Source organism: Lithobates pipiens, unplaced genomic scaffold (assembly GCF_037356315.1).
Source record: "Lithobates pipiens isolate NorthernLeopardFrog02 unplaced genomic scaffold, aLitPip1_a1.2 Scaffold_18, whole genome shotgun sequence".
NCBI classification, from domain to species: Eukaryota; Metazoa; Chordata; class Amphibia; order Anura; family Ranidae; genus Lithobates; species Lithobates pipiens.
In genome coordinates this window covers 595,656,490-595,800,668 of record NW_027507758.1, presented here as the reverse complement: position 1 = coordinate 595,800,668, position 144,179 = coordinate 595,656,490, and the positions used below count along the sequence as shown (strand labels likewise).

Genomic DNA, 144,179 nt, shown 5'->3' with positions numbered 1-144,179 from the left:
TAACACACAACCTGCTTGTTCCACAAAAGTTCTTATAAGGACTGGTAACTTGGTATAGGGTGCTACGGTACATAGGCTTGAGTGCGGTACAGTCTGCTGTTCTGTAAGGACCGCTATCGGTCCACAATAGATAGGGTTGACGTGCACCACTGCTGACCGCTGCCCTATACTGCAGCAGTCCTTCAGCGGTATAGGGACTGACGTACAGTCTGCTAAACACTAATACACAACCTGCTTGGTCCACAAAAGTTCTTATAAGGACTGGTAACTTGGTATAGGGTGCTACGGTACATAGGCTTGAGTGCGGTACAGTCTGCTGTTCTGTAAGGACCGCTATCGGTCCACAATAGATAGGGTTGACGTGCACCACTGCTGACCGCTGCCCTATACTGCAGCAGTCCTTCAGCGGTATAGGGACTGACGTACAGTCTGCTAAACACTAATACACAACCTGCTTGGTCCACAAAAGTTCTTATAAGGACTGGTAACTTGGTATAGGGTGCTACGGTACATAGGCTTGAGTGCGGTACAGTCTGCTGTTCTGTAAGGACCGCTATCGGTCCACAATAGATAGGGTTGACGTGCACCACTGCTGACCGCTCACCTATACTGCAGCAGTCCTTCAGCGGTATAGGGACTGACGTACAGTCTGCTAATCACTAACACACAACCTGCTTGTTCCACAAAAGTTCTTATAAGGACTGGTAACTTGGTATAGGGTGCTACGGTACATAGGCTTGAGTGCGGTACAGTCTGCTGTTCTGTAAGGACCGCTATAGGTCCACAATAGATAGGGTTGACGTGCACCACTGCTGACCGCTGCCCTATACTGCAGCAGTCCTTCAGCGGTATAGGGACTGACGTACAGTCTGCTAAACACTAATACACAACCTGCTTGGTCCACAAAAGTTCTTATAAGGACTGGTAACTTGGTATAGGGTGCTACGGTACATAGGCTTGAGTGCGATACAGTCTGCTGTTCTGTAAGGACCGCTATCGGTCCACAATAGATAGGGTTGACGTGCACCACTGCTGACCACTGCCCTATACTGCAGCAGTCCTTCAGCGGTATAGGGACTGACGTACAGTCTGCTAAACACTAATACACAACCTGCTTGGTCCACAAAAGTTCTTATAAGGACTGGTAACTTGGTATAGGGTGCTACGGTACATAGGCTTGAGTGCGGTACAGTCTGCTGTTCTGTAAGGACCGCTATCGGTCCACAATAGATAGGGTTGACGTGCACCACTGCTGACCGCTGCCCTATACTGCAGCAGTCCTTCAGCGGTATAGGGACTGACGTACAGTCTGCTAAACACTAATACACAACCTGCTTGGTCCACAAAAGTTCTTATAAGGACTGGTAACTTGGTATAGGGTGCTACGGTACATAGGCTTGAGTGCGGTACAGTCTGCTGTTCTGTAAGGACCGCTATAGGTCCACAATAGATAGGGTTGACGTGCACCACTGCTGACCGCTCACCTATACTGCAGCAGTCCTTCAGCGGTATAGGGACTAAGAGTTTTGTCACAGGGTCATTTAAAAAATGACATGCAGAGGAAGAGGCAGGCCCTTCCGCAGGGGTGGTAGGGGTAGGGCAGGAGCAACAGGCTTGAGCCAAAGTGGGAAGTTGCAGAAGGTGCGTTCAATTACTTTAAAGGATGCACCAGACTTGGTTGAGTGGCTCGCTCAGCCTTACTCTTCTGCACCCTCCTCATCCTCTCGATCTGCACCCTCTTCTTCACTCTCTGCTATGTGCACCCCCAAAGACACTACCACCAACAACACGACCACCACCACCACCACCACATACCTTCCGCTTGAGTCACTGGAATTATTTTCCGATCCATATCAAGAGGACATTTCTGATGCGCAGCCACTCTTGGTATTGGATCAGGAAGAGGAGGTAGCAACAAGCGCTACTCAGCAGTCTGACGCCAGTACCCAGATCAGCCCAAGGAGGAGGTTGGTCCCCGGTGTTGCTGCCTACTCTACTTATAGCGGTGGGGAAGGTGACGTTGATGATGACGTGTCTAGTGATGTCACGTGGGTGCCCACAAGAGAGGAAGAGGAGGGGAGTTCAGAGGGAGATATGGACCAGCAGATAGGGAGGAGAAGCAGCAATGACTTACATTGCACAGCAGGGACAAAGCAGACTGCAAATGTATCAGGAGCGAGTCATCGACCATGTACGGTCACATCTGGCGCTCCCAGGACACCGGCACATGGCTCCGCAGTGTGGGCTTTTTTTAACGTGTCCGCTGCTGACAATAGCGTTGCCATCTGCAATCTTTGCAGTCAACGCGTTAGTCGCGGTAAGCCCAATACTCACCTAGGGACGACCGCCTTAAGAAGGCACATGAGCAGCCATCACCGAGCCCAGTGGGAGCAACGGAACACACAAAGCCACACTGCAGGCTCTCACCGTCCAGCCTCGTCTTCTACTTCTCCTTCTCCTCTCTCCTCACAATTGTCCTCCACTCCACCTTCCATCACGCCAAGCTCACATTTTTCTGCAAAAAGGCAGGCTTCCGTGGGCCTAATGTTTGAGCGTAAAAAAATGATGACGCCGGATAACCCTCTTGCCCAACGGTTGGCGGCTGGCTTGTCAGAACTCATAGCCCGCCAACTACTGCCATATAAACTGGTGGACTCGGAGGCCTTTCGCAAATTTGTGGCCATTGGAACACCACAATGGAAGGTCCCAGGAAGGAAGTATTTCTCAGAGAAGGGCATCCCAGAGCTATATGGCCATGTTCAGCGGCAAGTGAATGTATCTCTGGCACACAGTGTCGGTGCCAAGATACATCTGACCACAGACACGTGGTCTAGCAAACACGGGCAGGGAAGGTATATCAGTTTTACTGCCCACTGGGTGAACCTTCTGACGGCCGTCAAGCATGTAACCCGTGGCACCCGTGTAGATTTGGTTTTACCGCCACGGATTGCATGCAGGCCTGACTCTTCTTCTCCTCCTCCTACTCCATCCTCCTCCCTCTCCTCCTCAGCTGCCTCCTCCTTTTCCGCTGCTAGCGTCTCTTCCACTGCACCGCCCAAGCTCCCCAGAACCTATTCCACATGCCAGGTGAGACGTTGCCATGCCGTGCTGCGTCTGTTGTGCCTGGAAGCAAAGAGCCACACTGGCCCGGCACTCCTTTCAGCTTTGCGTTCACAGGCAGATGAGTGGCTAACACCGCTCAATTTGACAGTTGGTAAAGTGGTGTGTGACAACGGTGCCAATCTGCTTAGCGCATTGAAACAGGGCAAAATCACGCACGTGCCGTGCATGGCACACGTCTTAAACTTGGTCGTGCAGCGATTCCTTGTCAAATACCCTGGGGTCCAGGACATCTTGCGGCAGGCAAGGAAAATCTCGGCCCATTTCAGAAGATCTTACACGGCCATGGCTCGCCTTGCTGACATTCAGCGGCGACACCATCTGCCGGTCAGACGTCTTATTTGCGATTGCCCGACGCGATGGAACTCAACCTTCTATATGCTTGATAGGCTGCTCCAGCAGAAACGTGCAGTTAACGTCTACCTGTATGAACTCTGCGAAAGAAACGGTTCTGGGGAGCTGGGTTTTTTTTCACCGCGCCAGTGGCTGCTCATGCGCGACACATGCAGACTTCTGCGGCCATTTGAGGAGATCACCAAACTGGTCAGTCGCAGCCATGGCGCCATCAGTGACATGGTACCTTATGCCTTCTTTCTGGAGCGTGCATTGCGTCGTGTCATTGATCAGGCTGTGGAGGAGCAGGAGCGGGAAGATGAGGAAGTCGCAATGCTGGATGAATTCCCAGGGGGGGCTACTCTATCTGAGACAAGTCAACAACAGGAGTCTGATGAGGAGTCAGAGGAGGATGGTGCCGGGGCGGATGAGCAGGAGCAAGAAGAGCATGCTTTAAACCTTTCTGGGATCCCTGTTGTGCGAGGATGGGGAGAGGAGAATGAAGAGGACGACATTATCCTGGATGATGAGCAGGAGCCAGGCCACCACACCGCTTCCACTTTAGTGCAAATGGGGGCCTTCATGCTCCAGTGTTTTAATAGGGACCCCCGTATAAAAAGCATGAGGGTCAAGGACCAGTACTGGGTGGCAACGTACTTAGACCCCCGGTACAAACACAAAATGGCGGAAATGTTACCGCCGTCGCAGAGGGCTGTCAGAATGCAGCACTTCCAGGCCTTGCTTCGAGAAATGCTGCATTCTGCTTTTGCGTGCGCTGGCAGAGGAGCAATTCCCACTCCCAGAGAAGGATTTGCGGGTACCAATCCAACAGCGCCTGCAAGAAGAGGCCGGTTTGAAGATGTGTTGGTGACTTCGGATATGAGGTCATTCTTTCAGCCGACCCATCGACAGGTGTCATCCGGATCCAGCATCAGGGAACGCCTAGACCGTCAGGTGTCCGACTACATTGGGTTAACGGCCGATGTGGACGCTCTGAGGAGTGATGAACCCCTAGACTACTGGGTGGGCAGGCTTGACCTCTGGCCAGAGCTTGCCCAATTTGCAATCGAACTGTTGGCTTGCCCCTCATCCAGTGTCCTGTCCGAAAGGACGTTCAGCGCAGCAGGGGGGATTGTGACCGATAAGCGTACTCGCCTAGCTCACCACAGTGTTAACTACCTCACATTTCTAAAAATGAATGAGGCATGGATCTCGGAGGAATTCAACACATGTGATCAGTAGACCATGTATATGTCTATAAACAATTTTTGGAATCAAGCACACAGACCTTCTTAATTCATTTGGCTCACTTCCCTGACCCAAAAAAGCACACCGTACTATATGCCCCTACCCTCCTCTTTGAAGAGGTTGAGCGGTGTCATATTTCTACTGGGGCTGCTTATTATGAGGGGTTCCCACCATCCCTGTGCTGTGCTGACTTCCTCCTGGGTGTTCTTATTATGAGGGGCTCCCACCATCCCTGTGCTGTGCTGACTTCCTCCTGGGGGTTCTTATTATGAGGGGATCACACCATCCCTGTGCTGTGCTGACTTCCTCCTGGGGCTGCTTACGGTGCTGCTGTCAGCGCTGTATGTCACGGAGCTGCTGTCAGCGCTGTATGTCACGGAGCTGCTGTCAGCGCTGTATGTCACGGAGCTGCTGTCAGCGCTGTATGTCACGGAGCTGCTGTCAGCGCTGTATGTCACGGAGCTGCTGTCAGCGCTGTATGTCACGGAGCTGCTGTCAGCGCTGTATGTCACGGAGCTGCTGTCAGCGCTGTATGTCACGGAGCTGCTGTCAGCGCTGTATGTCACGGAGCTGCTGTCAGCGCTGTATGTCACGGAGCTGCTGTCAGCGCTGTATGTCACGGAGCTGCTGTCAGCGCTGTATGTCACGGAGCTGCTGTCAGCGCTGTATGTCACGGTGCTGCTGTCAGCGCTGTATGTCACGGAGCTGCTGTCAGCGCTGTATGTCACGGAGCTGCTGTCAGTGCTGTATGTCACGGAGCTGCTGTCAGCGCTGTATGTCACGGAGCTGCTGTCAGCGCTGTATGTCACGGAGCTGCTGTCAGCGCTGTATGTCACGGTGCTGCTGTCAGCGCTGTATGTCACGGAGCTGCTGTCAGCGCTGTATGTCACGGAGCTGCTGTCAGCGCTGTATGTCACGGAGCTGCTGTCAGCGCTGTATGTCACGGAGCTGCTGTCAGCGCTGTATGTCACGGAGCTGCTGTCAGCGCTGTATGTCACGGTGCTGATGTCAGTGCTCTGTATTACGGTGCTGCTGTCAGTGCTCTGTATCTCCTGCACCCTCTTGTTTGCCTACCCTGGTCCCTGACCTTCCCTCTCCTCCATTGCCTTCATTAGCTCCATAGTCCTGAATTGTCAGAACAATTTCCCAAATAAAAAAAAAATGCTTGTAGTTATCGATCCCAAATTCACCTCATACATGTATTATGCTATTGTCCAGGTGGTGGGACTACGTGCTACCCCCTAATAATTACCCCGTGGCCGCAAATTCGACCTAAAGGTTTGCGAAATTCGCCTCCCATTGAAGTCAATGGAGCCCGCGGCGAACGGTCGTTTTCGCGAACGTTTGTGTCCGTTCGCGTTTCGCGTTCGCGAAACGTCCCGTCGGAAGTTCGTCCATCACTATACCCCAGTTGAAAGAAAAGTTGTTCACAGCAAGGCCTGAGGCAGGCAATATGTCTATTCGAGACGTCCTGCCTATCCTGTTATCCATAGAAAACAGGATTAACCAAAAAGACAGCAAACCCAAGGTTATGTATGTGGGGAAGCATAGAGGTAGAGGAAGAGGCAAAGGCAATGTCAGAAATCGTGGCAATCGAGGACCAATCATATGCTACAATTGTGATGGGGAAGGACACATAGCCAAATTCTGCCATCTTCCTGACCGTAGACTGGAAAAGAGCTCAGAGGCACCTCATGCTGATCCCAGTTCTCTGCCAAAAGCAGTGGATCAGGCATAGGAAAATGGCATGCCAGTATCAATCATGTTAAATAGGGGAGACAATGGTCCCGAGGCCAGAGTAAAAGTATTTTTACGAGAACTCCCCTATCCTGGAGGAGAAACAGAATTAACCTGTTTAATAGATACTGGTGCAAGCCGAAGTGTTTTTAATATAGAGGACTTACCTCCAGGATTATTATCTACAAATGTTATCTCTGGTGTTGGCCTAACCGGGACCTCTACTGATTTGGTTGAGTCCAAGCCACTTAAACTCAGGCTGGGACAACAAACAGAAATTGTCACTAAAGTGTTAGTTTCAGACACAGTTCCTACCAATCTTTTGGGAGCTGACATTTTGAATCAAATTTTAGCAAACATAGACTACACTTCTACAGGAGTCCAAGTGGTCAGTAGTCTGTCAGGAGAAGTTTTAAATACAGCGTGTGGAGTATTTTTAATTCAAGACTCCACTCCGCCATTTCCACCAGAATTGAAAGTGATTCCTGCTGAATTATGGGCCACCAGCAAATATGATGTAGGTCTGCTGGATTGCACCCCAGTCATGATAAAAATTAAACCAGGAGCCCATCTCCCACAGATTAAACAGTACCCACTGAGTATTGCTCAGATTGAGGGGATAAAGGATCAAATCACTCAACTGAAAGCCGCAGGGGTTGTTGTACCAATTAAGTCCCAAGTCAATACACCCCTGTTCCCAATTGCAAAGAAGCCAGACAAGAAGGGTGGGCAGGTGACATACCGCATGGTGCATGATTTGAGAGCCATTAACAAAATAATTGAGGCAGATACCCCGATTGTGCCCAATCCCCACACTTTACTAAGTGGAATACCTGCCTCCAGCACCTGCTTTACAGTGATTGATCTTGCAAATGCTTTCTTTTCGGTGCCTCTGCACCCAGATTGCTGGCATATTTTTTCTTTTACCAATGAGGCCCAAAAATTAGCATGGACAAGATTGCCCCAAGGCTGTGTGAGTAGCCCCTCTGAATATAATACTGCGTTAAAGCAGGTATTGGACCAATGGTCCCCCTCACACCCAAACACAGTCTTGCTTCAGTACATAGACGATTTGCTTATTTGTTCTGATACAAAAGACATTTGTAGCAGAGAAACAGTAAACCTTCTCATGTTTCTCTATAACAGTAACAACAAAGTTAGCAAAGATAAGCTACAATACTGCCAAGAGAAAGTGATCTTCCTGGGTCACTGCATTTCACATGGAATCCATCACCTAACCCCAGATAGAGTTAAAACTCTACAAAAATTTGAAAAGCCAAGAAATGTACGGCAACTACGTGCCTTCCTGGGGTTAGTGGGATATTGTAGGGACTGGATTCCAAATGCATCAGAACTTATGGCTCCTCTATATGAGGCTACCACTAGAAACCCTTTCGACCTCACATGGGAAAATGAATTGCAGATAAAGGAGCTTATTAAAATTTTGTCTGACGCTCCCGCCATTGGACTTCCTGACTATAATAAGACTTTCTCGTTGTTCTGTCATGAAGTCAATGGATTTGCTGCAGGTGTACTCACCCAGCTACATGGAGACAAACAGAGACCTGTGATGTATGTATCAGCCTCATTAGACCCTGTCATTAAAGGCTCCCCCAGTTGTATGCGAGCCATAGCAGCCTGCATTTTGCTGCTAGACAAAGTAACTGAGCTTGTACTAGATTCTGCTCTGATCCTGTATGTGCCACATGCAGTACAGGAAATCATAAATCAAGTAAATACCAGACATGTGTCTGCCAGTAGATTTGACAAGTACCAGTCTGCTCTTTTTGCTCCATCGAATTTAACAATCAAACGGTGTGTTACTTTAAATCCGGCTACTCTTCTTCCTATAATTGATGAGGAAGATGCAACAAATGGTACTGATGTAGAATCAGAGAGTTTTTCTCATGATTGTATGGCTCTGATGGAGGTAGAAAGGGCCTCTGTCACACCAGCAAAAGATGAGCCTTTATCAGATTGTGACACACACTTATTTGTAGATGGTTCCAGATTTTACACCGATGATGGTCAGCCACACACAGGTTTTGCTGTAACTACTACAGACACCATTTTACACCAGGAGGCATTGGCACCCCAGATGTCAGCACAGGAAGCGGAGTTGTGTGCTGTAGTCAAAGCATGTCATCTCCTAGAGAATCAAAGGGGAAACATTTACACTGACAGCAGATATGCGTTTGGAATCGCTCATGATTTTGGGCCTATTTGGAAAGCACGGAATTTCCTGACTAGTGCAGGGAAGCCAGTGAGACATGCAAAACTCATAGAGCGGCTATTTGAGGCCTTTCAGAAACCAGCAGAAGTTGCCATCTTGAAGGTAAAAGGGCATGCAAGGGGAAATGACATGACAGCCAGAGGAAACGCTTTAGCGGACCAAGCGGCAAAGGATGCTGCCCTTATGGCATTGGGAGTCACACCCACTGTAGGGGTTGCCCAGGTAGCGGGGACAGATTCCCCTCATCAAGAGCAGTGGGATGTAGAAACTCTAATTCAGTTGCAGAACCAGGCCCCTGATGAAGAGAAGGATAAGTGGAACAAATGTAATGCTACCCAAAATCAGCAGGGCCTGTGGAGCGCTGACAACAGGTGGTGTCTACCCAGGAGTTTGTACCCAGTTTTAGCACAACTGGCACATGGCGTCAGTCATCTTGCTAAGGGCGCGATGGTGGCACTTACTGACTGCTATTGGATAGCACCTGGATTTAGTGCATTTGCAGCCAGGTTTTGTGCTTCATGTCTCACTTGTGCTCTGTACAATACAGGGAGGCCTGTCCATGTTCCCCAAAAGCATTCTCCTAGGCCAGATTTCCCTTTCCAAAGAATTCAAATAGACTACATTCAGATGCCCAGAATAGGCACCTATGAGTTCGCTTTAGTTTGTATTGACATGTTTTCAAGCTGGCCAGAGTGCTGGCCGGTAGCCAAAGCAAATGCAAAAACAACAGCAAAGAAAATTTTGAATGAAATAGTTTGTAGAAATGGAGTTCCTGAAACTATTGAGAGTGACAGAGGAACCCATTTTACTGGGGAAGTAATGAAAGAGGTAATGGGAGCCCTTCACATACAGCAAGCTTTCCATACACCTTATCATCCACAAAGTAGTGGCAAAGTTGAGAGACTTAATGGAATTTTGAAAAACAGATGTGCAAAAATTAAAGCAGATACAGGAAAAGGATGGGTGGAAGCTTTGCCATTAGCCCTATATTCTGTACGAACTACCCCTAAACAACCACATGGGCTGTCCCCCTATGAGATTTTATTTGGAGGGCCACCCAAAACAGGGCTATATTTTCCCCCAACAGTTGCAGGCTTCTCACTCTAGTCTGTTAGAATATGTTCAGATTTTGCAAAGAACTTTGAATAAAATACATGAAGGTGTTTATAAATCTATCCCTGACCCAGATTCTGTTTCAGGTATTCACAGAATCCAACCAGGTGACTGGGTGGTGGTCAAGCGACACGTCAGAAAGCCGCTAGAACCAAAATTTGACGGACCACATTTGGTGCTTTTGACAACCGGTTCCGCAGTCAAGTTGGAAGGAAAGCCCTCCTGGATTCACGCCAGTCACTGCAAGAAAATCCTGAAGTGATGATATTCTTTGAAAAAATGATGATGTGATGTTGTTCTTTTTCTTTTTGTTGTTTGTGAGAACTGAGACATGGAAACATAACCCTTTCATACAAATGTTAAAATTGTATGCAACCCATAGCAACGCTAGTGACTGCTGGGTGTGTTCTCACTTACATCCCCAAACAGGAACGATACCCATGATAGCAATGCCTCTCAAATTCACTGATCTAAACAGGACCAGAATAAACGGCTCATACATAGTCTCCACAGCTAATGAGCACAGATCAGTAACTTTGATGGTTTCGAAACAGATAGACACTCCACAGATTTGTTAAAACATTACATGCCCGCTTAACACTAAATGTACACGGTTGGGCAATTCAGATTGCACCAGGGCAAAGATTACAGTTTATGGAGGAAACCATGGTCAATATTATTATATTCCAGATCCAGAACTAAATAGAACCCTTTATAGTACAAATTGTTCACAGTTCCCAATATGTGAAAATTTCGGTTACCTGAGATTCCATGTTATTGCTTCCAGTTTCTTAGGCGCAGGCATACCGTCCATACGTAGAGGGTTATATTATATATGTGGAAATAAAGCTTACGCCTGGCTTCCTACTAATGTTACAGGTACATGTTATATTGGGAAGTTAGCACCTGCTTTGGCTGTTCGCAAAGATACAGTGCGAGCAGATCAAAGTCCAGAATACCCTTTAGTGTTCAAAAGAGAGCTGTTCACTGAAGGCGACATGGCATGGTCATGGTTCCCTTCCTGGACAGGATGGGGAATTGAAGCAATGAAAAGAATAAATAATTACACTAGAATTGTAGATGAGATTATTAACCTTACTACCACTGATATAGGTTTATTAAGTGAAGAAATGGCTCAGATTAAAAAAGTAGTATTAGAGCACAGATTAACGCTGAATTTTCTCACTGCAGCTCAAGGTGGGATGTGTAAGTTATTTCGCACCGACTGTTGTATATACTTTTCTGATAATGAGGACATTATTAAAGGACATCTTGCTAAGATAAGAGAACTACAGAATAAGGCCAGAGATATTGCTAAAGATGGATGGAACCCCTTTAAGGCTTTAGGAGGTTTTGGTGACTTTTTATATGGTATAGCAACATGGTTACAGAAACTAGGCGCTTACATTGCGATGTTCCTATTTCTCATATTTGTCATTTACTTCCTCATCAGGCTGTGCCTCCGTGTGACTACCCGCTGCACCGACAAATGGTCCACCAGCCCTGATGAACCCATTATTGTGAGAAAGTTAGGAGAGAGCTGAACAGGACACCGTCTCTCTGCGCCAATGTAACAGGAGTTACCAGCAATCGGCTGACTGTAACGCGGAGAAGAATGGTGTCAAATAAACAAAAGGAGGGAAATGACATGGACATTCACTGTACTGTTCATTTAAGCACAAGAGACTCCATTTTGTCCTCCTCTGCTACAGTGTTCTGTAACCTTCACCTAACACACAGAAACCTCTCCTACTAAACACTCTCTACTCCCCCCTCCCTTCTCAATGTTTTACTTTTGCAATTGTTCTATTCGCTAGCTTTTTATAATATATTTCTATTTGTTTAGCTCTTAATAACATATTTCTATTTGTTAGTTTTTAATAACATCTCACACCACCCCTTTCTTATCTATGTATAAAATAACATGTAATAATACATTTTGACACTGAACGGACATTTTAAACACAGAGATTGAGTCCTGTGAATCTGTTCCTGCAGCTGCAGTATTAACTTTGTTTTAGAGTCCCAATCAAAAATCAGTCATAACAGTGTCCTCACCTCGTGTTTGGTGCCAAGGTTTTGGTGCCAAACGAGGTGGAGAGGGCTATAAAGGACTGTGATTATCAGTCTTCTGGCTGATCCACATGAGAGGGAGTCACTGTGGGAACAGGTAAAATCATATGGGATTATAGTATATTTTTTCTAGTAATGAGTAAAACTCTTTAAGCCCATCTCTATTACTTACACCTTTTTTTATTATTTATAGATAATTTTTCCGTTTTTTTTCAACTAGGTACCCTGGTATTTTTATACTGTTAGGTTCCCACTCACTTTGTTTTTTTTTTTTTCGGATCATGTAGATGTAAAAATACCTTTTCATAGAATAATTTCTTTATCTAGTCCCTTATGGTTGGTCTTGAATGGAGATTTTGCTGGATATTATCCAAGTTAATTATTAAATATTTTTACATCCAAAAGGTTGTTCCTATTCACATCAATATATTAAAGTCTATTGAAGGTCCTGTAAAACTGTTTGTATTGGACGTGAGGTCATTTAGATTCTATTTGGCAATTGGAGGTATGCATCTTTTGAGTGGGCTATATATTTTATTATGGATTATTGGATCTTTGCCATACTTATTTATATTAGACATGTGCAGAGTAAAATATTTAGTTTCGGAATTTCGTTTTCGTCCGAAAACTTAATTTATTTAGTTACTCCCGAAATTCGTTTTTATTTATTTCGTTTTTCGTTCAAAAATTGCATTTGTCCGAAAATCCACATGAATTACGGTCGAATCTGTCTTTAAGGCTTATGGTGTCTGTCGAAGATTCGACGGAGCTAGTATATAGCATACTTTAGAACCCCTGTTAAAGTCTATGGGACTCCAACATTCAAAATCTAAAGTACTAATTTTAAAGACTAATTTGCAAGTTACTGTCCTAAAAAGTGTTTGGGGACCCGGGTCCTGCCCCAGGGGACATGTATCAATGCAAAAAAAAGTTTTAAAAACGGCCGTTTTTTCAGGAGCAGTGATTTTAATAATGATTAAGGTGAAACAATAAAAGTGTAATATTCCTTTAAATTTCGTAGGGGGGGGGGGGGGGGGTGTCTATAGTATGCCTGTGAAGGGGCTCATGTTTCTGGTGCTTAGAACTGTTCCTGCACAAAGTGTAATTTATGCAGGAAAAAAAGTCCTTTAAAATCACTCGCAGCTATTATGAATTGTCGGCTACGTAATATAGAGAACACTCATTGAAAGTCATTGATAAAAATAAATAAATAAATAAATAAATAAAAAAGCGTGGGGGTCCCCCAAATTCAATTACCAGGCCCTTCAGGTCTGGTATGGATATTAAGGGGAACCCTGCCTCAAATTTAAGAAAAAATTTGACGTGGGGTTCCCCCTAAATATCCATAACCAGACCCTTCAGGTCTGGTATGGATATTAAGGGGAACCCCGCGTCAAATTAAAAAGAAAACCACCGGCCACGGTTGTGGGGATGAGGCCCTTGTCCTCATCAACATGGGGACAAGGTGCTTTGAGGGGTCACAGACCCCCAAAGCATCCTCCCAATGTTGAGGGCATGTGGCCTGGTACGGTTCAGGAGGGAGGGGGGCCGCTCTCTCGTCCCCCCCTCTTTTCCTGCGGCCTGCCAGGTTGCGTGCTCGGATAAAGGGTCTGGTATGGATTTTTAGGGGGACCCCCACGTCAATTTTTTTTTTTATTTGACGCGGGGTTTCCCTTAATATCCATACCAGACCTGAAGGGTCTGGTTATGGATATTTAGGGGGAACCCCACGTCAAATTTTTTCTTAAATTTGAGGCAGGGTTCCCCTTAAGATCCATACCAGACCTGAAGGGCCTGGTAATTGAATTTGGGGGACCCCCACGCTTTTTTATTTTATTTATTTATTTATTTTTTTATCAATGACTTTCAATGAATGTTCTTTGTATTACGGAGCCGACAATTCATAATAGCTGCAAGTGATTTTAAAGGACTTTTTTTCCTGCATAAATGACACTTTGTGCAGGGACAATTCTAAGCACCAGAAACATGAGCCCCTTCACAGACATACTATAGACACCCCCCCCCCCCCTACGAAAATTTAAAGGAATATTACACTTTTATTGTTTCACTTTAATCATTATTAAAATCACTGCTCCCGAAAAAACGGCCGTTTTTAAAACTTTTTTTTGCATTGATCCATGTCCCCTGGGGCAGGACCCGGGTCCCCAAACACTTTTTAGGACAGTAACTTGCAGAATCTTTTCTCTCTGTCAAATCTTTTTTCTCTGTCGAATATTTTCTCTATATAATCTTGGACTAATAGAGGTAAGGTTAGGCACATTCGACCACAGGTTCTATAGACAGATTGTTATTGTCAGAGTCATGTCGAATCTCCTATTCTATATCGAACTGTTGTAACAATGAAAACGAAAATAAAGCATTTATTTATGTCGGATCTTTCGTTTTTCGGATTTTGTGCTTTCGTTATCGTTTGTCAAAACGAAAACGAAAATAGCTAAAATTCGGACGAAAATGCATTCGGACGAAAACGAATGCACATGTCTAATTTATATATACTTTTGATTTAATTCAACAGATGGATCCCTAAGGGCTCAGTTCTTTTGTTAAAATATCCCTCTTTATGGTATCATCATATGATCTTTGTTTTTATTCAACCACGGGTGGAACGTTTTTTGTAGTTTCAACCAAAATGCACAGGTCAGCTCTTAGAGTCAATTTGTATCTTCCTGATAGCCTGTATGGTGGTAATTTTTAATTTATTTTCAGTGTTTCTTTGCGTGTTTTTTTTTAATTTTCTTCTTTTGCCTTAATGATGACATGCTTATGCAAGATTAAAAAGTTCTCCTGAAGAAGCCTTATGATGTATGGCGAAACATGTTGAGATATATCCGCATTGCAGTTGTATATATTGATTCTGTGCTATATTGTTGTATCGATTTTCAATTATGTAGTCTATAAATTGTATTCAAATTTATATTTTTTATAATATGGTGTAGTTGCGCTTTTAACCACTTGCTTACTGGGCACTTAAACCCCCCTCAGTCCCAGACCAATTTTCAGCTTTCAGCGCTGATGCACTTTGAATGACAATTGCGCGGGCATACAACACTGTACCCAAATGAAATTTTTATCATTTTTTTCCCACAAATAGAGCTTTCTTTTGGTGGTATTTAGTTACAGCTCGGAGTTTTATTTTTTGCTAAACAAACAAAAAAAGATGCAAAAAAAAAAAAAAATCATGTTTTAATAGTTTGTTATAAAATTTTGCAAGCGGGTCATTTTTCTCCTTCATTGAAGTGCGCTGATTAGGCGGCACTGATAGGCTGCATTGGTGGGCACTGATGGGCTGCATTGGTGGGCACTGATAGGCTGCATTGGTGGGCACTGATAGGCTGCACTGGTGGGCACTGATAGGCATAGTTAAGGCGGCACTAATAGGCACAGATAAGGTGGCACCGATGGGCACAGATAAGGCGGCACTGATGGGCAAAGATGGGCCCAGATAAGATGGCACGGATGGGTGGCACGGATAAGTGGCATGGATGGGTGGCACGGATGGGCACTGATAGGTACCACAGATAGATGGGACTGATGGGCACTGATAGGTGGCACTGATAGGTGGCTCTGATAGGTGGCACTGCTGGGCACTGATGGGCGGCACTGCTGGGCACTGATGGGCGGCACTGCTGGGCACTGATGGGCGGCACTGGGGTGCAGCACCTTTGAGGCAGATTGTGGGCACTGTGGGTGGCACTGTGGGTGGCACTGTGGGTGGCACTGTGGGGTGGCACTGTGGGTGGCACTGTGGGTGGCACTGTGGGCACTATGGGCACTGACGGGGGGCACTTACTTTTGCTTTTACTTTTACTTCAGGATTGCACTGCGGGAGGCAGGTGGGCACTAGCAGGTGGCAGGTGGTCCCTTGTATTGATGGCCGTGATCGGGACTGATGTCCCGATCACGGCCGCCGGTGATCGGCTTTTTTTTTTCTCCTCGCGCTGTCAGCGCGAGGAGGAATAATAGCCGATTACCGGCTCCGTTCTATCACATGATCAGCTGTCATTGGCTGACAGCTGATCACGTGATAAGGGGTCGGGATCGACCCCTTGCACGGACCGGTGATCAGGCGAGTCTCATGGACTCGCCGATCACAGAGCGCGCCGCGCGCGCCCCTCAGGGGGCACGCAGGCCGCTCGTACACGGGATGACGTCAATAGACGTAGTCCCGGAAATGTAGGTCCACGCTAATGCCGTCATTTGGCAATAGCGCGGATCCCAAGTGGTTAAAGTTCAATAGAAACCTTGTATTTACTGGTTCATTTACATATCAATGTTACAGGAAAAGGGAGGGGGAACCTAGCCCCATATGCAGACTATACAATACAAGCCTAAAAAAAACAATGAATTGCCCTCTGAAAAACTCCCATACATTTGTAAAATAAAAATAACACACATCGCTGTGTACAAAAACTCAGTTAAAGCTAGTTTCACTATCCACTGAAGCCCAGTGCAAATGCAATAGCTTAACTGAAAAATCATGTAAAAAGTACAAAAAAAAATTCACTTAATAGGAAATGGCACCTAGAGAGAAGGTGACGGCCCAGACCACATGGCCTAGGAACAAGGTGGTAGCTCATGTCACATGGTTTCACACACAAGGGAATGGTGTCTGCACCTTCCCCTATAGGAAGATTCAGAGATCCTCAAAATGGCCACTGACCCTGGTCACATGGCAGACAACAAAAGCTAGGCTATGAAAAAATGGCGATTTTCCCACCAAAACCAAAATCCAATACAAAAATCACCACTCTTATACTGAAAAGTTGATAAAAAATTACAAACACAAAAAAGGAAAATAATGCCTTAAACTGCGGCTCTATAAACCAAAATAGCAATTCCACCAACAACACAGCAGACACAAAATGGCAGCTGGGACAAACAAAATACAAGCTATGGACACATGCTGACTACAATGACAATACATATAACATTTTCCACAACAAACCCCTCACAGATACTCTAGTTGGAGTGCAGGAACGAGCCCTGCTGCAAAGTATTGCATCAAAAATTGTAATTACTCGCAGCTGTTAAACAGGGGCTGAGAAATGTGGCCTTAGGCACTGGTGCTGGTGCAACAACACTGCAACCCCTCACAGATACTCTAGTTTGAGCGCAAAAATGAGCCCTGCTGCAAAGTATTGCATCAATAATTGTAATTACATGCCCCTGTTAAACATGGGCTCAAAAATTGGGCCTTAGGCGCTGGTGCTGGTGCCACAACACTGAAACCCCTCACAGATACTCTAGTCTGAGCGCAGGAATGAGCCCTGCTGCAAAGTATTGCATCAAAAATTTTACTTACACATCCCTGTTAAACAGGGGCTGAAAAATTGGGCCTTAGCCACTGGTGGTCAGTATAGTGGTTAGTGTAGTATAGTGGTCAGTATAGTGGTCAGTGTAGTATAGTGGTCAGTGTAGTGTAGTGGACAGTATAGTGGTCAGTGTAGTATAGTGGTCAGTGTAGTGTAGTGATCAGTATAGTGGTCAGTGTAGTATAGTGGTCAGTGTAGGGAACAGTATAGTGGCCAGTGTACTGTAGTGGTCAGTATAGTGGTCATAGTAGTATAGTGGTCAGTGTAGTGTAGTGGACAGTATAGTAGTCAGTGTAGTATAGTGGTCAGTGTAGTGTAGTGGACAGTATGGTGATCAGTGTAGTATAGTGGTCAGTATAGTGGTCAGTGTAGTATAGTGGTCAGTGTAGTGTAGTGTAGTGGACTGTATAGTGGCCAGTGTAGTGTAGTGGACAGTATAGTGATCAGTGTAGTGTAGTGGACAGTATAGTCTAGCGATCAGTATAGTGGTCAGTGTAATGTAGTGGATAGTATAGTGATCAGTGTAGTGTAGTGGACAGTATAGTCTAGCGATCAGTATAGTGGTCAGTGTAATGTAGTGGATAGTATAGTGGTCAATGTAATGTAGTGAACAGTATAATGGTCAGTGTAGTGTAGTAGACAGTATAGTGGTCAGTGTAGTGAACAGTATAGTGGTCAGTGTAGTGGAAAGTATAGTGGTCAGCGTAGTGGACAGTATAGTGGTCAGTGTAGTGGAAAGTATAGTGGTCAGTGTAGTGCAGTGGACAGTATAGTGGTCAGTGTAGTGGACGGTATAGTGGTCAGTGTAGTGGACAGTATAGTGGTCAGTGTAGTGGAAAGTATTGTGGTCAGTGTAGTGGACGGTATAGTGGTCAGTGTAGTGGAAAGTATAGTGGTCAGCGTAGTGGACAGTATAGTGGTCAGTGTAGTGGACAGTATAGTGGTCAGTGTAGTGGACGGTATAGTGGTCAGTGTAGTGGACGGTATAGTGGTCAGTGTAGTGGAAAGTATAGTGGTCAGTGTAGTGGACAGTATAGTGGTCAGTGTAGTGGACAGTATAGTGGTCAGTGTAGTGGAAAGTATAGTGGTCAGTGTAGTGCAGTGGACAGTATAGTGGTCAGTGTAGTGGACGGTATAGTGGTCAGTGTAGTGGACAGTATAGTGGTCAGTGTAGTGGACAGTATAGTGGTCAGTGTAGTGGACAGTATAGTGGTCAGTGTAGTGGAAAGTATAGTGGTCAGCGTAGTGGACAGTATAGTGGTCAGTGTAGTGGACAGTATAGTGGTCAGTGTAGTGCAGTGGACAGTATAGTGGTCAGTGTAGTGCAGTGGACAGTATAGTGGTCAGTGTAGTGCAGTGGACAGTATAGTGGTCAATATAGGAATTTAAGATAAAAGTGACCCCATCATTTCAGAGCTTACTGGAGTGAGCCCGGTACTGATCTGGTGTGGCAAATTCTATGACCTTGGAGGACGCATGACCTCACTTTCTGTTCTCGGGCAAACAGAAAGGATTTTCTTTTTTCCTTAAAGGCAAAACATCCTTTTTTTTTCACCTTTAAAGATAAATAAGAGATCTGAAGTCTTTTTGACCCCAGATCTCTCAAGAAAGAGGACTTGTCATGCTTATTTCTATTACAAGGGATGTTACATTCCTTGTAATAGGAATAAAAGTGCTTAAAAAATAATTATTAAAAGGGACAGTGTAAAAATAAAAAGGAAAAAAAACGTTTTTACCCTCCAAGCTCACGTGAAGAAGCGAATGCATACGTAAGCCGCTCCCGCATATGTAAAAGATGTTCAAACCACACATGTGAGGTATCATCTACATTTACATTTACATTTACAGGTAACCTGTAAAAATGTTTAAATTATCGTCTATGAAGATTTTTGAAGTGCATAACATACTAGGTATCTATTTACTTAGCCTAACATCATCCCCTTTGTATCATAACTTTATGTTTTTATTTTTTATCAATTCATTTTTTCCACAAAAATTGCATTTGAAATATAGCAATGGCTGCCATTATTTTCTAGGGCCTCTGCGAAAATATATACGTGTGTGTGTGTGTATATATATATATATATATATATATATATATATATATATATATATATATATATACAGTTTATATATAATGTGTATATATATATGTAGCGGCGACACTTTGGACAAAGTGTCTGTCATGTACAAATTTAGTTTTTACCTCAGAACAGTAAAGGGGTTCTGAGGGTTAATTGTGTAGGTTTAACTTTGACATCAGTCTGGCTGGGCTGTGTTAGAGTTCTGCCTAGTCATGTGTACAGTGAGGTGCACATGACAGGCTCAGAACCAGGCCTGGTTGGATGCTTTGGGTATCAGCGTTCTCCGGAACCAATCAGTGGGTGCGTCTGGCCCTGCTGAGGAGTCTGGGGAAGGGTACTTAAGATGTTGAAGTCACATGTTCAGGTTCGTTCGTGAGGCCATAGCTGCCTGTTCCTGATTCTGGACTGGGGTAGCCCCACGAGGGGTTCTGGTCAAGACGCTCTGCAACATGCTTTGGTTGACTAACCCCAATAGACCTGCCTGGTCTGGGGTAGGGATCCATCTGTTCCCGAGTCTCGGAACCGGCTGGTACGAGAAGCAGTTACTGAGGGAGGATTCAAGGCGTCCGGGTGTGCTCTCGGCTTGGAGGGGCACCGCAGCTCATGTAAGTGACCAGAGGAGGACTCTTTGGAGGAGGGCCAACAATCTGGCATCCTGAGAAGTGCCTGGTTACTGAGTTGGGAAGGACATTGACGAATTCACGTTTTTTTCAGTACTGCCAAGGAGACAGAGAACGTTCCAGGTACTGAGGAAAAAGGTTCCTGTCCGCTTTCATTTACAACTTGTTTAAAGTCAGAGATTTTACAAGTTCTGAGTCAAAGCGCTGATTGCCATAATCTCTGGCTAGAGATTTGTTCAGCCTTGAAGTGCCCAGCTGCGAGTGGCTACTCTCTGGGTGGTACTAGAGACTTCGTTATGTCTGCAGTTCAAGGTGCCTGAGTTCATCACCCTTGCCCTCTGTTCCCATATGAGACTGTGTTTGTTGGATATTACCCTTGCAAATAAAAACCTTTCTAAAGGACTTTTATGGTGTCAGCGTCCAAAGTCATTGGGTACCAACCCTGGGAACCCCTAGACGTGGAAGAACCAGCCAAGCGGAGGTAACCAGTAAACCCAAAAGTCAAGGCTGCCCTATCAAGGGTTATAGACACAAACCTGGGAGAGCTGCTGCTCTTCTGGATCAAGATAGGGCTTAGCTAAGGGGTGGGATAGGGGAGGGAGCTAAACCCAAAAGGTTTTTTACCTTAATACATAGAATGCATTAAAGGATACGCTCACCTTTGGGAACATGTTACATATTTCACCGCTATTTAGTGAAGACCCTTGGGCAGTGTCGTAATGTGGGGATGTTCAGTCTCCGGCACCCTGTGATTGGGCGAATGGGGTTATGTGCGGAGTTGGGACTCCAGGAGCAAACGTGAATGTTAACAGGCCAGCCCCGCCGCCGTACATGACCCCATACGCCCAATCACAGGGCGCCGGAGTCTGAATATGGTGGAGCGCAGGGGACACAAGAAATCGAGATTGTGAGCTGCTGCTGTCTTTTCCTCCTTCTGCTCCTCCCCTCCCCTCCGGAACGATGGAGAACAAAGAAGAGTAGGTGAGGCTCCCTCGTGATCACGAGAGTCGTGTTGCTGGCCTGGGGGAGGGGGGTTGGACACAGTCTGGGGAAAGGGAGCAGCCAGAGTAGAAGAGCAGCTAGAGTCATGCAGTGTAGTGGACAGTACAGGAATACTGTAGGTAGGGTAGTGTAGTGGTCAGTATAATGGACAGTATAGTGGTCAGTGTAGTGTAGTGGTCAGTATAGTGGTCAGTGTAGTATAGTGGTCAGTGTAGTGTAGTGAACAATATAGTGGTCAGTGTAGTGTAGTGGGCAGCACAGTGGTGTAGTGGTTAGCACTTTCACCTAGCAGCTAATAGGGTTGCTGGTTCAAATCCCGACCACGACACCATCCGGTTTCCTCCCACACTCCAAAGACATGCTGGTAGGTTAATTAGACCTTGTCTAAACAAATATTGGCCTTAATATGTGTATGTCAATGTTGTATGTGTTTATAAGTGTGTCAGGACCTTACGGGGTAAAGGACCATGCAAAGTCGCAGATGGACTCTGGTGGCAAGAAAGTGCCCTGAAGCGATTCAGTTTGCATAGGTAGCGCTATACAAGTCACTCACTCACTCAGTGTATTGTAGTGGTCAGTGTAGTGTAGTGGACAGTATAGAGTAGGGAACAGTGTAGTGAAGTGGACATTATAGTCTAGTGGTCAGTATAGTTGACAGTATAGTGTAGTGTAGTGGACAGTATAGTGGTCAGTTTAGTGTAGTGGACATCGTCCCCATTGTTTCAGAGCTTACTGGAGTGAGCTGGTACTGATCTGGTGTGGCAAATTCTATGACCTTGGAGGACCAGGGCAACTCATGACCTCACTTCCTGTTCGCAGACAGAAAGCATTTTCTTTTTTCCTTAAAGGCAAAACATCCTTTTTTTCACTTTTAAAGATAAATAAGAGATCTGAAGTCTTTTTTGACCCCAGATCTCTCAAGAAAGAGGACCTGTCATGCTTATTTCTATTACAAGGGATGTTACATTCCTTGTAATAGGAATAAAAGCGCTAACAAAAATAATTATTAAAAGGGAAAACTTAAAACCCTCCGAGCTCGTGTGAAGAAGCGAATGCATACGTAAGCCGCTCCCGCATATGTAAAAGATGTTCAAACCACACATGTGAGGTATCGTCGCGATCATTAGCGCGAGAGCAACAATTCTAGTCCTAGACCTCCTCTGTAGTGCTTTCGTTTGTCACCATTCCACAAGCACGCGCAATTTTAAAGTATGACATGTTAGGTATATATTTACTCAGCGTAACATCATCCCCTTCCTATCATAAAATTGGGCTAACTTTTCCTTTTTATTTTTCATCAATGAATTTTTTCCACATGTTTTTTCCATTGTGTTTGAAATATAGCAATGGCTGCCATATATATGCTGTTAATGGGAGCATGTAACAAATATAAATAATAAATATATACAGTAGGCAATATCTTTCTAGGACCTCAATACCCTTTCAGATTGCCTCTTATTTGGTTGTTTTATGTTAATTGCCATTGAATTCCATAAATGGATACTTTGGCCACTAAAATCCAGTCTCAATGTGGTCTCATTTTTTTTTTTTTTTTGGGTGGGGGGGGGGGGGGGGTGGACTTGAAGGTTTGTTAAGGATGACCTTGTATGTGTAATATCTTTGTTATGACTTTGAGCTTGGCACATCTTTGGCTAGAATATTTTACCAAACCGCAACTGTGAACAGTCATTTCATGTGACATTTATAATGAATGGAACATTCTTTTTTAGTGATAACCTAGAATAATAATCCTATTGTCCTGGAGCAACTAATATGTTTCCATAAAAAGTGATATAATTTGTTGACTGTCCTCAGAAAACCTCAGTAAAGGATAACAATAAAGTGGAAGATGTGGCTGCAAGAAAGCCTTAGGCTAAGGGAGTGGTGCTTAGAACTGAATTAAGTTGAGAGGTACTTGAGAACATGATTGTCCAGAATTAATTTGTGATAGCTACAGTATATTAGAATATTGTCTTCCTTATATAATTTTATCAAGTGGTTGTTATTTTTGTAATCTGTATTATTTTTTATTATAATCCTAAACATTGTGTCTAAATAGCATTAAGCATTAAAACTTTGATATACTGTTTCTCATTTGCCAATGTGTTTCCTATAATCTACCGCAGTACTTAAAAAACAATTGCCGACCGCAATACATAAATATACATTTCAGCTTTGAAGTGGTTTACCGAGGTTATGGCTGAAGCTATCAGCCATAACCCCAGTATTATTTTTTTTAGCCGGCAAATCGATCCAAGCGGCTGATTAGCTGCCAGATCTCTTTTAGATGCAGCAGAAGGGGTCAACCCCCACCTCTCGAGCCATTGCTGGTGTTTTTGGAGCATATTGCTTGTCAGAGCTGGGCTCAGCCCTTCCTTCTCTGAGCTGGCCGCTCAGCTGTCAGCTAATTGCCAGCTCCTTTCTCTCCACAGTGACTCAACTGTTGATGATCTGCTCATCAGTCCTACCTACTTAAAGCCGCTCAGCTCGCTTCATCTCTGCCTTCGCCTTTGGTCACATCTCTGAGATTTTTCTCCTGCGTTCCTGTTGAAGACTTGCTCAGCTGATGTCTCTTCTGGCTCCTGATCCTGCTTGCTGTACTACTACGTTGATTTCTGGCTCTCTGACTTTGGCATTGGCTGACTACCCGATCTGGTTACTGAACTTAACCACAAAACAAAAATAAAAAAAATAGTATCATACAATCCCATATACCCAATTCTATGCCCACAGTTGATCCAGAGGAAGGCAAAAAAAAACAGCAAAGCATGATCCAATTTGCTAAAGCAAGGGAAAAAATTTCCTTCCTGATCCCCCGAGAGGCAATCGGATTTTCCCCGGATCAACTTTACCTATAAATGTTAATACCCAGTTATATTATGTACACTTATGAAATAATCCAGGCCTTTTTTAAAGCAATAAACTGAGCTGGCCAGAACCACCTCTGCATGGAGTCTATTCCACATGTTCACAGCTCTTACTGTGAAGAAACCTTTCTGTATTTGGAGATGAAATCTCTTTTCCTCTAGATGTAAAGGTTGCCCCCTTGTCCTCTTTGTTGACTGTAAAGTGAATAACTCAACACCAAGTTCACTATATGGACCCCTTATATATTTGTGCATGTTGATCATATCCCTCCTTAATCTCCTCTTATCAAGAGTGAATAAATTCAGTTCCTCTAATCTTTCCTCATAGCTGAGCTCCTCCATGCCTCTTATCAGTTTGATTGCCCTTCTCTGCACTTTCTCCAGTTCCCCAACATCCTTTTTGAGAACTGGTGCCCAAAACTGAACAGCATATTCCAGATGAGGTCTTACTAATGATTTGAACAGGGGCAAAATGATATATCTCTTTCTCTGGAGTCCATACCTCTCTTAATAAAAGAAAGGACTTTGTTCGCTTTGGAAACCGCAGCTTAGCATTGCATGCTATTATTGAGCTTATGATCTACCAAAACCCCCAGATCCTTCTCCACTATGGATACCCCAGTTGTACTCCCCCTAGCATGTATGATGCATGCATATTCTTAGCCTCCAAATGCATAACTTTAAATTTTTCAACATTAAACCTCATCTGCCACATAGTCGCCCAATTAAACAGTGCATTGAGGTTGGCTTGTAAATTGGAGACCTCTTGTAAGGACGTTATCCCACTGCATAGCTTTGTGTCAAATGCAAAGACGGAAATGTTACTTTTGATCCCAGACCCAATATCATTTATAAAGATATTAAAAAGTAAGGTTGCCAGCACTGAACCTTTGGGTACACCACTGATAACCTTAGACCATTCAGATTAAGAATCATTGACCACTACTCTCTGAATTCTGCCTTTTAGCTAGTTTTCTATCCATATACAAGCTGATATTTCCAAACCTGTAGACTTTACCTTACACATGAGCCATATGTGCGGAACTGTATGGAACGCTTTTGCAAAATCCAAGTATACCACGTCCACCGACACCCCTCTGTCCAAGGTTTTACTTACCTTCTCATAAAAAGAAATCAGGTTTGTCTGACAACTTCTGTCTTTCATGAATCCATCCTGTCTGTTGCTTAAAATATTTTTTTCCTGCAAGAGCTCGTCTATGTGGTCTTTTATTAATCTCTTCAGCATCTTCCCAACTATAGAAGTTAAACTAGCAGGTCTATAGTTACTTGGTAAAGACTTTTTTCCATTTTTAAATATAGGCATCACATTGGCCCTGCGCCAATCCAGTGGTACTATTCCTGTCATTAATGAGTCCCTAAAAATTAGATACAATGGCTTTGAAATTACAGAGCTCAATTCTTTTAGGATCCGTGGGTGGATGCCATCAGGTCCAGGTGCTTTATCCACCTTTATTCTGTCCAAATATTTCTGGACCATATCACTTTTGAGCCATTGTGGAATGGGGGCACAACCACCCCCATTATGGACATGAGCTCCCCCATGCTCCTTTTTATGCACAGACATGAAGAAAGTATTTAATAAATTAGCCTTCTCTTTGTCCCCAGTCACCCACTCTAGATTAAGTTTGTAAAGGGCCTACATGCTCAGACTTGATCTTTTTGCTATTAATATATTTGAAGAATTTTTGGGGGTTTGTCCTACTATCTTTTGCAATCTGTCTTTCGTTTTGAATTTTTGCATCCTTGATTTCCTTTTTACATATTCTGTTATATTCTTTGTAAAATTTAAATGACACTAGTGTTCCTTCATTTTTATATTTTTTTAAACTCTTTTCTTATAGTTTATAGCTTTTTTTAACTTTGGCTGTGAGCCACATAGGTTTTATTTTTGGCCTTTTAAACGTATTGCCCATAGGAATATACTTTGCAGTGAGTTCACAAACAGACTTTTTGAAGAATTCCCATTTCTGTGCTGTGCCCATTGGTGCCAATATTCTCTCCCAGTCTAAGTCTTTGAGAGCAGCCCTCATCCTTGGAAAATTTGCTCTCTTGAAATTAAGTGTTTTTATCTTTCCCATATGTGATTTTTGCTTACAGCTAACATCAAATGAAATCATGTTATGGCCACTGCTACCCAGGTGTTCCTTTATCTGAACATTAGTAATACACTCTTCATGGTTTGAGATTACCAGGTCCAACAGAGCATCATTCCTAGTTGGGGCCTCAATAAACTGGGCCATAAAATTGTCCTGTAATACTGTAATAGGTTTATACATTTTTGCCCTTTCACTGTCCCAGCAGAGCCATTACTCCAGTTAATTTCTGGGTAGTTAAAATGCCCCATTATTATCACTGTCCCAGCCTTTGCAGCCCTTTCCATCTGTGCAAGGAGCTGAGTCTCTCTATAACAAACTCCAATGATTATCTTTGAACTACGCACATCTATATGCAGTTCCACCCATAATGCTTCAGACTCATCACACTCTCCATCCACCAGGTCCTCTTTCACACTCACTTTGAGGTCACTTCTCACATACAGACAGACCCCTCCACCTTTCCTTTTTACTCTATCTTTCCGAAAGAGTGCATAGCCAGGAATATTAATAGCCCAGTCATGTGAAGAATGAAGCCAAGTTTCAGCAATACCAATTACATCATAACTCTCCTGATGCACCAGAGCTTCCCACTCACCTATTTTGCTTGGCAGACTTCTGGCATTGGTGAACAAACACTTTAATGCATTAATATATTTTGACCAGTCACATACTATCCTCTTGAGTGTTCCGAGATTGCAACTAGGACTTGCTACTATACTTACCTTGGGTTTATGTGCTTTGGTTACCCTACCACTAATGACCCTAATATTACCCTCTGGAATATGTTCCACGCTGACTATCTCTATCTCTGGCCCCTCCCCCCCATCGCCTAGTTTAAAAACCCCTCTAACTTTTTGGCCATCCTTATTTCCAGGTGATTTACACCCTCCTCATTTAGGTGCAGTCCGTACCTTCTATAGTACCGGTTATTGAATAAGAAGTCGTCCCAGTCCTCCAGGAACCCAACCCCTCCTTACTACACCAGCACTTCAGCCACTTGTTTACTTCCCTAATCTCCCTCTGCCTTTCTGGTGTACTCTGTTTGCCCTTTTATTATTATTAAACAAGTGTGATTAACTGTACTTCTGTCTCGGTCTGATTCATGGTTTCTGACACTGCCAATGAGCCAACGGTTCTGGCTATAAAGGTGACTAGAGACCAGATTGTCTCTGATCACCTCTATGATCTAGGGGGAACGGAGTGACATCATGAAGGAAGCATTTTTTTTTTTTTAGCTTTTGCTCTCAAAAGGTAAAGGAGAGATTTTGGGTCTTATAGACCCCAGATCTCTCCATAAAGAGGACCTGTCATTCCTTATTTCTATTACAAGGGATATTTACATTCCTTGTAATAGGAATAAAAATAATTAAAAATAAAAATGAAAGGGACAATGTAATTAAAAAAATTAATTAAGAAGAAAAAAAAAATGTAAGCGCGCCCATCCCTTTGTTCTTGTGCACAGAAGTGAACACAAATGTAAGTCGCGCACTCCAATGTAAACAGTGTTCGCGCCACACATGTGAGTTATCGCCACAAGCATTAGAGCAAGATCAATCAAGAATCAAGATCAATGCAAGACCTCCTCTGTAGTTTTAAACGGATAACCTGTAAAAATGTTTAAAACGTCACCTATGGATGTCGCCTATGGAGTATCGTAGTTCGTCTCCATTCCATGTGCATGCATCATTTTTTCCATGAGCGTTACATGTTAGGTATCTATTTACTCAGCGTAACATCATCTTTTATATTTTACAAAAAATTGGTTTACACAGCATATTGTGTTTTTTTTTGCATTAAAATTAATTAAAGAGTATTTTTTTCTAAAAAGTGCATTTGAAATACTGCTGTGCAAATACTGAGTGACATAAAAAGTTAAAATGATTGCCATTTTATTCTCTAGGGTCTCTGCAAAAAACAAATAAATATATATATATATATATATATATATATATATATATATATATATATATATATATATATATATATATATATATATATATATATATATATATATATATATATATATATATATATATATATATATATATATACACAGTGCCTTTGCGAAAGTATTCGCCCCCTTGAACTTTTCAACCTTTTGCCACATTTCAGGCTTCAAACATAAAGATATAAAATTTTTCTTTTTTGTAAAGAATCACCAAGTGGGACACAATTGTGAAGTGGAACGAAATCAATTGGATTTTTGAAACTTTTTTAACTAATAAAAAAATGAAAACTGGGGCGTGCAAAATTATTCGGCCCCCCTGCGTTAATACTTTGTAGAGCCACCTTTTGCTGCGATTGGGGTATGTCTCTACCAGTTTTGCACATCGAGAGACTGAAATTCTTGACCATTCTTCCTTGCAAAACAGCTCGAGCTCAGTGAGGTTGGATGGAGAGCGTTTGTGAACAGCAGTTTTCAGCTCTTTCCACAGATTCTCGATTGGATTCAGGTCTGGACTTTGACTTGGCCATTCTAACACCTGGATACTTTTATTTGTGAACCATTCCTTTGTAGATTTTGCTGTATGTTTGGGATCATTGTCTTGTTGGAAGATAAGTCTCCGTCCCAGTTTCAGGTCTTTTGCAGACTCCAACAGGTTTTCATCCAGAATGGTCCTGTATTTGGCTGCATCCATCTTCCCCTCAATTTTAACCATCTTCCCTGTCCCTGCTAAAGAAAAGCAGGCCCAAACCATGATGCTGCCACCACCATGTTTGACAGTGGGGATGGTGTGTTGAGGGTGATGAGCTGTGTTGCTTTTACGCCAAACATATAGTTTTGCATTGTGGGCAAAAAGTTCGATTTTGGTTTCATTTGACCAGAGCACCTTCTTCCACATGTTTGGTGTGTCTCCCAGGTGGCTTGTGGCAAACTTTAGACTAGACTTTTTATGGATATCTTTGAGAAATGGCTTTCTTCTTGCCACTCTTCCATAAAGGCCAGATTTGTGCAGTGTACGACTGATTGTTGTCCTATGGACAGACTCTCCCACCTCAGCTGTAGTTCTCTGCAGTTCATCCAGAGTGATCATGAGCCTCTTGGCTGCATCTCTTATCAGTCTTTTCCTTGTCTGAGCTGAAAGTTTAGAGGGACGGCCTGGTCTTGGTATATTTGCAGTGGTCTGATACTCCTTCCATTTCAAAATGATCGCCTGCACAGTGCTCCTTGGGATGTTTAAAGCTTGGGAAATCTTTTTGTATCCAAATCCGGCTTTAAACTTCTCCACGACAGTATTACGGACCTGCCTGGTGTGTTCCTTGGTCTTCATGATGCTCTCTGCGCTTTCAACAGAACCCTGAGACTATCACAGAGCAGGTGCATTTATACAGAGACTTGATTACACACAGGTGGATTCTATTTATCACCATCAGTCATTTAGGACAACATTGGATCATTCAGAGATCCTCGCTGAACTTCTGGAGTGAGTTTGCTGCACTGAAAGTAAAGGGGCCAAATAATTTTGCACGCACCACTTTTCAGTTTTTTATTTGCTAAAAAAGTTTAAATTATCCAATAGATTTTGTACCACTTCACAATTGTGTCCCACTTGTTGGTGATTCTTCACAAAAAATTTTCATTTTATATCTTTATGTTTGAAGCCTGAAATGTGGCAAAAGGTTGAAAAGTTCAAGGGGGCCGAATACTTTCGCAAGGCACTGTATATATATATATATATATATATATATATATATATATATATATATATATATATAGCACTGACCCCCGAAGGAGCGGCTGGTTATTTTTGGCCTTACCGTTACCTTCTTGACCTCGTGTACGTCTAGGGATTTCCCAAGGTAGATGGTACAACGAACTACTGAGACTGACACTGGATCCACTTTAGGGATTTTTATTTGTCTCTCAGTAGGGAATAAAGGGTACGGGTAGGAAAGCTCAGGTACTCTTGGAACTGCTGACAGTTCAATGTCTCTCTCTATGCAATCCAGGCAATAGCCATTCGCAACTGGATATTACAACTATCGGATAAATCCCCTTTTGGTGAATTTATCAACCGACAGGTGATTCAGATAAAGCAAAGTCTCTGCCACAGACTTGGTTGTAGAACTTTAGAATGAAAAGTCTCTGCCACAGACTTGGTTGTAGAACTTTAGAATGAAAAGTCTCTGCCACAGACTTGGTTGAAACTGAAGGATGAAATTAGAGAACTCTCATACGATAACAGTATCTTGCAGCCGGTCCGGCGATAGGTGTGGCCGGTCCGGCGATGGGTGTGGTTTCACCTGGTGTCCTTTGCAGCTTAGCTTCCAGGCTCTTGCCGAGCAGCCAGCCTTGCGCGTGGCCCTCTTCTGAAGAGTCCTCCCCTGGTTGCATCTTCAGTTGCTGGTCCTCTCCAAAACTGAGACGCATGGGACCACCTTGGAACCCTCCTTCCAGTATATACTGGAACTATGTATACTATATATATATATATATAGTATATATAAAGTGTGTAGGGATTCTAAGTAATTTTCAAGCAAAAGATGCAGATTAGTACTTGTAAACAAAAAGTGCCAAAAAAGGCTTGGCCCTTAAAGTGGTTGTAAACCCTTTACAACCACTTTAAACGACAGGCAAGCCTATAATTAGGCTTACCTGTAGCTGCACTGGGCGGTTTAGGAGCTATCCCTGTATTTGCATGTGTCAAAGTCATGTGGCACGTGTGCATTTAAAACAACTGAAGCAATGGCAGTATGTACCGTTGCTTCAGTTGTACTGTGCCATTCCCAGCGGCTCCCGCGCATGCACGGAAGTGACGTCATCACAGCTCCGGCAAATAACAGCGCCAGAGCCGCAATACCTGGAAGTAACCTCTGGGATATATGTTGCCGGGGGGGAAATGAGGACAGCTTCGGGGGCTTCATTCTCAGGTAAGTAATTCAACATGAGCTAGTATGCTATGCATACTAGCTCATTATGCCTTTATCTTGCAGGGTGTTTTTTTTTTCCATTAGGGTTTACAACCAGGACTCCAGTGGCAACCTGTGAAGCTCTGGTGAACTCCATGCCCAAGAGGGTTAAGGCAGTGCTGGAAAATAATGGTGGCCACACAAAATATTGACACTTTGGGCCCAATTTGGACATTTTCACTTAGGGGTGTACTCACTTTTGTTGCTAGTGGTTTAGACATTAATGGCTGTGTGTTGAGTTATTTTGAGGGGACAGCTAATTTGCACTGTTATACAAGTTGTACACTCACAACTTTACATTGTAGCCAAGTGTCATTTCTTCAGTGTTGTCACATGAAAAGATATAATAAAATATTTACAAAAATGTGAGGGGTGTACTCAATTTTGTGAGATACTGTATGTTTAACCACTTACAGACCGGACCATTTTGTTGGTCAAAGACCAGACCACTTTTTGCGATTCGGCACTGCGTCGCTTTAACTGGCAATTGCGCGGTCGTGGCTCCCACACAAAATTGACGTCCTTTTTTTCCCACAAATAGAGCTTTCTTTTGGTGGTATTTGATCACCTCTGCGGTTTTTATTTTTTGCGCTATAAACAAAAATAGAGCGACAATTCTGAAAAAAACTCATTATTTTTTACTTTATGTTATAATAAATATCCCCCAAAAATATATAAAAAAAACATTTTTTTCCCTCAGTTTAGGCCGATACGTATTCTTCTACATATTTTTGGTAAAAAAAATCGCAATAAGCGGTTATTGATTTGTTTGCGCAAAAGTTATAGCGTTTACAAAATAGGGATAGTTGTATGGCATTTTTATTAATAATTTTTTATTATTATTTTTTTTTACTAGTAATGGCGGCGATCAGTGATTTTAATTGTGACTGCGACATTATGGCAGACACATTGGACATTTTGTGACACATTTTTTGGACCATTGTCAGTTATACAGCAATCACTGCTATATAAATGCAGTGATTCCTGTGTAAATGACACTGGCAGTGAAGGGGTTAACCAGTGGATGGCAGTGTAGGGGTTAAGTGTTCCTAGGGGTGTGTTACTAACTGTGGGGGGTTGGGCTTTCATTTAGTGAACACTGATCTCTGCTCCAATCACATGGAGCAGAGATCAGCATCACTAGTTGCTAGGCAGAATGGATAAATGCTGTTTACAACGGCGCTTCTCCATTCAGCCCTCCCATGAGATGATCGCGGGTATGCCCGCGGCGATCGAGTCCACGGGACCCGCGACCGGACTCACGGGGGTCCCGACCGGCACGGGAGCGCGCTCGCGATGGCAGGGCGGCATTGAAGATTGGACGTACCTGTACGCCAATATGCCTGCCCGTGCCATTCTGCCGACGTACATTGGCGTGCGCTGGTCGGGAACCGGTTAATAGATATATGTCATTGTCCCTTTTTAGAGATTGATTTCTATTAAATTTCTTATTCTCTCTGTATTTAGACCATTTGTTTATATTTGTGATTGTAATTTGTGTTTCCACAACTAGATGTCACCGCCTCTTGGTTCCGTTCGGCGTCCCACTTTTTCATCCAAATTGGGAAAACACCTACTTCATAATTTTGACATGTTGCCAATGAAGGTGCTTTTTCTTTGCGTAGAAATCCTAACAAGCTTTGGAAGATTTAGAAAGGGGGCTATTGAGTAATGTTTAATATAAAACAATCCTCTCTGTACTGTGCTGGCACTTCTTCATTATCAGTAGCCCGCAGTTCGAGTCGATCATTTGTTCTAAAACTAACCGAATATATTTGAGCGCCGCAGAACACCCCATAATGCACTGCGAGATTGCAGTGCATTGCTACATGATTGGCCAAAGCATGCACCTGACCTGCATGCATTGGCCAATCACAGCGCTGAGAGAGCCATAATTGGCCAAAGCAGGGTGCCTTTGGCCAATCATGGCTCAGGGGTCTAAGTTCATGCCCCACACTATATAAGGCTGCTTACATAGCAGTCTTGTATAGTGTGTGGACGGCAGGTTAGTTAGCGGCAGTGTATTTGATATATATATATATATACAATCTAGCAGTGTTAATTTAGTTGACTAAAACGACTAAAACATTTTAGCCGACTAAAATGACTAAAACATTTTAATCGACTAAATGAATACTATTTTAGTCGGCTAAAATACGACTAGAACTAAAACAATTGAGATGACTAAAATACAACTAAAACTAAAAGCCATTTTAGACTAAAATTAGACTAAAAATAAAATGCCAAAAGACTATCACTACAACTAAATTGCAATTACTGAAATGTACTGGATACATTAGTCGATTAAAACCTAGGACATTTTAGTCTACTAAAATGTACTGGAGATTTAGTCGACAAAATACGACTAAAACTAAAACAATTGCAGAAGACTAAAATGAGACTAAAACTAAAATGCCATTTTAGTCCTAAGACTAAAATTAGCACTGCAGTCTAATATATATATACAAGTCCTTCTCAAAAAATTAGCATAGTGTGATAAAGTTCATTATTTTCTGTAATGTACTGATAAACATGAGACTTTCATATATTTTAGATTCATTACACACAACTGAAGTAGTTCAAGCCTTTTCTTGTTTTAATATTGATGATTTTGGCATACAGCTCATGAAAACCCAAAATTCCTATCTCAAAAAATTTGCATATTTCATCCGACCAATAAAAGAAAAGTGTTTTTAATACAAAAAAAGTCAACCTTCAAATAATTATGTTCAGTTATGCACTCAATACTTGGTCGGGAATCCTTTTGCAGAAATGACTGTTTCAATGCGGCGTGGCATGGAGGCAACCAGCCTGTGGCACTGCTGAGGTGTTATGGAGGCCCAGGATGCTTCGATAGCGGCCTTAAGCTCATCCAGAGTGTTGGGTCTTGCGTCTCTCAACTTTCTCTTCCCAATATCCCACAGATTCTCTATGGGGTTCAGGTCAGGAGAGTTGGCAGGCCAATTGAGCACAGTAATACCATGGTCAGTAAACCATTTACCAGTGGTTTTGGCACTGTGAGCAGGTGCCAGGTCGTGCTGAAAAATGAAATCTTCATCTCCATAAAGCTTTTCAGCAGATGGAAGCATGAAGTGCTCCAAAATCTCCTAATAGCTAGCTGCATTGACCCTGCCCTTGATAAAACACAGAGGACCAACACCAGCAGCTGACATGGCACCCCAGACCATCACTGACTGTGGGTACTTGACACTGGACCTCAGGCATTTTGGCATTTCCCTCTCCCCAGTCTTCCTCCAGACTCTGGCACCTTGATTTCCGAATGACATGCAAAATTAGCTTTCATCCGAAAAAAGTACTTTGGACCACTGAGCAACAGTCCAGTGCTGCTTCTCTGTAGCCCAGGTCAGGCTGTTTCTGGTTCAAAAGTGGCTTGACCTGGGGAATGCGGCACCTGTAGCCCATTTCCTGCACACGCCTGTTCACGGTGGCTCTGGATGTTTCTACTCCAGACTCAGTCCACTGCTTCCGCAGGTCCTCCAAGGTCTGGAATCGGTCCTTCTCCACAATCTTCTTCAGGGTCCGGTCACCTCTTCTCGTTGTGCAGCGTTTTCTGCCACACTTTTTCCTTCCCACAGACTTCCCACTGAGGTGCCTTGATACAGCACTCTGGGAACAGCCTATTCGTTCAGAAATTTCTTTCTGTGTCTTACCCTCTTGCTTGAGGGTGTCAATGATGGCCTTCTGGACAGCAGTCAGGTCGGCAGTCTTACCCATGATTGCGGTTTTGAGTAATGAACCAGGCTGGGAGTTTTTAAAAGCCTCAGGAATCTTTTGCAGGTGTTTAGAGTTAATTAGTTGATTCAGATGATTAGGTTAATAGCTTGTTTAGAGAACCTTTTCATGATATGCTAATTTTTTGAGATAGGAATTTTGGGTTTTCATGAGCTGTATGCCAAAATCATCAATATTAAAACAAGAAAAGGCTTGAACTACTTCAGTTGTGTGTAATGAATCTAAAATATATGAAAGTCTAATGTTTATCAGTACATTACAGAAAATAAAGAACTTTATCACAATATGCAAATTTTTTGAGAAGGACCTGTATATATATATATATATATTTATATTTAGCATTGACTAGATATTCAGTGTAGACTCTGTATTCAGTCAGTGCAGGCAGTGTAGTTGATATATATATTGTTAGATACTGTATATCTAAATAATAATAAAAAACAAAATAATATATAAAATAAAAAAAGAAGATAAAAATCAACTGTTGTTAATGAGGGAATTTATATCCCATTCAACATTCATTCCAAAAGGAGTGACTGTTTGGGCTTGATATATCCACATGGTTTCCAACCTGGAGACTTCCCCTCCAATGGCCAGAAAATTAGACAATCCCTTAAAAGGTGGTACCTTCAGGGTTGCAATTATGTTTCAGGGCATAATGCTTGGAAAGGCTATGCTTAAAGTGGTTGTAAACCCTTACAAACCACTTTGACCTACAGGTAAGCCTAGATTAAGGCTTACCTGTAGGTCCAAGAAATATCTCCCAAACCTATACGGTTTAGGAGATATTTGCCTGAAGACGGGCACTGATGTCTACGGCGCATGCGCGTCTCGGCTCCCGTGCGCATGCGCGGGAGTGACCTCATTGCAGCTTCGCCGAATGACAGCGGCGGAGCTGCGAGACCCTACCGAGAAGATGGATGCGCTGGACTACAGGGGACAGCGGTGACTTTGCTGGCTCCTGTGTCAGGTAAGTGACACATAATGGGCTACTATGCAATGCATAGTAGTCCATTATGCTTTGCCTTTGCAGGGAATGACAGGGGAAGTAAACTCATCAGGGTTTACTTCCTCTATAAGAAACTCTATCTTAATATTTGCAACATGTCTATTCAACCTTGTCTGTAAAATGCTTTTCATGCGCTCAATGTACTGGAGACCGCAGGGACACTGAACGATGTAAATAACATACTTAGTAGAACATGTAATAAACTGTTTTATGGGAAATACTTCTTGAGTCGAGGTGGACTGAAACGACTCAGTTCTCCTATTCTTACTGGCATTTAGTTTACATATGGGACACTTTCTACAAGGAAAATATCCCCCCACGTTCTGAAAGAAAACAAGTGGCTTTGGAGGATCCGCCACATTAGGAGCCAACTGCAATTTAGGAACCCTCTGTATACCACACAGGGCACATCAGGTAGGTTTGACCCTATAACCCTATCCCTCTTCAGAACCTTCCAGTGTCTTTGTATGATTTTCTTGATTTCATAATGTTGATTAGAATCACTATGACAAGTGAATATTTAAAACTCTGATCCACTCTTTTAGATTTAGGTACCAAGAGGTCCTCCCTGTTTTTATCAAGAATCAAATTCTAGTTCATTGGAATCGTATCCCTTTTCCAGAAATCTCTTTTTGAGTATTGAGGATTCCTGTACAAAATCTTCCTGATCTGTGCAATTTCTCCTCAACCTTTAAAAATTGTCTCTTAGGGATTGATTTAAACCAGGATTTATGGTGACAACTCTTAGAATCAATGTAGTCATTCCGATCCGTGTCTTTAAAATAGGTTGATGTACTAATTGTACTATGCACAACTTTGATCCTCAGATCAAGGAAATGGATAACGATTTTACTGGCTTCATGGGTAAGGAGAATACCCCTATCATTGTTATTCAGCTCTGCTATAAACTCATTAAGGGATTCAAGGTCAGGAGGATGTCGTCTATGTATCGTCTCCAGAAGACCAGCTCAGATCTGTATTCACGAAAGACGACATCCTCCTCCCATTTGGCCATAAAAAGATTGGCCATGATGGGGGCAAACTTTGTCCCCATGGCCACACCTCTATTCTGCACATAGTAAGAACCACCACCAGTTTTTCATTATTGATGGGCTTTATTGTTTATCTATTTTTTTAGCGCTACACTTTTTATTTTATGTTTTGTTATTGTGTCCAGCAATATAGTGTCAGCGGCTTTTTCTTTTATTTATTGTATATCTTTTAGTGCAACAGATTCTTTTGACTTACTGTGAAGAAACCTTTTCGTATTTGGGGATAAAATCTCTTTTCCTATAGGTGTAAGGAGTGCCCCCTGGTCCTCTGTGTTGACCGTAAAGTGAATAACTCAACACCAAGTTCACAATATTAACCCCTTATATATTTGTACATGTTGATCATACCCCCTTAATCTTCTCTTCTCAAGAGAGAATAAATTCAGTTCCTCTAATCTTTCCTCATAGCTGAGTTCCTCCATGCCTCTTATCAGTTTGATTGCCCTTCTCTGTACTTTCTCCAGTTCTCTGATATACTTTTTGAGAACTAGAACCCAAAACTGAACTGCATATTCCAGATGAAGTCTTACTAATGATTTGTACAGGGGCAAAATTATATCGCTCTCTCTGGAGGTCATACCTCTCTTAATACAAGAAAGGACTTTGCTCGCTTTGGAAACCGCATCCATGTTATTATTAAGCTTATGATCTACCAAATCCCCTAGATCCTTCTCCACTACAGATCCCCCCCCCCCCATTGTACTTCCCCTAGTATGTATGATGCATACATATTCTTATCCCCCAAGTGCATAACTTTACATTTATCAACATTAAACCCCATCTGCCACATAGTTGCTCAATTACACAGTGCATTGACGTTGGTTTGTAAATCTGAGACATCCTGTAAGGATGTTATTCCACTGCATAGTTTGGTGTCATCTGCCAAGACTGAAATGGTACTTTGAATCCCAGATCCTATAACATTTATAAAGATAATAGAAAGTAAGGGTCCCAGCACTGAACCTTGGGGTAAACCACTGACAACCTTAGACCATTCAGAGTCAGTTTTCTGTCAATTTACAAACTGATATTTCCAAGCATGTAGACTTTACCTTACGCATTAGCCGTGTGTGGGGAACTGTATTGAACGCTTTTGGAAAGTTTACCACCTCCTCAGCCACCAAGGTTTTACTTACCTCCTCATAAAAAGAAATCAGATTTGTTTGACAACTTCTGTCTTTCACGAATCCATGCTGTCTGTTGCTTAAAATATTTTTTTACAGCAAGAACTCATCTATGTGGTCTTGTATTAAGCTCTCCAGTATCTTCCTGACTATAGAAGGTAAACTAACATGTCTACAGATACTTGGTAAAGACCTTTTTCCCTTTTTAAATATAGGCACTACATTAGCCCCATCCCTAATCCAATGGTACTATTCCTGTCATTAATGAGTCCCGAAAATTATATATAATGGCTTTGAAATGAAAGAGCTCAGTTCTTTTAGGATCCGTGGGTGTATGCCATCTGATCCAGGTGTTTTATCCACCCTTATTCTGTCTAAATGTTTCTGGACCATATCAATTTTGAGCCATTGTGGATCATTTGGAGCTGTGTCACTACCACTCCCATTATGGGCATGAGCTTCCCCATGCTCCTTTCTATACACAGAACTGAAGAATGTATTTAATACATTTGCCTTCTCTTTGTTCCCAGTCACCCTCTCTAGATTATTTTGTAAAGGGCCTACATGCTCAGACCTAACCTTTTTACTTTTAATATAATTGAAGAATTTTTGGGGGTTTGTCTTGCTCACCTTTACAATCTGTGGTTTGTTTTCAATTATTGCATCCTTGATTTCCATTTTACATATTCTGACATATTCTTTGTAACATTTAACAATAGTGCTCCTTCATTTTTATATTTTTTTAAATCTCTTTTCTTATTATTTATAGCTTTTTTAACTTTGGCTGTGAGCCACATAGGTTTTTATTTTTAGCCTTTTGAACTTATTACCCATGGGAATACACTTTACAGTGAGTTCATCGATGCCAATATTCCTGACTGCATAGAATATTAATAGTCCAGTCATGTGAGGAATGAAGTCAAGTTTCAGCAATACTGATAACATCATAGCTCTCCTCGATTCATCCAGAGATGCATTTTATTGAGCCCAGCACAGAACAAAGTCCACAAGATACTTGTAACAGATGACAAAATCCAACAGAGTGAATATTACAATGAAGAGCCTTCAGAGTTCCATCCATCATTTATGTCAAAGCAAGCAAAGAGACACTACAATCCAGCATAATATGTCCAATGTATTACAGTGGTGTGAAAAAGTGTTTGCCCCCTTCCTCATTTCCTGTTCCTTTGCATGTTTGTCACACTTAAGTGTTTCGGAACATCAAACCAATTTAAACAATAGTCAAGGACAACACAAGTAAACACAAAATGCAATTTGTAAATGAAGGTGTTTATTATTAAAGGTGAAAAAAAATCCAAACCATCATGGCCCTGTGTGAAAAAGTGATTGCCCCCTAAACCTAATAACTGGTTGGGCCACCCTTAGCAGCAACAACTGCAACCAAGCGTTTGCGATAACGTGCAATGAGGCTTTTACAGCGTCCTGGAGGAATTTTGGCCCACTCATCTTTGCAGAATTGTCCTAATTCAGTTACATTAGAGGGTTTTCGAGCATGAACGGCCTTTTTAAGGTCATACCACAACATCTCAATAGGATTCAGGTCAGGACTTTGGCTAGGCCACTCCAAAGTCTTCATTTTGTTTTTCTTCAGTCATTCAGTGGTGGACTTGCTGGTGTGTTTAGGATCATTGTCCTGCTGCAGAACCCAAGTTCGTTTCAGCTTGAGTACACGAAAAGATGGTCGGACATTCTCCTTCAGGATCTCTTGGTAGACAGCAGAATTCATAGTTCCTTTTATCACGGCAAGTCTTCCAGGTCCTGAAGCAGCAAAACAGCCCCAGACCATCACACTACCACCACCATATTTTACTGTTGGTATAATGTTCTTTTTATGAAATGCAGTGTTCCTTCTACGCCAGATATACTTGGACATACACCTTCCAAAGAGTTCCACTTTTGTCTCATCGGTCCACAGAATGTTGTCCCAAAAGTCTTGGGGATCATCAAGATGTGTTGTGGAGAAATTGAGACGAGCTTTGATGTTCTTTTTGCTCAGCAGTGGTTTTCTCCTTGGAACTCTGCCATGCAGGCCATTTTTGCCCAGTCTTTTCCTGATGGTGGAGGCATGAACGCTGACCTTAACTGAGGCAAGTGAGGCCTGCAGTTCCTTGGACGTTGTTGTGGGGTCTTTTGCGACCTCTTGGATGAGTCGTCGCTGCGCTCTTGGGGTAATTTTGGGCGGCCGGCCACTCCTGGGAAGGTTCACCACTGTTCCATGTCTTCGCCATTTGTGGATAATGGCTCTCACTGTGGTTCGCTGGATTCCCAAAGCTTTGGAAATGGCTTTATAACCCTTTCCAGACTGATAGATCTCAATTACTTTCTTTCTCAATTGTTCCTGAATTTCTTTGGGTCTCGGCATGATGTGTAGCTTTTAAGGATCTTCTGGTGGACCTTACTGTGTCAAGCAGCTCCTATTTAAGTGATGCCTTGATTGTGAACAGGTGTGGCAATAATCAGGCCTGGGTGTGGCTAGAGAAATTGAACTCAGGTGTGGACAACCACAGTTATAGTATGTTTTAACAAGGGGGGCAATCACTTTTTCACACAGGGCCATGATGGTTTGGATTTTTTTTCACCTTTAATAATAAACACCTTCATTTACAAATTGCATTTTGTGTTTACTTGTGTTGTCCTTGACTATTGTTTAAATTGGTTTGATGTTCCGAAACACTTAAGTGTGACAAACATGCAAAGGAACAGGAAATGAGGAAGGGGGCAAACACTTTTTCACACCACTGTATATGCACCTATGCAGCATCCACGCATGCAATAATGTGTGTTACAATCGAAATCTGTGCTTCTATCAAGATGAAGAATTAATGCATGAATGTGTGTTTAACAGCCAAACCCTTCCCTGGAAATACCAGTGTCTAAAACTGGAGGGCTTCCTGATTGGTTGACCAAACACCTTTTGATCTTGTTGTTAATTAAGATGAAAAGACTCCCCCTGTTATTAAAGGCAACAACGTTTTAAAGTAATTTAAGTGTTTGAATGGTAAAATAACACAAATAACATTCTTTATCACCCTTAAATATGGAAACAATGTATCCTTTGAAATGCCTAATTAGATAAACAGGCTATTCCCCAAATACCAAAGTGACCTTGCATAAAATTAACATAGCAAAGAGTCATTAGCTATCCTTTTGTTAACTAGAATATATAACTGTTAACTAGAATATATAACTTGTGTCAAAACATGGCCTGCATGTCTTGACACAGAGAAAGAATGTGCGGGTTATATATATATATATATATATATATATATATATATATATATATATATATATATATATCATATATCTACTATCCTACATAAATCATAGCCTAAACTTCCCAGCTCTTATACACCTTGTTTTGGTAGCTTTACTCTACCAGCTTTTGGACTTCTTACTTCAGCAGGTAACTCGTCTCCAAGCTATTTTAGACGTTGTTTTTCAGAAAATAGCTTTCCTTCTCGGCTCTAAGGCCGCGTACACACGGGCGGACTGTTCACTCAACTTTGTCCGCTGAACAGTGTTTCAGCGGACAGTCCGCTCGTGTGTGGGGCTTCAGCGGACAGTTTCAGCGGACAGTTTGACGAACAAAGTTTTTCGGAAATTCCGAAAAACTGTCCGCTGAAACTTTGTTTGAGTGAACAGTCCGCCCGTGTGTAGGCCACTTTCGAAATGAGCAAACTGTTCCCGCTCGGAGGAAAGTCTGCTCATTACGAGCGCGTCTCCAGGTAGGCGGGGCCCGCGAAGGAGACGTCGCGGGCCCCGCCGCCTGGTATGGACTTAAAGGGGAACCCCAACGCCGAAAAAAATCGGCGTGGGGGTCCCCCCAAAGTCCACAACAGACCCTTGTCCGAACCGCGCTGTGCGGCCACTTATATAGTGACAATGGGGCGGTGTCACATGGTATATGTCACATGGGTTGGTCACATGGTGACCCCGCCCCCTTACGATGTCATAGTCCCCATGTGACATCAACCCATGTGACCAACCCATGTGACATATACCATGTGACACCGCCCCATTGTCACTATATAAGTGGCCGCACAGCGCGGCTCTGGCATTCCGGCCGGAGAGAGCGACGTGTCAACATCTCCTGGAGAAGAAGAAGAAGAACAAGAAGAAGAACGGAAGGCGACCGGAAGGCGACCGGAAGGCGACCGGAAGGCGACAGCGGCGACAGAAGACCGGGCCACTGCCTGCAAAAGAGCTATAAGAAGGCGCGGTGGCCCGGCAGAAGAACGGAAGGCGGCGGCGACAGAAGACCGGGCCACCGCCTGCAAAAGAGCTATAAGAAGGCGCGGTGGCCCGGCAGAAGAACCGAAGAGGGGGACAAGACCCCCGAAGTCGGGAGAAGAGGCCGGCGGCGGGGAGGAAGAAAGCCGGACTCCTCCGCTAGCAAAAGAGCTACACGAAGATAGCGGAGGAGTCCGGCGAGAAGACCCCCGAAGACGGAAGACCCCCGGAGCTGTGCAATAAAATATTTTATCTCGTGTCTTGTGTTTTTTTTTTTGGGTACTTTTATTTTACAGATGAATGGGTAGGGGTACATTGTACCCCATACTCATTCACATAGGGTGGGGGGCCGGTATCCGGGGGCCCCTTATTAAAGGGGGCTCCCGGATTCCGATAAGCCCCCCGCCCGCAGACCCCGACAACCAACGGCCAGGGTTGTCGGGAAGAGGCCCTTGTCCTCATCAACATGGGGACAAGGTGCTTTGGGGTGGGGGGGCCGCGCGGCCCCCCCTTCCCCAAGGCACCCCCCATGTTGAGGGCACGCGGCCTGGTACGGCTCGGGAGGGGGGGCGCGCTCGCTCGCCCCCCTTTCCTGGCCGGCCGGGTAGCGTGCTCGGACAAGTGTCTGTTGTGGACTTTGGGGGGACCCCCACGCCGATTTTTTTTCGGCGTTGGGGTTCCCCTTTAAGTTCATTCCAGGCGCCTACCTGCACACGCGCTTGAAATGAGCGGACTGTTGCCTCGTGTGTGGGCGAGTCCGTTGATTTCAAAAGTTGCGCGGACTTAGTACGACGAACAAAGTTTGCCGTATTTGTCCGCTCAAAAAGTGCCGTGTGTGGGCGTGTTCGTTCATTCAAAAGTTTGAGCGGACTGTTTGACGAACTTAGTTTCGGCAGACAGTCCGCCCGTGTGTACGCGGCCTAAGATTTCTAATTTCAGCATGTAGTTCTCCCTCCTATGTATTAGACTGCTCATATCTGCAGGTAGCTCTCCTTCCCAGCTCTTAGACTTATTGTTTCAGCAGGCAGTCCTCTCTTAGGTCTTAGACTTCTTGTTTCAGCATGTAGCACCTCTCCCAGCTTTTACACATTTTGTTCCAGCAGGTGGTTTTCCCTTCAAGCTTTTTGATGTCTTGTTTCAACAGACAGCTAACCCTCCCAGCTCCTTGACTTTTTGTTTCAGCATATTGCTCGCCCTCCCATCTTGCCCTTTCCCTCTGCTCCCTGCTGCTTCCTATGCCTAACATGCCCACACATCCCAGTTGGCCAAACTGCTGCATGGAAAAGAAGACACAAACAATCACATGTAGTCTCCAGCTGCTTGCAGAGTAGAGAGAGGGGGGAGCAATTCCACCTCAGAGAGCAAGCCCTCCTGCTGTCAAATCCACCATGTATGGGGGCTTGCTGGAACCTTCAGACTTCCCTAAAGATGCCAGTTCTAGAGATCTGCCACTATGGACTCTGCCCTGTAGGGACTCTTGCCTGAGCAGGTACTGTGTGCTGCTGCTGCCACAAACCTGAGTTAGGGATTCGTTTAGAGAAAGACTGTTGCTTTTTGTTCTACTGTTATGCCGCATTATAAAAGTAAAGCTTTTAAAACTTTGTCTATGCCTGGTCTGAAGCTATTAAAGGGGTTGTAAACCGTATTTTTTTTTTAAATAACAAACATATCATACTTACCTCCATTGTGCAGTTCATTTTGCACAGTGTGGCCCCCGAACCTCATCTTCTGGGGTCCCCGGCGGTGCTCGGGCTCCTCTTTGCATTGGTAAACCCCTGGTCGATTCACTCTCCCTGGGGGTTACCTTGCGGGCACGCTCCCAACACAGACTGCCAGATTCAGCCCCACCCCACTGGCACCCAAGTCATTAGATTAGATTGACAGCTGCTATCAATCTATCCAATCAAGTGTCAAGAACCCTGGGCAGAGAGGTACAGCGCGTCTCCGCCGAGGGAACAAATTGGCTCAGGTGAGTAAAAAGGGGTGCGGAGCTAGGGGGCAGGTCAGTGTCAGAAGTTTTTTTCCCCTTAATGCATAGGATGCATTAAGGTGAAAAAACATGAGAGTTTATAACCCCTTTAAGTGGTGTAATGCAAGTAACCAGCACACACAGTCTACAGTTGAGTCAGTTGAAGCACACTGGGGTATGAAGACAGTAATTACTGAAGGTAATGAAAGTTTCCCTAGCAGCCTGTCATAAGTGTGTAGATGTGGCAGGTGGAATAGACTATTGCAGGAGTAGTTGTCAGAACTCTCTGTAAGCAGTCCATCTCCCATAGCAACGGGAGCAGATAAGCACCACAGAGGTCCCCAGCTTGTGCACAAGTACAGAAGTGTAAGAGTTAGGATAAATGCATGAAGTTAGCATTAGATGTATGGCAGAACCCTTTTCTGTTACTGGGAGTGAGATAACAGAGATACCCTTGACAGGTGGAGAGGGCATTGGCTCTGCACGTCCCTCCTAAATGCAACAGTGACTGTGCTGGTGTATTTTAACAGCAAGAGAGTTAACTAGAGCACAGTTACTCATTCAAGAAAAGGTACCCAATGTGTAAGGCAGAGACCCTGTTCAAGGTGCCTAGCGTAGCCTAGAAGAACCCACCCTAAGTGAGTGACACTTGGTGCCCATTGAGGAAAGAAACATGGAGGAGGTACCGCCCGCCTATCCCTACAAGCTGGTATGCTCTTTCTGCTTTTAGACTTCTTGTTCTGCTATCATTCAGGTCCTGCAGAAGTACTATAGTAAGATAAGTTTTATCCTTTACCATCACATTCTATGTATTTAATGTTTGCTAATATATTGTATTTATTTCATTATTCCATAATTACCATGATTGTAATATGCTGTGAATGTCCTCTTTGTCCTCATGCATGCTGTATGCTTTTACTGCTCCTTTTTTGTCCTTCATGCATATTTGCCTTCACTAACCCCCCCCCCCCCCCGCATGCTATCCTGGGCCAATACACACCTAGCCTAGTCACTTAACAGTGTATTTTGTCAACTCCATTGTAGTGCTTACCCTAAACACCCCCTAAAATGTGCCCAAATGTTTTATTGTTGTCCTTAAATTCAGGCAGAGTGCAAGAGGCTTTTTTTTGGGGGGGGGGGCAAACTAAATTGGAACCCTCCCTCCCCCCCAACTGCTAAGTCAACCGATACAATACTCTATCTGCCGACTTTGCCAAACCCATACACACTATACCTACCTCATTTGTGTTCATGTTTATGGATGAATTCACCAAAGCATGTAGTGCAAGTGCCTGCCTGAATACTTTCAAATGGCACTGTTTAAATTGTTGTTCTCCTATTATCTTGATAAGTAATTGCAGAATGTAAAAATGTGCTTCAATTTGTACAGTGTGTATTCTTATTTTTGGATTATGACACTTCACATTAATACAGCGATCAGTGCGACAACAGGAGATAATCAGAGACAGCTGACGGATTACAGGAGATAATCAGAGACTGCTGATGGTCAGCAGGAGATAATCAAAGACTGCGGATAGAGAACAGGAGATAATCAGAGACTGCGGATGGATTACCTTTATCTTAGCTCTTGTACACACGGTCAGAGATTCCGACGGAATGTGTCCGATCGGACCATTTTGTCGGATATTCCGACTGTGTGTGGTCTACATCGGACTGTTTTCCAACTTGTTGGTAAAATGTTCGGACAAAATGCTCCAAACGGACATACTCATGTGTAGAGAATTCCGATCGGACAAAGTGCCACGCATGCTCAGATCAAATTCCTACACCAAAGCTATTGGCTACTAGCGTGAACGTAGTCCTGTTGTAACAAAATAATGTAATCCCGTCGGATTTTCCGACAACTTTGTCCGACCGTGTGTATGCAACAAACGGACAAAATCCGACGGATTTGGTTGTCGGAATCTCTGACCGTGTGTACAAGGGCTTAGGGTCCCTACTCCCCAATTACATCAGTGACCCCCTGCAGATTCTTTTCAGCAGATGGCAGGGAAGTCTGAATGTGGCGTGAAGCTGTTATACACTGACCTTCATTTTCTGGTGCAGTCCAGGTGTCAGGGCTGGACTCAGCCCTTCCTTCTCAAAGTTGGCCGCTCAGCTGTTGGCTATTTTCCAGCTCCTATCTCTCCAGTGACTCACCTGTTGATGATATCCTGCCTACTTAAGCCATCCAGTCCAGATGATCTCTGCCTTCACCTTGGTCACATCTCTAGAGACGCTCTCCTGTGTTCCTGTTAAAGACTTGCTTGGCTGACATTCCTTCTGGCTCCAGATCCTGCTTGCTGTACTACAATGCTCATCTCTGGGTCCCTGACGTTTTGACTTGTCTAACTATCCATTCTGGTTCCTGAACTCTGGCTATGTTTTGACTACGTTTACTCTTACAAGAGTGATTTAACTTTACTTCTGTCTCAGTCTGATTCATGGTTTCTGACACCAGGACACTAAGTAAAGGAATTGGTCCTCTTCTCCTCTCCCATTCCCCCTCCTTGTAGCAGATTTGAAATTTGTGAAAAAGCCACAAGGTGTGCACCGGGTCAGTGGACCACCCTGCCTCCCACCCGAGCCGGACCGCGTTAAGCCAAGCGGGAGCCGAGCTGTCTTTGGAGCTCCCCGCCCTCCGATTGAGCAGAGCCGAGATGTCAGCAGAGCATCTCACCTCCCACTCGTTTCCGAAATGTCAGCAGAGCGCTTCGTCTCCCACCCCACCTGAGATGTCAGCGGAGCACCGCACCCCTGCCTGACCTGAGATCTAAAGTGACCTGGAGAGAGAAGGGAGGAGGGAGGAGGATGACAGTGGCAGCGGCTGGATTGACACAGGAGCTTGCCTTGTTCCCATCCTTTGAAAATGATGGACCAGAAGAGGACAAGTGAATAGCTCCTCTTTTTTCCACAAACATAACTTTGCTCTGGGGGGGGGGGTTCAGACACCCCAACCCCCCCCCCCCCCATCTACATCCATGGACGGCAATAAAAAGGTGAAAAAAACCAGCGTGGGTGTCCCCCCCCCCATCCATATCGGCCCCTTCAGGTCTGGTATGGATTTTAGATTTTAAGGGGAAAACCATGCCAAAATTTAGAGTTATCAATCACCTGCTGCACTTGCAGGGCTCTGATGAGGAACATGGCAGGGCCTGCCTCCCTTTAGTTGTGATTTCCCTTAGGCTAGGTTCACACCGCTGCGGGTGGGAGACCCGGATGTGATTCGCACCGCACTGCAGTGCAAATCACATCGGATCTCTGTAGCAATGCGAGTTCAGCCATACAGATAGTATGGCTGAATTCGCATCGCACCCGCCGCAAACTCGCACGGGACCCTTTTTTTGGTCCGCAGCAGAATCGGATCGCATGGGTGTTCACACCATGCGATCCGATTCCTGTCCGAGTTTGCAGATCGCACTGCGATATGCGGACTGATCTGGGGGTGTCATTAAGATTTCATTGACACTCCCAGCAGTCCGCATAGGGCAGTGTGAACTGCCGGCGGGAGGCATGCGATGCGGGAAAACGCCGCAGATTTGCGGCGTTCCCGCATCGCTACGGTGTGAACCTAGCCTTACTTGGTAGTATCTCAGCAAAAATTACATTTTTGTTCAGGGTGTGCCCAAAATCCGACTTGTATTTTAGTGCAGTTCTGGGAAAATCAGTGAGCCAATCATACAAGCAGGAAATAACATACTGTATCTGGCAGCATTCTATAAATCATCTGTGTACAGAAAGTCTTCAAGCTGCCATATTGAATTTTACAGAGGACTGCAGTGTTGCAGATTGAAAAGGAATGGCCATTTTTAAACTCTTGATGACCCGCTGACAGTAGTTGTACTGTGAGCGGGTGGCACAGTCCGGCATTGCAATGTGCCCTGCACTTCCTAGTTTGGTGGCCTACATGCGCGTCCCCTGTTGACCCGTGCTGTTATTGGACAAAGCACAAGTTCAGCAGCAGATTTCAGCCAATGATTTAATCTGAAGCCTGCTGACTGGTGTCCAATTACACACACAGTTCTTTGTTTACAAACACACCTAACTCAATGTACAGAGAACAACAATCTGGCTGTTTCTTCTCCCTTAATAGCAGGGAGAAAAAACAGACAGATCTGTACATAAAATCAGCACACATTACACATTGTTAGGCACACAATTAACCCCTTGATTGCCCCTTGTAGTTAACCCTCTCTAGCCAGTGTCATTAGTACAGTGTCAGTGAACAGTATTATCACTGATCACTGTATTAGTGTAGTAGTACATTTTTGTTTTTCAACATTTTCATTTTTCCTTTTTGCATTTTATAATGTAAAAAAAAATAATTAAAAAAAATCTCAGCAGTGATCAAATCCCACCAAAAACAAGCTGTGTGGAAAACGGATATAAATGTAATTTGCGTACAGTGTTTCAGGACCATGCAAATAAGTAGCACAAAATGATCTGCCCATGAAGGGGTTAAAACCTTTCGGTGGTCACATGATTGTTAATAATAACATTCCGTGACCATATGACTTATGTGGCAATTGTATATGCTATATATGTAAAATTTTTTATTTGCTTTTTTATTTTTTCCCCATTAAAGTAAAGTTACCCTTTAACAGGGGAGAATCATAAAATGTAGCAGACTATTTATAATTTCTTTTTGCATGTACCAACTCATTCCTTGACAAATCTTTAAGACGAAATGTGTTGTGTGAAGTTGAGGCATGCACTAGATATTCTTCAGTTCCAGGGAAGTCATAGCAGAGGTGTTCATTTCAGTTGTCAGGCTGAGATCAACCCATAGGAGAGAGTGTAAGAAGCAGCAAGTGGACCTTTGCGATTGAGCCATATAAATTAGTGGATAGCAGCACAGAGAGATGTGAGTCCAATGCTTTTTCAGTTTTTCCATCAAAGAAAAAAAAATAGTTTTAACAATATGTAACTATCTGGAACCTTTTATACCTATAGATTTTTTTTTTTTTTTTTATACTGCACAACAAATTAGACTTTTTGGAGGAGAAGAAGTGGATCGGAGAAGGACTACGAAAAAAAAGACCTTAACACAAACGTCATTTACTTCTGGTGAGTCACCCATGAGGACACTGCAAATTCGTTCTTGGAGTAATCTTCATGTTATGGTGTGTTGAAGAAAAAAAAAAAAGTCTTATATTTTTAAGGCATTGAAAGAGAATTGTTTGGTTTCACTCACCTTTTATTTGTTACTTAAAAAAAGACAAAATGTGTGCATGATGGTGGTAGGTCAGGACTGGTCTATCCAGATCCCAAAACAAAACAACAAGAACAGAAGCCTGGTGCACAAGGCACAGCTAATACCCTCAGGGATATTAATTGAGATAGACCAGTCAGTGATTAAAAATATATATATATCATTTTTATTAAATGACAAAACTACAATAGTGAAATAACACATATTACATGTATACAAAAGTACTTCACAATGCTGAATTAAGGCAGTCTAAAATGTAGATGTAAGAAAATGAGTATAAACAAAGAAAGTGCATAACTCAACAATTTCATCCTTGATAGTAGAGGTTATACATAGTAAAAGTACTTACAGGTCTAGCACGGCACCAATTGTCAGCAGCAGGGGGTATAAGTAACATGGTGAACAGTACGCCATGTGTTGCACGCTGCCAAGCACCGTTCAGACCTGCCTGTTGCTCTCAGGTTAGTATCTTTCCCTTTAGTATTTTTCTGTTGCTATTGCATACTTTATTACCCAGACATTTTTACACGGTTGCTCATCACTATACTACTTCTTTTTTTCTGCAAGACCCCTTATGCTGCATACTTTTGCCATTTGGTGTGCTGTTCTGGCTGTATCACCAGACAGTTGAGCTCCTGCAGTCACAGTACCTCCGGACCTTACTACACATGTACCTGCTTGGCCAACATTGGCTTTAACAACTTACCATTACGTGCATTCCACCGTCATATTTAACGTTTTAAGTTATCTAAGTACTTATACCCCCTGCTGCTGACCATTGGTGCTATGCTAGACCTGTAAGTACTTTTACTATGTATAACCTCTACTATCAAGGATAAAATTGTTGAGCTATGCACTTTCTTTGTTTGTACTCATTTTCTTACATCTACATTTTAGACCATGTATTAACGAGATGTTTATCTTGCCTAAGAAAAAGGACGGGTAGTCTGAAACATGTCGGCAATATTCTCTACACTACATATGGTCCAAAGCCTGCCTTAATTCGGCTTTGTGAAGTACTTTTTGTATATATGTAATACGTGTTATTTCACTATTGTAGTTTGTGATTTAATAAAAATTATATTTATATATACATTTTTAATCACTGACTGGTCTATCTCAATTAATATCCCTGGGGGTATTAGCTGTGCCTTGTGCACCAGGCTTCTGTTCTTGTTGTTTATTTGTTACTTATTGCAATATTTGTTGTTAAGTCTTGAAACATTGTGTATAATTATATCCATTTGTGAAACAAAGCATAGGCATTTATTCATTCCCGTATTTGTATTTGATTTTACACAGGTTACGCTTGATTGTTTGCTTTGCCAGGTGTTCATTGCAGTTTACTATATTTGAGTAGCATCTGTTGGTACATGTGTTTTTTGTTTTATTTTATATATTTACTTCATATATTCTATTAGCTATATAGATGGTGGGACAAGAAATCTTTTTCTCCTGGCAAGGGATGAGTTGAATTGCCCTGATCTTGGTTCGAATAGAGTTCAGTTCAATTCTAATGAGGTTCAGATTCTGAACCCAAACCTTCTTGAAATCAATAGGAGATTAATTTATCAAGTCAAAAATGCCCAAGACAGACTTGATATACCACTTGGTCTATTTTTTGCTGTTACTTTTCTATGTGTCTATGTATCTTGGCTGGCAACAGTATTTTTTTTTTAAGCATTGCCATTTACAAAGAAAAAAAGTTCTGGCAATTTACATATCCCTGCTGGCTTTCTTTAAAATAAAAAAAAGACACCCAGCCCTTCCAAATGTCCTCACAAATACCAGTGTTCTTCAAAAAGTTTCTGAATTTTTTTAAACTCTATTATGGTGTATATATAAAAGTGTGGAAACGTTTTGAAGACCCCCCCCCTAAAAACCCATGTCAGACCCTAATCTGATCATGCAGTCTGTCTGAACAGGAAAAGGGATGGGACATGTGTGTGCCCCCTCTCCCTCCTGAATCATAATGGGCCACATGCCCTCAAAAAGGACTCTCCCATCAAAGAAGCCTCTTCCCAACAACCCTGGCCTAGCAATTGTGGTTGTAGGGGTCTGCAGGTGGAAGGCTTTTCGGAATCTGGAAGCCTCTTTTACCAGACATGGATCTACATACTGTATCTGTTAGATGTAATTGACAGTGGATATACATCATTGGACTTATATTAATTAGTACATTTAATTAGCAAAAGACTTGTCAAAGACTGTGTCTTTGTTTTTATTTGCTCTATAAATTTTTGTGTGAATAGGTGGGGTACTATGTTCCTATTACTTCACATGGGATTCAGGATAGTATCTGGGTGCCCTCTTATCGTCAAAGGAGAAGTCTAGCCTGAGCTTTTTTGGCTGGGCTTCTGCTTAGAGCCGGTTCACACAGGGGCGACTCAGATCAGACTTCAGGCTGCCCCTAGTCGCCTCAGGTCGGACAACATTTAAACATCAATGTAAGTGAATGAGAGCCGTCTTAATGCACGCTACTGAAGTCGCTCCGACTTCAGAAGAGGTTCCTGTACTACTTCAATCTGACTTGTAGGCGACTGGTACCCAGTGATTTTAATGGAGGTCGCCTCCAAGTCAGATCTCCGTCTATACAGAGGCGACTCTGACAGAATTATTAGCTCTGAAGGGGGAACTCCACGCCAAATTTATGAAAAAAAATTGGCGTGGGTTCCCCCTCCAAGAGCATACCAGGCCCTTAGGTCTGGTATGGATTCTAAGGGGAACCCCCTACGCCGAAATAACGGCGTGGGGGTCCCCCCAGATCCATACCAGACCCTTATCCGAGCACGCTACCCGGCCGGCCAGGAAAGGGGGTGGGGACGAGCAAGCGCCCCCCCCTCCTGAGCCGTACCAGGCCGCGTGCCCTCAACATGGGGGGGTGCCTTGGGGAAGGGGAGGGCGTGCGGCCCCCCACCCCAAAGCACCTTGTCCCCATGTTGATGAGGACAAGGGCATCTTCCCGACAACCCTGGCCGTTGGTTGTCGGGGTCTGTGGGCGGGGGGGCTTATCGGAATCTGGGAGCCCCCTTTAATAAGGGGGCCCCGGATACCAGCCCCCCCGCCCTATGTGAATGAGTATGGGGTACAATGTACCCCTACCCATTCACCTGTAAAAAAAGTAAAAAAAAAACACAACACAGGGTTAAAATAGTTTATTGCACAGCTCCAGGGGTCTTCCGTGTTCGGGGGTCTTCTCGCCGGACTCCTCCGCTATCTTCTGCTAGCTCTTTTACTAGCGGAGGAGCCTGGCTTTCTTTCCCGCCCTCTTTTTCCGACTTCGGGGGTCTTGTCCCCCTCTTCGGTTCTTCTTGCCGGGCCACCGCTTCTTCTTCCAGCTCTTTTACTAGCGGTGGCCCGGTCTTCTGTCAGCGCTGGGATCTCTGCAGTGTCTCCGCACTGGAGACAGAAGAAGGATGTATGGACAGCGCTGGACTGAGAGATCCCCCGTCGCTGTATATGATCATCCATCGCTGGACCCCGGAGATCCGTCGCTGGATAGCAAGAGTGGATTAGCACCGCTGGAATCTTTTTTTTTTATTTTTTTTTTTTAATAAAGGAATTTTTCAAAAGTGTGTTTGTCTTATTTAACCATTTTTACACTTTCTTTGTGAAATGGTAGGGGTACTTATGTACCCCCTTATCATTTCAAACAGGGGGGGGGGCGGGATCTGGGGGTCCCCTTGTAAAAGGGGGCTTCCAGATTCTGATAAGCCCCCCGCCCGCAGACCCTCACAACCACCGGCCAGGGTTGTGAGGATGAGGCCCTTGTCCTCATCAACATGGGGACAAAGTGCTTTGAGGGGTCACAGACCCCCAAAGCATCCTCCCAATGTTGAGGGTATGTGGCCTGGTACTGTTCAGGAGGGAGGGGGGCCGCTCTCTCGTCCCCCCCTTTTCCTGTGGCCTGCCAGGTTGCATGCTCGGATAAAGGGTCTGGTATGGATTTTTAGGGGGACCCCACGTCAATTTTTTTTTTATTTGATGCGGGGTTCCCCTTAATATCCATATCAGACCTGAAAGGTCTGGTATTGATATTTAGGGGGACCCCCACGTCAATTTTTTTTTTATTTGACACGGGGTTCCCCTTAATATCCATGTCAGACCTGAAGGGCCTGGTAATTGAATTTAGGGGAACCCCCACGCTTTTTTTTTTTTTTTTATCAATGAATGAATGAATTGTCGGCTAATACAGAGAACACTCATTGAGTGTTCTCTGTATTACGGGGAGCCGACAATTTAGCCGCAAGTGATTTTAAAAGACTTTTTTTCCTGCACAAATGACACTTTGTGCAGGGACAGTTCTAAGCACCAGAAACATGCGCCCCTTCACAGGCATACTATAGATACCCCCCAGCTACGAAATTTAAAGGAATATTACACTTTTATTGTTTCACTTTAATCATTATTAAAATCACTGCTCCTGAAAAAACGGCCGTTTTTAAAACTTTTTTTTGCATTGATCCATGTCCCCTGGGGCAGGACCCGGATCCCCAAACACTTTTTAGGACAGTAACTTGCATATTACCCTTTAAAATGAGCACTTTAGATTGTGAACGTTCGAGTCCCATAGACTTTAATAGGGTTCTAAAGTTCACACGAAGTTTAGGTCTGTTCGCAGGTTCTGGTGCGAACCGAACAGGGGGGTGTTCGGCTCATCCCTAATCACCAATGTAAGGAACATTCTTCCCACTGATCACCAATGTAAGGAACATTCTTCCCACTGATCACCAATGTAAGGAACATTCTTCCCACTGATCACCAATGTAAGGGGCATTCTTCCCACTGATCACCAATGTAAGGAACATTCTTCTCACTGATCACCAATGTAAGGAGCATTCTTCTCACTGATCACCAATGTAAGGAACATTCTTCCCACTGATCACCAATGTAAGGAGCATTCTTCCCACTGATCACCAATGTAAGGAGCATTCTTCTCACTGATCACCAATGTAAGGAGCATTCTTCCCATTGATCACCAATGTAAGGGACATTCTTCCCACTGATCACCAATGTAAGGAACATTCTTCCCACTGATCACCAATGTAAGAGACATTCTTCCCACTGATCACCAATGTAAGGAACATTCTTCCCACTGATCACCAATGTAAGGGACATTCTTCCCACTGATCACCAATGTAAGGAACATTCTTCCCACTGATCACCAATGTAAGAGACATTCTTCCCACTGATCACCAATGTAAGGAGCATTCTTCTCACTGATCACCAATGTAAAGAACATTCTTCCCACTGATCACCAATGTAAGGAACATTCTTCCCACTGATCACCAATGTAAGGAGCATTCTTCCCACTGATCACCAATGTAAGGGACATTCTTCCCACTGAGCACCAATGTAAGGAGCATTCTTCCCACTGATCACCAATGTAAGGAGCATTCTTCCCACTGATCACCAATGTAAGGAACATTCTTCCCACTGATCACCAATGTAAGAGACATTCTTCCCACTGATCACCAATGTAAGGAACATTCTTCCCACTGATCACCAATGTAAGGGACATTCTTCCCACTGATCACCAATGTAAGGAACATTCTTCCCACTGATCACCAATGTAAGGAGCATTCTTCCCACTGACCACCAATGTAAGGGACATTCTTCCCACTGACCACCAATGTAAGGAGCATTCTTCCCACTGATCACCAATGTAAGGAGCATTCTTCCCACTGATCACCAATGTAAGGGACATTCTTCTCACTGATCACCAATGTAAGGAGCATTCTTCCCACTGATCACCAATTTAAGGGGCATTCTTCCCACTGACCACCAATGTAAGGGACATTCTTCCCACCGATCACCAATGTAAGGATCATTCTTCCCACTGATCACCAATGTAAGGGACATTCTTCCCACTGATCACCAATGTAAGGAACATTCTTCCCACTGATCACCAATGTAAGGGACATTCTTCTCACTGATCACCAATGTAAGGAGCATTCTTCCCACTGATCACCAATGTAAGGGACATTCTTCCCACTGATCACCAATGTAAGGGACATTCTTCCCACTGATCACCAATGTAAGGAACATTCTTCCCACTGATCACCAATGTAAGGGGCATTCTTCCCACTGATCACCAATGTAAGGAACATTCTTCCCACTGATCACCAATGTAAGGGACATTCTTCCCACTGATCACCAATGTAAGGGACATTCTTCCCACTGATCACCAATGTAAGGAACATTCTTCCCACTGATCACCAATGTAAGGGGCATTCTTCCCACTGATCACCAATGTAAGGAACATTCTTCCCACTGATCACCAATGTAAGGAACATTCTTCCCACTGATCACCAATGTAAGGGACATTCTTCCCACTGATCACCAATGTAAGGGACATTCTTCCCACTGACCACCAATGTAAGGGACATTCTTCCCACTGATCACCAATGTAAGGAACATTCTTCCCACTGATCACCAATGTAAGGGAAATTCTTCCCACTGATCACCAATGTAAGGGACATTCTTCCCACTGATCACCAATGTACAGTGCCTTGAAAAAGTATTCATAACCCTTGAATTTTTTCACACTTTGTGATATTACAACCAAAAACGTAAATGTATTTTATTGGGATTTTATGTAATAGACCAACACAAAGTGGCACATAATTGTGACGTAGGAGGAAGGAAAATGCTAAATTGTTTTAATTTTCTTTTTAGGAATAAACATGTGAAAAGTATGATGTGCATTTGTATTCAGCCTCTAGTCTGATAACCCTAACTAAAATCTAGTGGAATCAATTGTCTCCAGAATACACCTAATCAGTAAATAGACTCAACCTGTGTGTAATTTAATCTCAGTATAAATACAGCTGTTCTGTGAAGCCCTCAGAGGTTTGTTATAGAAACTTAGTAAACAAACAGCATCATGAAGGCCAAGGAACACACCAGATAGATCAGAGATAAAGTTGTGGAGAAGTGTAAAGCAGGGGGTTAGGTTATAGAAAAATATGCCAAGCTTTGATGTGTGTATATGTTAGAATGGCACAGCCAAAGTCCAGACCTAAATCCAATTGAGAATCTGTGGCAAAACTTGAAAATTGCTGTCCACAGACACTCTCTATCCAATCTGACAGAGCTTGAGTTATTTTGCAAAGAAGAATGGGCAAAATGTCACTTTCTAGAGGTACAAAGCTGATATAGACATATCTAAAAAGACTTGCAGTTGTACAGTAATTGCAGTGAAAGGTGGTTCCTCAAAGTATTGACTCAGGGGGGCTGAATGCAAATGCCACCCACACTTTTCACATATTTATTTGTAAAAAATGTTAAAAACCATTTATCATTTTCCTTCCACTTCACAAGTATGTGCCACTTTGTGACATAAAATCCAAATATAATACATTTACGTTTTTGGTTGCAACATGACAAAATTTGGAAAATGTCAAGGGGTATGAATACCTTTTCAAGGCACTGTAAAGGACACCAATATAAGGGACCACCAATATAAGGATCATTCTTCCCATTGATCACCAATATAAGGATCATTCTTCCCATTGATCACCACTGTAAGGGACCTTCTTCCCACTGATCACCAATGTAAGGGTCATTCTTCCCATTGATCACCAATATAAGGATCATTCTTCCCATTGATCACCACTGTAAGGGACCTTCTTCCCACTGATCACCAATGTAAGGATCATTCTTCCCAGTGACCACCAGATCACCTGTAAGCAGTATTCTTTTCCATTCTTTCATAATCTTAAAGTCTGCCCTAGAGCAAGAGGTGAGTGGAGTTAAAATACCTGTTTGAGCATTCTTCCAGGCACTGATGTTGGACAAGAAGGCCTGGCTCACAGTCTCTGCTGCTAATTCATCCCAAAGGTGTTCTATCAGGTTGAGGTCGGGACTCTGTGCAAACCAGTCAAGTTCCGCTCATCCAAGTCTTTATAGACCTTGCTTTGTGCAGTCATGTTGGAACAGGAAGGGCCCATCCCTAAACTGTTCCCACAAAGTTGGAAGCATGAAATGCTCCAAAATGTCTTGGTGTGTTGAGGCCTTAAGAGTTTCCTTCAGTTGAACAAAAGGGCCTAGCCCAACCCCTGAAAGACAACCCCACACCATAATTCCCCCTTCCAACAAATGATTTGGACCAGAGTACAAAGCAAGGTCCATAAAGAAAAAGATGTGCAAGTTTGGGATGAAGGAACTTGACCGACCTGCACAAAGTCCTGACCTTAACCCCACAGAACACCTTTGGGATGAATTAGAGCTGAGACTGCAAGGCAGGCCTTCTCGTCCAACATCAGTGCCTGACCTCACAAATGCGCTTCTGGAAGATTGGTCAAACATTCCCATAGAGACACTCCTAAACCTTGTGGACAGCCTTCCCAGAAGAGGTGAACCTGTTATAGCTGCAAACAGTGGGCCAACTCAATATTGAACCCCTACACAGTCGGACTTTCCGATGGAAAATGTGTGATCGGATCTTTTTGTCGGAAAATCCAATCGCGTGGGGGGCTCCATCGGACTTTTTCTGTCTGCATTTACGACACACAAAGTTTGAGAGCAGGATCTAAAATTTTCCGACAACAAAATCCGATCGTTTAAATTCTGATCGTGTGTGGTCAATTCCGACAGACAAAGTGTCACGCATGCTTAGAATAAATTACGAGACAAAAGCTATTGGCTACTGGCCCGTTTATAGTCCCGTCGTACGTGTTCTACGTCACCGCATTCGGAATGATCAAATTTTCTGACAACTTTGTGCGACCGTGTGTATGCAAGACAAGTTTGGGCCAAAATCCATCAGATTTTGTCATCGGAAAATCAGACTGTGCATAAGACTGGGCATAAGACTGGGATGCCATTAAAGTTTATGTGCGTGTAAAGGCAGGCGTCCCAATAGTTTTGGTAATATAGTGTGTGTGTGTGTGTGTGTGTGTGTGTGTGTGTGTGTGTGTGTGTGTGTAAATATATATATATATATAGATAGAGATAGAGATAGATAGAGATATATCTATCTATCTATCTATATGTATATATATATATATATATATATGTATGTATATATATATATATGTATGTATATATATATATATATATATATATATATATATATGTATGTATATATATATATATATATATATATATATATATATGTATATGTATATGTATATGTATATATATATATATATATATATATATATATATATATATATATATATATATATATATATATATATATATATATATATATATATATATTTTTTTATTATTCAAAAAGAGGGTTATTTATTTATTTTTATTTTTTTAAACAAATATTTAATTTGATGTTCCCACGTTTAAAGATTATTGCGTTTCTTAGAAATAAGTAGTCTGTAGCCCCGAGGCTATAGGCATACCAGTACATGTTTTTTTATGGTACTTCTGTTATATGTTAACAGGCTACTCATTAGTCAGAAAAGATTTCTCTCTTGCTATAGTTTAACATTTTCTCTAGGGGTTAGGTAAGTCTGCAATCCCTCTTCTCCTTAGAGCCTGAACTTTTGTTTTTCTTTTTACAAAAATATTTTATTTTATTTATTGAACTTTATTATGTTCTTTTTAGCCTTTGGTCATAGATAGGCAGCTGGTACTAGTACTAGAAGCTACTGAACTTTGAATAGGTATTTTACAGAAAGGTTTGTGGTCATCACTCTAGTCGTTTTCCCAGTACCTACTGCAATGATAAAAAACATGGATCCTGCCAATAAGGTAGGGTTATCGTATGCTATATAATCTATGATCCTTGTAACATGTTGTGTTATTCAAGTAAATAAAAAATGTGATTATTTAAAGCAAACCTGTGTAATGAGTTAATGCAGGGTCTATGGTAAGCTACAGCAAGAATAAAAAAATAAAATAAAAAATGACATTGGAGGTTATTTCTTAAAGGCAAATCCACTTTGCACTGAAAGTGCACTTGGAAGTGTAGTCGCTGTAGATCTGAGAGGGAAATGCAAGTAAAATAAAAGACAGCATTTTAGCTTGCACATGATTGGATGATAAAATCAGCAGAGCTTCCCCTCATTTCAGATATTCCCCTTAGATTTAGAGCGAATTCACTTTCAAGTGCTCTTGCAGTGCAAAGTGGATTTGCCTTTTGTAAACAACCCCCATAATGTCCGCCTCCAAAAGACACATTAGACCCTTTGATCATAGATCATGCCCAATGCACACCACAGGAGGCACACAGGGGCAGGATTTGGGGATTTTGGGAGGACATCCATGGACACCCTCCCAGAACTGGACGGCCATGCTGTATCCATCTTTTGGCTATAGCCCAGTCAGGAAATGGTTAAAGGGATAAGAAAGGCTCAATTTTCTTTCATTAGCAAACATCTCATACCTACCTGCCCTGTGTAATGGTTTTGCACAGAGCAGCCCCAATCTTCCTCTTCTTCGGTCCCCTGTTGGTGCTTCTGGCTCCCCCCCCCTGAAAAGTTCCCCTATAGCAAGCCATTTGCTATAGAGGCACTAATGCATGCTTGCTTCTGAGCCCTGCTGTCACGTGCCTGACTGTGGAGCCTGAGATTATGAGGGGGGCCTCTTGCGCAATTCCCATCCAAGCACCCCCTAGTAATGGAGACAGGGAATTTTATGGCAGTGGAAGGGTACAGGTGCCTGGAAGCTTTATTAGTGAACTGTAGCTTGGAGACACAGGAGTCGTTCCAGTGGTGGTGTGGAGTCTGGTCACAAGCCTTGTTCAGCGGCAGACAAGTGCAGAATCAGGATAAGGTTCAAGGTCGGTAACAGGTAGAAGTCGGTAATATGCTGATGATGGGGTACCAAATCAGGAAATGGAGACATAGTCATAAATCCAAGCTGAGGTTAACAACATAAGCGAGCAGCAGAGAAAACAGACATGGGTGATCCAAGATAGATGTCAGATGTAGCCGGGGTAAGCAACAAGGTTAGCAGACTGGATTAGAATCAGGAACACAGGAACCAGACTGGAGACAATCCTGCACTGCAGCCGGGCAGACTCTTATGCCCCATACACACGGTCGGAAATTCTGACGGAAAAAGTCTGATTATTATGTTGTTGGAAAATCCGATTGTGTGTGGGCTCTATTGGACTTTTTCTGTCGGAATTTCCGACGGAAAAAGTTTGAGAGCTGGATCTAAAATTTTCGGACAACAAAATCAGATCAGACTTTTTCCGATGGTGTGTAGAGAATTCCGATGCACAAAGTGCCACGCATGCTCAGAAAAAATTTGGAGACGAAAGCTATTGGCTACTGGCCTTTACGTAGTCCCGTCGTACATTTTGTACGTCACCTTGTTCCGAACGATCGGATTTTCCAACAACTTTGCGTGACCGTGTGTATGCAAGACAAGTTTCGGCCAAAATCCGTCTGAAAAAATCAGCCAATAGCTTTTGTCTCTTAATTTATTCTGAGCTTGAGTAGCACTTTGTTTGTCAGAGTTGTCTACACACCATCGGAATTTAAACGATCGGATTTTGCTGTCGGAAAATTTTAGATCCTGCTCTCAAACTTTGTGTGTCGGAGATTCCGATGGAAAAAGTCAGATGGAGCCCACACACGATTGGATTTTCCGACAACAAGATCGCACATTTTCCTTTGGAAAGTCCGACCGTGTGCATTCATTTAATCTGTGCGTGCGTGTGTACGTGCACATCCCCGCATGTATGCGCCACTGTGCATTCTAGTTTTTGTCATCTTAGGATTCTATGCTGAGGACTCTGCACATGCACATAAAAATGAGCAACTGCTGTACGGGAATGTGCACCTGATGCACAAGTTTCCTTACACCTGCTTCCTCCTCACTGGTTGTGATTGACAGCAGTGCGAGCCAATAGCACATCATTGGCTCAGGCTCAGGTAAGTAGTAGGGGGAAAGGATGGAAGGCTGCACAGTGAAGGGTTTTTACCTTCTTGCATAAATTGCATGAAGGTAAAATATCTTCAGCCTTTACAACCACTGTAAAGAGGAAGTAAACCCTGATGGGTTTACTTCCTCTTTGTCTCCCTGTAAAGGTAAAGCATAATGGGCTACTATGCATTGCATAGTAGCCCATTATGTGACACTTACCAGACACAGGAGCTAGCGATATCACCGCCGTCCCCTGTAGTCCGGAGCATCCATCTTCTTCTGGGTATTGCTGCCCCGGCCACTCACAGCGCTGAAGCAGCGATGACGTCACTCCCGCACATGCGCACGGGAGCCACCACTAACGGCATATCGCGGTTAGCAGCAGCGTGCTGCTAATGGCGATAGTGCGCCTGCGCACCGCTGTCTATGGCGCATGCGCCATAGACAACTGTGACTGTCTTTTAGTAAATATCTCCTAAACTGTGTAGGTTTAGGAGATATTTCTTGGACCTACAGGAAAGCCTTAATCTAGGCTTACCTGTAGGTCAAAGTGGTTTGTAAGGGTTTACAACCACTTTAAACAATCCAATACTTGTGGCACGATCATCCTTTTGTTGTGGAAAAGGAAAGAAAAATCATTTTTTTTTTGTTTAGCTTATTGTACAAGACCTAAGGCTCCATTCACACCTTGACGTCCCGGATTGCAGGCGGAATTGCCATGAATCTCCCACGTTCCCACATAATGACAAATCACGGGACACCCTTGCATCACTTTCAATGGCACTCCGATTGTGGCGCGATTTTGGCATGATTGTCGCCAGAGGAATTGCGGTAAAATCATGCAAACAATATCGCGGTACGCCTCTCGCCCAAAAGAAGTCTTCTTTTGATGGCAAAGTTGCATTTGAGGTGCGTTGGAAGTGATGGGATCGCAAGGGCATCCCGCGAATTGCTATGATTCGGGATCGTGGGCAGAAGATCGGAGCCTCATGCCACGTACACACGATCAGAATTCTCGTCGGAAAAAGCTCTGATGGTTTTCTCGACAGAATTCCGATGGAATTCCGCTCAAGCTGTCTTGCCTACGCGCGGTCACACCAAATTCTGATCGTTTAGTACGTGGTGACGTACAACACGATTGACTGGACTAGAAAAAGGAAGTTCAATAGCCAGTAGCCAATAGCTTCCATCTCGTAGTTGAATCTGAGCATGCGTGATTTTTGGCGTGTCAGAATTGCATACACAGGATTGGATTTTTCGATCCGTCGGGAAAATTGAGAACATGCTATCAATTTTTGGCTGGCAGAAATTCTGACATCTAAATTCCTATGGAACCTGCACACAGTCGCATTTTCCGATGAAAAGCTCTCATCAGTCTTTTTCTGGCCGGAATTCCGATTGTGTGTACTCCGCATTAGTGTGTGTGTGTGTGTGTGTGATCTACTGAATACATTTTTATTACCTTAGGTTCACACTTCTGCGTGTGGCTGCAAGTGCAGGAATTGGAGTAATACCTGCAACCATCCGTAGTGAAAATGCACTGCTCTGCGGAATTGCGCGGGGCAGCATTTATTCTGAATGGCACCCCCACGCATGTAAAATTTCAGTGCATGTGCAGAAACTGCAGGTAAATAAAATGGTCAAAAAGACTGTGATTCCTCCTGTGGCTACATTTTTGAAAAGGCGCATGCACCTTTTTTTTTTTGTAGAAACGCAGGCATGGCAGTCCATTGAAATAAATAGGCTGTCGTGACCGTGCAAATGCAGCCTGCAAACATGCAGAGATGTGAACCTAGGGTAACTGACTATTTTTATTAACCTATTAGAACAGATAGAACGAGTTTCTAAATAAAAAAAAGGAAAATACAGCAGAGGATACAGGTGTATAAAACTGGCAAGCAGAAGGAATTTCCATAATAGGCCTAACCGGTAAGGGATAATAGGACTAACTGGTGTATTCCTAACTTTTTTTTAAATTATGGGGATAAGGAGATGCGGTAGACGTGAGTGATGTAAGATAGTTTAGTTACGCACTATTCTTGCACAATTTTTGATTCTCTCAAATATTGCAAAAAAAAAATTAGCTCCTAGGCAAAGTTTCACCAATGAAAAATATAAAAATAAAGGGCGCAATTGACAAATAATAGTAAATACACAATGTTAACCAATTAGTAATGTGCATATACTAATAATAACTCTGAAATGAATAAAGTGCTTATAATATTGATAAATCTGAAATGTCCATAACAAACACTTGTTGTGATCAAATCTTCTTGTATATGCTCCAACACGGCATATACAAGAAGATTTGATCACGAATGTTTGTTATGGACATTTCAGATTTATCAATATTATATGCATTTTATTAATCTCAGATTTATTAATAGTATATGCACATTACTAATTGGTTAACATTGTGTATTTACTATTATTTGTCTATTACGCCCTTTATTTTTATATTTTTCATGAGTCATTAGTTGTGTTACTAATTTTAGGTGCAGCATTAGAATAATTTGGTATTCACATTGGCGCCATTATCCCATCACTTCTTTCCTCACAAAGTTTCAGCAATAATTCCCTGATATGCTCTAAAAACCTCAAGAGTAAAGTTAGTATAATCTGAATAAATAAAGGGAAGATACCCCATTAAATATTTTAACCTCAACCAGCCCAGCTCCTCTGTTCCCTTTTCTTGGGCTATTACTCTGGGGGGGGGGGGGACTTTTTGCCTGATCACGTGACTAATCTCGTCAGCTGTCAAAATGGTCACATGATAGGGAACTGCTCCAGCTGGCTCCAGACAATTAAAAGAAATGGACAGATTGGTTGCTGTGTTGGAAGCATGCAGTGAGCTCAGTCTCAGCACAGAAACCGCTGCTGCCCATTAGCTCATAACTGACGCGTTTGGGCTCAAATGGCCACACACTTTGCTGTCGTGCATATGCGTTACATGGGCGAGAAGACGTTAAAAAAGTAGCTCTAGTGTTAACAATTGAGGTGCTGGCTATCAGTCGGTTGTTGCGGATAGATAAAAGGGAGTTTTGGGTGTACACATCTGTGCATCCAGAGAGAGCACATAAAAATTATACCCTAGCACTGCAATGCAAAGAACTTGAGCATAGCCTATTAACCACTTAAGCCCCGTACCATTTTGCTGGGCAAAGACCAGACCACTTTTTGCGATTCGGCACTGCGTCGCTTAAACTGACAATTGCGCGGTCGTGCGGCGTGGCTCCCAAACAAAAATTTTTTTTTTTTCCCCACAAATAGAGCTTTCTTTTAGTGGTATTTGATCACCTCTGCGGTTTTAATTTTTTGTGCTATAAACAAAAAAAGCATAAATTTTGAAAAAAACGCATTATTTTTTACATTTTGCTATAATAAATCTCCCTCAAAAGTATATAAAAAAAATTTTTTTTCCTCAGTTTAGGCCGATACGTAGTCTTCTACATATTTTTGGTTAAAAAAAATGCAATAAGCGTTTATTGATTGGTTTGCGCAAAAGTTATAGTGTTTACAAAAAAGGGGATAGTTTTATGCCATTTTTATACATTTTTTTTTTTACTAGTAATGCCGGCGATCAGCGATTTTTTTTCATGACACATTATGGCGGACACATCGGACATTTTTGACACATTTTTGGGACCATTGTCATTTATACAGCAATCAGTGCTATACAAACGCACTGATTCCTGTGTAAATTACTTTGGCAGTGAAGGGGTTAACCACTAGGTGGCAATGTAGGGGTTAAGTGTGTCCTGGGGCATGTTTCTAACTGTGGGGGGCATGGCTGTGTGTGACACATCACTGATCTCTGCTCCGATGACAGGGAGCAAAATACACTGTCATTAGGCAGAATGGGGAGATCCTTGTTTACATTAGCATCTCCCCGTTCTTCCTCCACGGTGATCGAGTCTGCGAGACCCGCGATCTGACTCACTGAGGTCTCGAACCGGCGCACGCGCCACTGGTGGCGCTCGCGCGCGATGGCATGGCGGCAAATTTAAAGGGATGTACAGGTACGCCCATTTGCCCGTCCATGCCATTCTGCCAACTTATATCGGTGTGCGCCGGTGGTTAAAGGCTATATGACACTAAAATTTTATATAAGTCTTAACAGCTGGTGGTGATGACCAGGGCTACTGTTAGAAATCACAGGGCTTCATACTGCTTACCTTACAGGCCCCCCCCCCCCACACACAAAATACCAAATTATATTATCGCTAAAAATACACTAAAATCATTATTATATAACATATTTACCGCCCCTTTCCCCGCTCTGCATCCTGAAACATAATTTTGTGTGCCCGCAGCAGCTGCCGGCAAGAGAGCAGAGGCGGGAAGCCGGAAACGCAGGGAAAAAGGGCACACAAGGATGATAGAACTGATCCCCCTGCGGCACAGCCAGAGGGAGGGAACGGAGGAGAAGCTGGCAGCCCTGCAGGGGGAGGCAGAAGAGGATAAGTGTCTGCAGTAAGGAGGTACAGCTGGCCCGCTTGCTCAGTAGGGTGCTCAGGCCCCCCTTTTGAACTGCTGGGTCCCGAGCCCAGTATAGGAGAGCTTGCTGTTCTGCCTTATCAGCGGCCCTGATCCTTATATAAAGGTCATTGTTTGGGCACTTTATTTTATGAGATGACAATGTTCTGCCCCTCTCTCCAAGAGAGAATCAAATGGAAAATCCTGAGTTAAAAACCAGTGATGCCGTCTCATCCTCAGAGAAGGCAGTACCCAAAACTAACAAACATTGAGTGAAAATGAACTGCTTACTACTCTCTCCTGTCACAATCAGTACTGCTGGAGTTAAATCAGTAGAAGGAATAAAAAAACAAAAAAAACTTCTTAATACCAATGCTACCTCACAAAGAAAAGCTATCAAAATACTTTATTGCATTAAAAGAGGTATAGACTACATAGAGAGAAGACATCATCTGTACAAATCATTATGAATCTGTACAAATCAGACCTCAACTGGAATATGCAGTTCAGTTTTGGGCACCATTTCATAAAAAGAATATTGGAAGAACTGGAGAAAGTGCAGAGAAGGGCAACCAAATTGCCTTCAGAAGTCATCTGATTAGTAAATAGAGTCCATGTGTGTGTAATTGAATCTTAGTATAAATATGGCTGTTCTGTGAAACCCTCAGAGGATTGTTAGAGAACCTTAGTGAACAAACAGCATCACGAAGGCCAATAAACACAGCAAACAGGTCAGGGATAAAGTTATAGAGAAGTTTAAAGTTGGGTTAGATTATAAAAATATATCCCAAGCTTTTGAACATCTCACGGAGCACTGTTCAATCCATTATCCGAAAATGGAAAGAGTATGGCACAACTGCAAACCTACCAAGACATGGCCTAAACTGACAGGCCTGGGCAAGGAGAGCATTAATCAGAGAAGCAGCCAGGAGGCCCATGGGAACCTTGAAGGAGCTGCAGAGATCCACAGCTCAGGTGGGAGAAGTATTAGTCATGAACTTTTCTTCAGCAGGGACAAGGAAGCTGGTCAGAGTTGATGGGAAGATGGATGGGGCTAAATACAGGGCAATCTCAGATAAAAAAAACAACAGGACAACGACAAACGACCCTAAACATACAGCCAGAGCTACAATAGAATGCTTTAGATCAAAGCATATTCATGTGTTAGAATGGCCCAGTAAAATTCCAGACCTAAATACAATTGCGAATCTGTGGCAAGACTTGAAAATTGCTGTTCACAGACGCTCTCCGTCCAATCTGACAGATCTTGAGCTATTTTGCAAAGAAGAATGGACAAAAATATCACTCTCCAGATGTGCAAAGCTGGTAGAGACATCCCCAAAACAACTTGCAGCTGTAATTGCAGTAAAAGGTGGTTCTTCAAAGTATTGACTCCGGGGGGCTGAATACAAATGTATGCCACACTTTTCAGATATTTATTTGTAAAAAATATGGAAAACCATTTTTGTAGTTACAACCATGTTCCCGATTTCCAGCTTTTCAGCTGGTGATTTACTTGTAAAAATGATCTGAGCAGATCAGTGATACCTCCAATCAATTGCTTTTTTAGGTGGCGGAAGGGGGTCTCTCTCTCCCGTAGTTGCTGGCGCCTTTCCTCGTATCTCCTATCCTAGCAGGAAGCCTGACACCGATGTGACCATTTGCATATGTAGCACCCTCTAGCTAGTGTGCTAGTGCAAATAGTTTAGTTGTTAGTGTAAGTAAATTGGATTGGCTGAGAGCCAGGCCTGGACTGAATCTGGGTCAGCGTTTAGTGACTCAGGCTGAATGACTCATCTGATAGCTCTTCTGGTGCCTCCCCCTGTGTTCTGGAACCTTGGAGAGGGTTCTAGATGTAGTGGGTGGAGGTTAGGAGGAGCTGTTGTGCATATTTATGAGGACCCTGGCCAATCCATAGCAAAAAGGGTCTGGAAGGGGGCAGCTCACCTCATAACTCATGCCAGCAGGGGCAGTCGGGTGGAAGATGGAGAGTGAGTGCCAATGAGGCTGTCTGAGGCCCTTGCATGGTACCCCCTAGTCTGAGGGGGGTGACCTCAGGCCTGGGGTTTGGGTGCTGGAAGGATCCCCCACAACACACGGAGGAAACCCTTCCTAGAAGCATGGTATAGAGGACAGCAGGAACAGGTCAGCACGTCTGGGAGATTCCCTGGGGAGTAAGCTGGGTGAGCTGGAGAGTGTTCAGTCTGGGGAGGACTGTGAAGAGAGATTCAGTCTGGAGGACTGTGGAGAAGTTAACCAGGAGGGCTAGTGAAAGGGGCAGCTGCAGCCAGGCGGGTTGGCAGTGCCTGAATAGGTAGTGCTCCAATAGACAGTGGCTTTTTGCTACACATTTGAGGGGGCTTGGGTTCCTGCCTATAACAGGCTTTTGCTTTAACCACTTGACCACTGGGCACTTAAACCCCCTTCCTAACCAGACCAATTATCAGATTTCGTGGCTCTCACAATTTGAATGACAATTACTCAGTCATGCAACACTGTACCCATATGAAACTTGTGCCCTTTTTTTCATATAAGTAGAACTTTCTTTTGGTGGTATTTAATTACCGCTGGGTTTTTTATTTTTGTGATATAAATCAAAAAAGACTGAAAATGTGGTTAAAAAAAAAAAACGTTGTTTCTGTTAAAATTTATTGCAGAGTATTGGCGAGTATTGGCAGAGTATTGGCAGGGTAGTGCAGGGTATTGCAGAGTGTTGGCAGAGTACTGCACATTATTGGAGAATTTTGCACATTACTGCAGAGTATTGCAGGGTATTGCACATTATTGCAGAGTATTGCACAGTAGTATGGGCACAGAGCAGCGCTGTGGGCACTACAGATCCATCCCACAGCGTTGCTAAAAACAATCTCTCCCCTCCACTGTACAAATCGGTGCAGAGTGCACAGTTTGTTTACAAGTGATCGCTTCATCATTTGACAGAGTGATCACATGGTAAACGGCCGCTACAAGCATGATCCGTGATGTGTGGTCACGGGTGTTTGCGGGAGCGTGCCCCAGGGGGCGCGTGAGAGCAACATCCTGTGAGGACATCCATGGACGCCCTCCCAGAATAAGCCTACCACGCTGTAGCCGTCTTTCGGCTATGGCCCGGTCGGCATGTGGATAATCTTACTGAGTACCTTGTCAGATCTTTTAACAGTGTGCCAGCTGGAGTTCTGCAAGCGAGTGCTGGAGGAAGCAGAAGAGTGTATATAGACTATAAAAGAAGAGTTGTCCCTGATGTTGTTCTGAAGTCAAGTGGGCACCCCATAATTTTTCCAATCCCTATCCAAGTTCTAATCCCTCAATAAAACAAACAAAAAAAAAAAGTACTGGACTGTTCTCTGACTCTGGAGTGACTGTAAAGATTCGGTGTGCCTGGCTGTGCAGAGTGGGGGATCCCAGTTACTTGCAGTCCTTAAGAGGGTGATCTACACATTCAATGCACGAGACAAAGTCAGAGGAACGTCCATTGTGTCTTCTTCTCTGTGACACCAGAAACCATAAGCAACATGAATTCTGTCACATCTGTTTTGTTTTTCTTATTTACAAGTCATTACCGTCTTGTAGAGCAGCTGATCAGACTGTTTTTTCAGACACATTTTTGTCATTTGTAACCTCATAAACAATGTGAGCTAGGCATTTATTAACCTCTTCCCGCTCGCCCTATGACTGACGGTTATAGAGCAGGCGCTTTCCTCCGGGAGGCCGTCCCTGGACGTCCTGGTGTTTACTACCGCAATGCGCGCCGCCGCGGGCGCGCATCGGGGAAGTTCTGTGTTTGCCGTGTGCCCCGGAGACAGGCAAACACAGATCGCTGTAAACGGCCAATCACAGCGGCCATTTACAGCGCGATCAGCATGTCCAATGTGAGATGATCTCATATGTAAACATATGAGATCATCTCTCAGCGCTGCTCTCCCTCCTCACACAGACAGCGTGTGAGAGGGGAGAGATGAACGGCTGCAGCGGCCGTAAGTGGGAAAATAAAAAAATAAATAAAAAAAAGTGCCATCCGCCCCAGTGCCATCCTCCCCCAGTGCCATGCTCCCCCAGTGCCATTCTGCCCCAGTGCCATCCTGCCCCAGTGCCATCCACCCCAGTGTCATCTGCCCCAGTGCCATCCACCCCAGTGCTACCTGCCCCCAGTGCCACCTGTTAGTGCTATCTGTCCCCAGTGCCACCTGTTAGTGCTATCTGTCGCCAGTGCCACCTGTTGTCAGTGCCATTTGTCCCCAGTGCCATCTGTCATCAGTGCCACGTATAAGTGCCATCTGTCATCAGTGCCACGTGTCATCAGTGCCACATATTAGTGCCATCTGTCATCAGTGCCACATATTAGTGCCATCTGTCATCAGTGCCACGTATCAGTGCCATTTGTCATCAGTGCCACCTGTCAGTGTCACGTGCCATCTGTTGTCAGTGTCACGTGTCATCAATGCCACTTATCAGTGCCATCTGTCATCAGTGTCACGCGTCATCGGTGCCACGTATTAGTGCTATCTGTCATCGGTGCCACGTATTAGTGCCAAGTATTAGTGCCATCTGTCATCAGTGCCATGTATTAGTGCCATCTGTCATCAGTGCCACGTATTAGTGCCACGTGTCATCAGTGCCACGTATAAGTGCCACGTGTCATCAGTGCCACGTATAAGTGCCATCTGTCATCAGTGCCACATATTAGTGCCATCTGTCACCAGTGCCATGTGTCATCAGTGCCACGTATAAGTGTCATCATTGACACCTATCAGTGCCATCTGTCATCAGTGTCATGTGTCATTGTCCTGGTGCTCCAGGGCTTTCAAAAGTGTAATAGGTAGTCAACAAGTTAGATGTGTAATTTATGCTCCTAGAACATGTGACGACGCCCCCTGCATGTTAGGCCTCTCTATGTGGCCAGGCTGTGAAAAAGTACCACACATGTGGTATTGTAATACTCAGGAGGAGTAGCAGAATATTTTTGGGGGTGTCATTTGTGGTATACACATGCCATGTGAGAGAAATAACCTATTACAATGACAAGTTTGTGGTAAAAAATTACAAAAAAATGAAAAATCTTAATTTTGCAAAGAATTGGGGGAAAAAAATGATAACATCAAAAAGCTCACCATGCCTCTTACTAAATATCTTGGAATGTCTACTTTCAAAAAAGGGGTAATTTGGGGGGTATTTGTACTTTCCTGGCTTGTTCGGGTCACAAGAAGCGAGATAGGCCACCTGTACATCAGGTGTGATCAATTTTGTGTGATTCACACCACAGCTTGTAGACTCTCTAACTTTTACAAAGACCAAATAATATCCACTAATTTGGGTTATTTTTTACCAAAGATATGTAGCAGTATGAATTGTGGCCAAAATTTATGAAGAAAAATTAATAATTTGCATAATTTTGTCACAGAAACAAAGAAATATGCGTTTTTTTTCAAAATTTTCGGGTTTTTTTTCATTTATAGCGCAAAAAATAAAAACCCGAGGGGTTATCAAATACCACCAAAAGAAAGCTCTATTTGTGGGAAAAAAAGGACAAAAAATTCATTTGGGTACAGTGTTGCATGTCTGAGTAATTGTCACTCAAAGTGTGAGAGCACCGAAAGCTGAAAATTGGTCTGGGCAGGAAGGGTGTTTAAGTGCCCAGTAAGCAAGTGGTTAAATACACCTTTAAGTGTGGCTCTAAACATACTGACTTTAGTAAAGGTATAAATAATATTTTATAAACTTTTGTCTGTTCTTCTTACAGCACAGCAATTGTACTCTACAGCCATGCTGAAAGAAATAAGAATATTTTCAATTTTTTTGATGATCACAGCATTGGGCTATATCAGCAGGACTATTATCAAAGGTAAAGGCTATTCTATCGTGGAGTTCTTAATTTCTAAAAACTCGGCATTAGTAACCATGGACAATGCTAATGGTATGCCACGTCCTTTTAGTACAAACACAATTCTAAGAGAAGGAAATGGAATCTTATTTGTGGAGACCACGGACAGAATGAATCCATCATCCCTGGTACTCTGTGCTATTGAATCAGCTGCACGAGTCTACCCTGACCGACCGGTGGTCTTCTTCATGAAAGGACTGGAGGACATTACTACTGAGGAAGATGAGAAGAGAGCAAAACAACAATTTCCAACCCTGTCATCTTATAACAATTTTTACCTCTTCCCTCTCAGAATGGATCAATTATTTAATAACACACCTCTTAAGCCGTGGTTTGATAAGGTAAATTATAGGCTAAGTTGAGAAAGCTCAGATTTGGGTGCTTTTAGATAAAAAGCTAGTCACTATCACTCTGCAAGCACCTGCTGTGACGGCTAATAAAGCTCTTAGCCCTTGTACACATGGTCGGACATTCCAACAACAAAATCCGTCAGATTTTGTCTGACAGATTTTGTCCGAAACTGGTGTTGCATACACACGGTCGGACAAAGTTGACGGAAAATTCGATCGTTCGTAACGTGATGATGTTATTTTGTTACGACGGGACTACGTTCAGGCTAGTAGCCAATAGCTTTGGTCTAGGAATTTGACCTGAGCATGCGTGGCACTTTGTCCGATCAGAATTCGCTACAAATGATCGGACAAAGTCCGATCGGATCATGTTGTCTGAAAATTTTATAGCCCAGCTCTAAAACTTTGTCTGCCGGATATTCCGACGGAAACAGTCCGATGGAGCCCACACATGGTCGGATCATCCGACAACATGGTCCGATCGGACATTTTCCGTCAGAATGTCGGACCGTGTGTACAAGGGCTTAGATGTATTAAAGTAAACTTGTCTTGAAAATTGAGAAGGTGAAATTAGAAAGCTTTTAAGGGTACAATAGTCTTGAACTAGCTCTTGAGGGCTACAGAAGCTCCTTTCAACTACCCTTGTACTTTTTTTTTCCTGCTGAAAAAGAAACGACCCCTCATTAGTCTTATATATTTTAAAGATAAAAAAGCAGAAAATAAAAACAAAATGTAAAATTCACAAATAAATATCAAATATATTTGGAAGAAGAAAAAACACACACACAAAGATCACTACCTGAAATAAATTAGACTACCTAAAATACACACAAAAGAGCCTCTAAATACAAAAAAAAAAACTCAATGAGTGGAACTGAGAGTTTGCAATTCCACTAATAATTGTCGATCATTAATTGTGCAGTAAGTTAGCAATTTTTTGGGGCCAAAGTTCCCCATGCCTAGTGGCTACTGACATCTCTCTAAAAATAAAACTTACCGTATATACTCGAGTATAGGCCGACCCGAGTATAAGCCGAGGCCCCCAATTTACCCCCAAAAAACTGGGAAACCTATTGACTCGTGTATAAGCCGAGGGTGAGATATGCCTGTCCATCCCTGTGTGTGTGTCCATCCATCCATCCATCCCTGTGTGTGTGTGTGTCCATCCATCCCTGTGTGTGTGTGTGTCCATCCATCCATCCATCCCTGTGTGTGTGTCCATCCATCCATCCATCCCTGTGTGTGTGTGTGTCCATCCATCCATCCATCCATCCCTGTGTGTGTGTCCATCCATCCATCCATCCATCCCTGTGTGTGTATCCATCCATCCGTGTGTGTGTGTGTGTGTGTGTGTGTGTGTGTGTGTGTGTGTGGCCTTGTGTGTCCAGCCTACCTGTGTCCCCGAGCCTCCGTCCGGTCCCGAGCCTCCGTCCGGTCCCGTCCCGTCCCGAGCCGAGCCTCCGTCCGGTCCCGTCCCGTCCCGAGCCTCCGTCCGGTCCCGTCCCATCCCGAGACTCTGTCCGGTCCCGTCCCGTCCCGAGCCGAGCCTCCGTCCGGTCCCGTCCCAGGATCACCGCTCTTCGTCGGCGCCCATTCCCCTGTTCAAATGCCGCGCCTCCCTGTCTGTGATAGGCGGAACACAATTTCCCAGCAGTCTGTGTTCCGCCTATCACGGACATCCTTTCATCCTCGTCCGTAGTACGAGGATGAGACGATGTCCGTGATAGGCGGAACACAGGCTGCTGGGAAATTCAGTATTCCGCCTATCACAGGCGAAGGCGGAGCCGGAGGCGCGGCTTTTGAATTATAGAATGGCCGCTGTCTGTCTGCTCGACACGCTGATCGAGCAGGCAGACAGCGATGACTCGAGTATAAGCCGAGGGGGGCACTTTCAGCCTCAAAAAAGAGGCTGAAAATCTCGGCTTATACTCGAGTATATACGGTATGTAAAGTAAAGAAGAGTCAGAAGTCCTTATCTATATATCTTCCCAAGTAAATGACTCAAATGCCAAAATCAAAGCCAAAAGGCTATCACTGACTTCCAGGTGAAAAGCAACTGCAGGAGACAGGGGAGTAACTAGAAATCACAGGGCCCCATAGCAAAATGTTGTATGCCCCCCCCTCTGCAAACAGCCCCCCCCTTACAAAAAACGGTGGGGCTTAAATGAAATATTGGGTGTGGCTTAAAGGGCATGGCTCAAAGGGGTGTTGTTTGAGACTGAGATTAATGAGGGATGGAGGAAGGAAGGAGGGAAAGAAGAGTCCCTCCTTACATCAGGCAATTTCAGTAGAGTCCCTCCTTACATCAGGTGCCCCCAGTAGAGTCCCTCCTTACATCAGGTGCCCCCAGTAGAGTCCCTCCTCACATCAGGCATTCCCAGTAGAATCCCTCCTTACATCAGTTGGCCCCAGTTACCAGTGGCGTCACTAGAGTTGGTGTCACCCAGTGTGGAAAAACATGGCGTCACCCCCTCCCCCATAGTTTTCCTTCAGTACAGGCCATCCTCCATCAGTATAGACCCCCCTCCATCAGTACAGCCCCCCTGGACAAACCAGCCCCATCTGTACTGACCCTCCCAGGACAACTCAACCCCCGTCCATCTTTACAGACCCCCTCCAGGAGTACAGACCCCCTCCAGGAGTACAGACCCCCCAGGACGATTCACCCCCCCAGGGGTACAGACCCCCCAGGAGAATTCACCACCCCAGGAGTACAGACCCTCCCAGAACAATTTACTCCCCACAGAAGTACAGACCCCCCAGGAGAATTCACCCCTCAGGAGTACAGACCCCCAGGACAATTCACTCCCCCAGGAGTACAGACCCCCAGGACAATTCACCCCCCAGGAGTACAGACCCCCCGGGACAATTCACTTCCCCCAGGAGTACAGATCCCCCAGGAGAATTCACCCCCCCAGGAGTAAAGAACCCCCAGGACAATTCACTTCCCCCCAGGAGTACAGATCCCCCAGGAGAATTCACCCCCCAGGAGTATAGACCCCCCAGGACAATTAACCCCCCAAGAGTACAGACCCCCCTAGGACAATTCACCCCCAAGAGTACAGACCCCCTAGGACAATTCACCCCCAGGAGTACAGACCCCCAGGACAATTCCCCCCCCCCTCAGGAGTACCACCCCCATTCATGCACCTGGGCCTGTAGCCGCCCAAAGAGTTACTTACTCAGACTGTCACTGACTCTCCAGGTGGCACGATGTGATAGGAGGCAGCCAGTGAGAGAGACAGCTGAGTCTCAGTCAGACAGGGATAGCGTGGCACCGGGACCCAGGACTCTCCATCGGGCCTCCAATGTAAAAATGCATATAAAAGCAAAAGAGAAAGCCTTAAAAAATACAAGGCTGAGTGATCATCATCAGTATTCCAACTTTACAAAGAATGCAACAAAAATGTAAGGGTGCAATCAGGGAAGCCAAGATAGAACGCAAAAGGAACATAGCGCAGGAGAGTAAAAAAAAAAATCCAAAGAAATTCTTTAAGTATTTAAACAGTAGGAAAGGGAGGTCAGAACATATTGGCCCCATAAAGAATGATGAAGGGAATCTGGTTACTAAGGATGGATACCGTATATACTCGAGTATAAGCCGAGATTTTCAGCCTCTTTTTTGAGGCTGAAAGTGCCCCCCTCGGCTTATACTCGAGTCATCGCTGTCTGCCTGCTCGATCAGCGTGTCGAGCAGACAGACAGCGGCCATTCTATAATTCAAAAGCCGCGCCTCCGGCTCCGCCTTCGCCTGTGATAGGCGGAACACTGAATTTCCCAGCAGCCTGTGTTCCGCCTATCACGGACATCGTCTCATCCTCGTACTACGGACGAGGATGAAAGGATGTCCGTGATAGGCGGAACACAGACTGCTGGGAAATTGTGTTCCGCCTATCACAGACAGGGAGGCGCGGCATTTGAACAGGGGAATGGGCGCCGACGAAGAGCGGTGATCCTGGGACGGGACCGGACGGAGGCTCGGCTCGGGACGGGACGGGACCGGACGGAGTCTCGGGACGGGACGGGACCGGACGGAGGCTCGGGACGGGACGGGACCGGACGGAGGCTCGGCTCGGGACGGGACGGGACCGGACGGAGGCTCGGGACCGGACGGAGGCTCGGGGACACAGGTAGGCTGGACACACAAGGCCACACACACACACACACACACACACACACACACACACACACACACACACGGATGGATGGATACACACACAGGGATGGATGGATGGACACACACACAGGGATGGATGGATGGATGGACACACACACACACAGGGATGGATGGATGGATGGACACACACACAGGGATGGATGGATGGATGGACACACACACACACAGGGATGGATGGACACACACACACACAGGGATGGATGGATGGATGGACACACACACAGGGATGGACAGGCATATCTCACCCTCGGCTTATACACGAGTCAATAGGTTTCCCAGTTTTTTGGGGGTAAATTGGGGGCCTCGGCTTATACTCGGGTCGGCCTATACTCGAGTATATACGGTAGTTGCAAAGGTGTTGAATTTATTCTTCTACTCAGTCTTCACGAGGGAAACGGGAGGCTTCAGTAACCAAAACTGCAATGTTTACCTCCATTACACGTCACAAGAATCACCCTCATGGCTAACAGAGGATAGAATTAGGACGAGACTTGAAAACCTTGACATTAATAAGTCACCGGGACCAGATGACATGCACCCGAGGGTCCTTAAGGAACTCAGTCAAGTAATTGCCAGACCATTGCTCCTAATTTTTATAAACAGTCTACTGCCTGGTATGGTACCAGCAGATTGGAGAAAAGTCAATGTAGCACCAATATTTAAAATTTTTAAAAAAGGACCAATATACAGTGGATATAAAAAGTCTACACACCCCGGGTAAAATGTCAGGTTTCTGTGATGTAAAATAATGAAACAAAGATAAATCATTTCAAATCTTTTTCCATCTTTAATGTGACCTATAAACTGTTCAATTCAGTCGAACAACAAACTGAAATCTTTAAAGTGGAGGGAAGTAAAAATGGAAAACTAAAATAATATGGTTGCATAAGTGTGTACAGTCTTAAACTAATTCTTTGTTGAAGCACCTTTTGAATTTATTTCAGCACTCAGTCTTTTTGGGTATGAGTCTATCAGCATTGCACAATTGGACTTCCATCTACCTTGACTAAGGCCCCTGTTCCAGCCCAAGAAAAACAGCCCCAAAGCATGATACTGCCACCACCATGCTTTATGGTGGGTATGGTGTTCTAAAAAATCTTTTGGAATTATGGCCAAAAAGTTCAACCTTGGTTTCATCAGACCATAACACATTTTCCCACATGCTTTTAGGAGACTTCAGATGTGTTTTTGCAAAATTTAGTCAGGCTTGGATGTTTTTCTTCGTAAGAAAAGGCTTTCTTCTTGACACTCTACCCTATAGCCCAGACATATGAAGAATACGGGAGATTGTTGTCACATGTTACACACAGCCAGTACTTGCCAGATATTCCTGCAGCTCCTTTAATGTTGCTGTAGGCCACTTGGCAGCCTCCCTGACCAGTTTTCTTCTCGTCTTTTCATTAATTTCATGATGGGGCACAATTCCTGCCAATGGTATCAACAATTGTGCACAATTCCTCACAATGACACCAACGATAGGGCAGGATTTATCTCCATGACACCAACAATACATCCCAATGACATCAATGAGCAGGCCCAATGACACCAACGATGAGGCACAGTTCCTCACAATGACACCAACAGTGGGGCAGGGTTTCTCTCAATGACACCAACAATTTTGCCCAATGACACCAATAATGGGGCCCAAAGACACCAACGATGGGGCCCAATTCCTCTCAATGACACCGGAATGGCACAATTCCTCCCAATGACACCAACAAAGGGGTACGATTTCTCCCAATGACACAAACAATAGGGCCCAATGACACCAATGATGGGACCCAATTACACCAACAATGGGACACAATTTCTCTCAATGAACCAACAATGGGGGCCAATGACACCAATGAAGGTGCACAAATACTCCCACTGAAAAAGCAACAGGGCATCATTTTTTCCCACTGATGTCAGGACCTTTTTGACTGCCACTGATCACTGTCTGGCACATGTAAAGTCTGAAGGACAGTAAACTGGCCCTTTGTTTAGAAAGTTTGGAGACCCCTGTTTTAGATGACCATTAATCTGTGAAACCCTGTGATTGATGAGTTGATGGGACTCGGCTGGCCACAGATCGGTGTAAGGGGCCGAACCCGGCCCCCCACCACGTGATCAGCTGCTAGTCAATGACAGCTGATCACCTGATGTAAACAGAAGATCGTAATCAGTATCTTTTTTCTCCCCTACACTAACATTGGTCCCTCACACAGAGAGCAGCTGCTTCATCTGTGCTCCCCAGTGCCACCTGCCAGTGCCCACCAGTGCCACCTACCAGTGCCCATAGTGCCACCTACATTTGCCCACAAGTGGCTCTTTGTTTAGAAAGTTTGGAGACCTCTGCCTTAGACAATCAGATGCTCACTGGTTTAAGAATCTACAATTTTATTTCTTATAAATATTAATAGCTATATATACTATATATTGTGCGCTTTTAGAAACACAACAAACCTTTTTTATGAAACAATCTACATCATTATTATTATTATCTACGTTATTTTGAACTAGTTTCTGTGGAAATCTGTTATGCATTTTCACAATACTTACTGTAAAGAAGCCTTTCTCTATGTGGCAGTCAAACCTCTATTCTTTCTGGTGCAAAGAGTGCCCCTTGTCATTGCTCATGACTTTAAAGTTAACAACAAAGTTCACTATCTGGACCATTTATGTTTTCATACATGCTGATCATATCCCCCTTAAAGTGATTGTAAAGACTCCTTTTTTTTTTATAACAAACCTGTTATACTTACTTCATCTGTGCAGTTGGTTTTGCACAGAGCAGCCCGGATCCTCCTCTTCTCGGGTCCTCTTTGCTGCTCCTAGCCTCCCGCCTCCTTTGAGTGCCCCTCAGTCAGCAGCTTGCTACAGGGGGCACTCAAGCTGAGTCAGAGCTCCGTGTATCCATTCAGACACAGAGCCCTGACCTGGCACCATCCCCTCTCTCCCCTGATTGGCTGACTGGCTTTGATTGACAGCTGCGGGAGCCAATGGAGCTGCTGCTCTATCTCAGCCAATCAGGAGGAGTGTACTGGATGGCTGAGGGGATCGTGGACATCGCTGGAGAGATAAGGAGCTCAGGTAGGTAATTGGGGGGTGCTAGGGGGCTGCTGCACGCAAATTTTTTATCTTAATGGAATGCATTAAGATAAAAAACCTTCTGCCTTTGCAATCCCTTTAAAGAGGAAGTAAACCCTGATGAGTTACTTCCTCTTTGATTCCCTGCACAGGTAAAGCATAATGGGCTACTATGCATCGCATAGTAGTCCATTATGTGTCACTTACCTGACACAGGAGCCACCGAAGTCAACGCTGCCCAATGTAGTTCCGAGCGTCCATCTTCTTAGTGGGTCTCGCTGCTCCGGCGCTGTGATTCGCTGGAGCAGCGATGACGTCACTCCCGCGCATACGCACGGGAGCCGACACTCGCGGCATATTGCTGCGATCTGCGGCTTGCTCAGTGCGCCTGCGCGCCGCCGTCTACAGCGCATGCGCCATAGACAGCGGTGGCTGTCTTCAAGTAAATATCTCCTAAACCATATAGGTTTAGGAGATATTTCTTGGACTTACAGGTAAGCCTTAATCTAGGCTTACCTGTAGGTCAAAGTGGTTTGTAAGAGTTTACAACCACTTTAATAGCAGCTTCTCAAGGGAGAATACATACATTCAATTTAGTTGTTTTTCTCCTCCATTCTCCATGCCCCCTATCATTTCTTGGCACTCTTTCCAGTTCCACAAAATCTTTTTTTTTGTGAAATGACGCCTAATGGTTTATTCAACATAAGGTCTTATTTATGCTATGCATTGGGAAGGATTATTATTTTTTCTGGTAGTCAATAGCTCTCTTTATACAAGATAGTATCTACAGTAGTATACAAGCTTACACATAATGCCTATAATAGGTTTTTGGCAATGCTACAGCTACCCATAAAAAAAGTTTAACATGCCATTTTATATGTGAAGAAGTATTTTTGCTATTATTTCAAAAATTCATTTTTTCTGGATTGCCAGGTGAACCCTAAAAGAGAAGTCTACTGGACCCATGTTAGCTCCGATGCCTGTAGGTTTGCCATGATATGGAAATACGGTGGAATTTACATGGATACTGATGTCATCTCACTTCGTCCAATACCCGAGGACCATTTTGTAGCAGCCGAAACTTTCACAACTACTAGCAGTAGTGTTTTTGGCCTCTCCCCACATTATCAGTTGACATGGCAGTTTATGGAGAACTTTGTTGAGAACTACAGGGGAGAGATATGGGGACACCAAGGGCCAGGGGTTTTCACTCGTGTTATTAAGAAATGGTGTGGTATGCCTGAATTTAACTCTAAAAATGACCTCATGTGTACAAACATCAGTTATTTTCATCCTCAACGTTTCTACCCCATCTTGTATCCATCATGGAAAAGGTACTTTGAAGTATGGCCGAATTTGCCAACTTTTAATGACTCCTATGCCGTACATCTTTGGAATTTCATGAATAAAGAAGGTAAATCCATGGTACCTGGAAGCAACACATTGGTGGAACATCTCTACCAAAAACATTGCCCTACCACCTATGGATATATCTTAAGAAATTAGAAAACTCACATTTAAACAGGTATTTTGAGCTTATAAAGCAGATTATGGGATTAATTTCAAGAGGACATATAGGGAAAATGTGAGGCATCTCAAAGTCAACATACAAATATTGCATTCTGAGTTACACAATGGATACAGCTTAAAAGCTGAGTTTCATCCCAGTCCTAATTTTCTATTCCTGAATGTCCCACTAATGAACTTGTCCAATTGTTCAACGGTCTCCAAACTGAGGCTCAGGGGCCAGATGCGGCCCTTTGCTTGCTTTTATCTGGCCCTTGGGGCACTATTTCATCCACTGACACCAACAATAGGGCATTATTCCTCCCTCTGACACCAATGGTGGGGCACAATTCCTCACAATGACACCAACACTGGGACCCCAGTTTCCCTCAATGACACCAATAATGAGGCCAATGACACCAGTGATGGGGCACAGTTCCTCCCAATGACACCAATGATGGGGCACAGTTCCTCTCAATGGCACCAAAGATGGGCACAATTCCTCTCAATGACATCAAATGTTGGGGGGCAATTCCTTACAATGACACCATGTATGGGACATAATTCCTCCCACTGACACCGACAATGGGGCAGAGTTCCTCACAATGACACCAACAATTTGGCCCATCAGTGGTGGGGTACGATTCCTGCAAATTATATCAACAATGGGGCACAATCTCTTACAATGACACCGATAGGACATGATTTATCTTCCTGACACCAACAATGGGTTCCCATGACACAAATGATGGGGCCCAGTGACACCAACGATGGGACCCAATTCCTCTCAATGACACCAGTGATGGGGAACAATTCCTCCCAATGACACCAACAAAGGGGTACAATTTTTCTCAATGACACAAACAATAGGGCTCAATGACAAAAAATGATAGGGTCCAATTACACCAACAATGGGGCAGAATTTCTCTCAATGAACCAACAATGGGGCCCAATGACACCAATGATGGGGCAAAATTACTCCCATTGAAAAAAGCAATGGGGCATTATTTTTTCCTACTGATTTCAAGACCTTTTGACTCCCACTGACCACTGAAAAAAAGTTAATTATTCTTTAATTTAATGACTGTTATGTCTCTAAACCCACTTCAGCACTTCCCTCTCAAATGAGGTTTCACATAAGGCCATGTGAAAAACCTACTGAACATGGGTGTAAGGGATGGTGTAAATTCAAGATTAACTTCTTACTGCCCATGCTATAGCTCAAAGACGGCTACTGCCCAGGCCTTAATTGCCGGGAGGGCATCTATAGACATCCTCACGAGCATCTGCTGTCTGCACATCCCTGTGGGGTGAGTACAGCATGCTTTGTGATCTCCGAGTCTATGAGACTCAGTTGGTCCCAGATCAATCCTGGCCCCTTACTATGTGATCAGCTGTTAGCCAATGACAGCTGATTACGTGATGTAAACAGAAGATTGGTAATCAGCATATTTTTTCCCCTCATGCTGACATCGGACCCTCACACAGATATAGCCTCATCTGTGCCCACCAGTGCCACTTGCCAATGCCCACCAGTGCCACCTATCAGTACCCACCAGTGCCACCTACTAGTGCCCACAGTGCCAACTACCTTTGCACACCAGTGCTACCTATCAATGCCCACCAGTGCTGCAAATCAATGTCCATCAGTGCCACTGATCAATGCTGCTTGTCAGCGCCACATATCAGTGCACTTCAGTGCCACCTATCAATGCCCTTCAGTGCTACCCATCAGTGCCAACCATTAGTGCCCATCAGTGCCACCCATCAGTGCCACCTATCAGTGCCACCTATCAGTGCCTATCAGTGCCACCTATCACTGCCCATTAGTGCCACTGTATCAGTGCCTATTAGTGCAGCCTATCAGTGCCCATCAGTGCAGCCTCATCAGCGCATATCAGTGAAGGAAAAAAATGACCTGTTTTCAAAATTTTATAGCAAACTATGAAACAGTTTTTTTCTTTTTTTTCAAAATTTTCGGTCTTTTTTCATTTTTTTAGCAAAAAAAAAAAAAACCCAGCTGGGATTAAATATCACATAAAGAAAGCTCTATTAGTGTGAAAAATATAAACAATATATATGGGAACAATGCTGCATGACTGCTCAATTGTCATTCAAAGAGTGACAACGCAAAAAAAAAAACTAAAAATTGGTCTGGGCAGGAGGGGGGTTTAAGTGTCCAATAAGCAAGTTGTTAAAGTCCAATTTGAGACATTCTTTTTATTTTGAAAAAGTTGGGAAAGCATAGAACCTCTATCAAGGTATCCCATTTATAACACATGTTTTGATTCTGGTTTGGGGATTGTCTTTGTTACTTCTTGATGCCATTACACGGTACAGTATATAATATGACCGGACATACAGTATCCCACAAAAGTGAGTACACCCCTCACATTTTTGTAAATATTTTGTTCTATCTTTTCATGTGACAACACTGAAGAAATGACACTTTGCTACAATGTAAAGTAGTGAGTGTACAGTTTGTATAACAGTGTAAATTTGCTGTCCCCTCAAAATAAATCAACACACAGCCATTAATATCTAAACCGCCAGCAACAAAAGTGAGCACACCCCTAAGTGAAAATGTCCAAATTTGGCCCAATTATCCATTTTCCCTCCCTGTTGTCATGTGACTTGTTAGTGTTACAAGGTCTCAGGTTTGAATGAGGAGCAGGGGTGTTACCTTTGGTTTTATCGCTCTCACTCTCTCATACTGGTCACTGGAAGTTCAAATGGCACCTCATGGCAAAGAACTCTATGAGGATCTGAAAAAAAGAATTGTTGCTCTACATAAAGATGGCCTAGGCTATAAGAAGATTGCCAAGACCCTGAAGCTGAGCTGCATCATGGTGGCCAAGACCATACAGCGGTTTAACAGGACAGGTTCCACTCAGAACAGGCCTCACCATGGTTGACCAAAGAAGTTATAGATAGATATATAAAAAAAATTTGTGGACACAGATCTGATCACCCAGCACATGAGTTCCTCATTTCACAATTACTTGGTGTGTCTCCTCCTTTTTGTTTGCTGACATTTTTATATGTGAATCTCTGGAGCTTATCTCCAATACAACCCCCTTTTTGGACATACTGTATAGTGGTAAGATGCCCTACCAATATTTATGTATATTGTTGTATTGTATGATTTATATTAAAAATATATCGTTTTGGAATTGTAATACTGTATGTTTCATACTGCACAGTCAAGATTATTTCAAATGAATGCATATATTTTTGTATGTTTTGTATGTTCATGCTTTTTAACTATCATAAAAAAAAATTATGAATTTTAATATCTGTCTATGAAATTTAGTTATTTTCACCTTAAAAAAGCTACTGATGCGAGCATTTTTTTCATGTGTCCAACCTCTATCAAGGTTTTATTACCACCTGCACACCTGTTATGCCATGTACACATGGTCGGACATTCCGAACACAAAAACCATCGGATTTTTTCAGACGGATTTTGGCCTAAACTTGTGTTGCATACACATTGTCGGACAAAGTTGTCGGAAAATCCGATCGTTCGGAACATGGTGACATTCATTGCATATGACGGGACTACGTAGAGGCTAGTAGCCAATATCTTTGGTCTCGTAATTTAATCTGAGCATGCGTGGCACTTTGTCCGTCGGAATTCTCTACAAACGATCGAAAAAAGTCAGATCGGATTTTGTTGTGGGAAAATTTGAGATACAGCTCTCAAACTCCGTAGAGAAAAATTTGTTATTTTCCCCTGAAGCGTTTTGTAGCTTAAGGCTTCAAGCTACAAAACGCTCAGGTGTGAATGGGCCCTAAGAATGAGGGCTTTAAATGAAGCACATAGGTATACAGAAATAATTTAATATGATAATGATATTTAATATAATAATATAAATAATCTGGTACATAATGGTAATAATAATACATAAAGGAATCAATGCAGTACACGTACAAATTTACATGTAATAAAAATCACATAAGGTAAACAGTTGATAACACATAATTTGCGTATAATAAGTATATTAGGTAGAGACACATCTCTACACGTTTCATGGATTGAGTCAATCTTCAGGAGCACGCACGTGATCTGAATTATGCAATATATAATAGTAGATATATCTGTATGGTCTGACCCTGCCAAGGAAAGGGGTTAATAATAATGTTAAAACATTGCCTTCCACATGAAGTACAAAGCTGAAATGGCCTTACGTACAAAGAAATTGTGACTGGGAACCCTGCCTATGTGATACAGCACATTGTACAAATTCACGGAAAGGGCAGAATCATTCCAGACGGTAAGACAGGAGCTGTAAAGTTTGAAACTAGGCATGTGGGTGGCAGGGAGTGTATTTGTTTTCGCTGCAGCTATACCATCATCCCTGTCAGTGGAGGCTGCTGAGAGGTCATGAGTTGGGGTAAAGGTGGAAGGTGAGGAGGAGAAGTGTGTCCCTTTTGTGTGGCTTTCAGGTGCTGAAACGGACTGAGTGGTAGCAGGTTACATGCTATTTTGGGCATGTGGTACCCAAATGGCTGGAGTTTTTGCCCCGCTTGATCTGTTTGCAGCACATATTTCAAATTGCAACAGTGCGATCATCTGCACATGTGCTAAAAAAGGCCCACACAGCTGAGCTGTGGGAAGTGGACTGGAAGATAAGAACTCTACAATCGAATGGAATAGGATGGCTGCTCCCTACCCACTGTTTCACGATGGCTGCCTCTGGAGGACATCCTGCCTCATTAGGGTTATGCCTCCCCCTAACTTTTCTCTTCTGCTTTATCAGGCACCCAAGCAGAGTCAGTGATCTCATCACCATCATTCCCTCCATCCTTATCACTTTAGCCAACTTGGCAATTAGGGATTGGGCGACAGGCATACCGGAAGTGATGCAGGAGGATGAGCTTGGTGCTGGTGGATTGTATGTTTGCTTTTACTGAGCTAATGTGAGTAATAAATGTACCTTTTTTAAAATTAAATCCTTTTAAAAATGTTCTACACTATTGGAGATTCCTTCCTTACATATTAATATTGAAGAGATTATCGGGTAGGACCACCAGGATTCTTATAAAGGAGGTTTTCCTGATCTCGGAAATCCACAGGCTAAGTGTACTACTGAAAACATCCTTGGAGGCTGGAGATATCTGGACCCGTAGAGAAAGACCCATTTATCTAATGCTGTTACCTTACAGCAGTAAGGTTAACTGCTAATGAGCACTGAGGCAGAGATGGTTTATTTACCCCTTTCCCTCATCTGCACTTGGACTATATTGTGTTAAATATTAATCACTGCACAATTCTTTGGCTGGCACGAGTGTGGTTACTTTGCAAATTGCTGCTATTAAGAAATATTTATTTCACTATTACTTAACTTGGCAAGACGCTGCAGCTGGAGCAACATGACTGCAAATTTGTTATTCATCAGTGTTCTCCCCTCTCTGTAGGCTCGCGTTACTCGCTTCCTCAAACTCAGGACCAACATCAGAAACAAGTAATGGCTGTGCATCGTCAACAAGCAAGTGGTTGATGCAGTGTTCAAATAACCTAGCTGACTCCTCCATGTATGATGCTGGGGCTATAGCAGGAGTAGATGTGAACAAGGAGGCAGCTGAGGTGGACTCAAACTTGTTGGCCTCCCAGACATGATAGGGGAGGGGGGGATGCTTATTACACAAATGGGTGATTGGATGCACTTTAATAAACTGCGGTGTTTGGTGCAATATAAACTATTCATTTGAGGGCTGCCACTGACATAAATTGAGAAACTAAAAATATATATATATAATAAAAAAGGGGAAACGCCAGCATTGCAGTAAGATAAACTACGGTTGACAATTTAAAAAAGGGGACGGGAACAGAAAAAAAGAACAAAAAAAAGTATGTATACAGCACTGTATATAGCACTAAATGTAATGCTGTTAAACACTATGCTACACTGACACTACACTATACTTACACTACACTAACACTACACTGACACTCTACACTCATACTAACTAGCTTGCTAAAAATGTATTGTTGCTGAGCCCTGCTCTATCTCTAACTCCACGTTACAAAAGGTTCCATGGGAAGGAACCTTTATTAGTGTGGGGCTGGGACCATAGGCATGTGCAGCCTTATGCATTAGAGTGTGCACCCCAAAGCTTAAACACACATGCGTGTATATATATATATTTACACTATATTACTAAAAGTATTGGAATGCCTGCCTTTACATGCACATGAACTTTAATGGTAGGCTGTCAGGGAGTATCGGCTTACCCGTAAGGGTAAGCCGATACACCAACAGCATACATGAGACCTGCATGGCATCAGTGATCTGCTGATCGCTGGTACAATGCTTTCCAGGCTTCTGCAACAAAAAATAATAAATGCAAATTTTTTTTATTGATGGGCACACTGGCAGCAATTGATGGGCACACTGGCAGCAATTGATGGGCACAGTAGCCGCAACTGATGAGCACACTGGCAGAAATTGATGGGCACAGTGTCAGCAATTGGTGGACACACTGGCAGCAATTGATGGGCACACTGGCAGAAATTGATGTGTACAAGGGCAGCAATTGATGGGCACAGTGGCAGCAATTGATGGGCACACTGGCAGCAATTGATGTGTACAGTAGCTGCATTTGATGGCACAGTGGTGGCAATTCATAGGTACAATGGCAGCCTTTTATGGGCACAGTGGCTTCATTTGATGGCACAGTGGTGGGAATTGATGGCACAGTGGCTGCATTTGATGGCGCAATGGCTGCATTTGATGGGCACAGTAGCTGTGTTTGATGGACACAGTGGCTGCAATTGATGTTTTTTTTCAGTTTGTTTGCACCCCCCCAAAAAAAAATTTTTTTGCGCACCGGCTGCCACTGCTCCAGTGTGGGCTTACGTACAGATACGTTAAACCACATTGGCACTGCTTCCCGTCCACCATATATTGGGGCTGTGGGCATATGGGAAGTGGTTAATATATACTTGGGATTTATTTTGTTTATATCAAAGACATGTAGAATATATATATATATATATATATATATATATATATATATATATATATATATATATACAGTGCCTTGCGAAAGTATTCGGCCCCCTTGAACTTTTCAACCTTTTGCACATTTCAGGCTTCAAACATAAAGATATAAAAATTTTATTTTTTGTGAAGAATCACCAACAAGTGGGACACAATTGTGAAGTGGAACGAAATCTATTGGATATTTTAAACTTTTTTAGCAAATAAAAAACTGAAAAGTGGGGCGTGCAAAATTATTCGGCCTTTACTTTCAGTGCAGCAAACTCACTCCAGAAGTTCAGCGAGGATCTCTGAATGATCCAATGTTGTCCTAAATGACTGATGGTGATAAATAGAATCCACCTGTGTGTAATCAACTCTCTGTATAAATGCACCTGCTCTGTGATAGTCTCAGGGTTCTGTTGAAAGCGCAGAGAGCATCATGAAGACCAAGGAACACACCAGGCAGGTCCGTAATCCTGTTGTGGAGAAGTTTAAAGCCGGATTTGGATACAAAAAGATTTCCCAAGCTTTAAACATCCCAAGGAGCACTGTGCAAGCGATCATTTTGAAATGGAAGGAGTATCAGACCACTGCAAATGGAAGGAGTATCAGACCACTGCAAATCTACCTCTAAACTTTCAGCTCAGACAAGGAGAAGACTGATCAGAGATGCAGCCAAGAGGCACATGATCACTCTGGATGAACTGCAGAGAACTACAGCTGAGGTGGGAGAGTCTGTCCATAGGACAACAATCAGTCGTACACTGCACAAATCTGGCCTTTATGGGAGACACTCCAAACATGTGGAAGAAGGTGCTCTGGTCAGATGAAACAAAAATCGAACTTTTTGCCCACAATGCAAAAGTATATGTTTGGCGTAAAAGCAACACAGCTCATCACCCTCAACACACCATCCCCACTGTCAAACATGGTGGTGGCAGCATCATGGTTTGGGCCTGCTTTTCTTCAGCAGGGACAGGGAAGATGGTTAAAATTGAGGGGAAGATGGATGCAGCCAAATACAGGACCATTCTGGATGAAAACCTGTTGGAGTCTGCAAAAGACCTGAAACTGGGACGGAGATTTATCTTCCAACAAGACAATGATCCCAAACATACAGCAAAATCTACAAAGGAATGGTTCACAAATAAACGTATCCAGGTGTTAGAATGGCCAAGTCAAAGTCCAGACCTGAATCCAATCGAGAATCTGTGGAAAGAGCTGAAAACTGCTGTTCACAAACGCTCTCCATCCAACCTCACTGAGCTCGAGCTGTTTTGCAAGGAAGAATGGGCAAGAATTTCAGTCTCTCAATGTGCAAAACTGATAGAGGCATACCCCAAGCGACTTGCAGCTGTAATCGCAGCAAAAGGTGGCTCTACAAAGTATTAACGCAAGGGGGCCGAATAATCTTGCACTCCCCACTTTTGATTTTTTTATTAGTTAAAAAAGTTTCAAAAATCCAATAGATTTCGTTCCACTTCACAATTGTGTCCCACTTGTTGGTGATTCTTCACAAAAAAATAAAAATGTTATATCTTTATGTTTGAAGCCTGAAATGTGGCAAAAGGTTGAAAAGTTCACTCGGCTGCCGCTCTCCAGGCTCCGCTAGTCCACTGCTTCTAAGGGAGAGAGAAGCTGGGGGGGGAAGTGCAGATGTAGATCACTCTGCCGGCACCTGCGGGACCTGCAGCCATAACTATAGAAGCTGCATCGGTAAATGCGGCTGGGCTACTCCGCGGCTGTGGTCCTAGTTCCCTGCTCAATCACCTCCCACTCGCATCACAGCTTTTTCTGCCAGCCGGACCCGACCCCAGTGGTGATGACTGAGTTGAGAGTGCTAACAGTATGCAAACATTAAAGTAGACATTATTACAATCACGGGGAACTTTTATACAAAAAATTATTATGGAGACTAGAGGTCCACTTTAAGAGAGGGATCCTTGTGACTGTTGCTGCTGTTAACCCCTGGTACCCTATTTTTTATTTTTTTATTATTTTTATTGTAAGAATATAAATTGGAATACAAAACAAAGCCTATTGGGCATACCCAGGCTTAAGTGAAAACACACACATTAAAAGACAAAACAACAAAAGGCAAGGCTTAAGGGAACGTTAAACGCATGCCTGGCCTGGAACATTGCTAATGGTGTCCCAGTGCTGTCCATTTTATGTCCTACTGCTCAAAGGACTGTGTTAAGAAGTAGATGCAAAGGTAAGACTGTCCTCACATTCCTGTTTAGTGTTCTGGAGTATCCCACAGCTTCCTTAAGCCCCATCTAAGTTAACCTACAATGAACTTTAAAAAAAAAAACCCTAGGCTGTTCATTGAGCCAGAGGTGTGTATGTTACTCTTTGCCTGGCTGACGTTGAACCTTTTGTACCTGTTGGGTAGGGATGAGCTTCGAGTTCGAGTCGAACTCATGTTCGACTCGAACATTGCCTGTTCGCCTGTTCAGCGAACAGTGAACAATTTGAGCTGTGATCGCGGCAAATTCGAAAAGCCAGAACACCCTATACAAGTCTATGGGAGAAATCTAAAGTGCTAATTTTAAAGGCTAATATGCAAGTTACTGTCCTAAAAAGTGTTTGGGGACCCGGGTCCTGCCCCAGGGTACATGGATCGATGCAAAAAAAAGTTTTAAAAACCGCGTTTTTTCAGGAGCAGTGATTTTAATAATGATTAAAGTGAAACAATAAAAGTGTAATATTCCAAAAAAAAAAAAGTGTAATATTCCTTGAAATTTCGTACCTGGGGGGTGTCTATAGTATGCCTGTGAAGGGGCACATGTTTCCCGTGCTTAGAACTGTCTCTGCACAAAGTGTCATTTCGCAAGGAAAAAAAGTCATTTAAAATCACTTTCCATTGTGGGCTCCCGTAATACAGAGAACGCTCAATGTATTTTTACACTTTCTTTGTGAAATGATAGGGGTACTTTTGTACCCCCCTTACCATTTCAAACAGGGGGGGCGGGATCTGGGTGTCCCCTTGTTAAAGGGGGCTTCCAGATTCTGATAAGCCCCCCGCCCGCAGACCCCCACAACCACCGGCCAGGGTTGTGGGGATGAGGCCCTTCTCCACATCAACATGGGGACATGGTGCTTTGAGGGGTCACAGACCTACAAAGCATCCTCCCAATGTTGAGGGCATGTGGCATGGTATGGTTCAGGAGGGGGGGCGCTCTCTCTTCCCCCCCCTCTTTTCCTGCAGCCTGCCAGGTTGCGTGCTCGGATAAAAGGTCTGGTATGGATTTTTAGGGGGACCCCCATGTCAATTTTTTTTTTAATTTGATGCGGGGTTCCCCTTAATATCAATACCAGACCTGAAGGGCCTGGTAATTGAATTTAGGGGAACCCCCACGCTTTTTTATTTTTTATTTTTATTTTTTTATCAATGAATGAATTGTCAGCTAATACAGAGAACACTCATTGAGTTTTCTCTGTATTACGGGAGCCGACAATGGAAAGTGATTTTAAAAGACTTTTTTTCCTTGCGAAATGACACTTTGTGCAGGGACAGTTCTAAGCACGGGAAACATGCGCCCCTTCACAGGCATACTATAGACACCCCCCAGGTAGGAAATTAAAAAAAATTACACTTTTATTGTTTCACTTTAATCATTATTAAAATCACTGCTCCTGAAAAAACTGCAGTTTTTAAAACTTTTTTTTTGCATTGATCCATGTCCCCTGGGGCAGGACCCGGGTCCCCAAACACTTTTTAGGACAGTAACTTGCATATTAGCCTTTAAAATTAGCCCTTTAGATTGTGAACGTTTGAGTCCCATAGACTTTAATAGGGTTCTAAAGTTCACACGAAGTTTAGGTCTGTTCGCAGTTTCTGGTGCGAACCGAACGGGGGGGGGGGGGGGGGGTGGCGGTGGGGTGTTCGGCTCATCCTTACTGTTGGGTAAAAAATTGCCCCCAGAGAAGGAGATAATAGGAGATACATCAACTACTTAATCCAAGAACACCCAAGAATGGCTAGTTTTTAATAGAAGTACTATTTGTGAGATTTAAATATATAATACATGCTACTTAATGCTTAATAATGGTTAGATAACTAAGCACTATCATGAGCCAGTAAATACATCTGAAAAAACATTTTTAAAAAGGTAACGATTCACAATTTAAATTTTCTACACATACAGTATGGTAATTAAAAAATGTACCCAAATATTCAAGTTTATTATCATTATTGAAACAAGCTTATAAATGACCTAATGACAACAAAAATCCAGAAGGAAACTACAGCAACTCACAATTTACTGCAGGTTGTAAAAGCTTACTTTTGTGCACTAAATTGTTGCTAATTTTAAAGGCTAATATGCAAGTTATTGTCTTAAAAAGTGTTTGGGGACCTGGGTCCTGCCCCAGGGGACATGTATCAATGCAAAGTGTAATTTCTGCAGGAAAAAAAAGTCATTTAAAAGCACTCACGGCTATAATGAATTGTCAGCTCCCCATAATACAGAGAACAGTCATTGAAAGTCATTGATTAAAAAAAACAAAAAAAAAAAAACGTGGGGTTCTCCCAAATTCAATTACCAGGCCCTTCAGGTCTGGTATGAATATTACCCCTCAAAGCACCATGTCCCCATGTTGATGGGGACAAGGGCCTCACCCTCGAAACCCTGGGTGGTGGTTGTGGGGGTCTGCGGGCCGGGGGGTTTATCAGAATTTGGAAGCCCCCTTTAACAAGGGGACCCCCAGATCGTGCCCCCCCCCTGTTTGAATACAAAAGTACCCCTACCATTTCACAAAGAAAGCGTAAAAAATTGTTAAAAAACACACTGACACCGTTGGGAAAAGTCCTTTATTAAAAAAACAAATAAATAAAAAAGATTCCAGCTGTGGTAATCCACTCTTGCTATCCAGCAATGGCTGATCTCTTCTCCGGGGTCCAGCGATGGGTGATCTGATCTCTTTGGGGTCCAGCGATGAGTGATGTCTCCCGATGGTTCAGCGCAGCACATCCTGTCTCCACCGGAGACACTACGGGAAACCTGCGTTACATCAGAGGGTGGCGGGGTCATCACTGGGGAAGCCCGGGGTTTCCCCTTGAGTCAAAGGGGGGTGGGGTCAGGTGACGGGTGGCCCTGTCCTCCTCAGCTAAGACCTGTCAGGCTGCTGGGATTCCCTCAGTGTCTCCTGTGGAGACAGGATGCGCTGCACTGGACCATCGGGAGAGATCACCCATCGCTGGACACCGGAGAAGAGATCAGATCACCCATTGCTGGACCCCGGAGAAGAGATCAACCATCACTGGATAGCAAGAGTGGATTACCCCCGCTGGAATCTTTTTTTATTTTTAATAAAGGACTTTTCCCAATGGTGTCTGTGTCTTTTTTAACAATTTTTTACACTTTCTTTGTGAAATGGTAGGGGTATTTTTGTACCCCCTTACCATTTTAAACAGGGGGGCGGGATCTGGGGATCCCCTTGTCAAAGGGGCTTCCAGATTCTGATAAGCCCCCCCACCCGTAGAACCCCATGGGAATGAGGCCCTTGTCCCCATCAACATGGGGATATGGTGCGTTGAGGGGTCACAGATCCCCCAATGTTGAGGGCATATGGCCTGGTACGGTTCAGGAGGGGGGCGCTCTCTCATCCCCCCTCTTTTCCTGTGGCCTGCCAGGTTGCGTGCTCGGATAAAGGGTCTGGTATGGATTTTTGGGGGGGAACTCCACGCCATAAAAAAAAAAATTGACGCGGGGTTCCCCTTAATATCCATACCAGACCTGATGGTCCTTTTAATTGAATTTGGGGGGAACCCCACACTTTTTTTTGTTATCAATGACTTTCAATGACTGTTCTCTGTATTACGGGGAGCCGACAATTCATTATAGCCGCAAGTGATTTTAAATTACTTTTTTCCTGCAGAAATTACACTTTGTGCAGGGACAGTTCTAAGCATGGGAAACATGTGCCCCTTTACAGGAATACTATACCCCCCCCCCCCCCCCAGGTACTAAATTTAAAGGAGTATTACACTTTTATTGTTTCACATTAAGCATTATTAAAATCACTGCTTCTGAAAAAACGGACGTTTTTAAAAGTTTTTTTTTGCATTGATACATGTCCCCTGGGGCAGGACACTTTTTAAGACAATATCTTGCATATTAGCCTTTAAAATTAGCACTTTTGATTTTGAACGGTCGAGTCCCATAGACTTTAATAGGGTTCTAAAGTTCATGTGAATTTTAGGTCTGTTCGCAGGTTCTGGTGCGAAACGAACCGGGGGTGTTCGGCTCATCCTTACCCAGCATCTACAGCATTTCTCTTTTTAGACATCTGGTCTATGTAGCTGAACTCAAATTGAGTGGAATGTTACTCATATGCACATTTTAAAATAGCTAATACCCTGTTTTATCTTTTCCTAGTACTTTTGATACCCTTTCCCATATCTCCCATGGAGATAGACCTCTTCCTGGGCCAGGATTGTGGGGATCTGCAGGTGGGGGGCTTAGCAGAATCTAGAAGACCCCTTTAACAGCAAGGGGCACCTACTGAGTAACATATCAATATGGTCACACCATTTCCTCAAACTCAATCTGTCTAAAACTGAGCTTGTAATATTTCCTCCTCCCCGATCACACCTTCATGATTTTACCATTTTTTTTTCTTTCAAAATATTTTATTTTCAATTAAATAAAAACAATGGAAAACAGAATTGAAATTACAATGCATACACTTATTCTTATGATATAGCATTTGACAAGTGCGGAATGTGTTTAGGAGGTATATAAGGTTATAGGTTAGACCCACTGAATGGGCAAGCTATAGAAAACCTTGTGGTGCTCCTGTTTTTGGAGGACCCACTGAGGGGAATAAGAGGATACTCCAGGCACCCCTTTGGGGGATCATGCTGTGCCCAGGGAATATCTCCCAAATCCCTCCCCAGAAGGGCCTGGTTAGAGGTTTCCGACACCAAGGCTGCCAGGAATTAAACTTTGTAGCTGAGGCCTATAGTCTCTTCTAGATGGGGGATTGTTATAGAGTCTTCTCTGAGGTTTATGTACCAAAGGTACCCTCGGTGAGAGGAGAGGATGTCAAGTGTATGATGAGAGAGGAGAGGAGTAGCAGAAAGCAGGAGAAAAAAAAGGGGGGGGGGGGGTTGAAGCAGGCAAAAGAAGAAAGAAGTCAAACAGCAGAACGGGAGTGGTGGTACTAGTTTGTTAGACTTGTATCCCAGCTATAAGAGATATGGCCATATATTTGGCCCAGTGTTCCCAGGTTGCTTAAAACTCCTTGGTTTTGTCTAAGAGGATGCTTGTGAGTTTTTCTTGGGACATAATCCATGAGATTTTTCTTTTGGTGGCAGGTAGGGAAACCTTTGGTTGTTTCCAAGCCTTAGCTATTGTCAGCTTTGCACCCAGTAAAATGAAGTGTATTAGTTTGCGTGTGGCTTTAGATGTCTTGGGAAGAATAGTTGGGAAGAATAGTGTTCAAAAGAGCAACTGCCGGGGTTTTTGGAATCTGGTGATTTGTAACCCTTTGGATCAAGGCAAACACCCTATTCCAGTATGACCTTATTCTGGGGCATTCCCACCATGTGTGAGCCATAGTGCCTGTAAGTTGGCACTCTCTGAAGCATTGAGGGTTGGCTGTAGGTACATGGAGGCCAACTTGGCTGGAGTGAGGTACCACCCGGTCATCACTTTTAAATTGCATTGGATCAGGGATATATTTTGTATCCCTTTAAATGCTCCAGAAATGTATGTCTGCCATTGCTCCAAGGTCCAGTTTATTTGCAAGTCATCCTCCCAAGACATCATATACAGGGATTTGACGGGAATTTGGGAGCGACGTCTCCTTTTGGTGCTGGAGGTCAGAGTGGGATGAAGTCCATTCTGTGACTGGGTGCTATTGAACTGTCCATCCCGCTGAGTGGCTTGAGGAAGAGAGAGAGTTAGAGAAACGAAGGAGGGAGAGGGGAAACAAAATAAAACCAAATGTCTTCTATGAAGACCAAACGGGTCTGACTTTGACTTAGTCAGCCAGACTCCTGTCAATTTCCGTCTGCTGCCCCTAAAAGGGGGCCGACGTCCCATCACTCAGAATGGCTTCTGAGGGATAGGAGGAGGTGCAGGGGGTCACCCCAGGCCCATCTTGCACATTGGAACTGAATAGGTGATGGGACACAGCATGTTAAAACCTGGGTTAAGTCAAACTATCGTAAAGGGTTGGAACAAAATATAAGACAACAACAACGACAATCCAGATAAGTCCATAACAGAAATGTCTGGGATCTCGTCTCAAGGTAAATCGCCCGGGACAATGCACCAGACTAGGTTTGAGGGAGATGGCTGTCTCCGTGGGAGGGTGCCATTCCGGTGTTCTCGATAGTCAGAGAGCCTGGGTTTCAGCATACGAACCAAAGAAAAAAAAAAGGAAGAAAAAAAGAAAAAATTACAACCCTCCTGTGGGGTCTCTCGAGGTTGAGCGGGGGTAGTGTGGTTCGTTGCTTCCCACAGTGTGTCTTTTGATAGGAGAGACACATTGCCTGGGCTGAGAGCGTCTTCAGTTGCCCTAGTTCAGCAGTGTGGGCGGCTTCTTGCCACACACTTGGTTGCGTCGATGTCGTCTGGCGGGTAGGTTGGAGAAGGAGTGAGACTTTCCTTGTAGTGAAAATTTCACAGCAAATGGGAAGGCCCAACAGTACTTGATGTCTTGCTGAGAGAGGGCCATAAGGAGAGGTTTTAGAGATCTCAGTTTTGGATGGTGGTGGGGGAGAGGTCTGATTTGTACCTGGTGGTCAATGCATAACACTTTAGGCTTGGTGCGTTACTGTCACATGACTTCCTCCTTTACGGTATAAAAATGGTTTGACAATGATGTCCCTTGGAGATCCATCTTTCCTGGGGGGGCCCCCAAGGCCCTGTGAGCTCTGTCTAGCTCCAAGTGATGGGGGGTATGTTGGGTAAAAGGTCCTTGATAAGACCCTGGACTGCCAGGGAGATTTCAGTGACAGATTCTGGCAGGCCAAGAATTCTAATGTTGTATCTTCTGGACCTGTTCTCGAGGTCGTCGATCCTAGAGAGGGCGATATCAAGTTGATTCTAGAGATCTTGGATGTGTGCCACATTTTTATTGGTCTTAGAGACCATTAAGTCCAATTGATGTTCAATGGCCTCCATTCTGGTCCCTAAATTGGTAACGTCAGATTTGAGGTCTCGTGTGATTTTGTCAGCAGTATTGGGTAGTCCCCTTTCCAAGAGATCTGATAGTTTAAGGAATAAGTCCTGCTAAGGTGAGGCCTAGTCCTGGGCCAGAGAGCCTGGGGCTGGAGTAGTTTGCAAGTGGGGGAGAGCAGGCCCCATAGGGGAGAGTGAGTAATCCTCCATCGTACGGCACAGCAGAGACTCCGTGGATGTTGGAGAGGGAGCTAGGGGGGTTGTGGAGTGCCCCGGGCTACTTGTGAGTAGGTAAGTGTAGCGGGGAGAATCACTTGCCTCTGTTCTGGTATCCTCTCATCGCTGGCCGCATGTGTCTGTATGGGTGTTGTGATAGGGGCCATCTTGGTACACCCGTCTTGGAACTTGGGTGAATTGCGGCCCGAGGTCCCGTCTGGTGGTGATGGGGGGGGTGAAAAGTGTGCCTATGTGTACTGGTGTTAGTGTAGTTCTTGGTGTACTCACAGTAGATGTCCTCTCCTTTCTCGCTGGAACCGAAAAGGGCTCCACGAGGGGAGGTGACATCACTTTCTTCTGTTTTCTCTCTGTTTACATTTCACAGGCAGAGGAGGCATTTAATTCGCTAGAACCGATCAGCAGGTCCAGGTGAGAAATCATTGGTCTGGACCTGTAGACTGATCGGTTCTGTAATTCAGAACGGGCCTTGCGATGGTCAACCAAAGAAGTTGATTGCACGTGCTTTGCATCCAGAGGTTGTCTTTGGGAAATAGACAGATGAGTGCTGCCAACATTCCTGCAGAGGGGGGCCAGTCTGTCAGTGCTCAGACAATACACTGCACACTGCATCAAATTGGTCTGCATGGCTGTCATCCCAGAATGAAGCCTCTTCTAAAGATGATGCACAAGAAAGCCCACAAACAGTTTGCTGAAGACAAGCAGACTAAGGACATGGATTACTGGAACCATGTCCCGTGGTCTGATGAGACCAAGATAAATGTATTTGGTTCAGATGGTGTCAAGCGTGTGTGGCGGTAACCAGGTGAGGAGTAAAAAGACAAGTGTGTCTGCCCACAGTCAAGCATGGTGGTGGGAGTGTCATGGCCTGTGGCTGCATGAGTGCTGCCGGAACTGGGGATCTACAGTTCATTGAGGAACCATGAATGCCAATATGTACTGTAACATACTGAAGCAGAGCATGATCCCCTCCCTTGGGCCACTGGGCCACAGGGCAGTATAAACACACCTCCAAGATGACCACTGGATGCTAAAGAAGTGGAGGGTAAAGGTGATGGACTGGCGAAGCATGTCTCCAGACCTAAACCCTATTGAGCATCTGTGGGGCACCCTCAAACGGAAGGTGGAGGAGCGCAAGGTCTCTAACATCCACCAGTTCTGTGATATCATCATGGAGGAGTGTAAGAAGGCTCTAGTGGCAACATGTGAAGCTCTAGTGAACTCCATACCCAAGAGGGTTAAGGCAGTGCTGGAAAATAATGGTGGCCCCAAAAAATATTGACACTTTGGGCCCAATTTGGACATTTTCACTTAGGGGTGTACTCGCTTTTGTTGCCAGTGGTTTAGACATTAATGGCTGTGTGTTGAGTTATTTTGAGGGGGCAGCAAATTGACACTGTTATACAAGCTGTACACTCACTACTTTACATTGTAGCAAAGTGTAACTTCTTCAGTTTTGTCACATGAAAAGATATAATATAATATTTACAAAAATGTGAGGGGTGTACTCACTTTTATGAAATACTGTATATAAATATACACATATCTATATATACACTATATTACCAAACATATTGGGATGCCTGCCTTTAAAACGTACATGAACTTTAATGGCATCCCAATCTTAGTCCGTTGGGTTATATATTACATTGCCCCCCCCTTTGCAGCTATAACAGCTTCAACCCTTCTGGGAATGTTGTTCACAAGGTTTAGGAGTGTCTATGGGAAAGTTTGACAATTCTTATACTCATTTGTGAGGTCAGGCACTAATTTGGATGAGGAGGCCTGGCTCGCAGTTTCTCTGGCTCGCAGGACTCTGTGCAGGCCAGTCAAGTTTCTCCACCCCAAACTCGATCATCCGTGTTGGAACAGGAAAGGGCCATCCCCAAGCTGTTCCCACAAAGTTGGGAGCATGAAATTCTACAAAATGTCTTTGTATGCTGATGCCTTAAGAGTTCTCTTCACTGGAACTAAGGGGCCAAGCCCAACCCCTGAAAAACAACCCCACACCATAATTCCCCCTCCACCAAATGATTTGGACCAGTGCACAAAGCAAGGTCCATAAAGACATGGACAAGCGAGTTTGGGGTGGAGGAAATTTACTGGCCAGCACAAAGTCCTGACCTCAGCCCCATAGAATACCTTTGGGATGAATTAGAGCGAAGACTGCGAGGCAGGCCTTCTAGTCGACATTAGTGCCCGACCTCACAAATGTGTTTCTGGAAGAATGGTCAAACATTCCCATAGACACACTCCTAAACCTTGTGGACAGCCTTCCCAAAAGAGTTGAAGCTGTAACAGATGCAAAAGGTGGGCCAACCCAATACTGAACCCTACGGACTAAGACTGGGATGCCATTAAAGTTCATGTGTGTGTAAAGGCAGGTGTTTTTTACTTTTGGTAACACATTTATTATTTTTATTTTTTTTTCATTGGGCAAGAAAAAATTGCAATCCACACCATAGTATTTAACCTCTTAAGGACAAGCCTCCACAGTTTTACTATGGCAATGTGGCTGGTTCCCGCAAATCTCCATCATTGCATGTCGGTTCATACACGGTGAGGACATCGTGAGGCACCCTGGAAGGTAAGTGTCCTTATTTTAAAAATCAGCAGCTACAGTATTTGCTTTAAGGGGAAAAATCTTCCAGTCCTCAAGTAGTTAATACATACAGGTATACAGTAATCATCATTAGTTCAGTAAGCCTGCCAATCAGGAGAACATATGAAGCTAATACAACTAACTCTAGAGAAAGCTTTTTGCATGATTTTACTAAATAACCCCATTTGAGTACATAAAATGTTCATATAAAAAACACTTTACTATCTAAATAAATGACATTTAAATCACATTTGATTAACAGCTGCAAGCGGTGTGAATTTAGACATTTGGATCCCATCATCTTTATTTGTATAAGTATAAATATCTAAAGTTTTGCATTGTCATTTGCATCATGCACTGAAGTAAAATTTGCGCTGTAGGCAACATTTCCCATTCTGCCTTTCAAGAGAGCGAATTACAAATCATTGATGGCTTCTTCAATGGAAGACAATGCAGTTGACGCTATGGCCTTTATTGTTTCAATTACAGTTGTCTTTGTAATTGGAATAATTGTACATATATTTGTCATAGTTGGGAACATTGTTGCCTGGATGAAAGGAAAACCACTAGCTTCTACTGACCAGATTATCACCTCCCTTGAGATATCAAGAGTCATCTACATGTTGACCTGCATGTTTGATGGTGCTTCAAAGTTTTTACTAAAAAAAGCAGTAGTTATTACCATTCTTTTTAATTTTGTCCGGACCACTTCCAATTATAGCTGTGTATGGTTTTTGGCTCTCCTCTCTGTAGTCTTCTGCTTGAAGATCTCCAACTTTCACAATGTTTTCTTTCAATGTCTGAGGAGCATCATATCTACAAGAGTCATCCATCTGATTGTTGGTTCCGTGTTGATATCTGCCAGTCAAGCCTCATTGAATGTCTGGATCGCTGATTTAGAATTTTCAAACAATTATACTTCGGATTTTGCTCTTGATATCACTCGTCCAAAAGTTCAAGTGTTCTTGTTGTGGAATACCATGCCCTTCCTAATCTACCTCTTGGCGGCTGTTCCTCTCATTGCCTATCTCAGTTGCCATGCCAGAAGAATGAAACGTGAAGCAAAAATTACTCACCTGGATTCCTACTACAAGGCCATATGGTTTACAACCATCTCTTTCTTCAGCTGTGCAATCCACATTTCTATCAATGTTAATCCAGCCTATTATTCTTATTCTTTTATTTATGTTCTACTAAATTTTCTTCTAATTCTTCACTCTATTTTTCTGATCTTTGCAATGAACAAACTTAAAAATCAGTTGTCCTGGATACTTCAACAAGTAACCAAATTTAGGGCTGTTAATAGAGCTTCTGGAATCAGTTTTTGAGATCTGCTTGTGACTGTCATTCAAGATTTATTGGCAACTAGGGTGCAGCCTCAGCCCTTGTACACACGGTCGGAGAATCTGTCGGAATGAGTCTTATCGGACCGTGTCGTCAGATAATCCGACTGTGTGTGCTATGCATCGGACTGATTCCGTCCGAATCTCCGTCCGACCCAATTTTCCAACATGTTGGAAATATTTCCCGACCAACTGGGCCGGACAGACCTAATCCGATCATGTGTAGAGCATTTTGATCGGACCAAGTGCCACACATGCTCAGATCAAATTCCTACATGAAAGCTATTGGCTACTAGCCTGCATGTAGTCCCATCGTAACGAAATTACGTCATCATGTTCTGAAAGATCGGATTTTTCGCCAACTTGGCCCGACCGTGTGTATGCAACAGTTTCGGACACAATCCGTCGAACTAAATCCGATGGGCAAAATCCGATGGATTTGGTTGGCAAAATCTCCGACCGTGTGTACGTGGGCTTAGAATAGAGCTTATATTAAAAAAGTTTTAGTTCATACTACTGTAAGTGATTGTTGTTGTTTTTTAGTATGCAGCAGCAAATTTTTCTTAAAACCACACATCAATATAGTAAGTCACACAACAAATGAACACTAAATTGATTCAGCTTGCTCTCTACCCACCTGGAAAGCCACTCTAACATGTTTCACCTGCGCTGGGCTTAATCAGTGTGCAGTCATACAAGAAAAATCAGGTAAAAGAAATACTTAAATTATATCTGCTGTCAAACTTTCTAGATTTATATAGTGTGTGGAAGGGATGTACCTTTCATACAAGCAGCAAGGAAATTCTGCATTTAACCCATCACTTGCCAATTAATGACATGAGTGTCATTCTGTCTGAAGAAGGCTGGCAGAAATGGACCAAGGAGAAACCCAGGGGTGATATTGAAGCTTGGAAAAGGGAAAGTAGAAACTGGATTTTTTTTTAGTACAGGAGGAGTGGATTTACTAAAAAATTTAATATAAAAGAGAAATGTATGATTTATTGAATATATGTTTTAAGTTTAAGCACAGTTTTGCTAAAAAATAAATAAAAATAAAAAATAAAAGTCAGCAGCTACAAATACTGCAGCTGCTGACTTTTAATAATCAGACACTCATCTGTCCCAGGGTCCAGCGATGCGGGGGAGCGAAGCCCCACTCGTATCCCCCTCCTCTCTATAGTGCCGGCATTGTAAGTGTGGGCAGCAGGCTGTGGCTTCACAACCGGGCACCCACGAGCTGTGCCACGAGGCGTGACTGGCTGGGCAATCATCTAGGACCTGTCAGGTGTCCCAGATGATTGCCAAGAGGGAGGGGGGAGCGGTGCGCTGGGAGGAAGTGGGAGCTGAAAAGAGGGAACCGGCTCCCCCACAAAAAAAATTACATGCCAAATGTGGCATGTCAGGGGGTGACCTCCCTTAAGGCGGAAGTTCCATTCTTGGGTGGAACTCTGTTTTACCATTTACCTGATATCTAAAGCCAAAACCTTTGAATGAGGTTTCATCTCACACGCTGTGTAATCAGTACAGAAAAGTAAAGGGAATCTCCCCAAAGGCACAGGGATAGATAAAAAAAAAAAAAATCATTCTTACAGGGTTACTAACTTTTTCCCACCCTGTCCCAAATTACAACAAAAAAGATTTAGTTGAAGATACACTGTACATTAGGCAGACATTGGATGGCAGAAGAAGCACTTTAACACAATTTTTCCATCAACATGTCTGCTACAATCATTCAAGCTTAGTCATTTCTATCTTACTATCTAAGACATTAGGATCATCTCCTGATCTCAAGAAAATATGATGGATTGAGAAGACACTTATCTCATATTTATGCATCATTTTAAAGGAGGAATAATCAACCTGCAATTTTTGAAAGTGCAATTTTTCTCATTATCCCTTCCTAGTCTTTGGACGAAATAATACATTTGACTATCTGCCACATTATTATTATTATTATTATTATTATTACTATTAGCAGCAGTAGTATGTTGTAGTAATAGTATTATTATTATTATTATTATTAATATTATTATTACTATTAGCAGCAGTAGTATGTTGTAGTAATAGTATTATTATTATTATTATTACTATTAGCAGCAGTAGTATGTTGTAGTATTATTATTATTATTATTATTATTATTTATTTGTATTTAATTATTACTTAGTGGGCCTATCACTTTGCACTGGAGGTATAGATGCATTATAGACTGACATCTGTATGTTTTATGTAGCCTTTTAGTTGTTCAGGCAATGGGTATAAGGCCTCATGCTTGCAAGGGGATTGATTTACTAAAAGCAAAAAGACTGTGCACTTTGCAACGTGCAGTTACTCCAGAGCTTAGTAAAGGAGAAGAAGCTCTGCTGACTTCCATCATCCAATCATGTGCATTTACTTACATTTGCAAAGTGAAGTCTTACCTCTGGATCAACTGTGGGTATAGGATTGTGTGTATGGGATTGTATGATATTCATTTTTATTTATTTATTTTTAGGGTTGAACTAGATGGACTTGTGTCTTTTTTCAACCTAACTATGTTACTATGTAACTACGGGGGTTTATTTACTAAAGGCAAATCCACTTTGCACTACAAGTGCACTGCAAGTACACTTGCAGTGCACTTGGAGTGCATTTGGAAGTGCAGTCAGTGTAGATCTGAGGGGGACATGCAAGAAAAATAAAAAAACTGCATTTTTGCTTGTAATGATTAGTGATAAAATCAGCAGAGCTTCCCCTCATTTCAGATCTTCCCCTCAGATTTACAGAGACTGCACTTCCAAGTGCACTTGTAGTACAGAGTGGATTTGCCTTTAGTAAATAGACCCCTTATGTACCTTGTTTACTAAGCTCTGGAGCAACTGCAGTCTATAGTAAATCAACCACTAGGATTCAAAAAATTCCACTTTAAAGGGTGTTTGACATTTTTTTCTTGTCTAAAAATGCTGAAGTGCTAGGCACATTTAGTGCTTGTGTTCATTCATTTCAATGGCCAGAATGAATTTATATTGTGGCTAATGCAATGAATGAATGGCAAAATGCTTGACACTTCTGAACGTGTCTAATGCCGCATACTCACGGTCGAATTTTCCAACAACAAACGTTCGATGGGAGCTTGTTGTCAGAAATCCCAACCATGTGTAGGCTCCATCGGACATTTTCCATCGGAAATTTCCAACAAACAAAATTTGAGATCTGGATCTCAAATTTTCTGACAACAAAATCCGTGTGTACACAATTCGTATGCTCAAAGTTCCATGCATGCTCAGAATCAAGCAGAAGAGCCGCACTGGCTATTGAACTTCAATTTTCTCAGCTCGTTGTACGTCGCTGCGTTCTTGACATTCAGAATTTCTGACAAGATTTGTATGACCGTTGTGTATACAAGACAAGTTTGAGCCAACATCCATTGGAAAAAAAAAATGGATTTTGTTGTCGGAATGGCCGATCGTGTGTACATAAATGTGCCCAAACTCACTTAAAGAAACGTGGCTTTAGGCATATTTTAGTGCTGCTTTCTCCTACTGGGAGAAGGGTGTTTAGAGTAGTTGCAGTGCGCATAAGGCCAAAAAGTTGTAAGTAGACCCAGAGTACAACTCTTCCCCCATCTCTCAATAGTGATTCTTGACAAGAGACTAGTGAATTCCGGCCAAAATGAAAAAAGATCTATGAAGGGGGCCCATGTACTGTCTTGTATATCTTTTCATATGAGACCGAGAGTTTACTTTTGTCGTTGACTGTGAAGTGTAATTTTTTGTTCCTATTAATAGGTCTTATTAAGGTTAAAATAACATGAAAAATTCAAAAACTGCTTCATAGGTCACTCCCGAGCCACTAGCATTTTCTACTATAATGATTTCCAGCTTCTAGATGAATCCCACAGTTATGGTATAAGCAAGCTTACATTGTTCCAAGCTGGACACCTGTAACTATGTACAGATATCCATACCTGGAATTATTTTTTAAAGTATTCTAATTAAATGCAATAACAATTTTTGAAATACAATTGTGGTAGATTAATGTTTAGAATTGGTTTAGGTTGCATCATGTTTATTGGATAAAAATAGGGAAGGGGTGTGGTATTATTAAGCATGGAATAAAACGCAAGAGGAGCCCAAAGGTAATAGACAGTAATGGCATAAATATAATGTATCCTAATTCTATGCAATAATTTTTTTTTTAAATATAATTGTTGTGGGTTCATCTTAGGAATTAGTATTAGTTGAATGATATTTATTGGAGAAAAAATGGGGGCTGGAAAGGGTTATAGAGAAAAATAAAAGGGGTCAGATTCATTCAATTGCTTAAATTCATCTTTGCTCTAAAATGTCAATTATTGTTTGTGTCAAATGAATAGAGATGTGCATTACTACAAAATATGTTTTTCCGTTTCATTTCGGATTAGTTTTAAATTAATCATTTAATTTTGTCATATCATATGTGTTAGAATGACTCATTTTTCTGAATTAATTTTGTATATTCGTATTCATTTTGTATATTTGTTATTTTTCAAATCAACTTCAGATTCAAAATGAATTCAAATTTGAAATAAAAACATATGGCAATAATTACAGTAAAAGTGAAATAAGATGATGATTCCTACTTAGGCTGCTTTATAGAATAGAAAATAATACGATAGAATAGAACAGAATAGAATAAAAAAATAAAAGAATACAATAAAATAGAATATACAAAAATACAATGCAACAGAATATACTGTAATATAACAAAATAGAATATAATGAAACAGAATGGAATAGAATAGAAAAAATAATAATAGAATAGAATAGAAAACATAGAATAGATTCGAATAGAAAATATTATTGTGATTCGGAAATCCTGAAACATCAGAATTACGAAAATTTTGTCTGAATTTCAATTTGTATTGAAACAAAACGCACATGTCTACAAATGAACCTATCAATCATAGGACAATTGTACTTAAGGGGGTTTACTCTCTGCTCCTCTATTTTAGATTTATGTTTGCTGTGTTGCCGAAGCTCTGATACTACTACCACAGACTGACTACCTCTGTTACCTAGCCATCTGTTGCAAGCAGTACCCAAATACAATTGCTAATGGAAAAAGGGGGCAATAAAAGACATGGGCCTGCAGGCTGCACATTTTAACACACTAATATTATATAAATAATAAAACACAGCAAATATTTTCTTTGAAGAAATAATGGCCGTGTCACCTTTATTAGTTGTATGCTATAAGCAACTATATAAAACTCTGTATAAATATTAGCATCACATGTGCAAACGAATGTCCTCTCAATGTGTACACAAATAATTATAATAGATACAAATCTCAAAATCAACAATATCCAGTTTCTGTGATGAGATTTATAAACAATACAAGTCTCTTATCTCCTTTATTGTGCTCCATAAATCACCCAACGTGCTTGAATAAATATGAGACAAGTTGTGCTCTCACCTGTTTTAATGACATTTACAATCTTTTGTCCATTAGAACGGACTGTTTTAAATATTTCCTGTTTTCAGTCCCGATATTCCCTGTGATGGCACTTTCTCCTTAAAATAAACTTTGGACTCTGTGCAAAGCCACTGTACAGACCAGGTAAGTATAACATGTTTGCCATTTTTAAATAAAAAAAATTAGACTTTAGTATCTTTTTAAGTGTTGACTGATCTTTCAGCTATTCCCTGCTTTCTGCTAATACTCTGCTTGATCCCTTGTTGCTGACCCGGCTTGCCTCTGACCTGAACTTGGATCCTGTTTCTGCCCTTGTCGCCAGTTTCTGACCCCGGCTCTATTCCTTACCATGTCTCTGCCCTATGATTCTGCCCCTGCTGACCTCAACTATTCCTGTGACCACGCTTCTGTTCCTGGTTCGGGTTCCCTCATGGCTTGCCTCTGACCTAAACTTGAATCCTGCTTCTGTCATTGTTGCCAGTTCCTGAGCCCGGCTCTGTTCCTTACCATGTCTCTGCCCTATGATTCTGCACTTGCTGACCTCAACTATTACTGTAATCACGCTTCTGCTCCTGGTTCAATTCCCTCGTGGCTTGCTCTGACCTGAACTTTGATCCTGCTTCTGCCCTTGTCACCAGTTTCTGACCCCGGCTCTGTACCTTACCATGTCTCTGCCCTATAATTATGCACCTGCTGACCTCAACTGTTCCTATGACCATGCTTCTGTTCCTGGTTCAGTTCCCACACAGCTTGCCTCTGACCTAAACTTGGATCCTGCTTCTGTCATTGTTGCCAGTTCCTGAGCCTGGCTCTGTTCCTTACCATGTCTCTGCCTTATGATTCTGCACCTGCTGACCCCAACTATTCCTGTGACCACGCTTCTGTTCCTGGTTTGGTTCCCTCATGGCTTGCCTCTGACCTAAACTTGGATTCTGCTTCTGTCCTTCTGACCAGTTCCTGAGCCCGGCTCTGTTCCTTACCATGTCTCTGCCTTATGATTCTGCACCTGCTGACCTCAACTATGCCTGTGACCACGCTTCTGTTCCTGGTTTGGTTTCCTCATCTTGTTCAAGTGCCAGCTGGTCAAATGCCTGCACAATGGTTCTGTACTTTTATGTTTATTGTTAATATTCTCCAGAAGATATAAACTTTGTTCATAAATTGTGCTGAGAGGCAATAATTTGGGGTCTAAGAAATATTGGTATTATAGAAGATATCAATATGTAAAATATTGTTGATAGATGATATTAATTAGACCTAGAACAAAATGTATTGCTGAAATACTCTGTACAAATATGATAGAATTACTAGCCAACATATGACATTTTAGATTTTTTTTCGCATAAATAGTTTCATTGTTTTAAGCAATATAAAAAGATATAGAGAGATCACAGATGCAGCCGCTTAGAAAAAAGAATGGAAACAAGAAGAAGTGGATAACATGTACAAGTTGAATGAGGGATTGGAGATAATGGTTGAGTCACAAAGATAAATAGCAATGTCAGAAAGCGGCACAAGGCACTCTTAAGAGAACAACATAAACAGAAAGGGTACATTGAAATGAGAGCACCGTCCTGTGCAATTGTGCAAGGTGATACCAGGTAATAAGGTACATCAATGGCAGTGGAAGTGAAGAATGACATTTACAAAGTGTAAATATTTAATCTAGAATCCTAGTATATGCTAGAATCTAGGCGCCATACCAGGAAGTCCATGGTTTCCAAATGGACTCAAAGATTTGGAAGGATTTTAGCTGTAAAGAAATGTCTTTTTCATGCCAACATTTTAGATTTTGTTGTATTGTACACAGTGGCAGCCTGTCCATATGCCACCCCCCTAACCCATGTGCCCGGCCCCTAACCTACATGCAGGCCCCGAATGCATGTATTCAAATTTTTATTTTTTTTATTTTTTATAAGCACTTGATTAGAGCCTGAGGCACTAACTGGCTTCAAATAAGGGTGGGCTCGGGCACAGTGCTCTATGGACTAAGATTGTGATGCCATTAAAGTTTATGTCTGTAAAGAGATGGATGAGCGAGTTTGGGGTGGAGGAACTTGACTTCAACCCAATACAACACCTTTGGGGTGAATTAGAGCAGAAATTGTAGTATACGGGAAGACACTTCTCGAAGAAAAGAAAATGGTGCTGCACACCTCGAATATTGACAAAAATGGGAAGTTTCCCCCGATGGGGTTTTCTAGGCAGCAGGGGTTGGAAAGAATGATGGTAGATGTAAGATGTAGTTTGTAAATTATGCCTTTATTGATGAGAACTATAACACAAGGACATTGACAGTTAAAATATGAACTCTGGTACAAAAAAAAAATAATCGATACATGTGGTGCAAACACAATGTAATAAACAACATTGTAAGTCAAAAATGCTGGTAAGTACATGAATCCTGATACATTTCGAACCTTCGGGGTCATCTTCAGAAGATAGGTTTGCTGTAGAGGAATTACGTTAGTAATTCAAATTAGTATTTAAAGAACATTTTACTGGTATTAATAAACATCTTAATGCATAATTACCAATCACGCTGTATAGAAAGGGGCTTCATGGCCAGAGATCCTCTAGAGGGTCCACACATGATCCCACAAAGGGTCCCCCAGCCAACCAGCCTCTCAAAAACAGGAGAAGATCCCCACGCGCAGTCGGAGCACAGGGACTGGGAAAGAATCAGCACCTGTAGTAAATCAGCACAGGACATTGTTGTAGAATACGTTGTCTGTTGCACACCCATGGGGTTCAAGGTGTAGGTAAAATTTAGGAACTACATCTTATGCCCCGTACACACGAGAGGGATTAAGTCTGACAGACCTCCAAAGGAGTTCCGCCGGAGTTCCGCCGGAGTTCCGACGGAGTTCTGGCGGACTTTTCGACCGAACGGACTTGACCACACACCATCACACCAAACTCCGACGGAGTCGAACGTGATGACGTACGACTGGATTCGACGTAGGAAGTTCCTAGACAGTAGCCAATAGCTGCCCTAGCGTCGGTTTTAGTCCGTCGGAGTAGCACACACACGAGCGGATTTTTCAAAGGGGACCGGGTCCGGCGGAGTTCCGTCGGGAAAATTTAAAGCATGCTTCATTTCTAAAGTCCGTCAGACTTTAGCTTCGCTAAAGTCCGTTGCAGCCCACACACGATCGGATAGTCCGCCGGACTCAGTCCGTCGGAGTTTGGATGTCGAAAAGTCCGCTCGTGTGTACGGGGCATTATATCTACCATCATTCTTTCCAACCCCTGCTGCCTAGAAAACCCCATGGGGAGAAAACTTCCCATTTTATTTTTTTTTTGAGCAAAAACTGTAAACCAGGCCTTCTAGTCCACATCAGTATCTGACCTCACAAATGCTCTTCTGGAAGAATGGTCAAGGGGTGGACCAACTCAATATTGAACCTTACGGACTAAGATTGGGATTCCATTAAAGTTCATGTGCGTGTAAATCCAGGCGTCCCATTACTTTTGGTAATATAGTGTATTTCTATAATAAACCTTCCCATAACCCCAATAGTAACATCCATACTATCCCTCCCTGTAAATTTAATTATCTCTCTGTAATCCCAATACTTCCCCCATTCCCCCGTAACCCTAGCACCAGCCTTCACACTAACCTACTAACTAACCTCCACACTAGCCCTTACACTAACCTCCACAATATACCTCCACACAAACAATATAATGTATCTAGAAAGCATCTTAAAGGCACAGTACATAAATAATCACCAGGAGGAGGAAAGAGATAGAATATAATTGGTCACATTCTGGGAAATAATAGCGGAGTATTTGAAGTCCATTAGTGAACAAAAATCTTATCTAACCATACACGTGTGTAAGGTCACAAAGTCCAGTTGAGGGCACATCTGTTAGTGGTGGTGGCACAGTTTGAACGTATGATAATATATGATTGTTGGCACATTATAACATCTTAACCACTTCCTGCCCAGCCTAAAGCAAAATGACAGCTGAACGGGCCTCTCGTCGATCTGAGTGGACGTCATATGCCGGCCTCCAAACTTGCACTCTGCGTTCCGGCACGGGGCCACGCAGCGGCATGATCTTCCGCCATCTACTGGGCACAGCCTATAACTGATCAGTGTACTGGCTCGCTGCCTGTACCAGGTGACTGCTGTGACCAATCACAACAGGTCACATGACAGTGGTAATCAATGGATGGCTTCCTGGCATTATTATTATTCAGGATTTATATAGCGCCAACAGTTTGCGCAGCACTTTACAATATGAGGGCAGACAGTACACTTACAATACAAATCAATACAGGAGGGATCAGAGGGCCCTGCTCGTTAGAGCTTACAATCTAGAAGCATGCCATACATTGTGTACAATTGTGTTGCTAGCTGTGATTGCTCAGTGTGATCACTTGGTACAGACAGGGCCAATCTCAGCCAATCTGTACCATATGATTAGTTACGACCAATCACAGTTAATAAAAACAAAACAAGCTGAATGGAATCAGTTTCATTCAGTATAATTCTTGATTAAATCTAAAAATCGCATTTTAGTCAAAAGACTATTGCTAAAACTAAATTAAAATTTGACATAAAAAATGGACACTGCACTACCATATACAGTATATAATATGTAGGGGGAAAAGCTGCTGAAAGAAAAACAAAATAAGAAAAAGGCTTTTCTTTTTTTCTTTCTTAATATTTAATGTTGGTAACATATTTAGTTTACCGTTTTTTTTTTTTTTTATATTTTCAAGTTGTACTTTTGCTTGTCAAAAAGGAATATTTTTGTTTGCCTATTTAATTATTTATTTATAAAGACATTATATATCACAGTGGCTAAATCTGTGTCTTTAGAGCATGTCAAACCTTAATACCATAAATAAAATGTTATTAGATTTTTACTCCAGGAGTATATAATGTTTGTCAATTATAAATAAATAATGCAATAATATTTAACTAAACCCATTATATTTTAATTGACTAAAATGTACTGGAGATTTTAGTAGACTAAAACTAAAACAATTCAGATGACTAAAATACGACTAAAACTAAAATGGCATTTTAGCCAAAAGACTAAAATACAACTAAAACTAAAATGGCACTTTAGTGAAAAGACTATAACTAAAACTTAATTTGAAATTTGAGGTCAAAACGAACACTGAAGAGATGAAGAAAACATGTTTTTTTTTTGTTTTGTTTATTTAGCAAAAAGTAAAAAAATCAAGTGGTGATTAAATACCACCTAAAGAAAGCTCTGGTTGTAGGAACATCAGGGCCATCTTTGAGGCAGGGCAAAAGGGGCAGCTGCCCTGGGCCCTGTCATTGTTGTGGGGCCCAAAGCAGCTGCCTCATACTTACTAACTATCCAAGTTTAAATTCCCTTGTCCCTTGAAGTTTAAGTCATGTGCTGTGTCCCGTGTGAAGTGCTGGTACTAATGCTGCCAGTGTGTAATGCTGGTACTAATGCTACCCAGCTCTGCCCTATTGTCGTGCACTGGTGACTCACCCACAGACCCTGCGTTTACATGCAAATAACCTGCATCTATATGTAAATAACAGTGGCATTCATAAGTAAAGTGAGCCGTAATGTGTGCTGTAACCTCTAGCAACCAGTCAGTAATCATTAATGATATTCTGTAACCACTGACAACCAATCACAATTGCTGCCTGATCTGCTACAGTAAACTGATCTTAAGTCTAGTTGCTATTTATTGTATGTCTCAGGGCAGATGGAGAGTGAAATTGCATGGGGGGGGGGGGGTCAAAGAAAATGTTTTCCCTGGGTCTAATATTAAAGACGGCCCTGGTGAACACAATTATAAAAATGTAGTTTGAGTAAAGTGTTGCATGACCGTGCAATTGTCATTCAAAGTGTGACAGAGCTGAAAGCTAAAAACTGGCCTGGGCAGGAAGGGGGTAAATGTGCCCATTAAGCACTTAGTTAATATGTGAGTAGCATTGTATGAGTGAATGGATAATTGAAATTGCAGATAATGAATGAATGAATGAATTAAATACTTATATAGCGCACAATGCGAACTGAATCGCCTCTAGGCGCCTCTAGGCGCAGATAAAACACTATGGGGGTTATTCACAAAAGGCAAATCTACTTTGCACTGCAATTGCACTTGAAATTGCACTGAAAGTGCACTTGGAAGTGCAGTCGCTCTAAATCTAAGGGGTAGATCTGCAATGAGTGGAAGCTCTGCTCTTTTTATCATCCAATCATGTACAAGCTAAAATGCTGTTTTTTTATCTTCCTTGCATGTCCCCCTCAGATCTACAGCAACTTTACTTCCAAGTGCACTTGCAGTGCAAAGTGGATTTTCCTTTAGTAAATAACGTGAAGTTTTGTTTCCTTGTATGTTCTCTGAGCTGATGAGAAGGCTGGGGACATTATTACAAAAAAGGAAGTGATTGATCCTGTAAAGAGATCATAAAGTCCAGAGTGTCATCAGTGGGATATTGTCTACAGTATTTAAAAGACAATGTTTTTTCTTACCATATGTTGCGCTACACCCATAAGGGGTGCTTACTGAATCTGTACCCCACTGGTTGCCCCGACACCCTCTGACACCCTGAGTTTTAGACATTCTTGATAATGACCAAGATAATTAGACACACACACACCCAATTAAAGTGAAACAGTCAAATTTTGTTTACTGAAGAGTTAAAAACATTTGATTTCAGTAATATAAGCTTAGCCCTTGATACAATTTTACTATGGCAAGTGATAACAATGATACAAGACAATAGAACATAAACAGTAACTGATTGCAGGATATAAAGACTACTCACACTATGGTAAAACCATTCAGCACTCAGCTTGAGTGCTTCCATCAGTATACAGCTTCCTCCAGTCTGGACATCAGAACCAGATATTATAGCTGGCCATACAAGACTAGCCGACAATAGCTTGTATGAGAACTGGAACTGTTTAGAGCCCTTTCACACCACGCCGCCTAGAGCATCAGCGGTAAAGCGGCTCTATTTTTAGCGCCGCTTTAGCGTCGGTTTAGCGGCACTATTTGACCACTAGCACAGCGGTTTTAACCCCCCGCTGCCGGCCGAAAAGGGGTTAAAACCCCCCCGCTACCGGCCAGCGGTATCACAGCACTGCCCCATTGATTTCATTGGGGAGCAGCAGTGGAGGATTGGTGGAGGAGCAGTGAGTTCAGCGCTTCAAAGAAGCTGCTTGTAGGACTTTTTCTGACGCCCTGCCAGCGCACCGCCTGAGGGCTTTCCCACTGGAGTGAATGGAGCCACTTTTTTCAGGCGCAATTTTTAGCACCGTGGCGCCTTAAAAACGTTGGCAGTGTGAAAGGCCACTTATTGAAAAATTAATGAATTTGACATGATTCGGTAATTCGTTAAAGATCTAATGAAACAAAAGGTCAACTCAAAGTAAATCTTACAGTCCAATCAGCTGATTCATTTTGTGCTGGAGGTTGGATTACTGGCAAAGTGCATTCCTGAGAACGGAGTGAGAAGGGTGTTGTATTGTATTTGAGCCGAGGAGAAGAGATATTGTCACTGTGTGTGCTAAAAGATTCAATAAACAAATGACTTTCCAAACTATGAATCATTATCACGAATATATATACATACATACATAAATATCGAATTTCAACGAATATGAACGTAATTATAGCGCATATAGCGATCTAATTGGGCATGATTCAAGATTCAGTATAACGAATATCGACACTCTACAGAAATAACAAATTATCCAAAAACGTATTAATGTAACATAATGAATATAACCAAACAAAATTATGTCTTTTATAAATGACAACGAACTGAAACTAAACAAAGTTTTCCGTTGTGCACAAGTCTAACAACCAACATAAACAGTATGCTACTCTCCTTCTAGCAACTAATAGCTGTCAGTGATATAATTAACACAAGCTAATTAACTAGGCACTTAACTCAGCCTAGGTGACCAGACTATTCAGCACCTACAATGACTGAATACAAAGTACTGTACAATGGCGAGCGCGAGAGCCCGCTATCCAGGGATTACGAAGGGACATACAAGTATGCCCTTTTGCGCACCTGTGCATCGACGTGCGGTGGTCGGGAAGTGGTTAACATCTACAATGAGTCTCACAGTGGGAAGCAGTCATTGAATCAGAAACAAGACCACTCCAAGGGTCCCCCAGGCATACACCTCCTAAAGAATAGTGTTCCCTTAAAAGCCAGGGCCCATAGTCAGTGGGTAAGAGGCCATCATGCAGTCACCTCCAAAAGCCTCTGTCCCAGGTGAGTGTGTCATTCACACAATACAGACAGTCCCCGAGTTATGAACACAATAGTGACTGTAGGTTTGTTCTAAAGTGGAATTTGTGTGCCTTCTGTAACTTCCGCCTGTGCAGGAATGTGGGATGTGGCGGGAGCTTCTGGGCATGCAGTTATGTTATCTGGGGCTCTTCTGGCCATGCAGTAAGGGAGGAGCTTTGTAGGAGGAGTTTTCATTTCTCCCACGATTGTCCTATGAGGATCCAGGACCCCTTACCCTCTGTCTGGACATATTTCAATAAGCCCCCGTCCACAGACATTTGTGGGGAAGAGACCCTTGTCCTCTCAACATTGGAATAAGCTGCTTTGTCAATGCAGGTGTTTGGAATCTGGCAATGGGTTATAGGGGGTATGAGGATGACAAGAAGTAGGGTGTTAGCAAGCAGCAGTGGGGTGTCAGTTGTGATGAGGATGAGGATAACAGAGTGTAGTGTATTAGGAAGGTTGTAATGGAGTGCGAGGTGTGATGAGGATGAAAGGGGGTAGACTGTTAGCAAGGTTGCAGTGGGGTACCAGGTGTGATGAAGATGAGGATAAGGATGATAGGGGGAAGATGTTAGCAAGGTTGCAGTGGAGTGCCAGGTGTGATGAGGATGACAGAGGGTAGTGTATTAAGAAGGTTTCAGAGGGGTGCCAGGTGTGATGAGGATGACAGGGGGTAAGTTGTTAGCAATGTTGCAGTGGGGTGCCAGGTGTGATAAGGATGAGCATGACAGGCTGGGGTGGTGTCAACAAGGTTGCAGTGGGTTGCCAGGTGTGATGAGGATGACAGGAGGTAGAGTGTTAGTAAGGTTGCAGTGGGGTGTCAGGTGTGATGGAGATGAAGATGAACGGGGTAGGTTTTTAGCAAGGTTTTCAGGGGTGCCAGTTCTGATAAGGATGAGAGTGACAGGGGTTAGGGTGTTAGAAAGGTTGCAGTGGGTTTCCAGGTGTGATGAAGATGAGGATGAGGATGACAGGGGGTGGGGTGTTAGCAAGGTTGCAGTGGGGTCCCTGGTGTGATGAGGATGAGTGTGACAGGAGTAGTGTATTAGGAAGGATGCAGGGGGTGCCAGCTGTGATAAGGATGAGGATGAACCCGATGGACTAAGACTGGAATACCATTAAAGTTTATGTGTGTGTAAAGGCAGGTGTCCCAATACTTTTGGCAATATAGTGTAAGTGTGAAGGCTACCACAGGGGTGCAGTCATGCTGAAAAAGAAAAGGACCTTCCTGAAACTGTTATCAACATAGGGACAAGGGGCTTTGGGGTGGGGGGGCAGAGCTCCTCTGCCCCAAAGCATCCACCCCCCATGTTGAGGGCATGTGGCCTGGCACGGTTCAGGCCACGCTGTTTTCCTGCGGCCTGCCAGGTTACATGCTTGGATAAGGGTCTGGCATGGATTTTGGGGGGACCCCTACGCCATTTTGTTTTAAATTTTGGCACAGGGTTCCCCTTAAAATCCATACCAGACCTGAAGGGTCTGGAATGGATTTTGGGGGGACCCCTACACCATTTAAAAAAAAAAAATTGGCACAGGGTTCCCCTTAATATCCATACCAGACCTGAAGCACCTGGTATGGATTTTTGAGGGACCCCCGCGCAATTATTTTTTTAATTTTTGGTTCGGGGTTCCCCTAAATATTCATACCAGACCCAAAGGGCCTGGTAATGGACTGGGGGGGGGGGGGTCTCATGCTCTTGTTTTCAATGAGTTGTATCTATATTGCCGAGACCCGACAATTCATTACAGCCACGATCAGTTTTAAGTGACTTTTTTTCCTTTAGAAATGTAATTTTGCTGTGGTACTGTTCTAAACACGGGAAAAATGTGCCACCTTGCAGGCATACTATAGACACCCCCCAGGTACGATATTTAAAGGAATATTTCATTCATTTCCTGTGAACACCGCATAAAGTTCGCTGTTCGGCGAATAGGCGAACACCGATGTTCGAGTCGAACTTACGTTTGACTCGAACATCGGGCTCATCCCTATTAGGGAGCGCGGTTGTAATAACACATATTCACTAAGCTTGAAGGAGGTTTCACTAGGTATTGGCTAAGGCGTGCCCTTGGCATTACAAGTATGCTGAGGGTGTGAGCTGCACTGTACATATATTATATTATAAACTGGGCATGCATTTATGTGTTCACAGAATTAGATAAATTAGTGTCATATATTTCTTCATTCATGTACAGCACAATTTTCAATTGTCATTTCCCTTTACGGGTTGGGCTTCGTCCCTTCTCATTGCCTAGGACATTTAGTATGTTTTGTATGTCTTTTTTTTTTGTTTCTTCTGCTGATAACCTTTATTAGATTACTGTTACCTAAAGCTCGAGAGGATGAATCAGTAAATTCTGTCTCTGGGATCTACCGTTCCTGACACTGAAAGGCTGCTTTTTGGCATTCATGATCCCAGGGCACGAGAAGTGAGTGCAAACAAAGGATTAAGTTTATATCCTGTATAAACTTCTATCTAAGATTAATCCCTCATATAATCCTATTTAAATGTAATCACTTGTTTGCACTCACTTCTCATGCCCTGAGACCGTGAATGCCAAAGAAGGGTTATTGTTACCCTCTAACTAACCACCACACTAGGATAATGGGGAGGATCAGTGTGCAAGTTATGCCGCGTACACACGACCGGACTTTCCGGCAGAAAAGGTCAGACGGAATCATTCCGTCAGATATTCTGATCGTGTGTTGGATATTCCGATCGTTTTTCTTAAACAAATTCAGACGGACCTAGAAATAGAACTTCTATCGTGAAATTTCTATCGGGAAAACCGTTCGTCTGTATGATGGTCTGACGGACCAAATACGACGCAAGGGCAGCTATTGGCTACTGGCTATTGAACTTCCTTTTCCAGTCCCGTCGTACAACCATCATGTTCAAAACGAAAAGACTTTGGTCCGTTCGTGTGTGGGTAAGTCCATTCAGTCGGAAAGTCCGGTCGTGTGTACGCGGCATCAGTGTAAAGGTTAGTGTGAAGGTTAGTGCAGGGCCGTAGATACATTTTTTTCCTGGGGGGGGGGGGGGAGATCAAACTTAAAGAGGAAGTAAACCCCGCAAAATATTTCTTTTTTTTTTTCCAATAATTAAATGTTTATTTTGCTTGTTAAGCAAGAGATATAGAAATTAGTCCAAAACAAGCGTTATAAGTACATTTAGATTTTTCTGTATCTTCCGCGTATCTATAAGGGTAAAAAATACTGCGCTAGAAAAAGCAAAAATAATCAAAAGCTGCAACAAAAACCCACCAAATATCCCTATGGTGTAAACAAGTAACAATAAAAAATAATGTTGAGCTATAAGTGAATCATTAATATATAACAAAATATGTGAATAAAATATTGAAATCAGAAGTGAGTCACAAAATTGGCCATATTGTATGCAGTAAAAATAAACTGAGCAAATGTCCAATCCATTTGACACGCAGATGACACCATCGACTTTGACTGTAGTCAGATCTTTGCAAAAGAATGAATCAATGAGTGAGGGTCCTTACCGGAGCAGAAGGACTCCCCTGCAGGCGGAGTCAACAGCGAGCAGATCCAGCCCTGCGCTGGAGGGAAAGATCACCCATCGCTGGACCCCGGAGAGATGATCATCCATCGGTAGATAGGAAGAGTGGATTACCACCGCTGGAATCTTTTTCTTATTTTTTTTCTTTTTAATAAAGGATTTTTCCCAACTGTGTGTGTGTACTTTTTAACATTTTTTTACACTTTCTTTGTGAAATGGTAGAGGTACTTTTGTACCCCTTACCATTTCAAACAGGGGGCGGTTGGGATCTGGGGGTCCCCTTGTTAAAGGGGGCTTCCAGATTCTGATAAGCCCCCACCCACAGACCCCCACAACACCAGCCAGGGTTGTGGGGATGAGGCCCTTGTGCTCATCAACATGTGGACAAGGTGCTTTGGGGGGACCCCAAAGCATCCTCTCAATGTTGAAAGCATGTGGCCTGGTACGGTTCAGGAGGCAGGACAGTCTCTCATCCCCCCCTCTTTTCCTGCAGCCTGCCAGGTTGCGTGCTCGGATAAAGGGTCTGGTATAGATTTTTGGGGGGAACTCCACGCCATTTTTTTTTTAATTTGGTGTGGAGTTCCCCTTAAAATCCAAACCAGACCTGAAGGGTCTGGTATGGATATTTGGGGGGAACCCCACGTAATTTTTTTAAATTTGACATGGGGTTCCCCTTAATATCCATACCAGACCTGAAGGGCCTGGTAATTGAATTTGAGGGAACCCCACGCTTTTTTTTTTTTTATCAATGACTTTCAATGACTGTTCTCTGTATTACGGGGAGCCGACAATTCATTATAGCCACGAGTGCTTTTAAATGACTTTTTTTCCTGCAGAAAGGACACTCTGTGCAGGGACAGTTCAAAGCACGGGAAACATGCACCCCTTTACAGGCATACTATAGACACCCCCCTGGTATGAAATTTAAAGGAATATTACACTTTTATAGTTTCACTTTAAGCATTATTAAAATCAGTGTTCCCGAAAAAACGGCCACTTTTAAAACTTTTTTTTGCATTGATCCCCTGGGGCAGGACTTCGGTTCCCAAACACTTTTTAGGACAATAACTTGCATATTAGCCTTTAAAATTAGCCCTTTTGATTTTGAACGTTCGCGTTCCATATAGTTTAATAGGGATCTAAAGTTCACATGAAGTGTAGGTCTCTTCGCAGGTTCTGGTGCGAACCGAACCGGGGGGTGTTCGGCTCATCCTTAGTCCCCAGTTTTGTCCCCGGATTTGACTTCGACAGGGGCTGGGGGGGGGGGGGTGCATTTTTTTCCATTATCTGTGTCCCTTTCTGATGATGATGTGCTGGTCGGAGCGGATGGACTAGTTCTTCAGCTTCCGGCACATACCCATTCAGCTCCGCTCACATGTTCTTCTGCCTTGGCTCAAATCCTGGCCAGCCGTCTGCCTGCTTATCTCCTTGCCTTCCCCGGCAGAGTAATTTTCCCAGTAGTAGCTTGGGCCTGGAGAGTGAGACCTGAGAGGCTGTGAGGCAGGTGACGGCGGTGGCGAGGACGGGCAGAGAGAGGCAGCTGAGCTCAGCTGATGATGTCCAGCAGCAGGAATAGAGGGGAAGCAGATCCAATCGTGGGGTTGCCAGCGCCTTCAAGGCTTCAACACAGGGGTGCTTTGAGGGTGTCTGTGAATAGATTACATTGCACTGTGTCTGTCTCTCTGGCATAATGGATGGTATCAGAACTCACAGGCAGCGGGGGGCACTTATTGGTCAGAAGTTAACAAAATCAGCACCCAGCAGCCATGTTATGTGACACATTGTGACAGAGCCAGCCAGAGCCATGATAGAGTGCCTGCTGTCTGTGAGTTATCATAATGCTGATGATCTTAACCAGTTTCCGATCGCCTGAAAGCAGATTTACTGCTACAGGGCAGTTGCGCTGCGCGGGATCACTTATATACGTGATCCTAAATTTCTGGGTGTCAGAGCCAATCAGTGGATCTGGCAGACTCGCCTAGTGGTCTGCCTATGTAAACAAGGCAGTTCGCCATTTTGTCAGTATGGAAGACATTGATCCTGTGATCCTGCAAAGCGGGTACAGGGATCTATGTCTTCCCTTAGTAAAAGCACCTCCCCAACAGTGAGAAAACACTTGTTAGGAACACATTTAACCCATTGATTGCCCTAGATGTTATCCCCTCCCTTTACCACCACCCCTCCCTTTAGAATGTAAGCTCTACAAGCAGGGCCCTCCTGTACTTTTTGTATTGTACTGTAATTGTGTCGTCGTCCCCTATACATTGTAAAGCGCTGCGTAAACTGTTGGCGCTATATAAATAGTGTATAATAATAATAATAATTCCCTTCCCAGCCAGTGTCATTAGTACAGTGAGAGTACATATTTTTAGCACTGATCACTGTATTAATGTCACTGGTTTCCACAAAGTGTCAAAAGCGTCATTAGTGTCCAATTTGTCCACCGCAATACCGCAGTCCCACTATGAGTCGCTGATTGCTGCCATTACTAGTAAAAAAAAAAAAAAATATGTCCCCGGATTTCATTTTAAAAATCTGGTCACCTTACTCTGTGCTGATCACATGCACCCTCCCAAGAAAAAAAAAACAATACTAATAATCTCTATCAATACATACCAAACTGTGCAACCTGACTCTATAGACTCTGTAAATATCAGTTTCTTGTTTGGAGTCTTTTGAAGAAGGATATAATCAGAGAAGACAGGATCAAACAGCTTTACTGCATATACAGATTGATTTTACTGTTGTGAGTGAAGTGACACTTAATCATTCACCTGGGGTGGCATCTTTATTGTTAACATAGTGATCCATGTTTCAATAAGTCTGGGCCACAGACCACGTTCCCCACCACCACACATTTGTGTTGTAAAAATGGAACAAGTTCCCCCACAATCTGGGTTTTTAGGCAGCAAAAAACAATAATAAATGCATATCAGAATAATATGAAAAATATTTTAATGTTTATTACCATGAAAAAATGGCAACATGGCAAAGAGGTAAAAACATGACCTCCACCTGAACAGTTAAAAACGGACTCCTATGTAAAGAGTACAATAATATCAATGGATATGCACAAACAGACACAGCTACAGTGGGGATCGAAAGTTTGGGCACCCCAGGTAAAAATGTGTATTAATGTGCATAACGAAGTCAAGGAAAGATGGAAAAATCTCCAAATGGCATCAATTACAGATTAGACATTCTTATAATATGTCAAAAAAAGTTAGATTTTATTTCCATCTTTCACACTTTCAAAATTACAGAAAACAAAAAAATGGCGTCTGCAAAAGTTTGGGCATCCTGCAGAATTTATAGCATGCACTGCCCCCTTTGCAAAGCTGAGACCTGCCAGTGTCATGCATTGTTCTCAATCATCGTCTGGGAAGACCAGGTGATGTCAATCTCAAAGGTTTTAAATGGCCAGACTCATCTGACCTTGCCCCAACAATCAGCACCATGGGTTCTTCTAAGCAGTTGTCTAGAAAACTGAAACTGAAAATAGTTGACGCTCACAAAGCTGGAGAAGGCTATAAGAAGATAGCAAAATGTTTTCAGATGTCAATATCCTCTGTTCGGAATGTAATTAAGAAATGGCAGTCATCAGGAACAGTGGAAGTTAAAGCAAGATCTGGAAGACCAAGAAAAATATCAGACAGAACAGCTCGCAGGATTGTGAGAAAAGCAATTCAAAACCCACGTTTGACTGCACGATCCCTCCAGAAAGATCTGGCAGACACTGGAGTTGTGGTACACTATTCCACTATAAAGAGATACTTGTACAAATATGGTCTTCATGGAAGAGTCATCAGAAGAAAACTTCTTCTACGTCCCCACCACAAAAATCAGCGTTTGAACTATTGCAAATGAACATATAGACAAGGCTGAGGCATTTTGGAAACAAGTTCTGTGGACCGATGAGGTTAAAATAGAACTTTTTGTCCGGAATGAACAAAGGTACGTTTGGAGAAGAAAGGGCACAGAATTTAATGAAAAGAACCTCTGTCCAACTGTTAAGCATGGGGATGGATCACTCATGCTTTGGGGTTGTATTGCAGCCAGTGGCACAGGGAACATTTCACGAGTAGAAGGAAAAATGGATTCAATAAAATTTCAGCAAATTTTGGATGGTAACTTGATGCCATCTGTGAAAAAGCTGAAGTCAAAGAGAGGATGGCTTCTACAAATGGATAATGATCCTAAACACACCTCAAAATCCACGGGGATTACATCAAGAGGCATAAACTGAAGGTTTTGCCATGGCCTTCACAATCTCCTGACCTCAACATTATTGAAAATCTATGGATAGACCTTAAAAGAGCAGTGCGTGACAGACAGGCCAGAAGAACTGGAACACTTTTGTAAGGAAGAATGGGAAAAGATACCTCAAACAAGAATTGAAAGACTCTTGGCTGGCTACAAAAAGCGTTTACAAGCTGTGATACTTGCCAAAGGGGCAGTACAAGATATTAACTCTGCAGGGTGCCCAAACTTTTGCAGACGCCATTTTTTTAGTTTTCTGTAATTTTATAAGTGTAAATGATGGAAATAAAATCCAACTTTTTTTGACATATTATAAGAATGTCTAATCTGTAATTTGATGCCATTTGGAGATTTTTCCATCTTTCCTTGGCTTTGTTATGCACATTAATACACATTTTTACCTGGGGCGCCCAAACTTTCGATCCCCACTGTATAAATGACACTGTATAATATAACAACAGTAGAAGTATAGTCCTAAGGCGTTTCAACCCACTCAGGGGGTCTTCTTCAGAGAAATTGTCTGTTATAAAACAAAGATTCAATAAATAAATATATTGAATGTTACTTATACTGGGAATACCTTATATTTGTTAGTATAATTTACCCAATAGTGCACTTCCAAGGAAGTAAAATAAATTATAGTGCTTTTAGTGGAGTTCCCCCACAAGGTGGTGCCTCAATTTCCTTCACATATCCAGAATGTTACCAAGTCCAAAATTACCACCAAGATGCCAGGGGGGAAAAAGGTCAGAGGTCCAGAGGCGTGGCTCACGAGAGGTCACACAAATACCTCACCACCCATAGATATAGGGAGTGGGTGCGGACGTAGGTAGCCGGACAATATGGTGAGTCACACCTATGATAGAATCCCAATATTTAAATAAAATTAGGAACATATATTTTTTTTTTTTTTCCATAAAGATTTTATTAAGGTTATAACATAGGCAGGTACAAACATGCATAAGCAAAACAGGTTTAGCGTACAATACAAGTCAAGGCAAGACTTACGAAAGGGCAGGAGATATCTCCTGGGTAAACCCAGTAATAGGTATGGGGGGAAGGGGTCCGTTCCAACATTCTTTTAGGGCACACAACTCAAGGGTACAGGCGATAGGAGAGGGAAGCCGGACGGCAACCAGTACACGTCCAAACCTCCTAATGATAGGTGTGCAGAAGGAAAGGGTCAATTATGGCGGGAACGGTACAGCCGGGTAGGAGGGAGAGGGAGAAAGAGAAAGAGGAAAAAAGAGAGGAAAGGGGAAGGAAAGAGAGGGGAAGACATGACAGGAAGGGAAATAAAGAGGAAGAGAAAAAGGAGAGGGAGGGGGAAAAAGAAGGTAGAGGAAAAAGAAGGGGGGGGGGGTGTAGCCCCACGGCAAGAATCAATCGGGGGGGGAGCAAGGGAAGGATTCAGAAGCCCGGGAAAGGGTTTAGGCACTAGAGGAGGGAACGTGTTGTTTGAACTCTGCGGTAGTGGTAAAGTGCGTCCAGCAGGCCCAGGTGATCGAAAATTTCTCCGTCCTTTCCTGCGCAATATGGATCAGTTCTTCCATGTCACCAATCCCGGAGATAGTGGCAAACCACTCACCCAGAGTTGGGGTGTGCGTGGTCCGCCAATGCCTGGGGATGCACAACCTTGCGGCGTTGACCATGTGCATAGCTAGCGATTTAAAGTAGGTTTTTTTGGAGTCTGGGACTGTCGGGGCGGTCGGAGGTTGTAAAGTTTGGTATAAAAGGCTTCAAATTCCTTTGCGATATCAGCATTCTTAGTCAATAGGGGGCCCTTAGAGGACCGTAGGTTGTGTACAGCGGGGGACAGTTTGGCAGATTGGACAGAGCGCGCCAAGAGGCGGCCACATTTGTTGCCATGTTCATAAAAGATTCGTTGGCCAAGGATATATCGCCTCTTAGCACGTCTGCCCAACTCCTCCGCGATTAAAGTGCGAGTGTGGATCAGGTCTTGAAGGGTGGATTGGGCCTGAGATTGTTTGTGGGCGAGTTCGAGCAAGTTCAGCCGTTGCATAAGGGAAGATACACGTTCCTGGTGAAGTTTTTTGGCCTGCGAGGACAAGGCCAACAGCTCTCCCCGGATCACGCATTTGTGCGCCTCCCATAGGGTAATCGGGGAGATCACCGAGCCCGAGTTCTCCTGAAAGTAAAGCTGCAAACGAGTGCGAATGCGTTCTAGGGCGAGAGAGTCTTTAACAGTGGACGGGTTGAACCGCCAGATTTTTGTCCTAGGACTAGATTCGGGGAAAGATAGTGTAAGCGTGATAGGATGGTGGTCAGAGAGGAACATGGGTTCAATGGAGGAGTGGTGCAGGAAGGGAAGGTCAGCTTGGGATAGGAAGAAAAAGTCAATTCTAGAATATTTTTGGTGGGGGGCCGAGAAGTAAGTGTAGTCTTTAGTCGAGGGATAAAGGGTGCGCCACGCGTCGTGGAGGGACAGGGCTTGCAGCTGGGATTTGATCTGGCGCAAGGCCTTGTAGGGCAACGATGAGGTTCCGGAAGACGTATCTAGAAGAGGGTTTAGGGGTACATTAAAATCCCCCGCCAGAAGGAGCATTCCGTTCTGGAAGGAGGATAGAAGGGCACAAGTTTTGCGGAAAAAGGTGACCTGGTGCTCATTGGGGCAATAGATATTGGCCAACGTGATTGGCGTAGATGCATAAGTACCTTTGAGAAAGACATACCTGCCCTCAGGGTCCACCAGGGAGTCAGTCAAATGGAAATTGGCATGCTTGGAGATAAGGACAGAAACGCCCTTTGATTTCGCTACAGGATTGGTGGCATGGAAGGCAGACCGGTATACGTGGTTAGACAGTTTCGGAATGGCATCAGAGCGGAAATGCGTCTCCTGCAAAAAAATAAAGTGAGCCTTAAATTTGGTTAAAGATGAGAGCACCTGGGACCTCTTTTCCGGTAAGTTCAGACCCTTCACGTTAAGGGATACACATTTCAACTGTAGAGGGCTACTAATCGGGGGAGAGGGCTGCATCATTAGAGGCAGGTGGAAGCAAGACCCGTACTCGGGAGCAGTAGGAGTAGGGATCTAGATGGGGTAGGGATAGAGGGGGGGGCTACACCCCAAAAAGAAGGCGGATAAAAAAGGGCAGGAAGGAGAGGGAAGAGAAAGGGAAGGGAGAGGGTTTAGAAAGGCGAGAGCGAGAGAGAGGGCCGGGGAGGGACAGAAGAGAAGACAAAGAGGGTCGAGAGGGGAAGGAAGAGCTGGGAAAGAAGCAAGGGGAGGAGACAAGGGTGGGGATCCGGAGGGGGGATAACCAGAGGTAGGGTTAGACCAGCTACCCACCTAAAGGGGTGGAGGGGGGATTCCGGTATGTCAGCTTGGTCTTCAGGGAGACCGCTGTGTGGGGAGTGTAAAACTGGCGGGGATCGCAGGATGGCCGCGTCCCGGGGGGGAAAGCGGAGGTGAAGGGGGCTCCACCTATGGCAAGGTGGGCCCGAGCGTAGTGGGGAGCCTACCAAAAACAAAAAAAAAAAGGGGGGGAGATCTTAAGGGAGGACCACATATGAAGACAACATGAACAAGCTGTGAACACAATATCATGTAAAAATTGCTAACAAAACATGAAAGAGAATATAACTAACATACAAGCAGCCTAGATCGCCGTTCAAATTGAGCACAAAACAGGAAAGCCGGAAGTCGGCCAAGGAAAAGGAAGTCCGTGCACCAGCCAGTAAAAGGGGATGTGGGGGGAAAAAAAAAAAAAAAGGGGGGGGGGGACCGGGGGGGAGAGAGCCCCCACAACACCCCCCCCCCCTCGGTGCAATGGCCCCATCCAGAGGGTAAGGTACACGCCAGGATGCATCCATTAGAGAGTTTCTCCAGAGAGAGCTCAGCAGATAGAGGCGTTCAGGGTCCACATGTTGCCAGGTATAATGATGAGTGCAAGTGAAGAGATCGCAGGACAGCCAGCAGCTGGTAGGTAGGGAGGCGCAGGTTACAGTTCCTCGGGAGACGAGAGAGGCTTCGTGTCACAGGTTCTTGGAAGGGGTGTGAACGGCAGAGTACAGCGAACGAATCCATCGCAGGAACATTGTGTAGTAAGTCTATCGCCGGGAGCTATGCGTGGAGAGGAGGCGGAAGCACGGCGAAGTCAATGCAGGTAAGGTCTCCACTGCGCACTATACGAAGGGAACGCCGTCCCTAGCGGCATTTACGCTGTGGGTCAATCCATTCACCCCTTCCGATTTCCGAAGGGTTGAAACGAAGGGTCAGAACGAGTCGGCAGTAGTAGCAAGCAGCGGGCACACAGTAACCAGAACGGTGATCCGCACGGGTGGAGTCGTCCGGAGGGGCTAAAGAGCAACTTCGAGGATAGGCATCAGGGCAGAGAACGAAGGGGTCCTGTGGGGGAAACAACCCGGGCCGGTAGTGAGAACGGAAGGGGGGGTAGAGGGAGAGTCAGGGTAGGTCCCGGGGGAGGAGGGGTGGAGAGGCTGGTGTGGTACTCACGGACGGCAGATCTACGGCAACAACATAGTTCCTCATTCCACCAAATCTTCGCCTCTCATTAACGAAGGAGAGGGGCTGCGCTGACGTGAGTCGCGACGTACCGGGCGGGCATTCGGCGACATCGGTCCAGGCCTGCGACGACGGGATCGCTGACGAGCCGCTTTCGGTGAAGGATTGAGCGTCACCGGCCTCCAAGGTTCAGCTGGGAAGAAGATGGAATACCAGTCCGGAAGTTCAACAAAGGGGAGATCAAGTTGAGCACAAAAAGCCGGCAGGTCTTCAGGTGTTCGGAGGAGCGCCGAGCGCCCCCTGGAGGATGCGGATAGGCCAAAGGGGAATCTCCAACGATATTGGATGTTCCTGGTACGCAGGGCTTCCAGTAATGGTTGCAGTGCCTTCCTGTTCTGGAGGGTAATTTGCGAAAGGTCCTGGAACAGCTTCACTTCAGTGCCATTAAACAGTACACGGCCTCTCAACCGCGCCTTGCGGAGTATTTCTTCCTTGAGTGGGAAATTCACAAGGAAACAAATTATGTCTCTGGGGGGCTCAGAGTCTCTGGGTGGAGGACGGAGGGCACGATGCGCCCTTTCCATGTCTATGGGGGAGTCCGCCGGCCGCTCCATGAGGTCGTTAAAGATGGCGCATAGTGTTGGCTGTATGGCGTCAGTTTCAACGGATTCGGGGATCCCCCGTACCCGAATATTGTGCCGGCGGCCCCGATTATCGAGGTCCTCGACATGCCTGTGAAGCTCAAAGACTTGGGCAAGTTGGGAATCGTAGGCAGACTGCACCTGGCGAATGGCGGCAGCGTGCGTCTGTGTGGTCTGTTCCACGTTGTCCATGCGGTGGGCCACCGCAAGGATGTCGGCTTTAAGATCAGCAATCGCCGCTGTCACTGTACATTTAATGTCCTGCGCCACCTTCTCCAGATCCAGGAGGCTCGGTGGATGGGACCCTCCGGCCGCAGACAGGGATGCTCCAGGCATGGTAGCAGGTGATAGTTCGTCAGGCGAGGCCGGGGCTTGGGCCTGTAGAAGCACGCGGGCCTGGTATTTCTGGGACCGAAAGATCTCCGGAATGTTCCTCCCTTGAGGGGTCTGGGGATCCTTAGGGGTGCGGGAGACGGACGAGCTTCTGGTGGATCTGTGCATAGCAGGGAAGGGTGGTAGGCTCCCGTATGTGCAGCTAAAACGTCCCCGGAATGCGGGAGCTCCCAAGTTAAGCAGCCATCTCGGTCTCCGTCCAGGCCACGCCCCCCAGGAACATATATTTTAACATATGGACATAGGGTATATATACGGCATGAAATTATTATCATACCTATAATCTATGTATATAGAGGATAATCACCCCTGAGTGTTTAGATATATATATATAGAATACTTTGAAAAGGAAGAGAAGGAGGAAAGAAAACAACGCTCACAGATTCGGTTTCTGATAAAAAAATTAAATAAAAAAAAGAGGGGAAATGGGGGGGGGGGAACCCTAAAAACAGTGCGCGTGAAAAGGAAAGAAAAAAGGAAAGGAAAGGAAAAAGGTGAAATACCAAAAAACCAATTAAAAACTGTATAAATTAATAAATAAATGAATACATACATCAATGAGGAAAAACACCAAAACAAAAACAACAAAGGATACGTGCAAGAGAGAAACACTGAGTGGGAAAAGTGCCAGTGAGGAAGTGACAAGTGTGTGTGTGAGTCAACGTAAGCTATATGTATGCTAAAGTGAATGGGTGTGGAAAATGTATGAGTGATGTGGGAGATGAGTATTGACAAGGTGCCTAAAGAGAACCAGGTGTATGTGGATGGACATGATACTAGTTTGTGCGTGAAGAGTTACATAAGAAGAGGGGAAGTGCTGGAGAGGTGAAAAAATGTTGTAATTTAAATAAATAAATGAATGAAAGAAATGAAACAAAAAATAACAAATAACAGAAACCAAAGTGGACATGCTAACCTGATTAGGTGAACAGTGTCCATAGTAAGAATCAAGGCTATTACCTGAATTAATAAGATTGATAAGGAAATTCCCAAACAGGGAAGGGGGGACTGTGACCAGAAACCTAGCCCGGGAAAGGTGACAGACGCAGTCGCTGACTCGTATTGTATGGAGTCACCCAATCTGTAATTTAATAAATCAATCAAATGATTATTCTACAGAAATTTCAAAATGTTACTTAACCTCCTCCCGCCCGCCCTATAGCCGAATGACGGCCTTAGAGCAGGCGGGTTCCTTCGCCTGGCCGTCCCTGGACGGCCTTGTGTTTACTTCCGCAATGTGCGCCGCCGGGGGCGCGCATCGCGGAAGTTTTGTATTCGCCGTGTCTCCCGGAGACAGGCAAATACAGATCGCCGTGAACGGCCAATCGAAGCGGCCATTCACAGCGTGATCGCAGCTGCCAATGGGAGATGATCTCATATGTAAACATATGAGATCATCTCCCATTGCCGTGTCTCTCCCTCCTCACACAGAGACAGCGTGTGAGGAGGGAGAGCGATCTGTAAGTCAGCCCCAGTGCCATCTGTCAGCCCCAGTGCCATCTGTCAGCCCCAGTGCCAGTGCCATCTGTCAGCCCAGTGCCAGCTGTCAGCCCCAGTGCCATCTGTCAGCCCCAGTGCCAGTGCCATCTGTCAGCCCAGTGCCATCTGTCAGCCCAGTGCCATCTGCCAGTGCCGCCAGTGCCACCTGCCAGCGCCAGTGCCAGCGCCAGTGCCTGCCGTCAGCCCCAGTGCCGTCAGCCCTAGTGCCGTCAGCCCCAGTGCCACCAGCGCCAGTGCCGCCAGTGCCAGTGCCACCTGCCAGCACCAGTGCCACCCGCCAGCGCCAGTGCCATCCGTCAGCCCCCAGTGCCATCCGTCAGCCCCAGTGCCATCCGTCAGCCCCAGTGCCGTCAGCCCCAGTGCCATCCGTCAGCCCCAGTGCCGCCAGTGCCGTCAGCCCCAGTGCCAGTGCCACCTGCCAGCACCAGTGCAACCTGCCAGCGCCAGTGCCATCTGTCAGCCCCAGTGCCATCAGCCCCAGTGCCGTCAGTGCCGCCAGCGCCAGTGCCACCTGCCAGCGCCAGTGCCACCTGCCAGCGCCAGTGCCATCCGTCAGCCCCAGTGCCGCCAGTGCCAGTGCCGCCAGTGCCACCTGCCAGTACCACCTGCCACCACCAGTGCCAGTGCCGCCAGTGCCACCTGCCAGTGCCACCTGCCACCTACCAGTGGCACTTGCCAGCACCAGTGCCACCTGCCAGCGCCAGTTCCATCCGTCAGCCCCAGTGCCGTCAGCCCCAGTGCCGCCAGCCCCAGTGCTGCCAGCCCCAGTGCCGCCAGTGCCACGTGCCAGTGCCACGCGCCAGTGCCACCTGCCAGTGCCAGTGCCACCTGCCAGCACCAGTGCCACCTGCCAGCGCCAGTGCCATCCGTCAGCCCCAGTGCCGTCAGCCCCAGTGCCGCCAGTGCCAGTGCCATCTGCCAGTGCCACCTGCCAGTGCCAGTGCCACCTGCCAGCGCCAGTGCCACCTGCCAGCGCCACCTGCCAGCGCCAGTGCCATCTGCCAGCCGCAGTGCCATCTGCCAGCCCCATTTGCCAGAGCAATTAGCCAGAGCAAATAGCCAGCACCATCTGCCAGTGCCATCTGCCAGTGCCAGCCCCAGTGCCATCTGTCAGCGACATCTGCCAGCCCCATCTGCCAGCCCCATCTGCCAGCCCCATCTGTCAGCCCCATCTGTCAGCCCCATCTGCCAGCCCCATCTGTCAGCCCCATCTGTCAGCCCCATCTGCCTCCAGTGCCATCTGCCTCCAGTGCCATCTGTCAGTGCCACATGTCGTCAGTGCCACGTGTTGTCAGTGCCACGTGGGGTCACTTTGTGGGCATTTCCATTGTCCTGGTGCTCCAGGGCCTTCAAAACTGTAATAGGTGGTTGAGAAATAAGATGTGTAATTTATGCTCCTAGAACGCCTGATGGTGCTATTTCAATATTGGGCCTCTGTATGTGGCCAGGCTGTGTAAAAGTCTCACACATTTGGTATCATTATACTCAGGAGGAGTAGTAGAACGTATTTTGGGGTGTCATTTTTGCTATGTACATGCTATGTGTTGGAAATATCTTATAAATGGACAACTTTGCGTAAAAAAATGCGTTTTCATTTTTTTTCCACATTTTCCCAAAACTTCTAGAAAAAAAATGAACCATTCAAACGACTCATTATGCCTCATAGATTATACGTTGGGGTGTTAGCTTTCCAAAATGGGGTCACTTTGTGGGCATTTCCATTGTCCTGGTGCTCCAGGGCCTTCAAAAATGTAATAGGTGGTTGAGAAATGAAATGTGTAATTTATGCTCCTAGAACGCCTGATGGTGCTATTTCAATATTGGGCCTCTGTATGTGGCCAGGCTGTGTAAAAGTCTCACACATTTGGTATCGTAATACTCAGAAGGAGTAGCAGAACGTATTTTGGGGTGTCATTTGTGGTATACACATGCCATGTGAGAGAAATAACCTATTACTTTGAAAATTTTGTGAGAAAAAAAAGAAATCTTCATTTTGCAAAGAATTGTGGGAAAAAGATGACAACATCAAAAACCTCACCATGCATCTTAGTAAATACCTTGGAATGTCTACTTTCAAAAAAGGGGTCATTTGGGGGGTATTTGTACTTTCCTGGCTTGTTCGGGTCGCAAGAAATGAGATAGGCCACCAGTACATCAGATGTGATCAATTTTGTGCGATTCGCACCACAGCTTGTAGACTCTCTAACTTTCACAAAGACCAAATAATATCCACTAATTTGGGTTATTTTTACCAAAGATATGTAGCAGTATAAATTGTGGCCAAAATTTCTGAAAAAAAAATTATAATTTGCAAAATTTTATCACAGAAACAAAGAAATATGCGTTTTTTTTTTAAATTTTCGGTCTTTTTCCATTTATAGCGCAAAAAATAAAAACCCCAGAGGTGATCAAATACCACCAAAAGAAAGCTCTATTTGTGGGGAAAAAAAGGATACAAAATTCATTTGGGTACAGTGTTGCATGACTGAGTAATTGTCATTCAAAGTGTGAGAGCACCAAAAGCTGAAAATTGGTCTGGTCGGGAAGGGTGTTTAAGTGCCCAGTAAGCAAGTGGTTAAATATAAAAAATAGATAAGCACAGGATAAGCACAGGGGGAGCAGCACTCTCCAAGTCCTTCATGGCAGTGTGTTCTTTTCCAGTATCACATTTGTGTTGTGGGGAAGAGACCCTTGTCAACATTGCAATAAGCTGCTTTGTCAATGCAGATGTTTGAAAGCTGGCAATGGGTTATGGGGGGGGGGGGTGAGGATGACAGGGGTAGGGTATTAGCAAGGCAGCAGTGGGGTGCCAGGTGTGATGAGGATGACAGGGGGTTGGGTGTTATCAAGGTTGCAGTGGGCTGCCAGGTGTGACAGGGGGAAGGTGTTAGCAAGGTGGCATTTGGGTTCCAGGTGGGATGAGGATGAGGGTGACAGGGGGTAGGTGGTTAACAAGGTTGCCGTGGGGTGCAAGGTGTGATGAGGATGACGATGACAGGGGTAATGTATCTAGAAAGGTTGCAGTGGAGTGTTAGGTGCGATGAGGATGAGGGTGACAGGGGTTAGGTTGTTAGCAAGGTTGCCGTGGGGTGCCAGGTGTGATGAGGATGATGATGACAGGGGTAATATATTTAGGAAGCTTGTAGTGGAGTGTCAGGTGTGATGAGGATGAAGATGACAGGGTGTAGGGCGTTGGAAAGGTTGCAGTGGGGTGCCAGAAGTGATGTGGATGAGGATGACAGGGGTGGGGTGTTAACAAGGTTGCAGTGGGTTTCCAGGTGTGATGAGGATGACAGGGGTGGGGTGTTAGCAAGGTGGCAATGGGGTGCCAGGTGCGATGAACATGAGGATGACAGGGGGTGGGGTGTTAGCAAGGTTACAGTGGAGTGTCAGGTGTGATGAAGATGAGGATGGGGAATTTTTGATCTTACCGTGGGATTAACCTTAGAATCCATATCAGACCTGAAGGGCCTGGTATGGACTGGGGGTGGGGGGGGGGATGGGGGGGGTGGTGAGTAGGCCCTACACCATTTTTTTAAACATTTTTCTATTGCTGGGCAATTGCCAGCATTCTTTATCTTTATATTCATCATCTGTCAGTGGAGAAGCCTGCTGACAGATGATACAGAGGGCGCCGCCAATGTTGTGTTAGAGCCCCGTCGCGGGAGCCAGTGCTGAGCTATGTTCCTATGCTCCTCCCGCTCGCGAGAAACACAGCTTGAAGAATGCATATCAGAAACTTAATCTGGAAAATAGGATTCACACATACCCCCTGGCGGTGGGGTATGGGACAGATGAGCTTTGATTCAGACCACCTGGTGATGGGAAGCATAAAGTGCCTAATTGCCTGTACTGCACCCAGCACATCATAGGCCAACTGTTGCTGGAGTGCTGACCTGCGTCCAGAAGTTTGATGGTGATATAGCAGTGCCCCATAGTGGAAACCATAACATGCTTCCTGAAAGATGTTCAAGGAAGAGTATACCTCCTGGTGATTAGGACGGACGGCCTCTTTTGGAGTCTCATTGGACAGAGAACTACAGAGGCGGGCAGAGGGTGTTTGTGGGGGATACGTCTGAGTGCACTTTAAAAGGTAATGACCAACTAGAATTCTTTTTCTTTTCCTATTGAGCCCAGCCAGGATACAGAATACTGAGGAGGACCTGAGGAGGGGGTTGTTTTTAATTGTATACTTATTAAAAAGTGAGCTTTTATTTCAGGGATATTATTCTGGGGTTTTAATTTGTTGGGGTATTTGTCTATTTTTCTAATTAGCTAACCACTTGAGCTCAGGAAAGTTTTACCCCCTTTAAGACCAGATAATTTTTTGCTATTCACCACTGTGCTACTTTAACAGGCAATTGGGTGGTCCTGCAACACTGTATGCAAATGCAATTTATATAGCTACAAATGTAGCAGCCATAACCCGTTGCAGGGCGGCCTTGACTTAATGGGCTTACCTTCTCTTGGCCTGCTCTTCCACTTCTAGGGGTTCCCAGGGTTGATACCCAATGACTTGTACACAGACACAGATGAAGTCCTTTCAAAAAGGTTTTATTTTGCAGTAGAACTCTCAATTAACACATGTCTTAGGGAACAGAGGGCACGGGTGAATAACTTAGGCACCTTGAACTGCAGGTCTAGCAAAGTCTCTATTTCCACCCAGAGGGTAGCCACTCGCAGCTGGGTACTTCAAGGCTGAACAGATGTCTAGCCGGAGATCATGGCAGTCAGCACGTTGTCTCAAACTTGAACAAATAACTAAGGGCAAACAGGAACCTTTTTCCTCCGTACCTGGAACGTTTTCCGGCTCCTTTATGGTACTGGAAAAGTGTGAATTCGTCAATGTCCTTCTCACCTCAGTAACCAGGCACTTCTCAGGATGCCACTTGCCGGCCCTGCTCCGAAGAGTCCTCCCTGGTCACTTCCACGAGCTGCGGTCTCTTCCAAGCCGAGAGCACACCCGGACACTCTGAATCCTCCCTCAGTTACTGTATCTTGGACCAGCAGGTTCCGAGACTCAGGAACGGACGGATCCCTATCCCGACTAATCAGGTCGATCAGGGGCCACCGACAGGAACATGTTGCGGGGTGTCGAACACCCCGTGACCGCGACCCCTCACGGGGCTGCCCAGGTCCTGGAACCAGACCAGACCACACGGGTCTCTCAAAAAAACTCCGGGAACCCCGAACACGTGACCCACAGCCATTTAAGTACCCCCTTCCCAGACTCCTCAGCGGGCCCCGGCACTCCCACTGATTGGCTCCGAGAAGGCCGATACCCAAACACCTAACCAGACTTGGTTCTAGCCTGTCATGTACACCTCACCGTCCACATGACCAGGCAGAACATCCAAACACAGCCTGGCCAGACTGGTGTTAAGGCCTACCTACACAATTAACCCTCAGAACCTTTTTCGTTCTGAGGCCAAAAACTAAATTTACAAGCGTGTGACATTTGGTCCCAAATGTCATCCGCTACACAAATATAGCTTTCTTTTAGTGGTATTTGATCACCACTGTTTTTTTTTTGTGATACAAATAAAAAAAATACCCAAGGGGCGGAATCGGCAGCCGAAGGAGATGGCCACGTGAGAGGAGAGCTCCTGAGACTCACGGCGGTTCCCAGCCATATGTAGCGACTACACTTACATAATTGCACTCTCCGAATGCCAGAATTACAAGGATACCCCACGAGCAACATGGGGAAGCGCAAACCTTCCTCCAGTCCACGTAAACTCACTAACTATCTCCGAAGTGTGGAGGCCTGTTCGACCAAAGATGGCGCCGGACGGGAGCAAACGCGCTCGCCATCCAGACACAGCACACCGCTCAGCTCATGCAGCGGAGGAGACAGCCGGGCTTCACCCAGGGAATCCCCGAGCGGTAGTCCCCTCAAGATGAACCCCAAAACGTCACCATCACATCAGTATGCAGGTGAGAAGGGTCAAGGGGACTTGTCAGGAGATTCCACCAGAGAATTCATTGAATGCATAGATGACAAAACACTGAAGGACATGTTGGTGTCCCTGAGGGGGTCCTTGCATAAAGACATGATGTCAGTGATTACTCATATCAAGAGAGATATAGATGGCTTGGGGGACAGAGTGCAACACGTGGAAGATAAAATCGGGGATTTTGCAGTGGCGCATAATGAGCTAGTAGACGCACATAACGAGGCTGAGGATGAAATGCTTACTATCAAATCTATCAAATCCAAGCTCGCGGACTTGGAAGACCGTTCCAGGAGGAACAATGTTAAGTTCAGAGGGGTGGATGAGAAGGTCCCTCCTGCTGAGTTACGCAGTTTTAGTTAACAAATGATTGCCTCGCTTCTTCCTAAAGTGCCTGCAGCAGAAATAGTGGTGGACAGAGCGCACAGACTACCCAGGCCATCCTTTCTCCCAGAGAAAGTACCCAGGGATGTAATTGCCCATATACACTTTTTCCACTTGAAGGAGGAACTTATGTTAAAGGCCAGGAATGAGCCTATTCTACCAGAACCCTATATGGGCATCAAACTGTTTGCTGACCTCTAAAAATACACCATGCAAGCATGTAGCAAGCTGGTCCCACTCACCAAGCTGTTCAGAAACCATGGGGTGGTCTACCGTTGGGGCTTCCCTGCCAAACTACTGGTTACTTGGAAAGACAAGACCCACACTATATTTAAAGTGGAATCAGGTTTTCAATTGGCTGAATCTTGGGGACTACTACCAGCAGACCAACAAGCGACCTCAAAAAGCACCTCACCGCCAAATATTGCCCCGCTTTGGAACACCACTCCTGAGTGACCATAGCGCCCACTATGAAAGGAGAGTGCACAAGCATTGCAACCGGGAACCCAGTGGCTCAAATGAGCAGTCACCCCCCAGTTGGATTAGCAGTTAACACTGCTACTATTGTTCTTGTTCTTTTTATACCCCTTGTCATGTTTTGTTTTTTCCTCTTTTTATTTCTAAGTTTTGATGATGACGCCATCGGTCTCATCCGTGATCTCGGGAACTACCCAAAGCCCATAGGGTGCAGCTTGTGCCTCTGTTGCTGGAAGAAAAATGAAGAATTCTTAGCTACCAGGTACTCAGTTTCTCACCTCCTACCAAATGTCTCTTAAACTTATTTCACTGAATGCCCATGGCCTCAACAGTCCATTAAAGCGAAAAGCGATGTGGCAGGAGGCCAAAGCACTGAATGGCGATGTCCTATGTATACAGGAGACCCACTTTGCTTCCTCTAAACTTCCCAAGTGCACGCATAAGCTGTTCCCGCACATATTTACTTCTAATGCATCTGATAAGAAAAGGGGAACTTTGATAGCGGTGAAGAACTCAGTGGCTTTTACTTTACACCTTTGTATCCCAGACCAAAATAGGAGGTATCTTATTTTGGTGTGCGATATCAACAATGTCACTTACACAATAGTGAATGCATATGCACCCAATACGCATCAAATTGCATTCATGTACAAATTACTAAAGAGGGTCCGACAGCTGTGCAAAGGGACACTCCTTGTCTGTGGGGACTTCAGTGCAATAGTTGATGCTTGCATGGATACTACAGCTACTTCACACAAACGCACCACCCTGCAGAAACTGTTACATAAGGAAGATCTATATGATATTTGGCGATGTCTCAATCCTTCTGATTGGGACTTTACATTTTTTTCAGCCCTTCATAGGGTCTATACCCGGATTGACCTTTTTATTACTGATATCTAATCTTTACCCAAAGTAACAGAGGCGAAGATACACTCCATTTTGTGGTCGGACCATGCGCCTATTTCTATAACTATCCAAGAGGCTCAGGCCTCCAAACCAGTATATCTTTGGCGTGACAATGTAAACCTTTTTCCCGGCAGCCTTTCAAAACAGATCTAGAACAAAAGATCCAAGAATTCTTCTCAACTAATGACACACCGGACGTGCCTACTTCCACTATCTGGTGTGCTCACAAAGCCTATGTTAGGGAATTATTAATTCAAATGGCTGCCAGAGAAAAAAGGCGCAAATCCATGGAACTGTCTGAATTATTGGCAAATATTAAACAGCTAGAGTCTCATCATAAATCCAACTTGGCAGAGGATAAACTACAAGAGTTGACAACACCCAACGTATTGCAAAATATGAACTCAACTGGTTAGGGCGCATAGCGGCATTTAAAATGCTAATACTTCCCAAAATACTTTATCTATTTAGGACAGTGCCTATCATGCTTCCACCTAACTTTTTCAAGCAGATCAACGTTACAAAAACCGAAAAAAGACGGGGGGATAGGTCTTCCGGTTCTAAAATTTTACCATACTGCAGTACTCATGGAGCAGCTCCACTCATGGTTTGATAGGCCTTCTGCTAAACTGTGGGTGGATCTGGAGGCAGCTCTCACGTCATCGAGGGATCTCCCTTCCCTGTTACTAGCTAATAGAACGGGCCTCCAAACGCACATGCCAAATCTACCAACCATTAAGGCCTCAGTACATACTTGGGAATTAGCCCATCAAATACAGGCTACAAAACAAGATTACCTTGCGGTTATGACCCCAATTTTTTCAGTTTTAGAGTATGTAATCCCGTCACTTAAAGTTCTCCCTTGGCTGAAGAAGGGAATTAGGTTTGTACAGACCTGACCACTAACCTACCGACTTATAACCACTATGAAACACTTCAAGTCAAACATTGGTCAAAAACACTCCCATGGATTACATAAATGTGAATGAAGAGTTGTGGCGAGGCCTTAACAATAGACCGTACAAAAGGAGAGGCATCTCTAGATATTATGCGTATTTACAGTCTAAAGAGGTCAGTGTTAAATCATCTTACATGGTAACGTGGGAAAAAGATCTTAAATCTCCCTTTAGTGTTGGGGATTGGGAAAAGGCCAGACAAGCAACATTTGGAGCCTCCAAATGTGTCAACCACTGGGACTACTTTCTGAAAATGACTAATAGAAGCTATTTAGTTCCCTCTAAGCTATCCAGGATTTTTCCTTCTGCAGACTCTAAGTGTTGGAGAGAGTGTGGGGAATTTGGGTCCATGCACCATATATTTTGGTCCTGCAAATGCTTACGTAGCTTCTGGAATGGCATATTCTCCCTCATATGCAAAATGATGTGCTTTTTCATCTCTTCAAGAGCGGATTTAGCCCTCCTTCACTTGAATATAGGAACTGTCCCCAAACAATTCCGTACTGTGGTTATCCAGATTCTCACTGCTGCTCGTATGACTATCGCATACTTGTGGAAGTCAAATAAAGCCCCTAATGTGTCAGATACTATTAAAAGAATACAGAACGTTGTGCAATGCGGAAAAGTCCTGGCTCTCAATCAGGACTCTATCCAAAAATGTAATGATAACTGGAAATATTGGTTAAATGAATATCCACTATTAGAGATGTAAACTGAGATTATATGCTTATCATTACAAGTCTTAAGGAAGGAGTTGTGGTGAGGAGGTGAATGGTAGTCAGCACTAGTTACCGTTTTTTTCAAATTTGTTATTTATGTTACCCTTTATAATTTTATAATTTATCCCTTACTACTAGATATTTCAATGAAACTACTAAATGGAAAGTATACTGGGCCATCATAATGAAAAAATTATTTTCTATCATCCATCTGAAATTCGGGCAACTGTCTGGAACTGTGCCTGTAGGTCCCCTGGAGATAGGATGTCCCCCTGGGGGAAGTGTCTCATTGTGGTTGGTCGGGGGGGGGGGCGTTATACTCCACACCAGGGCACAGTTAGCTCCCATTGGGGTGCCAGGTGCCACATTGCTACTCTTTCAGCCCACCAAAAGTGGTCTTTTACAATCTTATAGAGCAGGGGTGCCCAACCAGTGGCCCTGGGACCTCCTGCTCTGGGATGGTGGGTTGGCAAGCCCAGATTGCAGGTTGTCTACTCGCCATGCTAGAGCATCAGTGTTGTGAATGAAGCCAGCGGTAGAGGAAGCAAGCAGCTGTGGAGCAGAGCTGCATAAGCCAATGCTTCCTGTATAGCACCAGCTCCTGTCATAGGTGGAGTGATACCAAATGCACTCTGCCTGGGACAGCAAGTTTATTACTAAGATCACAGTGTATATATGGACATATCTGTTCTGCAGTGGTTACTGGGCTGCTTTTTAACCAATTGCTTACTGGGCACTTAAACCCCCCTCCTGCCCAGACCAATTTTCAGCTTTCAGCGCTGATGCACTTTGAATGACAATTGCGCGGTCATACAACACCGTACCCAGATGAAATTTTTATCATTTTTTTCCCACAAATAGAGCTTTCTTTTGGTGGTATTTAATTACAACTGGGAGTTTTATTTTTTGCTAAACAAACAAACAAAGATGCAAAATAAAAAAAATAAAAAATCATGTTTAATAGTTTGTTATAAAATTTAGCAAACAGGTCATTTTTCCCCTTCATTGAAATGCGCTGATGAGGCGGCGCTGGTGGGCACTGATAGGCTGCACTGTTGGGCACTGATAGGCACAGTTAAGGTGGCACTAATAGGCACAGATAAGGTGGCACCGATGGGCATAGATAAGGCAGTACTGATGGGCACAGATAAGGCGGCACTGATGGGCAAAGATGGGAACAGATAAGATGGGTGGCACGGATGGGTGGCATGGATGGGCACTGATGGGTACCACTGATAGATGGGACTGATGGGCACTGATAGGGGGCACTGCTGGGCACTGATGGGCGGCACTGATGGGCACTGATGGGCGGCACTGCTGGGCACTGATGGGCACTGGTAGATGACACTGATGGGCACGGATATGTGGCACTGAGGTGCAGCACTGTTTTTGCGGCAGATTGTGGGCACTGGTAGGTGGCACTGTGGGCACTGATAGATGGCACTGTGGGCACTGATAGGTGGCACTGTGGGCACTAATGGGTGGCACTGTGGGCACTAATGGGTGGCACTGATGTGTTTCCCTTTTTCTCCTACTTAGGTGGCACTGGCAGGGGGCAGGTGGGCACTGATGATGGTGACCTTTTTTTTTTCTCTTCGCGCTGTCAGCGCGAGGAGGAAAAATAGCCGATTACCGGCTCTGTTGCGATCACACGACCCCTTGCTCCGATCTATGATTAGGCGAGTCTCATAGACTCGCCGATCACAGAGCGCGCCGCGCGCGCCCCTCAGGGGGGGGACATAGTCCCGGCAAAGCAGGTCCGCGCTGTAGCCGTCATTCGGCTATAGCGCGGACCTCTAGAGGTTAAACTGATTCTCAGGTGTAGCGCAGTGTACCTTCAGCTTACCTGCACTGAGCCATAGACTTCTCGTCTTACCTGTGGGTTTTGTGCCCTTTCAGAAAGAAATTCTATGGCAAAGTACAGATAGCCTGCAGGAAATCCACAGGTGCAGGTAGACCACAGACCATCAGTGTAAAAGTAGCCTTAGGCCCATTTAACATGATCTGTCTGACCCAATTAGACCATCCATTCACCTCTATGGAGCAGCAGATGTAAACAGACTTGTGTCCATTTTACACCTGCCTCCTTCCAATCCGATCTGCTAAAAAAACAGATCCGTCCCCTTCCCTTCCATTTGATCAGATGAGAGGGCCCATAGAGTAGAGTGGGCTGTGTCTGTGTCCACTTTGCATATGCAGGGTTACTAAGTTGCTTAACTGGCCCTCGCTCTTCAACAGGTTGGGCACCCCTGTTATAGAGTATACCCCCTAAAAAATTGGCATTCCATGTTGACATTCATAGTTCCCTCAATGATCTGTAGCTCCCCAGTGCCGGCAGCACTCATGCAGCCCCAGACCATGATACTCCCACCACCATGCTTGACTGTAGGCAAGACACACTTGTCTTTGTATTCCTCACCTGGTTGTGCCACACACACTTGACACCATCTGAACCAAATAAGTTTATCTTGGTCTCATCAGACCACAGGACATGGTTCCAGTAATCCATGTCCTTAGTCTGCTTTTCTTCAGCAAACTGTTTGCAGGCTTTCTTGTGCATCATCTTCAAAAGAGGCTTCCTTCTGGGATGACAACCATGCAGCCCAATTAGAGCAAAAAGTAGCACACTTACATGAGCATCGAATCAATACAGCATGCACAATGGAACATAAAAAGCCGGCCGGCATTCGGGAGCCCGTCCTCCCCTTCTGCAACGTGATGGCGTCACTGCGTGCCTTCCCAGACGTTTCGTCATAAATGACGTTGTCAATGGGGAACTGTTGCACATCTTGTGTTGTTCCAAGATGTGCAACAGTTCCCCATTGACAACGTCATTTATGACGAAACGCGTCTGGGAAGGCACGCAGTGACGCCATCACGTTGCAGAAGGGGAGGACGAGCTCCCGAATGCCGGCTGGCTTTTTATGTTCCATTGTGCATGCTGTATTGATTCGATGCTCATGTAAGTGTGCTACTTTTTGCTCTAATAAAACTTCCAAACAGTGTTACACTATGTTGGTTTCCTCTTCTTCCCTCGAGCCACTGATAGTAATTTTTGGGATCGTGGAATAAGATATGTATATGTGAATACTGCTTTTCATTACGGTGAGCTGATCCATTAAAAGGAGGAGTATTCTGAGGAGATTGAGGATATATTTACAACGCTTTAATTAAGCTTCCATCTGGTAAGCGCACTCACTATAAGGTGACAGGCACTTGTGCGCATTTCGAGTGTGTGTAACCACCGTGGTGTTTTTACATAGAATCGCAACTGTGGATTATCTATGGACTTTTTCATGAACTCTTTAATTATGAATTCATATTAATTGTAATTTTTTATCTATAAGTTTTGAATATATCAACTATTTATAACATTTTTTATTTCTTATTTTTATTTTTTATTTTTTATTTTGGGTAGTTAACGTATAGATTATTTTCTTGTTGGCGCAGCTTTTTGTATTTCCTTATTGCTGTTAGGTGTGTGTATCTCACTTATTGCTGCTGCCTTCTTTATAGATTATTATTAATTTTTGTTTGTTTTGTTTTACTCAAGCGCAGTTTATTTTTCCTTTATTCGTTATGATCTAAATTCAATATTTTGTATAAATTTGGAAATCAGAAAATTCCGAAATTCGAAATCCGGAAATTCAAAATCCAAAAATTTGAAAATAAAAAATAAAGTCCGAAAATTTGAAAATCCAAAATACTAACTAACTAATAATAACCAACTATTAAATGATAGGTATGGAATTTCCAAATTTGGCTGTTAGTGAACGTAACAAATACGAACTTATCCGAAGTTACGAATTATCCGAAATAACGAATGCCACATCTAAACGAATGAAACATAACAAATTCATAATATTAAATTATAACAATAAAACTTTTTTTTTATTATTATTATTTACCATTATTCATTTGTTAAGTTCCATTCGTTTAGATGCGGCATTCGTTATTTCGGATAATTCGTAACTTCGGATACATTTGTATTCATTACCTTCACTAACAGCCAAATTTGAATGGAAATTCCAATACCTAAAATATTATAGTAAGTAATAGCTATTAATAGTCAGTTAGTTATGTAGCACTGACCCCTGAAAGAGCGGCTGATTTTTCTTAGGCTTACCGTTACCTTCTCCACCTTGTGTGCGTCTAGGGGTTTCCCGAGGGTGATGGCCCAATGAACTGTAGAGACCGACACTTAATCCACTTTGGGAATTTTTATTTGCAAAACATTGAACAGTAGGGATGGCCAAACGGTTCGCCCGGCGGACTTCCGTGTTCACTGTGTAAAAGAACTTTGACCTATGATGACACATCCATCATGTGGTACAGGACAGCCAATTGAGACATTACAGCACATGGACACTTGGACATTCCCACTAACTTATAAATAGACCCAATTCGGCGGCCATTTTACATTCTTTCTACTGTCACTATAGGGAGAGGTTGCTGTTTGGAGCAGGGAGAGACTGCAGTGACCCAAATCGCTAGCTATTAGGTCCACAAAAGTTATTTTAAGGACTGCTATGGTATAGGTGTTAGGTGTAGTTCAGGATATAGGTTTGAGGCACTGCTATTCAAGTCATTGTTGTCAGTGTAGAGAGAGGGACAGGACGCTGTGTGCAGCAGGGATAGTCAGTTTAATCATTAGCTGTTACTATTAGGTCCACAAAAGTCCTTTTTAGGACTGGTATGGTAAAGTAGTACAGGATATAGTTTTGAGTGCTATTCAAGTTATTGTTGCAGCAGCCTGTGTTTTGTCAGTTTAAATAGGGACAGGCAGGAAGCTATGTGTGGCAGTGAGGGACAGTCAGTTTAATCAGTAGCTGTTACTATTAAGCCGCGTACACACGGGCAGACTGTATGGCCAACTTAGTCCGTCGAAACACATTTCAGCGGACAGTCCGCTTGTGTGTGGGCTTCAGCTGACTTTTTCAGCGTGCAGTCTGGCGTACTAAGTATTTAGGAATTTCCGTAATACTGTCCGTCATACTTTGGTTTCAGCGGACAATCCGCTCGTGAGTAGGCTAGTTCGACGGACTAAGAATGGCGCATGCTCAGAAAGGATTTACACGGCGGAAGGTTGCATTGCTGTGTATTGGACTTCCTATTTCTAGTCCCGTCGTACGTGCTGTACACGTCATCGCGCAAGCTTTCGACGGACTGTTTGTGCATCCGTGTGTGGTCAAGTCCGTTCATTCGAAAGTATGACGGACTGTCCGTCGGATTGTATGACGGACTAAGTAGGCCATACAATCCGCCCGTGTGTACGCGGCTTTAGGTCCACAAAGGTTCTTTTCAGGACTGGTATGGTAATAGGCTTCTACACGTATAATATTCTTTCTTCCAAATATAGAAAGAATATTATACTTGACTGCTGCCCTTCTGCTGCAGTAGTCCTTTATGAGTATAAGGACTGAGGTACAGTCTGCTAATCACAACCTACTAGTTGCACAAAGGTCCTTCTAAGGACTGTTAAGGTATAGCGTACTAGAGTATATAGGGTTGA

At 43.8% G+C, this 144,179-nt stretch overlaps 2 protein-coding genes across 2 annotated transcripts; both read left to right on the top strand.

The window, feature by feature from the left end:
- The first annotated feature begins 48,695 nt into the window (after positions 1 to 48,695).
- On the top strand, positions 48,696 to 83,748 carry LOC143989176 (alpha-1,4-N-acetylglucosaminyltransferase-like). The gene is made up of 3 exons (XM_077489215.1): positions 48,696 to 49,016; positions 71,213 to 71,694; positions 79,883 to 83,748. The coding sequence occupies exons 2-3, from the start codon at positions 71,236 to 71,238 to the stop codon at positions 80,453 to 80,455; spliced, it is 1,032 nt and encodes a 343-aa protein (XP_077345341.1). The 5' UTR covers positions 48,696 to 49,016; positions 71,213 to 71,235; the 3' UTR covers positions 80,456 to 83,748.
- A 16,097-nt stretch (positions 83,749 to 99,845) lies between these two features.
- LOC143990336 (taste receptor type 2 member 64-like) lies at positions 99,846 to 100,745 on the top strand. Its single transcript, XM_077490380.1, has one exon. It carries the CDS (start codon positions 99,846 to 99,848, stop codon positions 100,743 to 100,745), a length of 900 nt encoding a protein of 299 aa, XP_077346506.1.
- Positions 100,746 to 144,179: the final 43,434 nt, after the last annotated feature.

Excerpts from the sequence above, each read along its gene's own strand:
- LOC143989176 (XM_077489215.1), top strand. The coding sequence starts at position 71,236 with ATGCTGAAAGAAATAAGAATATTTTCAATTTTTTTGATGATCACAGCA. Across the intron at positions 71,695-79,882 it reads TTAAGCCGTGGTTTGATAAG|GTGAACCCTAAAAGAGAAGT; the intron begins GTAAATTATAGG and ends CTGGATTGCCAG.
- LOC143990336 (XM_077490380.1), top strand. The coding sequence starts at position 99,846 with ATGGCTTCTTCAATGGAAGACAATGCAGTTGACGCTATGGCCTTTATT.